The following is a 130194-nucleotide window of genomic DNA, read 5'->3' on the forward strand; positions in this document are numbered from 1 at the left end:
TGGGGGTCTCGGGAAGCGGGGGTGGGTCCCCTCGCCGGGGGTCTCGGGAAGCGGGGGGGGCCCGCGCTGGGGTCTCGGGAAGCGGGGGGGGTCCCCTCGCCGGGGGTCTCGGGAAGCGGGGGGGGCCCGTGCTGGACTCTGACAGCCCCTCTGGGTTGCCGCCTAGGTACATGTTCCAGGGGGGCACCAACTTCGGCTACTGGAGCGGTGAGTAGCCCCTCCGGGGGGAGTCACACGGGGCCTGGGGCCGGCAGGTCCCTGCAGCGCCGCGGTGCCGTTCGCCTGGGCCCCGCCGCTTGGCTCGCGGGCAGCAGGCAGGGGGCCCCGGGCTCACTCCCCTGCCCTGCCAGGTGCCGACTACAAGGGCCGCTACCAGCCCGTCACCACCAGCTACGACTACGACGCGCCGCTCTCGGAGGCCGGCGACCCCACCGAGAAGCTCTTTGCCATCCGGACGGTGATCGGCAAGGTACCGGAGCCAGGCCCCGCCCCCGCGGCGCCCCGGGCAGAGAGCAGCACCAGCGCGTTGCCTGTGCCCCGCAGGCGGCTCGGTCCTGCCAGCCCCGGGCCCCCTCAGCGCCGGCGCCGTGACCCCCGCTCGCTGCTGGGCGAGGGGGCTCTGCCCCCGGCAGGGACCTGCTTGCAAGCAAACGCCAGGGCCCGGGGCCAGTGACTGCCATGGCTCCGGCCCCCTGCCCTTCCCCCTTGGGAGGCACCGGGCCCGGCCTGCGGCTCCTAACGGGCTTTGCTGTTAAGTTCCAGCCGCTGCCTGAGGGCCCGATGCCGCCCGCCACCCCCAAGTTCGCCTACGGCTCCGTGCCCCTGCGGCAGGTGAGTGGCTGCCCCGGGAGCCGCGTCCTCGGCCCGTGGGCCCCGCCCAGCCTGCCGCTCTGCTCTCTTGCAGCAGGCCGAGGTGCTGGAGCTGCTGGACGTGCTGTGCCCCGCCGGGCCCATCCGGAGCCCCTTCCCCTTGACCTTCGAGGCCGTGAAGCAGGTGAGGGGGTGGGGCGGGCACGGGGCCTGGCAGCTGGGTGCCAGCATGGCGTGCCGGCAGCGCCTGGCCTGGGATCGGCCCCACTGGCACCCTTGGAAGGAGCCGGCTGGGGCCCTGGCAGAGCTCCCCACGGGCAGTTCTCTGGGGGCTCTGATCACGGCGCCCGCCGCAGGCTCACGGCTTCGTCCTGTATCGGACTCGCCTGCCCCGGGACGTGTGGACGCCTGCGCCTCTGAGCTCCCCGCCCAACGGCGTCTGCGACCGCGCCTACGTCCTGCTCAACGGGGTGAGTCCCACCGGGCCCCGGCCCCGCTCTGCGCTCACCCTGTGGCCTGTGCCCTCCCCATTCCCCCGGGGATCCGGCTGGGAGGGGGAGCTGGCTCTCCAGCCCCAGGGAAGGGGGGTGCCCGGCTGGGTGTGGGGGGGGGGGGCAGGGGCTGCTGGTGCTGACCCCATGCCGTGCCAGGAGTACCAGGGGCGTCTGGAGCGCGACGGGCAGGCGGCGCTGAACCTCACGGGCCAAGCCGGCGCCGTGCTGGACCTGCTGGTGGAGAACATGGGCAGGATCAACTTCGGCACCAACGCCAGCGACTTCAAGGTGAGGGCGGCAGGCACCTTCCCCCGTCCCCAGGAGGCAGAGCCCGGGGGCCTGAGCTCCTGGTGTAGTTACCCCCCCACCCCCGGGCTCGCTCCGTTCCCCACCGCAGGGTGACCGGGGAGGGGGGAGCCAGCTGCACCTCGGCTGCGCCTGCAGCCTCCAGGGAGGCGGGAGGGGCCGGGCGGGGAGGACGGAGCCAGGCAGACGAGCTGGCCCAGCCCTGCCCTTCTGAGCCAGCCCCCAGGAAGCTGCTCCGTGTCCTGGCTCCATCATCTGCCCATCTTCCGTCTGCGTTCACAGGGCCTGCTCCAGAATCTGACCCTGGACTCAGCCCTGCTCAGCGACTGGCTGATTTACCCCCTGGACGTGGACGCGGCCGTGGCGCAGGGCTGGCCCCTGCCCACCCCCCAGGCTGGGGGCAGTAGAGCCAGGCCAGGGCCTGCTCTCTACACTGGCTCCTTCCAGACCCCTGGCATCGCCTGGGACACCTTCGTCAAGTTCCCAGGCTGGAGCAAGGTACCAGGGCAGGGGGAGCAGCTGCCAGGGGGCCCGCTCCCACCGCAGCCTCCAGCGTGGGGCAGGGGAGAGGGGTGAGAGCTGCAGGCAGGGGCCCAGGGGTGTCAGGCAGGTGGGAAAGGGCAGGAAGTAGGTCGCCAGGGGCAGGAGGTAACCAACCGGGGGCAGGGCGCCGGGCTGGCAACTCCCCCAGCACTAACCCCCCTTTCTGCCCCTCCAGGGCCAGCTCTGGGTAAACGGCTTCAACCTGGGCCGCTACTGGGCGCGGGGGCCCCAGCAGACGCTCTTCGTGCCCGGCTCGCTGCTGAGCCCCTCCTCCCCCAACAACATCACCCTGCTGGAGCTGGAGCGGCCCCCCCCGCGCCCCCTCCTGCTCTTCCTGGACCGGCCCATCCTCAACCAGACCGGGGCGCTGCCCCCTCCCTAGCCCCCCGCGGCTCCACAGCTCAGCCAGGCCGCGGGCACGGCCCTCGGGGGCATCCCCCAGGCTGCGGAGCTGCGAACCGACCGTGCCTTGAGCTGCCACGGCCAGTGGGGGCAGAGCCCGGGGCTGTCGCGGGCAGGGAGGAGTCGGAGAGCCCAGGCAGGCGTCGGCAGCTGACTGAGCCCCGCTGGACAGACGCCCGCGCCCCCCGCCCGCCGGACAGACGCTGACGCCCCCGCCCCCCCGCCTGCCGGACAGACGCCCGCGCCCGCTGGACAGACCCCCCCCGCCCGCCGGACGGACAGACGCCCACCGGACAGACCCCCCCCCCGCCCGCCGGACGGACAGACGCCCGCGCCCCCCGCCTGCCGGATGGACAGATTCCCGTGCCCCCCCGCCCGCCGGACGGACAGACGCCCGCGCCCCCCGCCCCCCAGATGGACAGATTCCCGTGCCCCCCCGCCCGCCAGACGGACAGATGCCCACGCCCCCCCGCCCGCCGGACAGACGCGCACACCCCACGCTTAAGCCCAGCCCCTCGCCTTTATTTCCAGGTGTGGGGCGCTGGGAGCAGGGTCTCGCTCCCCCGCCCCGGGCAGGGCCCTGCTGTTACACTGTTTGTTACCTTTAAAGCAAAGAAAACCTGGTGCCTTCCCAGGCCTGGCTGGTGTGCTCTGTGGGCCGGGCGCAGCCCCACCCGCACGGGGCCAAGCCGCCCCACCCCCAACCCCAGCCTGTGGCACAGCCCCTGGGCCCTGCGCCCCCGGAGCGATCTCCGGCTCCTTCCCACCCTGCTGGGCCCAGGGGCACCAGGAACCCGCCAAGCCCAGAAACAGCAGCAAGGGCAGGCACCGGCGCGGCTCATCCTGAGGCAGGGCAGGAGTCGGGGGCTGCTGTCCCGGGGCCGGTTTGGCATGGGGAGGTGCACACAGGAGTCAGAGCCCTCGGGCGCAGCACCGGCTTCCCCGCCTCTGGGCCCAGCTCCATGGCCCCCAAGGAGCCGAAGCAGTGACCCTGGGGTGCACCCTTCCCCGTGCCATGGTCCCCTCCCCTCCCCTCGGCCAGAGGCACAGGGCTCAGCCGCGGCGGTGCTAGGGGGGGCCGGGCCGGCCCCGGCGGTGCGCCTGCAGGCAGGCCGTGGAGCAGAAGGAGCAGTCGAGGTAGTGGAAGGGGATCCGGCCCAGCAGCGACTCCCCACACTGCCAGCAGCGCCTGCACAAAGCACAAGGTACAGCGTGGGCTGGGGCGCGGAGCCTGCCTGGCCCCCCAGGTCCCTGCTCCCCCGCAGACTGGGCCTTGCCCCCTTCCCGCCCGCAGCAGGGGCAGCGCCCAGCGCCCTCACCTGGGGTTGGCCAGCATCGCGCTGGCCTCCGGCGGCTGGGCAGCCAGTCTCCGCTCGGCAGCCAGGGCCCTCTGGGGAGCAGAGAGACGGAGCCTCAGTGCGGGGGAGAGCCAGGCAGCCCCCGGCCCGGCTGAGTCGCAGCTCCAGGCTCGCAGCCCCCAGGGACGGGCCGCCCAGGCCTCACCTTCTCCCGGTCCGGCAGGGCCGCAAAGCGCCGCTTCTCCTCCTGCTCCTGCGCCAGCCGCTGCTGCTGCTCCCTCAGCTCCTGCGCCCGCTGCTTCCGCTGCGCCTTCTGCGCCCGCTGCTTCTCCAGCCGCTTGGCCTCCATCTCCGCCGTCAGGGGCCCGGGCACCTGGGCAGGGGCGGGCCGGGAGTCACGGGCAGAGGCTGCAGGCTGCGCTGGGCCAGGGGCTGGTTCCTCGTGGCTGCTGCGGGGCAGCAACACCGCGGCTCCATCTGGCTCGCCGGCCTGCCTCCCCCCAGGGCCACGGGCCCTTCCTGGCCCCCCCCAGGGCTGAGCAGGGTCCAGCAGGCGGGAGCCAGGCCCCCGGGGGGGAGGGCTCCGAGGGCGGGTGGCAGCAGGTGGCACCCACCTGGGCCCGCCCGTAGTCGTACTGGGCCGGGTGCTCCCCCATGTACTTGCGGAAGGCGGCGCGGGTCGGCTTGTCGGCGGAGACGCAGTACGGGGGCCGCTCCCGCCGGTCCCTAGGAGCCAAGCAGAGCAGCTCAGAGCCCCTGCCCCACAACAGCCGGGCCCCTAGGGCTGCGTCGTCCTGGGGAGACTCGGGCCCCTCCCAAGGCCTGGGCCCGCGGGGGGCAGGGGGCTCGGCGACTGGAGCAATGCAGGCACAGGCAGCTCCCCGCGGGGCCCGGCCCAGCCCAACACCAGGGCCCGGGGAGCCGTGGGGCGTGCGACTGCCCAGGGCGCGGGGGGAGGGCACTGGCCCTGAGCAGTGCAGGAACGCGCACCCCCCCTCCCGGGGCCAGGCGGTGCCCTGCTGGGCGCGTACCTGAGCGTCTTCCCCCCCCCCCCCGGCGGTGCCCTGCTGGGCGCGTACCTGAGCGATTCCCCCCCCTCTCCCGGCGGTGCCCTGCTGGGCGCGTACCTGAGCGTCCCCCCCCCCCCGGCGGTGCCCTGCTGGGCGCGTACCTGAGCGTCTCCCCCTCCCCCCCGGCGGTGCCCTGCTGGGCGCGTACCTGAGCGTCCCCCCCCCCCCCGGCGGTGCCCTGCTGGGCGCATACCTGAGCGCCCCCCCCCCCCCGGCGGTGCCCTGCTGGGCGCGTACCTGAGCGTCTCCCCCCCCCGGCGGTGCCCTGCTGGGCGCGTACCTGAGCGTCTCCCCCCCCCGGCGGTGCCCTGCTGGGCGCGTACCTGAGCGTCTCCCCCCCCCCCCCCGGCGGTGCCCTGCTGGGCGCGTACCTGAGCGTCTCCCCCTCCCCCCCGGCGGTGCCCTGCTGGGCGCGTACCTGAGCGTCCCCCCCCCCCCCCGGCGGTGCCCTGCTGGGCGCATACCTGAGCGCCCCCCCCCCCCGGCGGTGCCCTGCTGGGCGCGTACCTGAGCGTCTCCCCCCCCCGGCGGTGCCCTGCTGGGCGCGTACCTGAGCGTCTCCCCCCCCCGGCGGTGCCCTGCTGGGCGCGTACCTGAGCGTCCCCCCCCCCCGGCGGTGCCCTGCTGGGCGCGTACCTGAGCGTCTCCCCCCCCCGGCGGTGCCCTGCTGGGCGCGTACCTGAGCGTCTCCCCCCCCCCCCCCCGGCGGTGCCCTGCTGGGCGCGTACCTGAGCGTCTCCCCCTCCCCCCCGGCGGTGCCCTGCTGGGCGCGTACCTGAGCGTCCCCCCCCCCCCGGCGGTGCCCTGCTGGGCGCGTACCTGAGCGTCCCCCCCCCCCCGGCGGTGCCCTGCTGGGCGCGTACCTGAGCGCCCCCCCCCCCCGGCGGTGCCCTGCTGGGCGCGTACCTGAGCGTCTCCCCCCCCCCGGCGGTGCCCTGCTGGGCGCGTACCTGAGCGTCTCCCCCCCCCGGCGGTGCCCTGCTGGGCGCGTACCTGAGCGTCTCCCCCCCCCCCCCCCCGGCGGTGCCCTGCTGGGCGCGTACCTGAGCGTCTCCCCCTCCCCCCCGGCGGTGCCCTGCTGGGCGCGTACCTGAGCGTCCCCCCCCCCCCCGGCGGTGCCCTGCTGGGCGCATACCTGAGCGCCCCCCCCCCCCCGGCGGTGCCCTGCTGGGCGCGTACCTGAGCGTCTCCCCCCCCCGGCGGTGCCCTGCTGGGCGCGTACCTGAGCGTCTCCCCCCCCCGGCGGTGCCCTGCTGGGCGCGTACCTGAGCGTCCCCCCCCCCCGGCGGTGCCCTGCTGGGCGCGTACCTGAGCGTCTCCCCCCCCCGGCGGTGCCCTGCTGGGCGCGTACCTGAGCGTCTCCCCCCCCCCCCGGCGGTGCCCTGCTGGGCGCGTACCTGAGCGTCTCCCCCCCCGGCGGTGCCCTGCTGGGCGCGTACCTGAGCGTCCCCCCCCCCCCGGCGGTGCCCTGCTGGGCGCGTACCTGAGCGTCCCCCCCCCCCGGCGGTGCCCTGCTGGGCGCGTACCTGAGCGTCTCCCCCCCCGGCGGTGCCCTGCTGGGCGCGTACCTGAGCGTCCCCCCCCCCCCCGGCGGTGCCCTGCTGGGCGCGTACCTGAGCGTCCCCCCCCCCCGGCGGTGCCCTGCTGGGCGCGTACCTGAGCGCCCCCCCCCCCGGCGGTGCCCTGCTGGGCGCGTACCTGAGCGCCCCCCCCCCCCCGGCGGTGCCCTGCTGGGCGCGTACCTGAGCGTCTCCCCCCCCCGGCGGTGCCCTGCTGGGCGCGTACCTGAGCGTCCCCCCCCCCCGGCGGTGCCCTGCTGGGCGCGTACCTGAGCGTCCCCCCCCCCCGGCGGTGCCCTGCTGGGCGCGTACCTGAGCGTCTCCCCCCCCCGGCGGTGCCCTGCTGGGCGCGTACCTGAGCGCCCCCCCCCCCCGGCGGTGCCCTGCTGGGCGCGTACCTGAGCGCCTCCCCCCCCCCGGCGGTGCCCTGCTGGGCGCGTACCTGAGCGCCCCCCCCCCCCGGCGGTGCCCTGCTGGGCGCGTACCTGAGCGTCTCCCCCCCCCGGCGGTGCCCTGCTGGGCGCGTACCTGAGCGTCTCCCCCCCCCGGCGGTGCCCTGCTGGGCGCGTACCTGAGCGTCTCCCCCCCCCCCCCCCGGCGGTGCCCTGCTGGGCGCGTACCTGAGCGTCTCCCCCCCCGGCGGTGCCCTGCTGGGCGCGTACCTGAGCGTCCCCCCCCCCCGGCGGTGCCCTGCTGGGCGCGTACCTGAGCGTCCCCCCCCCCCGGCGGTGCCCTGCTGGGCGCGTACCTGAGCGTCTCCCCCCCCCCGGCGGTGCCCTGCTGGGCGCGTACCTGAGCGCCCCCCCCCCCCCGGCGGTGCCCTGCTGGGCGCGTACCTGAGCGTCTCCCCCCCCCGGCGGTGCCCTGCTGGGCGCGTACCTGAGCGTCTCTCCCCCCCCCGGCGGTGCCCTGCTGGGCGCGTACCTGAGTGTCTCCCCCCCCGGCGGTGCCCTGCTGGGCGCGTACCTGAGTGTCTCCCCCCCCCGGCGGTGCCCTGCTGGGCGCGTACCTGAGCGTCTCCCCCCCCCCCCCCGGCGGTGCCCTGCTGGGCGCGTACCTGAGCGTCTCCCCCCCCCGGCGGTGCCCTGCTGGGCGCGTACCTGAGTGTCTCCCCCCCCGGCGGTGCCCTGCTGGGCGCGTACCTGAGTGTCTCCCCCCCCCGGCGGTGCCCTGCTGGGCGCGTACCTGAGCGTCTCCCCCTCCCCCCCCCGGCGGTGCCCTGCTGGGCGCGTACCTGAGCGTCTCCCCCCCCCCCCCCCCGGCGGTGCCCTGCTGGGCGCGTACCTGAGCGTCTCCCCCCCCCGGCGGTGCCCTGCTGGGCGCGTACCTGAGCGTCTCTCCCCCCCCCGGCGGTGCCCTGCTGGGCGCGTACCTGAGTGTCTCCCCCCCCGGCGGTGCCCTGCTGGGCGCGTACCTGAGCGTCTCCCCCCCCGGCGGTGCCCTGCTGGGCGCGTACCTGAGTGTCTCCCCCCCCGGCGGTGCCCTGCTGGGCGCGTACCTGAGCGTCTCCCCCCCCCGGCGGTGCCCTGCTGGGCGCGTACCTGAGCGTCTCCCCCCCCCGGCGGTGCCCTGCTGGGTGCGTACCTGAGCGTCTCTCCCCCCCCCGGCGGTGCCCTGCTGGGCGCGTACCTGAGTGTCTCCCCCCCCGGCGGTGCCCTGCTGGGCGCGTACCTGAGCGCAGGGTCGGCCCCGGCCTCCAGCAACAGTCTCACGGCCGCCCCCTGGCCTGCGGCCGCTGCCACATGCAGCAGTGTGGAGCCCTCCCCGTCCACAGGCGCGCGGAGCAGGGAGAGCAGCCATGGGGCCGGCCCCTCCCCCTGCGGCTGGCCGTGGGGCTCGCTGCTGGCTGGGGGCGCCCCGCTCTGCACCGTGCCCAGCAGGCGCTGCAGCGTCCCCGCGGCCCCCGTCCTGCAGGCCGTGAAGAGGGCGTCCCGGAGCTGGTCCTGCGGAGCTGCGGGGAGGGAAGGACGGAGCTCGGCAGGGAACCCGGCAGCGCCACGGCCCTGCCCAGGGCGCCCCCGCAGCACGAGCCTGATGCCCCCGAGCCACAGGGGCACCTGCCCGCCCCCGCCCCTCGGGTCATTAGTGGCCACCCGGCTCCTCCTTTAACCCGCTGACGTCCCTCCCGGAGCCACCCGCAGCCCCTCCGGGCCGGGAAGGCCTCGGCTCCAGGGCCCTTCCCTGCCCCCCGGCTCCTCCTTTAACCCGCTGACGTCCCTCCCGGAGCCACCCGCAGCCCCACCGGGCCGGGAAGGCCTCGGCTCCAGGGCCCTTCCCTGCCCCCCGGCTCCTCCTTTAACCCGCTGACGTCCCTCCCGGAGCCACCCGCAGCCCCACCGGGCCGGGAAGGCCTTGGCTCCAGGGCCCTTCCCTGCCCCCCGGCTCCTCCACGTCCCACTTCGAACCTGGCCCCCAAGGGGACGCTGCCCCCGGCACCCTGCGGCGTGCCAGACCAGGGCCTTCCCGCTGGCCCCACAGCCCCCGCTCCCCCTGCCCGTTCTGTGCAGCTGGCCTCCCCAACCGCCCCTTGCGCCAGCAGCAGGGGAGGAGCAGCCCCAGCACGGCCCGGCCCCACTCACCTCCTGCCACCCAGGGAACAGGCCCCTCCTGGGGGTCCACCGCCGGCTCCGCCCCTGGCTGTGGCACTGAGCCCTCGGGCTCGCTGTGGCCTCCTGGCCCCTCAGCACGGGCCCCTGCTCCGGGAAGGGAGGAAGAGGGCTAGAAACCCGTCCCGGGCAGACCCGTCCCCCAGCCCTGCCGGCAAAGGCCTTGTCCCGGAGGAGAAAGGCGCCCGGTTAGCCCCCCAGCCGGGGCTCCCCGCAAGCTGGCCTGGCAGGGCCACCAGCAGCACCCGGCCCAGGGCGCCCCCGGTCTCACCTCTCTCCACTTTGTCTCTCTTCTTCCTCCTCTTGCGGCTTCGCTTGGGCATCACCTCGAATTCCCGGAGCTGCAGGGTCCCCAGCGTCACCTCCACGGTCTCCAGCTCCCCAGCCTGGCTCTCCTCCTCCTCGTCCTGCCCCGGGGCTTCAGGGAGACGGGAGGGAGCTGGGCTGGGCCCACAGCAGCCATGGGTCGGCCCCAGTGCTCTCTGCCCTGCCCCGCCCCCGCAGGCTGTTCCCTGCCGCCTGCTGTGGCACTGGGCCCAGTGCTAGGCCCCATCCCCCGCAGTCCACGGAAACCCCCATGGGGGGGCAAGTCAGCCAGTGGCCCCCCCTCCACTCACTGCTGCCAGTGCCCTGCTGAGGCTCTTCCACAGGCCCACGTGGTTCTTTCCTCCAGCCCTTCCGGGGGGAGCCTGCGAGATCCGCCGGCGCCGTGTCCTTCCCTGTGGGACAGGAGCCTCGTGTCCGTGGGCTGCCGCACCCCAGCCCAGGGGGCCGGGGGCAGGAGAGGGCGCGCAGCCACCACCGCCCCTGGGGGAGGCACCCGCTGCCCCCCAGGAACTCTGACGTAGGCAGAGCCCCCCCCAGCTCTCACCGAACACCTGCAGGGTGGCCAGGGCCACGTGCACTCGCAGCAGCTCCCTGAGGGTGGCCCTGCGGGTGCTGAAGGGGATGTTGCAGACCCGGGGGTCGTCCTTGCGCAGAGGGGGGGTCCTGCCACCGAAGAGCAGGGCCCGGCTGCCACGCGGGGCCCGCAGGAAGATGCGCTGGGCTCCCTGCAGATGCTGCGCCCAGCTGGCCAGCAGGTCCTGGACGTCCTGGGGGGAGGGGAGGGGAGGGGTCACCGCTGGCTCCCGTGCGGCTGGGGGGCTGGGGTACGCCGGCAGCAGGCCGCTCGCTGCACCCGGAATAGCGCGGTGCAAGCACAGAGCCCCGGGCTGCCTGCCGGCACCGGCCCCAGCGGCGAGAGCCATCAGCCTCCAGGCCGGCTTGGGGGGGGCAGCGGCCGGGTCTCTCTGCAGAGGGGCAATGCCCAGGGGACGAGAGGCTCTGAGGGGAGCTGTGGCGAGAGAGCTGGGAAGAGGGCGGCTGAGGGTTGAGAGCAGGCTGGCCGTGGCGGGGGAGGGCGCGGCTCTGCAGTCCAGCCCAGCCCCGCAGCAGGACCCTGCACCCCAGGCCCAGCGCCCCCCAGAACACACAAGCCTGGGACACGCGTGGGAGGCCCGGCCCGGTCTGGGCAGTGGGGGGGGGGGGAGAGGGCATCCCAAGCACAGGGCTGCCCCGCGGGTGCCCCACCCCAAGCAGGGGGCTGTGGAAACCTGGCGGGCGGGAAGCCCCGTCCCAGCCCTGCAGCCAGGCCCCGCGCGCCGCCTCTCCCCACCCCTACGCACCCTGCCCAGCCTCTGCCGCCCCAGGACTCCCGCGAGGCAGCGGCCTGGGCCCACCTTGAGCAGCGCTGCCTCGTTGTAGCGCCGCAGCGAGGCGCCGGCGGATCTGGGCAGGGAGGCCTGGCCCTGGGCGTCGCGCAGCCCCTGCGCCGTGCCCCGCCGGGCACGCACTGTGTAGCGGTGGAAGGTCTTGTGCACCAGCACCTCCGGCCTGGGAAAGAGACCCCTGAGCAGCGGGCACGGGCACCCAGGGCGAGAGCGGCCTGGGCTCTGGCACCGGAGCCCCGCTCACGAACAGCCAGAGCGCTGGGGCACAGGCGACGGCTCCGGAGTGCCACGTAGCTGGGGGAGGGGGCGATGCCGTCGGGGCCAGCTCTGGGCAAGGGCCCATATCCCCACGTGGCCTTGCCAAGGCGCCAGAGCCAGCCACGGACTCACCCCCTGAAGACGGCTCCCGCGAAGTGCCCCCCGCCTGTCATCAGGATCACCCAGCAGGTGCCCGCGCCCAGGCTCCGCAGCGATGCCACCAGCTCCGCCTGCTGCTCACCGCTGCCCTGGCACACGGACACCCCTGTCAGCAGCCCAGCGCCCCACCACGGGCACAGGCATCGTGGGGGGAGGGGCAGCCTGGGGCTCACCCAGGTGGCAGGGGCTCATCAGGTGGTTCTGCCCACGTGCGCTGGGCTGGGCCTGCCCCCCACGCCCTGGGCAAGGATAAACCCAGCCGACTTGGCTATTGGAACAGCCAGATCCCGGTAGGCCCGGGGCCAGGGGCCAGGAGCAGCAGGGCAGGGGGCCCCGCCCCGCCTTGCTTGCCTTGGTGCTCAGCACACAGCGGTAGGCGGAGAGCAGCTGGCCCTGGGAGTTGCGCAGCAGGACCCTAGCCGAGCGGGTGCCCAGGGGGTGGCTCTGCCGGCTGCTCGCTGGAGGCGGATCAGACTCCTGGCTGGAACCGGAGCCCTCGGAATCAGAGCCGGAGATGCTGGAGACGTCACCTGCAAACCAGGCCCGGGTGAGGCCACAGCGCCGAGGAAGGACACGTCCGAGAAGGACGAGCAGGGACCAGGGTCACAGAGCCACCTGCTCCACACCCCAGCTGGAGACCCAGCCATCCCCCAAGGGCCCTCGCCTCCGCTCGCCCCCAGCCCGTAGGCCCACTGGGCAGAGGCTGGGGAGGGAGAGTGCCGCATGACGGGGTGCTGGGGGGGAGACGCGAGTGTTTGGGGAGAGACACCTGCAGGACGTGAGGTCCTCACAGAGGTGTCCCCCACAGCCTGGTCCCACAGGCCAGGCCAGAGCCAGCTAGGACCTGCCTCGCCACAGCCAGGGACAGGCAGCTGCTGGGCTGCAGGGCAGTGGGACGGGTGCTCAGGCTTCTCCTGCGGCCCTCGGCCCTGCGGAAGGGCTGCTGCGACGGGCGGCCCTGGCCGAAAGCTCCGCTAACTCGGCACCTCTCCACCCAAAGGGGTCCCCTTCGGAGGCCGCCCCCAGGCTCAGCGGCCGGAGAACTGATCGTCCAGTGGCAGAAAGGCCAGTCCGGGCCCAGCGGGCAAGACCAACGCAGCTGGGCACAGGCGGGGCGGGAGGAAGGGACGCTCCAGCTTACCCCACAGCCCGAGCACAGCGCCGGCGGGCGGCCCCTGGAGAACGTGGCTGCTGACACCGAGGGGCGTGCCCACGACAGCAGCCCTCACCTGCGCGGGTCTTCTCCTCGAACTCCTCGGCCGCCAGCGCCCGGCGCCCCCGCAACCGCTGCTTCAGGTTGAAGCGGTGCCAGTCCAGGCGGTAATGCTCCGTCTGGGAAGGAGGGGGTGAGACGGGGCACCCAGAGCCACGTTCTCCCCAGCCCGGATGGAAGGAAGGGCCACGCCCCAGGACTGGCCAGGAGAGGCCCCTTAGCGATACCAGCCAGCCGGGGCTTGGGGGTCAGCAGAACCTGCCTTGTATCCCACGGTCCCTGGGGGAGCTAGTGCCCACTACTGCCAGGTCCCATCCTGCCCCGGGCCGCACGGACCTGGCACCAGCTTCCGAGAGCCGGCCTGACCCCCGAGCCCAGCCGGTAACGTGGCTATGCTGGAGCACCCAGACCTGCCCAACCGCAGGGCCCTGGAGCCTCAGGAATGCACTTGACAGGCTTCAAATAGAACACATGGCAGCCTCCCTCATCCTGATGGAGACTACAAGGCCCAGCATGCAACTCTCAGCCCAGTGTGGAGCCCTGCGTCTCGAGCCCGCTCGTCTCCGGGCTCCTCTGTGTATCCCCGTCACGACCGCAGCGCGCCATGGCCCACGTGCCAGCCATCCCCCTGCCCTGCCCAGCACGCGCCCAGCTCAGCCACGCTTCACCCACCTGCTCCTCCCTGCTGTCAAACGCCTGTGAGCAGGCTGCGCAGCACATCCGGTCCGATATCTCCGGGGTGCCTCGGGCTCTCTCCTGCCCCCCGACCACAGCAGCCTTCTCTGAAAGAGGGAGCGGAGCTCAGGGAAGGTATGCCCCTTCTCTTGGAGAGGGGCAGAGGGCCGCTGGCCAGACAGGTAACTCCCACGCATGGTTACTGCAAAGGGGACGGAGTCAGGACGCTAGAGTCTGTCTGGACTTTGCCACTGCCTTGATGCATGGCCCTGGGGAAGTTACTGTACCTCCGGACTGCCATTTCCCCACCTGTCACACAGGGACAATACTGACCAACTCGACAGCTTATTAAAACCAATAAGCGAAAGTTCTCCTTCACACAGCGCATAGTAAACCTGTGGAACTCCTTGCCAGAGGAGGCTGTGAAGGCTAGGACTATAAGGGTATGTCTAAACTACATGGCTCCGTAGATTTGTTTGTTTGGCAAAGGGAAATGAAGCAGCGATTTAAATAATCGCGGCTTCATTTAAATTTACATGGCTGCCGCGCTGAGCAGCTGTTTGTCGGCTCAGCGCGCTAGTCTGGACGCTCCCCTGTCGAAATGAAAGCCTTTTATCGACATCCCCAGTAAACCTCATCCTACGAGGCATAACGGGGAGGTCGATAAAGGGCTTTCAGATCGGCGCGGAGCATCCAGACTAGCGCGCTGAGCCGACAAACAGCTGATCAGCTGTTTGTCGGCTCAGCGTGGCAGCCATGTAAATTTAAATGAAGCTGCGATTATTTAAATCGCGGCTTCATTTCCCTTTGCCGATCCGTCTAATCTACATGGCTCCGTGGATGGAGCCATGTAGTCTAGACACACCCTAAGAGTTTAAAGAGAAGCTAGATAATTTCATGGAGGTTAGGTCCATAAAAGGCTGTTAGCCAGGGGATAAATTGGTGTCCTTGGCCTCTGTCTGTCAGAGGCTGGAGAGGGATGGCAGGAGACAAATCTCTTGATCATTGTCTTCGGTCCACCCCCTCTGGGGCACCTGGTGCTGGCCACTGTGGGCAGACAGGAGACTGGGCTAGATGGACCTTTGGTCTGACCCAGTCCGGCCATTCTCCTGTTCTTATGGCAGGCGGAGTTGGAAGTGTGAAGTGTTTTGTGCTCCTTGGGCTGAAGGCTCTTGACTGGGGAAAAGCATCTCCCAAGCAGAGCCCCTCCCCTCGAGCTGATCGGAAGGAGGGGTCCCCACCGTGCCCGGAAGGATGGGGTACTTCCTAAGGCGGGACTGACTCTGGGTGCCCTCCCGCCTGCCCTCCACGAAGCCCCGTGGCTGGCTCCAAGCAGCTGGCTGGCTTTCAGACACTACCTTGTGTCTCGGTATCGGAGCCCGTGGACGGCCCGGCCTCTGACCAGGCGCTGACCAGGGTGAGTCCATGCAGGAAGGCGGGGTCCTGGGCAGCCTCCCACACAGACCGGACCTCAGGCGGCTGCATTGCTCCCAGCAGGCTGTGAAGGAGCGAGAGTGAGAAGCAGAAACCCTGGGCAGGCGCCCTCAGCCTTGGCACCCACGGCCCTGGGCAGCAGCGCCACGGCTCTTGGCATCACGCCCTGGGGCCAGCCGCTCCCGCGCAGGCAGTGGCAGGGGCCACCAGGCCCTCATGGCCCCCCGGCAGGGCCAGGCCGCTGCCTTTGGAGGGGACGGTCCCGCAGCCGGGTGGCCGAGCGCCTGGTCAGCCTGCCACGGGCTGCGCCTCGGCCATCTCCCCCGCCCCGCCGGCGCCCGGCGCTGCTCTTGCCAACAGGCCGCGAGTCGGGCTCTGTGCCCGGAGACCGGGACTCTGGCGCCAGGCTGGGCGGGGGGCTGGGGCGCCACGTTCCCCGCCCCCCTGGGTCCCCCCCATTCCCTGCCATGCCGCCCCCTGGCTCCCTCCATTCCCCGCCCCCCCAGGTCCCCCCCAAACCCTGCCATGCCGCCCCCTGGCCCCCTCCGTTCCCCGCCCCCCCAGGTCCCCCCCATTCCCTGCCACGCCACCCCCCGCCCCTCTCGTTCCCCGCCCCCCCCGAACCCCCCATTCCCTGCCACGCCGCCCCCCGCCCCCCCCGTTCCCTGCCATGCCGCCCCCCGGCCCCCTCCGTTCCCCGCCCCCCCCGGAACCCCCCATTCCCTGCCACGCCGCCCCCCGCCCCCCTGTTCCCCGCCCCCCCAGCCCCCTCCCTTCCCCGCCCCCCGGCCCCCTCCATTCCCCGCCCCCCCAGGTCCCCCCCATTCCCTGCCCCCCCCAGGTCCCCCCCATTCCCTGCCACGCCGCCCCCCGCCCCCCCGGGCAACGCCTGGCAACTGGCGCGGGCGGGGGGCTCGGAGGGGCGGGGCGAGCTCACCGGGCCCCGCCCCCCGGGCTGAGTCTCGCTGCGGGCCCCCGGCCGCGAGGGCGGCGCCCACCCGGCCCCGGGCAGGAAGCAGGCAGCGCTCTTCTCCCCGAGCCGCGACACGCGCCTGACGTCACATCCGCCCCTCTACGGGGCGCCGTCGAGGACAATCCCGTAGCCCCGCCCCTCCGTTGCGCAACCCCCTCGGATTGGCCCGCGAGGCCCCTCCCGCACGCCCCGATTGGCCGCCGGAGCCGCCCGTTCTGAAGGGGCGGGACGAGGCAGGCAGCGGCCCGGCCTGGCGCAGGAGCGAGCGGCTGGGGCCGGTTACCGGGGAGACCGGGCAGGTGAGGGGGGGGTCGGCGAGCGGGGGGCGGGGCGAGTTTCTCCTGGGGGGGCTGCCCGGGGCCCCCCCCGGCCTGTCCCCCCCGACTCGCTCTCCCCCCCCCGGCCTGTCCCCCCCCCGACTCGCTCTCCCCCCCCCCCCGGCCTGTCCCCCCCGACTCGCTCTCCCCCCCCCGGCCTGTCCCCCCCCCGACTCGCTCTCCCCCCCCCCCGGCCTGTCCCCCCCGACTCGCTCTCCCCCCCCCCGGCCTGTCCCCCCCCCCCGACTCGCTCTCCCCCCCCCCGGCCGGTCCCCCCCCCGACTCGCTCTCCCCCCCCCCGGCCTGTCCCCCCCCCCCGACTCGCTCTCCCCCCCCCCGGCCTGTCCCCCCCCGACTCGCTCTCCCCCCCCCCGGCCTGTCCCCCCCCGACTCGCTCTCCCCCCCCCCGGCCTGTCCCCCCCCGACTCGCTCTCCCCCCCCCCGGCCTGTCCCCCCCCGACTCGCTCTCCCCCCCCCCGGCCTGTCCCCCCCCCCGACTCGCTCTCCCCCCCCCCGGCCTGTCCCCCCCCCCGACTCGCTCTCCCCCCCCCCGGCCTGTCCCCCCCCCCGACTCGCTCTCCCCCCCCCGGCCTGTCCCCCCCCCCGACTCGCTCTCCCCCCCCCGGCCTGTCCCCCCCCGACTCGCTCTCCCCCCCCCCGGCCGGTCCCCCCCCCGACTCGCTCTCCCCCCCCCCGGCCTGTCCCCCCCCCCCGACTCGCTCTCCCCCCCCCCGGCCGGTCCCCCCCCCGACTCGCTCTCCCCCCCCCCGGCCTGTCCCCCCCCCCGACTCGCTCTCCCCCCCCCCGGCCTGTCCCCCCCCGACTCGCTCTCCCCCCCCCCGGCCTGTCCCCCCCGACTCGCTCTCCCCCCCCCCGGCCTGTCCCCCCCCGACTCGCTCTCCCCCCCCCCGGCCTGTCCCCCCCGACTCGCTCTCCCCCCCCCGGCCTGTCCCCCCCCCGACTCGCTCTCCCCCCCCCCGGCCTGTCCCCCCCCCCGACTCGCTCTCCCCCCCCCGGCCTGTCCCCCCCCCCGACTCGCTCTCCCCCCCCCCGGCCTGTCCCCCCCCCCGACTCGCTCTCCCCCCCCCGGCCTGTCCCCCCCCGACTCGCTCTCCCCCCCCCGGCCTGTCCCCCCCCGACTCGCTCTCCCCCCCCGGCCTGTCCCCCCCCCGACTCGCTCTCCCCCCCCCGGCCTGTCCCCCCCCGACTCGCTCTCCCCCCCCCGGCCTGTCCCCCCCCGACTCGCTCTCCCCCCCCCGGCCTGTCCCCCCCGACACGCTCTCCCCCCCCCCGACTCGCTCTCCCCCCCCGGCCGGTCCCCCCCCGACTCGCTCTCCCCCCCCGGCCGGTCCCCCCCCGACTCGCTCTCCCCCCCCCGGCCGGTCCCCCCCCGACTCGCTCTCCCCCCCCCCGGCCGGTCCCCCCCCGACTCGCTCTCCCCCCCCGGCCTGTCCCCCCCGACTTGCTCTCCCCCCCCCGGCCTGTCCCCCCCCGACTCGCTCTCCCCCCCCGGCCTGTCCCCCCCCGACTCGCTCTCCCCCCCGCCTCGCTCTCCCCCCCCGCCTGTCCCCCCCCGCCTCGCTCTCCCCCCCCCGCCTGTCCCCCCCCGCCTCGCTCTCCCCCCCCGGCCTGTCCCCCCCGACTCGCTCTCCCCCCCCGCCTGTCCCCCCCGACTCGCTCTCCCCCCCCCGGCCTGTCCCCCCCGACTCGCTCTACCCCCCCGGCCTGTCCCCCCCCGACTCGCTCTCCCCCCCCCGTGGCCTGTCCCCCCCGGACTCGCTCTCCCCCCCCGGCCTGTCCCCCCCCGACTCGCTCCCCCCCCCCGTGGCCTGTCCCCCCCGGACTCGCTCTCCCCCCCCGGCCTGTCCCCCCCCGACTCGCTCTCCCCCCCGTGGCCTGTCCCCCCCCGACTCGCTCTCCCCCCCCCGGCCGGTCCCCCCCCGACTCGCTCTCCCCCCCCCCGGCCGGTCCCCCCCCCGACTCGCTCTCCCCCCCCGGCCTGTCCCCCCCGACTCGCTCTCCCCCCCCGGCCTGTCCCCCCCCGACTCGCTCTCCCCCCCGCCTCGCTCTCCCCCCCCGCCTGTCCCCCCCCGACTCGCTCTCCCCCCCCGGCCTGTCCCCCCCGACTCGCTCTCCCCCCCCGCCTGTCCCCCCCGACTCGCTCTCCCCCCCCCGGCCTGTCCCCCCCCGACTCGCTCTACCCCCCCGGCCTGTCCCCCCCCCCGACTCGCTCTCCCCCCCCCGTGGCCTGTCCCCCCCGGACTCGCTCCCCCCCCCGTGGCCTGTCCCCCCCGGACTCGCTCTCCCCCCCCGGCCTGTCCCCCCCCGACTCGCTCTCCCCCCCGTGGCCTGTCCCCCCCCGACTCGCTCTCCCCCCCCCCAGCCGGTCCGCCCCCCGACTCACTCTCCCCCCCCGGCCGGTCCCCCCCCCGACTCGCTCTCCCCCCCCCGGCCGGTCCCCCCCGACTCGCTCTCTCCCCCCCCCGGCCGGTCCCCCCCCCCGACTCGCTCTCCCCCCCCGGCCTGTCCCCCCCCGACTCGCTCTCCCCCCCCCGACTCGCTCTCCCCCCCCCCCCGGCCTGTCCCCCCCGACTCGCTCTCCCCCCCCGACTCGCTGTCCCCCCCCCGACTCGCTCTCCCCCCCCCGACTCGCTCTCCCCCCTCCCGGCCTGTCCCCCCCGACTCGCTCTCCCCCCCCCGGCCTGTCCCCCCCGACTCGCTCTCCCCCCCCCGTGGCCTGTCCCCCCCCGACTCGCTCTCCCCCCCCGTGGCCTGTCCCCCCCCGACTCGCTCTCCCCCCCCCGTGGCCTGTCCCCCCCCGACTCGCTCTCCCCCCCCCGTGGCCTGTCCCCCCCCGACTCGCTCTCCCCCCCCGTGGCCTGTCCCCCCCCGGACTCGCTCTCCCCCCCCGGCCTGTCCCCCCCCTGACTCGCTCTCCCCCCCCCCGGCCTGTCCCCCCCCTGACTCGCTCTCCCCCCCCCCGGCCTGTCCCCCCCGACTCGCTCTCCCCCCCCCCGGCCTGTCCCCCCCCGACTCGCTCTCCCCCCCCCGGCCTGTCCCCCCCCCCGACTCGCTCTCCCCCCCCCCGGCCTGTCCCCCCCGACTCGCTCTCCCCCCCCGACTCGCTCTCCCCCCCCCGGCCTGTCCCCCCCCGACTCGCTCTCCCCCCCCGGCCTGTCCCCCCCCGACTCGCTCTCCCCCCCCCGGCCGGTCCCCCCCCGACTCGCTCTCCCCCCCCCGGCCGGTCCCCCCCCCCGACTCGCTCTCCCCCCCCGGCCTGTCCCCCCCGACTCGCTCTCCCCCCCCGGCCTGTCCCCCCCCCCGACTCGCTCTCCCCCCCGCCTCGCTCTCCCCCCCCGCCTGTCCCCCCCCGACTCGCTCTCCCCCCCCTGGCCTGTCCCCCCCGACTCGCTCTCCCCCCCCCGGCCTGTCCCCCCCCGACTCGCTCTCCCCCCCCCCGGCCTGTCCCCCCCCGACTCGCTCTCCCCCCCCGTGGCCTGTCCCCCCCGGACTCGCTCTCCCCCCCCGGCCTGTCCCCCCCCGACTCGCTCTCCCCCCCGTGGCCTGTCCCCCCCCGACTCGCTCTCTCCCCCCCGGCCTGTCCCCCCCCGACTCGCTCTCCCCCCCGTGGCCTGTCCCCCCCCGACTCGCTCTTCCCCCCCCCGGCCTGTCCCCCTCCCGACTCGCTCTCCCCCCCCCGGCCTGTCCGCCCCCCGACCCGCTCTCTCCCCCCCCGGCCTGTCCCCCCCCGACTCGCTCTCCCCCCCATGGCCTGTCCCCCCCCGACTTGCTCTCCCCCCCCCCTCGGCCTGTCCCCCCCCAACTCGCCCTCTCCCCCCCCGGCCTGTCCCCCCCCGACTCGCCCTCTCCCCCCCCGGCCTGTCCCCACCCCCCGACTCGCTCTCTCCCCCCCGTCCTGTCCCCACCCCCCGACTCGCTCTCTCCCCCCCCGGCCTGTCCCCCCCGACTCGCTCTCTCCCCCCCCCGGCCTGTTCCCCCCTCCCAAATCGCTCTCCCCCCCCCGGCCTGTTCCCCCCTCCCGACTCGCTCTCTCCCCCCTCGGCCTGTCCCCCCCCGACTCGCTCTCTCCCCCCTCGGCCTGTCCCCCCCCGACTCGCTCTCTCCCCCCTCGGCCTGTCCCCCCCCGACTCGCTCTCTCCCCCCTCGGCCTGTCCCCCCCCGACTCGCTCTCTCCCCCCTGTCTGTCCCACCAAGTATCCCCCTCCCGCTCAGTCCCCCCCCCCACTGACTCGGTCTCTCGCCCAGGCCCCGGCGCTCCACGCCCCCCCGGCTGGTGACATGGCGCACTTCGACACCGAGTACCAGCGGCTGGAGGCCTCCTACAGCGACTCGCCGCCGGGGGAGGAGGACCTGCTGGTGCACGTCCCCGAGGGCAGTAAATGTGAGCGGGGGCTGGTGGGGCTGGGTGGGGGCAGGCATGTGCGAGGGGCAGGAATCGCTCAGTTCCTTGGCGGGCAGGGATCCGCTCCGGCCCACGGCCGCCAGCCTGGGGGGATTGCGTAGACCCGGCCCCCTCGCTGCCCTCCGTTGTGTCACAAGAACAACTAGCCCGCAGTGAGCGCCCACCCCTCCCTCCCGGGGGCAGGCTGCAGCGTGATGGGCCATCACCCCCTTTCCCTTCTCTCTGTCCTGCAGCTCCCTGGCATCACATAGAGAACCTGGACCTCTTCTTCTCTCGCATATCCTTGCTGCACGGGGGGTGGTCAGAGCAGCATCAGCTTGGCCCGCAGTCTGTCTAGGCAGGTCAGCGTGGGAACAGCTGGCGCAAGTCCCATCTCCTTGGCGGCTGCATTGCTCCCGGCCCGGAGGCCTCCAGACGAGCCAAGCAGCCGAGGTTCCCCTTCCTGAGGAGAAGGGCGGAGAGGAGCTGTGGGGGGCGGGGGGATGGGGCAGAAGTGACTTTCTCCACCGTTGATGGGCCGCCCGGACCTCCTATGTCAGTACGACGTTGGGCTCGGGATCCGTCTTTTCCTAGCTCCGTGCTGCCGAGGTCCTACCCTACTGGCTATGGGGTGTCCCCGGGGGGGGCGGGACTTTGGGTTCCTGGGGCAGGCTAACCTGGCCTTCAGCCTGGGCTGGGCACGGAGGCCAGGCCTGCCTCGCCCTGCAGCCATCCGACCTGACTGGTGGCCAGTGAGAGGATCGGGATGGGAGGGGGTCTGGGCCCGTCTCCTGGCTGTTCTCCTTGACTGCGCTGCCCACGTCTATAACCTGCATCAGAAGAACGGCTTCACCTGCATGCTGATTGGCGAGATCTTTGAGCTCATGTACGTCTCGGGGGCTGGGCGGGGGCAGGCTTCCTCTGGGCTCTTGCTGCAGTTGGGGTGAAGGGCTGGTTTCTTTGAGCCCCAGCATTTCCACTCACCCAGAGTTGGGATCAGGGCCCTCCCCTTTCAGTCAGGGCCTGTCTCCCTCTCCCGCTTTGGTGGCCACCTCCATCCCCAGGAATTGGTCCCCTGCTCCCCAAATCTGCTGATGTCATGCCAGGGGCATTGGGACCTGGGGCCTATTGGTGTGTTGGGGGCAGGAGGAGCGTTCCCCTCACGGCCGCTGCCTCGCCCACAGGCAGTTCATTTTCGTGGTGGCCTTCACCACCTTCCTTGTCAGCTGCGTCGACTACGACATCCTGTTTGCCAACAAGATGGTGAATCACAGCCAGCACTCCAGCGAGCCCGTCAAGGTGACGCTGCCAGACGCCTTCCTGCCTCCCAGCGTCTGCAGCGCAAGGTAAGGGCAGCAGCCACGCCTCCGCCTCCAGCCCTGGCAGCCTGTCACCCTTCCAGGCCAGGTTCGGAGCCAGAGATCCCAGGCCTCTCCCGGAAAGAGGTCGATGGAGTGGTGGATTCTCTCCCCCGTGTAGTCCACAGCCCTTGCTCTCAGAGGCTGCAAGTCCCTGGTTTGGCTTGACCTGCGTGGCCGGGCTGCCTTGTGTTCTGGGTCATGTGTTCCTGTGAGTTGTGCGTGCTGGCGGCATTCTGTGCATGGTTACGTGGCTGGTGTATCCACCCCAGAGGTGGGTGTGTGCACTGAGTTCCGCTCGGGCTCCCGCGGGATACGGCTGCGCGGTGGGCTTGCCGAGCTGCAGGTGTCGTCTCTTCTCCCTCGCAGAATCCAGCAGAACGGCTTCCTCATCTCCATCCTGGTCATAGCCAGCGTGTTCTGGGTCCATCGACTCATCAAATTTATCTACAACATCTGCTGCTACTGGGAGATTCATTCCTTCTACATCAACGCCCTCAAGATCCCCATGGTGAGCGGCTGAGCCCTAGGAGAGGAGGTTCACCCCACCCCTCGCCCGAGCCTCATTTCTCCGTCTGGGGCCCCGCCCACTGCCCGGACAGGTTCTGGTCAGAGGTGATGCAATCACGTGGCTTCCTTTCAGCTTGTTTTCGGCAAACGCCCGCGTGGGGGGTGTCGGGTCTTGCGGCGCAGCTCTCCAGCCAGTGCTGAGCTTTTGGACCGGCTCGGCCCCGCCCTGCCGTGCCAGAGCCTCGCCCGCGCCAAGCTGCCTTGTCCAGCTTTCCCAGGCAGGGTGTAACCAGGGAATCACTGAGAGGCTCAGTTCAGGGCAAAGTGTTCATGGACAGAGTTACTTACAGCCCAGCACTGGCTTCCCCCGCTCTAAGGCACCAAACCACTGCTACTCACCACACTGGTTAACCAGAAACCGCACAGGCAATGGCCTGCGACGCTCCAGTTCTCCTGTGCCCACCCAGCCCCGCTCCTTACACAGGGGAGAGGTTCTAACCCATCCCCCACCTCCCCTCAGACACCCCAGTGCTCCCTGTGCCCCCCCCAGCCCCACCTCACATAGGGGAGAGGTTCTAACCCATCCCCCCACCTCCCCTCAGACACCCCAGTGCTCCCTGTGCCCCCCCAACCCCTCCTTACACAGGGGAGAGGTGATAACCCATCCCCCACCTCCCCTCAGACACCCCAGTGCTCCCTGTGCCCCCCAGCCCCATCTTACACAGGGGAGAGGTTCTAACCCAACCCCCACCTCCCCTCGCACACCCCAGTGATCCCTGTGCCCCCCCAGCCCCCCTTACACAGGGAGGAGGTGACGACCCACCCCCCTACCTCCCAACAGGTTCTCCCAATCCCAGGGCGATTTATGCCTCAGATCTCACCCCAAGAGCTCTCTGGTCCCGTCCTTTAGCATCTACGATCTCAAGGCTTATTAATGAGAAAAGGGGGCTTTAGAATTGGTGACAGGAATCGGAACTCCCCCCCCCCCCCAATTGCAGGGGTCTTGGTGCCGGCGGGCGGCCGAGATGGACGATCTGCCGGCCTAGGTCACGTCTCTGGAGCGTGGCACGATGGGCCCTCGTCCTTTCCGGCTGCCACGGCTCACGGGTCCTGGCCACCCACCGGCACCAGGACCCCTGCAATGGGGGCGTCTCATCCCTCGTCCTTCCGGCTCCGCTTCCTGGCAGGGACCCGGCGGTGCGGAGCTGGATTGAGGGCCTGTGGCGGGGCTGCCAGGCCCCCGGATCCCCCGGCCATGGGGCTGTCACTGTGGGTCCCAGGGTGGAGCGTGTCCGTGGCCGGCCCCTGCCCAGGGCTCGGGCCTCCCTAGGCCACCGCGGCGCTGCCCCCCAGACGGAGGGTCTGCAGGAAGGTCCGTTCAGTGCGGCTGGCGCCCCCCAGCTCCACTGCCTCTTGCTGGGTGGGCCCGGCAGCCGGACCAGCCCTCCCCACTCGCTGGCTGCTGCTCTGCTTCCTCACTTCCCGTACAACCATGACACCTGCGTGTGAGTAGCATCAACAGTGACTCATCAGCGTTCCCCAGACACCTCCCTTGGCGTGAGATTTCAGGCGAACATAGAGCAGGGGTCATGTTCGGATTACCGGCCCGTCTCCCCCAGGACAAGGCCGGAATCCCCATTGACGGGTAGGGAAACTGAGGCACCGTGGGGTTCGGCGCCGCGGGGGAGGGGGGCTGCTTCCCCGGCTCTGCCAGACTCCAAGGCGCAGCCCAGGGTCTGTCTCGGAGAGAGGGTTGACAAGCCGAGTAACGTTGATCTGTGCGCGCCCATGAGCCTGCGGCACAGGGCAAGGCCTGGGACTCGGAGCGCCTGGGCTCTCCCCGCAGGCTGCCATGGGCGCTGGGCACGGCCTGTGTGGGAGGGGGAAGCTGTGCCCGGTGGGCAAGGGCTGGCGCTCTCCGGGCAGGGAGACGGGTGTGCCAGCCTTCGCCTGCCTGTGGCAACCACGCACGTTCTCTAGCTCTCCTGCCAGCCCGGCCGGGGTGCATGAGGCCCCCTCCCTGCCCAGGGCGGCACCCGGCAGGTGCAATCTGAGCAGGGTGCAGCACTGGCGTGAAGCCTAACTCCCAGCATGGCCCTGGCTGCCGGTGGGAGCAGTGCATGCTGGGACCTGTAGTTTCTGCTGGCTGCTTTGCAGTGCACCCGCTGCTGGTCTCCCCCAGGTTGTAACGCTGCCCCCTCCCCCTGCCAGTCCAACCTGCCCTACTACAGCTGGCAGGAGGTGCAGGCTCGCATCGTGCAGATCCAGAAGGAGCATCAGATCTGCATCCACAAGAAGGAGCTGACGGAGCTGGACATCTACCACCGCATCCTGCGCTTCAAGAACTACATGGTGGCCATGGTGAACAAGTCGCTGCTGCCCATCCGCTTCCGCCTGCCCGGCCTGGGCGACACCGTCTTCTACACCCGCGGCCTCAAGTACAACTTCGAGCTCATCTTCTTCTGGGGGCCCGGCTCGCTCTTCGAGAACGAGTGGAGCCTCAAGGCCGAGTACAAGCGCGGCGGCAACCGCCTGGAGCTGGCCGACAAGCTGAGCGCCCGCATCCTCTGGATCGGCGTGGCCAACTTCCTGCTCTGCCCGCTCATCCTCATCTGGCAGATCCTCTACGCCTTCTTCAGCTACACCGAGATCCTCAAGCGGGAGCCGGGCAGCCTGGGCGCCCGCTGCTGGTCGCTCTACGGCCGCTGCTACCTGCGCCACTTCAACGAGCTGGACCACGAGCTGCACTCGCGCCTCAGCAAGGGCTACAAGCCGGCCTCCAAGTACATGAACTGCTTCATCTCCCCCCTGCTCACCATCGTGGCCAAGAACGTGGCCTTCTTCGCCGGCTCCATCCTGGCCGTGCTCATCGCCCTCACCATCTACGACGAGGACGTGCTGGCCGTGGAGCACGTCCTCACCACCGTCACCCTGCTGGGCGTGGGCGTCACCGTCTGCCGGTGAGCTGGGCTGCCCGCCCGGGGCTCTGCTCCCTGACCCCGGCGGCGGCCGGCCTGGGCCTCGAGTGCCCGGGGCTCTGCTGACCCAGTGTGTCCGGCTGCAGTCAAGGCCATTGGCAGAAATCTTGGGGAGGGGGCAGGGAAGAGCCTGGGGCCAAAGTGTGTGGGGTGGAGGCAGGGGTGGGTGCGTGTCAGGACCGAGGGGCGCTGGCAAAGTGGGGGAGCCAGGAACTGGGATTGCAGGGGGCTGTGGGTCAGGACTCAGGGGCACTGGCAGGACAGGGGAGGGCTGGGATGGAGTAGCAGGGTGGGGGGGGCTGTGGGTGGGGAGTGAAGGGCACAGGAGGGCGGGGGAGAAGTGGGATGGGGCGGGGGGGCTGTGGGCGGGGGAGAAGCTGGGAAGGGGCGGCGGGGGGGGCTGTGGACGGGGGAGAAGCTGGGATGGGGCGGGGGGGCTGTGGACGGGGGAGAAGCTGGGATGGGGTATTGGGGGGGGCTGTGGACGGGGGAGAAGCTGGGATCGGGGGGGAGAAGCTCTCCTGCCCTCCCTAGGTGCGATTCCCCTCCCGCGGCGCGATTCCCCTCCCGCGGCGCGAGGCTCCGAGCCAGGCTCTCTGGGAAGCGCCGTCTCTCCTGCCCTCGTCCTGCCCCTGCAGGTCCTTTATCCCCGACCAGCACCTGGTGTTCTGCCCCGAGCAGCTGCTGCGGGTGATCCTGGCGCACGTGCACTACATGCCCGACCACTGGCAGGCCAACGCCCACCGCTACGAGACCCGGGACGAGTTTGCTCAGCTCTTCCAGTACAAAGCGGTGAGCCCGGGGCCAGGTTGGCGGCTCCGTGGGGCTGGGGCTGGGGCTCCATGGGGCCAGGCTGGCAGCTCCGTGGGGCTGGGGCTCCGTGGGGCTGGCGGCTCCGTGGGGCCCTGTCTGGGCACAGGATGGCCAGAGATGCATGTGGAGGGGAGGGGCGGGGCGGGGGAAGGCCCGGGCCTCGCTCTGCAGCTCTGCGTGGCTCCCCAGAGAGGGGAGGTGGGTGGCTGGTGAGTGGGGTGTTACTGCCGTGGGGCTGCGGTTCCCTCCGGTCTCCAGGATCGTGCCCTGGGCTCTGCTGCGGGGCAGCCTGTGGCCCCCTCGGCCGGCTGAGCCCCCGCCTCTCCCTTCCCAGGTGTTCATCCTGGAGGAGCTGCTGAGCCCCATCGTGACCCCCCTGATCCTCATCTTCTGCCTGCGGCCCAAGTCCCTGGAGATCATCGACTTCTTCCGCAACTTCACCGTGGAGGTGGTGGGCGCGGGCGACACCTGCTCCTTCGCCCAGATGGACGTGCGCCAGCATGGCCACCCGGCGGTAGGGCGCGCCCCTCCCCTCCCCTCCCCTCCCCTCCGGGCCTGTCGCGTGCATCGCGCCCGGCCGGCTGCAGCCCCGCACGCTGGGCCCTGGGGTCCCGGCCCCTCCGTGGCCGCTGGGCTCTGGCCCGCCTCTCCTCCGGCCAGCAGGGTCCCCACTGCGGGGCTGGGCTTGGTGCAGCCTGGCCCGGGGGTGCTTCCGAGGGAGGCTGGGGCCTGCCCCCACCTCTCCTCACCTGTGTGCTTTGCAGTGGCTGTCGGCGGGGAAGACGGAGGCCTCCATCTACCAGCAGGCCGAGGACGGCAAGACGGAGCTGTCCCTCATGCACTTCGCCATCACCAACCCCAAGTGGCAGCCGCCCCGCGAGAGCACGGCCTTCATCGGCTTCCTCAAGGAGCGCGTGCTGCGGGAGAGCAGCGTGGCCCTGGCCCAGCAGGCCGCGCTGCCCGAGAACGCCCTCTTCACCTCCATCCAGTCCCTGCAGTCGGAGTCCGAGGTGCCCGGCGGGGGTCCGGCAGGGTCTGCGCTCGGCACGGCCCGGGGCAGCGCGTCTGCTGGGGCTGAGCTGGGCTTGTCTCGGAGGGCGGTGGGCTGGCCCGGGGCAGGCGGGGCCACTCCAAGGGGGTGCAGGGCGGGAGGGCTGCAGGGTCTGGCTTCCCCCCAGGGGCTCCTGTAGCTCTGCCAGGCCTGTGACTCCCCCCTCCCCTTCCCCTGCAGCCTCACAGCCTGATTGCCAACGTGATCGCCGGCTCCTCGGCGCTGGGCCTCGCGAGCCACGAGCTGCAGGGCTCCCGCCAGCTCTCCGGGGTGGCCTCCGCCCTGCGCTCCTTCTCCCCGCACCAGTCTGCCCAGCAGCCTCACAGCAGCTTCCCAGCGGCAGGGCCCCACGCGGACGGGGCGCTGCCCCGGGCCCCCAGCACCATGACGGCGTCTGGGTAAGAGCCCCTGCGCTTGGCAGCTGCTGAACGGTCAGCCCCCTTCCCGGGGATCGGGGAGTGCGGAGCCCAGGCAGCCCCGTGCGTACCCCGCGCCACCCTGGGCCAGAGGGGCGGCTCCCCTTGGCCGGCCCCGCGCCGCCCTGGGCCAGAGGGGCGGCTCCCCTTGGCCGGCCCCGCGCCGCCCTGGGCCAGAGGGGCTGCTCCCCTTGGCCTGCCCCACGCCACCCTGGGCCAGAGGGGCTGCTCCCCTTGGCCTGCCCCACGCCGCCCTGGGCCAGAGGGGCTGCTCCCCTTGGCCTGCCCCGCGCCGCCCTGGGCCAGAGGGGCTGCTCCCCTTGGCCGGCCCCGCGCCGCCCTGGGCCAGAGGGGCTGCTCCCCTTGGCCTGCCCCGCGCCACCCTGGGCCAGAGGGGCTGCTCCCCTTGGCCGGCCCCACGCCGCCCTGGGCCAGAGGGGCTGCTCCCCTTGGCCTGCCCCGCGCCACCCTGGGCCAGAGGGGCTGCTCCCCTTGGCCGGCCCCGCGCCGCCCTGGGCCAGAGGGGCTGCTCCCCTTGGCCTGCCCCGCGCCGCCCTGGGCCAGAGGGGCGGCTCCCCTTGGCCGGCCCCGCGCCACCCTGGGCCAGAGGGGCGGCTCCCCTTGGCCGGCCCCGCGCCGCCCTGGGCCAGAGGGGCTGCTCCCCTTGGCCGGCCCCGCGCCGCCCTGGGCCAGAGGGGCGGCTCCCCTTGGCCGGCCCCGCGCCGCCCTGGGCCAGAGGGGCGGCTCCCCTTGGCCGGCCCCGCGCCGCCCTGGGCCAGAGGGGCTGCTCCCCTTGGCCGGCCCCGCGCCGCCCTGGGCCAGAGGGGCTGCTCCCCTTGGCCGGCCCCGCGCCGCCCTGGGCCAGAGGGGCTGCTCCCCTTGGCCGGCCCCGCGCCGCCCTGGGCCAGAGGGGCTGCTCCCCTTGGCCTGCCCCGCGCCGCCCTGGGCCAGAGGGGCGGCTCCCCTTGGCCGGCCCCGCGCCGCCCTGGGCCAGAGGGGCTGCTCCCCTTGGCCGGCCCCGCGCCGCCCTGGGCCAGAGGGGCAGCTCCCCTTGGCCGGCCCCGCGCCGCCCTGGGCCAGAGGGGCTGCTCCCCTTGGCCTGCCCCGCGCCGCCCTGGGCCAGAGGGGCTGCTCCCCTTGGCCGGCCCCGCGCCACCCTGGGCCAGAGGGGCGGCTCCCCTTGGCCGGCCCCGCGCCGCCCTGGGCCAGAGGGGCTGCTCCCCTTGGCCGGCCCCGCGCCGCCCTGGGCCAGAGGGGCTGCTCCCCTTGGCCGGCCCCGCGCCGCCCTGGGCCAGAGGGGCGGCTCCCCTTGGCCGGCCCCGCGCCGCCCTGGGCCAGAGGGGCGGCTCCCCTTGGCCGGCCCCGCGCCACCCTGGGCCAGAGGGGCGGCTCCCCTTGGCCTGCCCCGCGCCACCCTGGGCCAGAGGGGCTGCTCCCCTTGGCCGGCCCCGCGCCACCCTGGGCCAGAGGGGCTGCTCCCCTTGGCCGGCCCCGCGCCGCCCTGGGCCAGAGGGGCGGCTCCCCTTGGCCGGCCCCACGCCGCCCTGGGCCAGAGGGGCGGCTCCCCTTGGCCGGCCCCGCGCCGCCCTGGGCCAGAGGGGCGGCTCCCCTTGGCCGGCCCCGCGCCGCCCTGGGCCAGAGGGGCTGCTCCCCTTGGCCGGCCCCACGCCACCCTGGGCCAGAGGGGCGGCTCCCCTTGGCCTGCCCCGCGCCACCCTGGGCCAGAGGGGCGGCTCCCCTTGGCCGGCCCCGCGCCGCCCTGGGCCAGAGGGGCTGCTCCCCTTGGCCGGCCCCGCGCCGCCCTGGGCCAGAGGGGCGGCTCCCCTTGGCCGGCCCCACGCCGCCCTGGGCCAGAGGGGCGGCTCCCCTTGGCCGGCCCCGCGCCGCCCTGGGCCAGAGGGGCGGCTCCCCTTGGCCGGCCCCGCGCCGCCCTGGGCCAGAGGGGCGGCTCCCCTTGGCCTGCCCCGCGCCACCCTGGGCCAGAGGGGCGGCTCCCCTTGGCCGGCCCCACGCCGCCCTGGGCCAGAGGGGCGGCTCCCCTTGGCCGGCCCCGCGCCGCCCTGGGCCAGAGGGGCTGCTCCCCTTGGCCGGCCCCGCGCCGCCCTGGGCCAGAGGGGCGGCTCCCCTTGGCCGGCCCCGCGCCACCCTGGGCCAGAGGGGCGGCTCCCCTTGGCCTGCCCCGCGCCGCCCTGGGCCAGAGGGGCGGCTCCCCTTGGCCGGCCCCGCGCCGCCCTGGGCCAGAGGGGCGGCTCCCCTTGGCCGGCCCCGCGCCACCCTGGGCCAGAGGGGCTGCTCCCCTTGGCCTCCCCGCGCCGCCCTGGGCCAGAGGGGCTGCTCCCCTTGGCCGGCCCCGCGCCGCCCTGGGCCAGAGGGGCGGCTCCCCTTGGCCTGCCCCACGCCGCCCTGGGCCAGAGGGGCTGCTCCCCTTGGCCGGCCCCACGCCACCCTGGGCCAGAGGGGCTGCTCCCCTTGGCCGGCCCCGCGCCACCCTGGGCCAGAGGGGCGGCTCCCCTTGGCCTCCCCGCGCCGCCCTGGGCCAGAGGGGCGGCTCCCCTTGGCCGGCCCCGCGCCACCCTGGGCCAGAGGGGCGGCTCCCCTTGGCCTCCCCGCGCCGCCCTGGGCCAGAGGGGCTGCTCCCCTTGGCCTGCCCCACGCCGCCCTGGGCCAGAGGGGCGGCTCCCCTTGGCCGGCCCCACGCCGCGCCCCTCCGGCTGGCAGCCCTGCTGTCCGTTCTCGCCCACAGGCGCGGGGCGGGGCTGCCCTTCCTGCCCAGAGCAGTGTACCCCGTGTCCTGACCCCTGTGGGGGGCAGTGGCTGGCAGTCCCTTGGGGCCATGCTCGGGTGGATCCCATTGGGCCTGGCAGGGGCTGCACGTATCTAGGGTGCAGAGGGGCCCTTCCTACAGCCCAGCTGGGCCCCAGACCCCTGCCCCCTGGGCTGGAGAAGGGCCGGGCAGCAGATCCCCTCCCCCAACCCGTGTCCCCCCCCCGCAGCACAGACGCCAGGACGGCCAGCTCGGGCAGCAGCGCCTGGGAGGGCCAGTTGCAGAGCCTGATCCTGTCGGAATACGCCTCCACCGAGATGAGCCTGCACGCGCTCTACATGCACGAGGTGAGGCTCGCCGGGGCTCGGAGCACTGGGGGGCAGCCGGCCTGGCCTTGCCCTGCAGCGCGCCCGGGGCTCCCGCCCCCTGCCCAGAGCCGGCCTGCGTTGGCAGCGCGGGGGAGGAGCCAGAAGCTCTGTGGGTGCGAGTCAGGGCCCCGGGCCTGAGCCACTTGCCTGGGCCCTGGGGGTGTGTGTCGGGGGGGGGGGGGCCTGGCTCTGCCCCCCGCTGGTCTGACCCGCCCGGTCTCTTGGCTGCGCAGCTGCACAAGCAGCACACCCAGGCGGAGCCCGAGCGGCACGTGTGGCACCGGCGCGAGAGCGACGAGAGCGGGGAGAGCGCCCCCGAGGAGCCGGACGCCCAGAAGGGCACCCCCGCCGCCATCCCCCGCTCCGCCAGCTACCCCTTCTCCTCCCCGCGCCCGCCCGCCGAGGAGTCGGCCGCCCTGCCCACCGGCTTCCAGCGCCGCTATGGTGGCATCACAGGTACCGGCTGGGCTCTCCGGGGGTCCGGGCCCAGGCCCCCTGCCCGCTGGGCACTCGGGCGGCACGGGGAGCCGTTCCAGGGCTCCCACCACAAGGTTGGCGTTTCCGGGTGGGGGCACATTGGGCGCGGGGTGGGAAAGCTGAGCGGGAGCGCTGGTCGCGGGTGATGGTTCAAAGCCCGGGGGCTGCCAGGAGTCAGACGGGCCGGGGCGCGGTCTCACCTGTGGGAGGCCCCGGGGCCCTAGGGGGTGTGACGCTCCCACTCCCCCTGCGCCGAAGCAGCTTCGTAGGCTCCTCCCCTTGCTCGGGGGGATGGAGAGGGGGTCTCCAGCCCCGAGTGGTGCCCTGCTGGGAGCTGGCCCCAGAGCGCTGGCCGCTGACTGCTCTGCCCGTGCCACAGATCCGGGCACAGTGCCCCGAGCCCCGTCACACTTCTCTCGCCTGCCGCTCGGGGGCTGGGCCGAGGACGGGCTGGCAGCGCGACACCCGGAGCCCGTGCCAGAGGAGAGCTCGGAGGATGAGCTTCCACCTCAGCTACACAAGGTACGGCTCGGGCCGAGCAGGCGGGATTAGGCCCATGGGGCTGCTGCAGTTTGGAAAAGAGATGCCCAAGGGGGGGTCTGATAGAGCTGTAAGATCCTGGCCGGGGTGAAGATAGCGAATCGGGGAGTGGCGTGTATCCCTTCCCCTAACCTGAGAACCAGGGACACTAGCAGGGTGCAGGGTTAAAACAAACAAAGGAAGTATTTCTTCACATGGCACTCCGTTAATCCCTGGAACTCCTTGCCGGGGGATGTTATGAAGATCAAATTGTACAAAACCAAACACCACGGCCTCAGATCCCACCACTCACTCCATCCCACCTCCCCCCAAGCTGGGGCAGAAGATTGGGGGCAGTGAGGGGGTGAGGGCTCCAGCTGGGAGTGCAGGCTCTGGGGTGGAGCCAGGACTGAGGGGTTGGAGTGCAGGAGGGGGCTCTGGGCTGGGGCAGGGGCTTGGGGTGCAGGAAGGGAGCTCTGAGGTGGGGCTGGGAATGAGGACTTGGGGGCTGGGGCACCGTGGAGTGGGGGTGTCAATGCCATTACTTCCTTAATCGACTAGGCGGTAGACTTTCTGCCGACTGTCCCATCAGTCGACAAGGGTCGGCAGTTGCGGTGCTCAGTCTGGTCGCGCCGATTCACGCGACACCCCCCCCGCCACTCTGCATGGTGACGCCACAAAGGCGCTAGCACGGCCCCTCCCCTCGGGTCTCCATTCATCAGCCTGCGCCGCGGAGCCGGGGCCGGGCTAGCGCCTTGGCGGGCTTCCCTGGGCCTTGCCATGCAGAGGGGGGCGCTAGGCAGCCAGCGCCCGCTTATCGGTGAGGTGACTGGACGCGGAGAGGGTGAAATCGGGGCGAAGGGCTCAGAACCAGGGCTCTGGAGCCCTCCCCTGCGGGCCGAGCGCTGCGCTTGGCACACCCGCCGTCCCCTCTGACGCGCCCGCCAGCGCCACCCTCCCGCGGCAGAGCTTAGCACCCCGCGCTCCTTGCACAGGCGCGGTGAACAGAGTTCAAAATGGCTGCCCTTAAAGAGGCAGGCAACCTTTTTATTTTTGTGTTTATTTGCTCAATAACTTCCCCCCAACCTTCCCCATCTTAAAAAGCTTAAGAAAGTTCTAACCCATCCCCCCACCTCCCCACAGACACCCCAGTGCTCCCTGTGCCCCCCCAAACCCCCCTTACACAGGGGAGAGGTTCTAACCCATCCCCTCCTCCCCTCAGACACCCCAGTGCTCCCTGTGCCCCCCAGCCCCTCTTACACAGGGGAGAGGTTCTAACCCATCCCCCCACCTCCCCTCAGACACCCCAGTGCTCCCTGTGCCCCCCAGCCCCTCTTACACAGGGGAGAGGTTATAACCCATCCCCCCCCTCCCCTCAGACACCCCAGTGCTCCCTGTGCCCCCCAGCCCCTCTTACACAGGGGAGAGGTTATAACCCATCCCCCACCTCCCCTCAGACACCCCAGTGCTCCCTGAGCCCCCCCCCCAGCCCTCCCTTACACAGGGGAGAGGTTCTAACCCATCCGCCCACCTCCCCTCAAACACCCCAGTGTTCCCTGTGCCCACCCAGCCCCCCTTACACAGGGGAGAGGTTATGAAAACCCATCCCACCCGCTCTGAACAGGGTCCCCTGATCCCACAGTCCCAGGCCGATTGACGCCTCCGCTCTTACCCCAGGAGGCTCGTTGGGCCCGTCCTTTAGCATCTCTCTGAACAGTGTATTCAAAGAAAGGGTTGAGAGTCAAATTGTCAAAGGAATCAGACGCCCCCCCCGCCCCAGTTGCAACGTTTGTGGTGGCGGCCTGCAGCTGAGGGGTCAGGCGGCTGTCCTGCACGTCTGTCCTGCACGTCTGTCCTGCACGTCTGTCCTGCACGGCTGCGGATGCCTCCGCTGAGGCTGGGCCGGCTGCAGCCAAGCCACTCCTGAGGCGATGAGCTGGAGTGACGACAGGGAGGATCCCCCGGGCCCTCTGTCCCGAACCCTGTGTCGGGAATCCCCAGGTGAAGCAGTCGGTCCCAGATGGAGTGTCACATGCGTAGGTCCCCGTCCAGGCCGGACTCCGTCCTCAGCCGCCCTGGCCCCCAGCTGGTCTGACTGGTCGCAGCAGAGCCCCTCCAAGGTGGCCTAGCCCCACGTATGGCCCAGGTCAGGGAGGCGCTGCTGCGCGCTTGCCTGGCCGCTGTCGCACGCGACTGGTCCAGCCCCTTGGCACCCAGGAGCAGCGTGTGAACGACACGCCCGGAGCCGCGCTCCTCACTCCGCAGCCAGGCGTGAGCCCGGCGCCCGAGCACTGTAGGCGGAATCAGCAACGCAGCCGCTTTCCGTGGACATCTCGCGTGGCCTCTGTGACGGCGCATCGGGGACCCCCCACCCTGCCCCCCGCCCGCAGCCAGAGGGGACTCTGAGCCGGGCCGTGGAGTAGAAGGTTCATCGTTCTCAGAGACACGGCGCAGCGCGGGCCCCACGGTGCCACTGGAGCCAGGGCAGAGCCTAGTTCTCGGGGGGGTTCCTAGGCCCCTGGACACCCCCGTCTGGACTAGTCTGCTCCCTTCATGCTTCCCCCACCCAGATCCCCAGCAACTGGTACCTCAGCCCCCAGGCGGCCCCGCCCCTCGCTTCGTTCAGGTTCCACCCCCAGCTGGGTGTCGGGTGGCTGGGCCGTGCCTACGTGCCACCCTCAGAGACCATTACCTGCTGGGACCCGCACCCCCCCAGAGTCTCTGCAGGCCAGTCAGGGTCACCCCCAGCACATACGGCAACCAGTGACTGGCCAGCCAGAGGGGACCTGGGCCCCCCGAGCGCACAGAGCACACCCCACTGCCTCACAGCCCCTCGGCCTTCAATGGGGTGCGAACACAGAACCGGGTTGGGAACAATGTTTTGCAAGTTCACATCCAAATCTAGTAACCTCTCCGGGAGGGCAATGGATGAGGGGCTTGGGCACAGAAGGGGGCTCTGAGCTGGGCAGGAAGGGGGTGAGGGCTCCGGCTGGGGGTGCAGGCTCTAGGGTGGAGCCATGAATGTAGGTGTGGGGCTGGGCTGCAGGATCCGTGCAGGCCCTAGACACATGGGCGGCCAGGGAGGTTCCCTGCTCTCCTGGCACCCACAGCTGCTGCCCCTACAGCGCCTATTGGTTGCAGTGTCCGGCCAATGGTGCTAGGACTCAGGGCAGCCCAGGCCGCAGGCCTGCCTTAGCCCCAGCCTTGGTTGCTGCCTGCCAGACTTTCAGAGGCAGCCAGAGCCCCCAGACACCATGGACCCCTGGCCTGTGGGAGGGAGCTGGCCAGACACTGGACACGGGCCAGACCGGGCCGGCTGCGCCAATGGGCACGAATCAGGCAGCAGGAAGGGCGACACACAGACCCCCAGGGGACCGCTGGAGCCTGCCTGGGCACTCCGCAATGGGGCTGAGAGGAGCCTGCCTGCGAAGCGATGGCACCAGCCAGGCAGAGGGAGATGGCCTGGGGTCATTTGCAGACTCCACCCGCGTGGGGCTGAGGAAGGATCTTAGCCGGCTGATGCACTTCAAAGGCATTTTCCTCTGTCTTACTAGTCACATCTCCACATCAGGTGCTCTGCCAGCCACGGCCACCCTGCCTCCATGAGCCTCTTTCTGCTGCTGGCGGGAGCTAGCCCCTGCCTCTGCCACTCGGCTGCACGGGGGGGGAGGGGAGGGGAGGCTCCCAGGCACCACAGGACCCCTCGCTGTTCTGAGTCCAAAAAGGAATGAGGCCAGTTCGTGGAGGCCAGGCCGATCCGTGGGCTGCCGGCCCCTGCTCTGAGGCTTGGCTATTGCCAAGGGCTGGGGCGGGCTGGCTCTCCGGCCGCCTGTCGCGTTCGTTGTCTGGGCGGAGGCCTCCCCTGACCCGCCACGGCCGTTCCCGTAACGCCCGGCTCTCTCTCCGGCAGGTGTAGCTCCGGGGGCTGCGGATCCTGTGGGGATTCCAGACGGGAGCAGCCTGGGCAGCATGACCCGGGGGCCCGGCCCCCTCCCCGACCCGCAGAGGCGGGTGGGCGGGCGGAGGTGCCTCGCGCTGGCGTTCATGCCCAAGGGACAGAACCGCCACGCCAGCGCCTTGCGGCGGACACGCCGAGCCTTGTGGGGTGAATGCGTGTGTGAGTACATACGTGTGTCCGTGTGCGCATATGTGTTGTCCTGGCGGAGGGAGCCGGCTGAGAGCTGCACGGAGCGCCGCCGAGCCGGCAGGAGGCCCACAAGCCGCGCCTGGCAGCGGGAAAAGAAGCTGCCGTGGGGTCCCTGAGCAGACTGGCGACGCCTGGTCCCCAGGCCACGTGGAGCTGCCGCCGGGCTCCTGCAGGACAGCAGCGCGTCCGGGCTGGAGATGGTTGGTCCTGAGCGAACTGGGCTCAGCCCCCCCGGCGGCGCCCTGGCCCAGGGCCGTCCTCTGTTGGGGGGCACTGCTCTGACGTGCTCCCCCGTGATCCCTTGCTGCTAGCGTCCGTGAATCCTGGAGCCAGAGGGCCGACCCCTCCCGCGTGCCAAAGCCCTGGCCCCTGGAGAAGCACACAGAGCCCCCTCCCAGCCCCCCATGAACACTAACCCCACGGCCCGGAGAGAATCCGGGGCCTAAAGCCGCCTTGCGCCCGCCCCCCGCTGGTTAGCTAGGGACCCGAGCGGCCCCTTGGCGGTGCCCCTCCTGCTGCAGGCGCCCATTGCAGTGCTAAGCAGGCGGCAGGGGCTCGCCTCCCAGCCCCCCTCCACCTGCAGAGCGCCTGCCCCCTTGGGCAGCTCCTGGGCACCCGCCCTTCCCCGCTGCCCCGGGCCTTGGATCTCAGGTGTCTGAGCCTCCCCTGCCCGACCCACGCCCAGCGCTGGGGGCTCTCCCAGGCTGCCACCCCTGCTGCGGGCACTGCCCCGGGGAGCCGGGGGAGGTCACTGCGGTACGTGGGCAGCCAGTCACCCCGTGGTCAGGGAGCGGCTTCAGCCAATCGGTGCCCAGCTCGCCTGAGTGACAGCGGCAGCTCGGGGCCGGAGCGAAGCCCGTCTCCCTGCGCACCCCCTGCCATCGGCCGCGGCCCCAGCCCTGCTGCAGGGAGGGGCGAGTGCCCGGCCCCCTCGCCCACCTTCCCACGGCCCAGCTCTGCCCCCGGCATCCTGCAGGCCGGGCAGGGCGCCGACAAGGGGTCCCTTGGACCCCGCCCATCCCCTCGGCCTGGCCGGGGAGCAGCCCCTGCGCTTTACTCGGCCGGTGACAAGGGGCCTTTGAACCAGGGCCGGTCTCCAGCAGGCCAAGGCAGGGCTGGGGCCTGGGGCAGACCCAGCTCGGCCCTGCTCACGCACCCTCCCTCGGCCAGGCACGGGTGGGGCCCAGCGGGCACTTTGCACTGGGCCCCTGCTCCTGGGGAGACGGGCGGGGGCAGCCCCTGCCACGCGCTGCTTGTGTCTGTCCCTGTGTGCATGGCAAGCTGCCCCCGCCGCTCTGCGTGTGGCCCTGGCGGGGGTGGGCGCCGCGCTGTACGGCCGCTGAGCCAGTCAATAAAGGGGTGTTTCCTTCACGCCGGCTCTGGGTGTCGGGGGGAGGGGGCAGCCCTGGCGCGGGTGCCTGGAAGCCCTGAGCTGAGCCCTGGCTCCCTGGGCCCACAGCCCCAGAAGTGCCGGGGGGCTGGCCGGAGCCCTCTCTTCCTGAGGCCGTTTGGGGCCCGGCGCCGGGGTCACCAGCGGGAGCTGTGGGGAAGGAGTGAGCCCCAGCCGGCTCCGCTCTCCTGCGTGATGGGGGTCTCCAGCCGCCACAGTGAGTGCAGGGGGGCGCCCCTCTTCCTCTGGGGCTGGGCCCCTGGCAGTGCCATGCGCTGCGTGGGGGAAGCAGGGGCCGGGGCGAGTGCCCCCTTAGGAAGAGCGCTGGGGCTGGCGCACTCTGTGGGGTGGGGGGCGCAGATGGAGCCTGGAAGGAGGCCAGGGCTTTCCTGGTGCCCTGGCTACAGGGCAGGGCCCGGGGCCGGGACCCAGCGGAGCAGCAGAGCCAGGGAGCAGGGGCTGCTCTGGCCTGTGCCCCAGGCGGAAGAGCTAGGCACACTGGCCCAGCCTCGCCCATTTCTCAGCCTGCAGCCCCCAGCCCTGTCCCTGGGGTCCAACCCGCCCCTGGACCTGGGGGATTTCAATGCAGCCCCCTCCCTGCCGGCCTGGGAGTGCCAGGGCTGCCCCTGCCTGGAGTCCTCCCGAGACAGCACCAGCCGTCAGCCTGAGCACCGCTCTCGGCCAGACCTCCCGCCGCGCCCCCAGCGACTGGGGCTGCCCGTCCCCACGGAGCCGCCACGCTCAGTATCTCCGCTCTCACCCGCGGCCAGGCCCCCAGCGACTGGGGCTGCCCCTCCCCACGGAGCCGCCACGCTCAGTATCTCCGCTCTCACCCACGGCCAGGCCCCCAGCGACTGGGGCTGCCCGTCCCCACGGAGCCGCCACGCTCAGTATCTCCGCTCTCACCCGCGGCCAGGCCCCCAGCGACTGGGGCTTCCCCTCCCCACGGAGCCGCCACGCTCAGTATCTCCGCTCTCACCCACGGCCAGGCCCCCAGCGACTGGGGCTGCCCCTCCCCACGGAGCCGCCACGCTCAGTATCTCCGCTCTCACCCACGGCCAGGCCCCCAGCGACTGGGGCTGCCCGTCCCCACGGAGCCGCCACGCTCAGTATCTCCGCTCTCACCCGCGGCCAGGCCCCCAGCGACTGGGGCTTCCCCTCCCCACGGAGCCGCCACGCTCAGTATCTCCGCTCTCACCCACGGCCAGGCCCCCAGCGACTGGGGCTGCCCCTCCCCACGGAGCCGCCACGCTCAGTATCTCCGCTCTCACCCACGGCCAGGCCCCCAGCGACTGGGGCTGCCCGTCCCCACGGAGCCGCCACGCTCAGTATCTCCACTCTCACCCGCGGCCAGGCCCCCAGCGACTGGGGCTGCCCGTCCCCGCGGAGCCGCCACGCTCAGTATCTCCACTCTCACCCGCGGCCAGGCCCCCAGCGACTGGGGCTGCCCGTCCCCACGGAGCCGCCACGCTCAGTATCTCCGCTCTCACCCACGGCCAGGCCCCCAGCGACTGGGGCTTCCCCTCCCCACGGAGCCGCCACGCTCGGTATCTCCGCCCTCACCCGCGGCCAGGCCCCCAGCGACTGGGGCTGCCCGTCCCCACGGAGCCGCCACGCTCGGTATCTCCGCCCTCACCCGCGGCCAGGCCCCCAGCGACTGGGGCTGCCCGTCCCCACGGAGCCGCCACGCTCAGTATCTCCGCTCTCACCCGCGGCCAGGCCCCCAGCGACTGGGGCTGCCCCTCCCCACGGAGCCGCCACGCTCAGTATCTCCGCTCTCACCCACGGCCAGGCCCCCAGCGACTGGGGCTGCCCGTCCCCACGGAGCCGCCACGCTCAGTATCTCCGCTCTCACCCACGGCCAGGCCCCCAGCGACTGGGGCTTCCCCTCCCCACGGAGCCGCCACGCTCAGTATCTCCGCTCTCACCCACGGCCAGGCCCCCAGCGACTGGGGCTGCCCCTCCCCACGGAGCCGCCACGCTCAGTATCTCCGCTCTCACCCACGGCCAGGCCCCCAGCGACTGGGGCTGCCCGTCCCCACGGAGCCGCCACGCTCAGTATCTCCACTCTCACCCGCGGCCAGGCCCCCAGCGACTGGGGCTGCCCGTCCCCACGGAGCCGCCACGCTCAGTATCTCCGCTCTCACCCACGGCCAGGCCCCCAGCGACTGGGGCTTCCCCTCCCCATGGAGCCGCCACGCTCGGTATCTCCGCCCTCACCCGCGGCCAGGCCCCCAGCGACTGGGGCTGCCCGTCCCCACGGAGCCGCCACGCTCAGTATCTCCACTCTCACCCGCGGCCAGGCCCCCAGCGACTGGGGCTGCCCGTCCCCACAGAGCTGCCACGCTCAGTATCTCCGCTCTCACCCACGGCCAGGCCCCCAGCGACTGGGGCTGCCCGTCCCCACAGAGCTGCCACGCTCAGTATCTCCGCTCTCACCCACGGCCAGGCCCCCAGCGACTGAGGCTGCCCGTCCCCACGGAGCCGCCACGCTCAGTATCTCCGCTCTCACCCACGGCCAGGCCCCCAGCGACTGAGGCTGCCCCTCCCCACGGAGCCGCCACGCTCAGTATCTCCTCTCTCACCCACGGCCAGGCCCCCAGCGACTGGGGCTGCCCCTCCCCACGGAGCCGCCACGCTCAGTATCTCCTCTCTCACCCACGGCCAGGCCCCCAGCGACTGGGGCTGCCCCTCCCCATGGAGCCGCCACGCTCAGTATCTCCGCTCTCACCCACGGCCAGGCCCCCAGCGACTGAGGCTGCCCGTCCCCACGGAGCCGCCACGCTCAGTATCTCCGCTCTCACCCACGGCCAGGCCCCCAGCGACTGGGGCTGCCAGTCCCCACGGAGCCGCCACGCTCAGTATCTCCGCTCTCACCCACGGCCAGGCCCCCAGCGACTGAGGCTGCCCCTCCCCACGGAGCCGCCATGCTCAGTATCTCCGCTCTCACCCACGGCCAGGCCCCCAGCGACTGGGGCTGCCCGTCCCCACGGAGCCGCCACGCTCAGTATCCCCGCTCTCACCCACGGCCAGGCCCCCAGCGACTGGGGCTGCCCCTCCCCATGGAGCCGCCATGCTCAGTATCCCCGCTCTCACCCACGGCCAGGCCCCCAGCGACTGGGGCTGCCCCTCCCCAGGGAGCCGCCATGCTCAGTATCTCCGCTCTCACCCACGGCCAGGCCCCCAGCGACTGGGGCTGCCCCTCCCCACGGAGCCGCCACGCTCAGTATCTCCGCTCTCACCCACGGCCAGGCCCCCAGCGACTGGGGCTGCCCGTCCCCACGGAGCAGCCACGCTCAGTATCTCCGCTCTCACCCACGGCCAGGCCCCCAGCGACTGGGGCTGCCCCTCCCCATGGAGCCGCCATGCTCAGTATCCCCGCTCTCACCCACGGCCAGGCCCCCAGCGACTGGGGCTGCCCCTCCCCAGGGAGCCGCCATGCTCAGTATCTCCGCTCTCACCCACGGCCAGGCCCCCAGCGACTGGGGCTGCCCCTCCCCACGGAGCCGCCACGCTCAGTATCTCCGCTCTCACCCACGGCCAGGCCCCCAGCGACTGGGGCTGCCCGTCCCCACGGAGCCGCCACGCTCAGTATCTCCGCTCTCACCCACGGCCAGGCCCCCAGCGACTGGGGCTGCCCCTCCCCACGGAGCCGCCACGCTCAGTATCTCCGCTCTCACCCACGGCCAGGCCCCCAGCGACTGGGGCTGCCCGTCCCCACGGAGCCGCCACGCTCAGTATCTCCGCTCTCACCCACGGCCAGGCCCCCAGCGACTGGGGCTGCCCCTCCCCACGGAGCCGCCACGCTCAGTATCCCCGCTCTCACCCACGGCCAGGCCCCCAGCGACTGGGGCTGCCCCTCCCCACGGAGCCGCCATGCTCAGTATCTCCGCTCTCACCCACGGCCAGGCCCCCAGCGACTGGGGCTGCCCGTCCCCACGGAGCCGCCACGCTCAGTATCTCCGCTCTCACCCACGGCCAGGCCCCCAGCGACTGGGGCTGCCCGTCCCCACGGAGCCGCCACGCTCAGTATCTCCGCTCTCACCCACGGCCAGGCCCCCAGCGACTGGGGCTGCCCCTCCCCATGGAGCCGCCATGCTCAGTATCCCCGCTCTCACCCACGGCCAGGCCCCCAGCGACTGGGGCTGCCCCTCCCCACGGAGCCGCCACGCTCAGTATGTCCGCTCTCACCCACGGCCAGGCCCCCAGCGACTGGGGCTGCCCCTCCCCACGGAGCCGCCACGCTCAGTATGTCCGCTCTCACCCACGGCCAGGCCCCCAGCGACTGGGGCTGCCCGTCCCCACGGAGCCGCCACGCTCAGTATCTCCGCTCTCACCCACGGCCAGGCCCCCAGCGACTGGGGCTGCCCGTCCCCACGGAGCCGCCACGCTCAGTATCTCCGCTCTCACCCGCGGCCAGGCCCCCAGCGACTGGGGCTGCCCGTCCCCGCGGAGCCGCCACGCTCAGTATCTCCGCTCTCACCCGCGGCCAGGCCCCCAGCGACTGAGGCTGCCCGTCCCCACGGAGCCGCCACGCTCAGTATCTCCGCTCTCACCCACGGCCAGGCCCCCAGCGACTGAGGCTGCCCCTCCCCATGGAGCCGCCATGCTCAGTATCCCCGCTCTCACCCACGGCCAGGCCCCCAGCGACTGGGGCTGCCCGTCCCCGCGGAGCCGCCACGCTCAGTATCTCCGCTCTCACCCACGGCCAGGCCCCCAGCGACTGAGGCTGCCCGTCCCCGCGGAGCCGCCACGCTCAGTATCTCCGCTCTCACCCACGGCCAGGCCCCCAGCGACTGAGGCTGCCCCTCCCCGCGGAGCCGCCACGCTCAGTATCTCCTCTCTCACCCACGGCCAGGCCCCCAGCGACTGGGGCTGCCCCTCCCCATGGAGCCGCCACGCTCAGTATCTCCGCTCTCACCCACGGCCAGGCCCCCAGCGACTGAGGCTGCCCGTCCCCACGGAGCCGCCACGCTCAGTATCTCCGCTCTCACCCACGGCCAGGCCCCCAGCGACTGGGGCTGCCCGTCCCCACGGAGCAGCCACGCTCAGTATCTCCGCTCTCACCCACGGCCAGGCCCCCAGCGACTGGGGCTGCCCCTCCCCATGGAGCCGCCATGCTCAGTATCCCCGCTCTCACCCACGGCCAGGCCCCCAGCGACTGGGGCTGCCCCTCCCCAGGGAGCCGCCATGCTCAGTATCTCCGCTCTCACCCACGGCCAGGCCCCCAGCGACTGGGGCTGCCCCTCCCCACGGAGCCGCCACGCTCAGTATCTCCGCTCTCACCCACGGCCAGGCCCCCAGCGACTGGGGCTGCCCGTCCCCACGGAGCCGCCACGCTCAGTATCTCCGCTCTCACCCACGGCCAGGCCCCCAGCGACTGGGGCTGCCCCTCCCCACGGAGCCGCCACGCTCAGTATCTCCGCTCTCACCCACGGCCAGGCCCCCAGCGACTGGGGCTGCCCGTCCCCACGGAGCCGCCACGCTCAGTATCTCCGCTCTCACCCACGGCCAGGCCCCCAGCGACTGGGGCTGCCCCTCCCCACGGAGCCGCCACGCTCAGTATCCCCGCTCTCACCCACGGCCAGGCCCCCAGCGACTGGGGCTGCCCCTCCCCACGGAGCCGCCATGCTCAGTATCTCCGCTCTCACCCACGGCCAGGCCCCCAGCGACTGGGGCTGCCCGTCCCCACGGAGCCGCCACGCTCAGTATCTCCGCTCTCACCCACGGCCAGGCCCCCAGCGACTGGGGCTGCCCGTCCCCACGGAGCCGCCACGCTCAGTATCTCCGCTCTCACCCACGGCCAGGCCCCCAGCGACTGGGGCTGCCCCTCCCCATGGAGCCGCCATGCTCAGTATCCCCGCTCTCACCCACGGCCAGGCCCCCAGCGACTGGGGCTGCCCCTCCCCACGGAGCCGCCACGCTCAGTATGTCCGCTCTCACCCACGGCCAGGCCCCCAGCGACTGGGGCTGCCCGTCCCCACGGAGCCGCCACGCTCAGTATCTCCGCTCTCACCCACGGCCAGGCCCCCAGCGACTGGGGCTGCCCGTCCCCACGGAGCCGCCACGCTCAGTATCTCCGCTCTCACCCGCGGCCAGGCCCCCAGCGACTGGGGCTGCCCGTCCCCGCGGAGCCGCCACGCTCAGTATCTCCGCTCTCACCCGCGGCCAGGCCCCCAGCGACTGAGGCTGCCCGTCCCCACGGAGCCGCCACGCTCAGTATCTCCGCTCTCACCCACGGCCAGGCCCCCAGCGACTGAGGCTGCCCCTCCCCATGGAGCCGCCATGCTCAGTATCCCCGCTCTCACCCACGGCCAGGCCCCCAGCGACTGAGGCTGCCCGTCCCCACGGAGCCGCCACGCTCAGTATCTCCGCTCTCACCCACGGCCAGGCCCCCAGCGACTGGGGCTGCCCCTCCCCATGGAGCCGCCATGCTCAGTATCCCCGCTCTCACCCACGGCCAGGCCCCCAGCGACTGGGGCTGCCCCTCCCCAGGGAGCCGCCATGCTCAGTATCTCCGCTCTCACCCACGGCCAGGCCCCCAGCGACTGGGGCTGCCCCTCCCCACGGAGCCGCCACGCTCAGTATCTCCGCTTTCACCCACGGCCAGGCCCCCAGCGACTGGGGCTGCCCGTCCCCACGGAGCCGCCACGCTCAGTATCTCCGCTCTCACCCACGGCCAGGCCCCCAGCGACTGGGGCTGCCCCTCCCCATGGAGCCGCCATGCTCAGTATCCCCGCTCTCACCCACGGCCAGGCCCCCAGCGACTGGGGCTGCCCCTCCCCAGGGAGCCGCCATGCTCAGTATCTCCGCTCTCACCCACGGCCAGGCCCCCAGCGACTGGGGCTGCCCCTCCCCACGGAGCCGCCACGCTCAGTATCTCCGCTCTCACCCACGGCCAGGCCCCCAGCGACTGGGGCTGCCCGTCCCCACGGAGCCGCCACGCTCAGTATCTCCGCTCTCACCCACGGCCAGGCCCCCAGCGACTGGGGCTGCCCCTCCCCACGGAGCCGCCACGCTCAGTATCTCCGCTCTCACCCACGGCCAGGCCCCCAGCGACTGGGGCTGCCCGTCCCCACGGAGCCGCCACGCTCAGTATCTCCGCTCTCACCCACGGCCAGGCCCCCAGCGACTGGGGCTGCCCCTCCCCACGGAGCCGCCACGCTCAGTATCCCCGCTCTCACCCACGGCCAGGCCCCCAGCGACTGGGGCTGCCCCTCCCCACGGAGCCGCCATGCTCAGTATCTCCGCTCTCACCCACGGCCAGGCCCCCAGCGACTGGGGCTGCCCGTCCCCACGGAGCCGCCACGCTCAGTATCTCCGCTCTCACCCACGGCCAGGCCCCCAGCGACTGGGGCTGCCCGTCCCCACGGAGCCGCCACGCTCAGTATCTCCGCTCTCACCCACGGCCAGGCCCCCAGCGACTGGGGCTGCCCCTCCCCACGGAGCCGCCACGCTCAGTATCCCCGCTCTCACCCACGGCCAGGCCCCCAGCGACTGAGGCTGCCCGTCCCCACGGAGCCGCCACGCTCAGTATCTCCACTCTCACCCACGGCCAGGCCCCCAGCGACTGGGGCTGCCCCTCCCCACGGAGCCGCCACGCTCAGTATCTCCGCTCTCACCCACGGCCAGGCCCCCAGCGACTGGGGCTGCCCCTCCCCACGGAGCCGCCACGCTCAGTATCTCCACTCTCACCCACGGCCAGGCCCCCAGCGACTGGGGCTGCCCGTCCCCACGGAGCCGCCACGCTCAGTATCTCCGCTCTCACCCACGGCCAGGCCCCCAGCGACTGGGGCTGCCCCTCCCCATGGAGCCGCCATGCTCAGTATCCCCGCTCTCACCCACGGCCAGGCCCCCAGCGACTGGGGCTGCCCCTCCCCACGGAGCCGCCATGCTCAGTATCTCCGCTCTCACCCACGGCCAGGCCCCCAGCGACTGGGGCTGCCCCTCCCCACGGAGCCGCCATGCTCAGTATCTCCGCTCTCACCCACGGCCAGGCCCCCAGCGACTGGGGCTGCCCCTCCCCACGGAGCCGCCACGCTCAGTATCTCCGCTCTCACCCACGGCCAGGCCCCCAGCGACTGGGGCTGCCCCTCCCCATGGAGCCGCCACGCTCAGTATCTCCGCTCTCACCCACGGCCAGGCCCCCAGCGACTGGGGCTGCCCGTCCCCACGGAGCCGCCATGCTCAGTATCTCCGCTCTCACCCACGGCCAGGCCCCCAGCGACTGGGGCTGCCCCTCCCCACGGAGCCGCCACGCTCAGTATCTCCGCTCTCACCGACGGCCAGGCCCCCAGCGACTGGGGCTGCCCGTCCCCACGGAGCCGCCACGCTCAGTATCTCCGCTCTCACCCACGGCCAGGCCCCCAGCGACTGGGGCTGCCCCTCCCCATGGAGCCGCCATGCTCAGTATCCCCGCTCTCACCCACGGCCAGGCCCCCAGCGACTGGGGCTGCCCCTCCCCACGGAGCCGCCATGCTCAGTATCTCCGCTCTCACCCACGGCCAGGCCCCCAGCGACTGGGGCTGCCCCTCCCCACGGAGCCGCCATGCTCAGTATCTCCGCTCTCACCCACGGCCAGGCCCCCAGCGACTGGGGCTGCCCCTCCCCACGGAGCCGCCACGCTCAGTATCTCCGCTCTCACCCACGGCCAGGCCCCCAGCGACTGGGGCTGCCCCTCCCCATGGAGCCGCCACGCTCAGTATCTCCGCTCTCACCCACGGCCAGGCCCCCAGCGACTGGGGCTGCCCGTCCCCACGGAGCCGCCATGCTCAGTATCTCCGCTCTCACCCACGGCCAGGCCCCCAGCGACTGGGGCTGCCCCTCCCCACGGAGCCGCCACGCTCAGTATCTCCGCTCTCACCGACGGCCAGGCCCCCAGCGACTGGGGCTGCCCGTCCCCACGGAGCCGCCACGCTCAGTATCTCCGCTCTCACCCACGGCCAGGCCCCCAGCGACTGGGGCTGCCCGTCCCCACGGAGCCGCCATGCTCAGTATCTCCGCTCTCACCCACGGCCAGGCCCCCAGCGACTGGGGCTGCCCCTCCCCACGGAGCCGCCACGCTCAGTATCTCCGCTCTCACCCACGGCCAGGCCCCCAGCGACTGGGGCTGCCCGTCCCCACGGAGCCGCCACGCTCAGTATCTCCGCTCTCACCCGCGGCCAGGCCCCCAGCGACTGGGGCTTCCCCTCCCCACGGAGCCGCCACGCTCAGTATCTCCGCTCTCACCCACGGCCAGGCCCCCAGCGACTGGGGCTGCCCCTCCCCACGGAGCCGCCACGCTCAGTATCTCCGCTCTCACCCACGGCCAGGCCCCCAGCGACTGGGGCTGCCCGTCCCCACGGAGCCGCCACGCTCAGTATCTCCGCTCTCACCCGCGGCCAGGCCCCCAGCGACTGGGGCTTCCCCTCCCCACGGAGCCGCCACGCTCAGTATCTCCGCTCTCACCCACGGCCAGGCCCCCAGCGACTGGGGCTGCCCCTCCCCACGGAGCCGCCACGCTCAGTATCCCCGCTCTCCCCCTGGTGCCCGGCCGGAAGGCGAGGGGGGAGTTAGGTTAACGGACCCGATGCCCAGCCCGTGGTGCCGGTGTGCAGCAGCAACGGAGCAAACAGCTGGCTCCAGGCTTGTCTCCGGCTGGGACCCCGGCCCCTTTGTGCAAACGCGTCCCTCAGCATCAGGCCAGAGGAGCTGCCAGGCCCCTTACGCCCGCCCTGGGTCCGGTCCCATGCGCCCTCGGGCAAGTCACCATCCAGGCCCACATGCTCCGGGCTCTGCCAGGAAGGCCACTCGGGTGGGTGGGCGTCTCCAGGGCCCATTGCCCGTCCCTGACGCCACGGGGACCGTCCCTTCCCTGTGGTGGGGGGTGGGGTGTCCCGGGGCCAGCGCGCACCCGCAAGGCCCAGTCCCCGGCAGACCCTGCCGTCCGGGGGGGGGGGACCAGGCCGGGGCTGGTCACGCTCCGTATCGCGGCTGAGCGCCCTGCTCCCAGGGAGGGGAGCGCCAGGCCCTGCGGCTGGACGTCTCCCTCGCTTCCAGGCGGCGCCAGGACCTGCATCGACTCGCCCCGGCGCCGGAAGATTCCCCAGTCACTGTCGCGGCCGCCTGGGACATGGAGCCTGCTTAGCAACCGGCCTCCCTTGTCCCTCAACAGGACACAGCTGGTGCCGGGCGGCTACACGGGGCCTGGCACAGAGCCCGGTGAGTGGCTGGAGGCTCCTGCCCTGGGCGCCCTTTCTCCAGGAGGGTCCGGCTGGGGGGGCTAGCGCTGCGCCCGAGTGGGTGTGATGGACGGAGCGGGGGGGGGGCTGCTTCCCCTGGAGCCCTTCCCCAGCTCAGGTTCAGCTCCCCGGGGGACTGCTGGTGCCCTGGGCAGGACAGGAAGGGGCCAGGGCTGGGAGGCTCCCTGCTCACCCGTCCTCCGAGCCTGCCCCCGCCCTGGCTTTGTGCTCTGCGATCCTTGGCCTTCCTCTGCAGCCACCCAGCAAACCCTGCCCCTTCCGGCCCTGCCACTGCCCCCGCCCCCCTGGCCCTGCCACGGCCCCTCTGGCCCTGCCCCTGCCACTGCCTGACCTTGCCACTGCTGGGCCCTGGCTCTGCCCACAGGGCGCTGGCACAAGGGCCCTGCTTTGCCACCCCTGAACTGGGGCAAATTGCCTACACATCCGGCAAGAGCCAGGCTGAGCAGGGAGCGGTGTCTAGTGGGTAGAGCGGCTGGGGTGGCCGGGTTCTCTGGGGCCCTTGTTAAATGCTTGCCCGTGAGGCTTGGGGTGATGTCCCGCCTCTGCCCCGTCCCGCCGTGCTGCGGCCAGGAGTCTCCCAACATGCTCCGCCCCGTCCCCTGCTGTGCCTGCCTAGGGCTGCTGCCTCCCGCCAGGGCTGGCTCGCAGGGAGCTGGCGGGGCCTCTCTGGGCAGGGCAGCTGTGACGGACCGGGCCGTGTCTGGGCACAGCTGAGGGCGTCCGCTCAGGGCGAATTGCTCAAATCCGGGCTCCTTCCAGCCCCCGACTGGTGACCTCTCCAAACAGGCCACAAACCAGTCTCACAGAGCGCTTCAGCTGCCTGCCTGAAGCCTCACGCGCAAAACCCCTCCGACACCCCAGCAATATCCGTGCCCCAGAGGGCCCCGGGCCTCATACACAGGTGGGGGGTCTTAGAACCCAACCCCACCTACCCCGAACAAGTCCTGTCCGGTTCCAAGAAACCAGCCACAGATCCCTGGTCAATTTAGCCTCCGGACCTTACCCACAAATCACGCTGGGCCAATCCTTTAGCATCTAACATCTAAAGGTTTATTATTACAGGAAAGAAAAGCCTGAGAGTGAGGTTATTAAAGTACAGTACGTTACATGCACCGAATCTCCCAGTTCTCGATGCAGGCTCTAGCAGAGATGTTGCAGCTGCTGGCTTAAAAGTCCTTGTTGCGCATCCTAGCATCAGGATGGGTCCACAGGTCTTCCGGGCTCTTCAATCCCTGCACTGCTGCCTCTGGGATGAAGTGCTGAGCTGAAGACCAAGATGGAGGCAACCACATGGCCTCATTATCCCTCCTTCCTGGCCTCTTCTTGGCTATAGCAGGTCACCTGGCCCACGGCTTCTTCCTGTGTTCCCTTAGGTATGAGTCACCTTCATGCTTGAGGTGTGTCCTTGGCCCATTGAGGGCCATTGTCCCACAGGGCCTCGCTGATTAGCATGTCCATAGGCCAGGCCCTGCCCAATGCTCAACCACACGCAGGGAAATATTCAGTATCCTCACACGTACATGCTTATAACTTCACACCCAGACATTCTACACTCACATGACCAGCGTCCATAGGATTAGCTGACAGTGAGCTTCCATTCAACACCCCACATGGCCCCCCCTTTATACCATTTTCTGGGGCCAACCCCCACCTATGGGTGCAGCAGTGATCTGGCTGCTCCCCTCAAGATCCAGTAACGTGACAGCAGCCTCGGGGCCCTGGGCACCAGCCTGTCCCACGCCAGCACAGCTGGGAGGCTTTGGCCAGGGGGATGAGGGCAGCTTGGTGTAAACGGGCACAAGGGGGATCAGCCCCTCCCCCACCTCGCTCCCGAGCAGGTAGGGAGGCAGGTCTGGGGGGTGGGCCTGGGGCCAGGACTCCTGGATTTTCTTCCCAGCTCTGGGAGAGGAGGGGTCTCTAAAGATTGCAGCACCGCGGGGGGGGGGACAGTTCTGTTCCTGGCTCCGCCACTGACTTGCCAGCTGAGACGTGTACCGTCCTGGGCCCCGCAGCCAGCGCCGGCGCCAGGCGGGTGGTCGTCCCCTGGGCCCAGCTGGGCAGCAGAGACAAGACCGTTTCAGCCTGGCCCATTCCGTCCCTCCTGGCCCCGGCTGCTCCGTGCCCAGATGTGCCAGCCCAGAGCTCCCTCCCACAGGCCTGCGTGGAGATCTCAGAGGCTGCAAAGGGGGAGCCAGCCGGGGAGCTGGGCCCGGGTGAGGGGACATCCCGATGCTCCAAGCACCCCGAGAGCCCTCTTGGTCCCCACCGGACCCTCCCCTCCCCTCCTGCCCTCGCACCTGGCCCAGCCTGTCGGGGATGGGGTGCAGCTCCACGGGCATGGGGCCTGCTGCAGAGGGGGGGCTCGGAGCCGGCATGAGTGCCCCTCTGCTGCCATCCCCACCCCCTGCTCTATGGGGGCCCCCCTGCCTCCCCCCTAACTCCCTGCCCTGCGGGGGCCCTGCTGCCGCCCCCCAGTCCTCTGCCTTCCCTAGGCTGAGTGCCAGGGAATTATGGGGGAGGGAGGCTTATGAGTCCTTCCCATCAAGGTCACAGTTTGGTGCCTGGTCCCAGGGTGGGGTCTGGCTGGGGCAGGTCTCTGGGTCCCAGGGGGGCCTGGGCTAGTGTCTGGTCGGGGGGGGCTGGACCAGTGTCTGGTCGGGGGGGGCCGGGCTAGTGTCTGGTCGGGGGGGGGCACTGGGCTAGTGTCTGGTCGGGGGGGGCTGGACCAGTGTCTGGTCAGGGGGGCCGGGCTAGTGTCTGGTCGGGGGGGGGGGCTGGGCTAGTGTCTGGTCGGGGGGGGGCTGGACCAGTGTCTGGTCTGGGGGGCCGGGCTAGTGTCTGGTCGGGGGGGGGGCTGGACCAGTGTCTGGTCGGGGGGGGCTGGGCTAGTGTCTGGTCGGGGGGGGCTGGACCAGTGTCTGGTCGGGGGGGCCGGGCTAGTGTCTGGTCGGGGGGGGGCACTGGGCTAGTGTCTGGTCGGGGGGGGGGGGCTGGACCAGTGTCTGGTCAGGGGGGCCGGGCTAGTGTCTGGTCGGGGGGGGGCTGGACCAGTGTCTGGTCAGGGGGGGCCGGGCTAGTGTCTGGTCGGGGGGGGGCTGGACCAGTGTCTGGTCAGGGGGGCCGGGCTAGTGTCTGGTCGGGGGGGGCTGGACCAGTGTCTGGTCGGGGGGGGGCTGGGCTAGTGTCTGGTCGGGGGGGGGGCTGGACCAGTGTCTGGTCGGGGGGGCCGGGCTAGTGTCTGGTCGGGGGGGGGGCTGGACCAGTGTCTGGTCGGGGGGGCCGGGCCAGTGTCTGGTCGGGGGGGGGGGGCTGGACCAGTGTCTGGTCAGGGGGGGCCGGGCTAGTGTCTGGTCGGGGGGGGGCTGGACCAGTGTCTGGTCAGGGGGGCCGGGCTAGTGTCTGGTCGGGGGGGGCTGGACCAGTGTCTGGTCAGGGGGGCCGGGCTAGTGTCTGGTCGGGGGGGGGGCTGGACCAGTGTCTGGTCAGGGGGGCCGGGCTAGTGTCTGGTCGGGGGGGGGGGCTGGGCTAGTGTCTGGTCGGGGGGGGGCTGGACCAGTGTCTGGTCTGGGGGGCCGGGCTAGTGTCTGGTCGGGGGGGGGGCTGGACCAGTGTCTGGTCGGGGGGGGCTGGGCTAGTGTCTGGTCGGGGGGGGCTGGACCAGTGTCTGGTCGGGGGGGCCGGGCTAGTGTCTGGTCGGGGGGGGGCACTGGGCTAGTGTCTGGTCGGGGGGGGGGGCTGGACCAGTGTCTGGTCGGGGGGGGGCCGGGCTAGTGTCTGGTCGGGGGGGGGCTGGACCAGTGTCTGGTCGGGGGGGGGCCGGGCTAGTGTCTGGTCGGGGGGGGGGCTGGACCAGTGTCTGGTCAGGGGGGCCGGGCTAGTGTCTGGTCGGGGGGGGGCTGGACCAGTGTCTGGTCAGGGGGGGCCGGGCTAGTGTCTGGTCGGGGGGGGGCTGGACCAGTGTCTGGTCAGGGGGGCCGGGCTAGTGTCTGGTCGGGGGGGGCTGGACCAGTGTCTGGTCGGGGGGGGGCTGGGCTAGTGTCTGGTCGGGGGGGGGGCTGGACCAGTGTCTGGTCGGGGGGGCCGGGCTAGTGTCTGGTCGGGGGGGGGGCTGGACCAGTGTCTGGTCGGGGGGGCCGGGCCAGTGTCTGGTCGGGGGGGGGGGGCTGGACCAGTGTCTGGTCAGGGGGGGCCGGGCTAGTGTCTGGTCGGGGGGGGGCTGGACCAGTGTCTGGTCAGGGGGGCCGGGCTAGTGTCTGGTCGGGGGGGGCTGGACCAGTGTCTGGTCAGGGGGGGCCGGGCTAGTGTCTGGTCGGGGGGGGGGCTGGACCAGTGTCTGGTCAGGGGGGGCCGGGCTAGTGTCTGGTCGGGGGGGGCTGGACCAGTGTCTGGTCAGGGGGGGCCGGGCTAGTGTCTGGTCGGGGGGGGGCTGGACCAGTGTCTGGTCAGGGGGGCCGGGCTAGTGTCTGGTCGGGGGGGGGGCTGGACCAGTGTCTGGTCAGGGGGGCCGGGCTAGTGTCTGGTCGGGGGGGGGGGCTGGGCTAGTGTCTGGTCGGGGGGGGGGCTGGACCAGTGTCTGGTCTGGGGGGCCGGGCTAGTGTCTGGTCGGGGGGGGGGGCTGGACCAGTGTCTGGTCGGGGGGGGGGCTGGGCTAGTGTCTGGTCGGGGGGGGCTGGACCAGTGTCTGGTCGGGGGGGCCGGGCTAGTGTCTGGTCGGGGGGGGGGCACTGGGCTAGTGTCTGGTCGGGGGGGGGGGCTGGACCAGTGTCTGGTCGGGGGGGCCGGGCCAGTGTCTGGTCGGGGGGGGGGGGCTGGACCAGTGTCTGGTCAGGGGGGGCCGGGCTAGTGTCTGGTCTGGGGGGCTGTGGGCGGGTCCCGGGGGTCGGGGCGGGGCTGTGGGGGGGTCCCGGGGGGCGGTGCGGGGCTGTGGGGGGGTCCGGCGGGGCGGGGCTGTGGGGGGGTCCCGGGGGGCGGTGCGGGGCTGTGGGCGGGTCCCGGGGGGCGGTGCGGGGCTGTGGGGGGCTCCCGGGGGGCGGGGCGGGGTTGGGGGCAGGTCCCGGGGGTCGGTGCGGGGCTGTGGGGGGGTCCCGGGGGGCGGTGCGGGGCTGTGGGGGGGTCCGGCGGGGCGGGGCTGTGGGGGGGTCCCGGGGGGCGGTGCGGGGCTGTGGGGGGGGTCCGGCGGGGCGGGGCTGTGGGGGGGTCCCGGGGGGCGGGGCGGGGCTGTGGGGGGGTCCCGGGGAGCAGTGCGGGGCTGTGGGCGGGTCCCGGGGCGCGGTGCGGTGGGGGGCTCCCGGGGGGCGGTGCGGGGCTGTGGGGGGGTCCCGGGGGGCGGGGCGGGGCTGTGGGGGGGTCCCGGGGGGCGGGGCGGGGCTGTGGGCGGGTCTGGGACGAGGGGCGCTGTCCTGGGTCGGGCCGTGGGTCTGAGCAGCGGGCAGGGCGCAGGGGGTTGCAGGACCCGGGCTCCATGCGCCGGGCGGTACCGGGCGGGCACTAGGACCCGGCGGGAGGCGGCCGGGCTGCGGCTTGGTGCGCGCACCCGGGCCGGGCCGGAGCCGGGCAGGTGAGGAGCGGGGGGGCGAGGGGGCTGCTCCCCCCATGGGGCTGGGGGGTTGCGGGGCGGGGGGGGCTGCTCCCCCCATGGGGCTGGGGGGGGTTGCGGGGCTGGGGGGGCTGCTCCCCCCATGGGGCTGGGGGGTTGCGGGGCGGGGGGGGGCTGCTCCCCCCATGGGGCTGGGGGGGGTTGCGGGGCGGGGGAGGCTGCTCCACGCATGGGGCTGGGGGGGATTGCGGGGCGGGGGGGGCTCCCCCCATGGGGCTGGGGGGTTGCGGGGCGGGGGGGGGCTGCTCCCCCCATGGGGCTGGGGGGTTGCGGGGCGGGGGGCTGCTCCCCCCATGGGCTGGGGGGGTTGCGGGGCGGGGGGGCGAGGGGGCTGCTCCCCCATGGGGCTAGGGGGTTGCGGGGCGGGGGGGCGAGGGGGCTGCTCCCCCCATGGGGCTGGGGGGGTTGCGGGGCGGGGGGGGCGAGGGGGCTGCTCCCCCATGGGGCTGGGGGGTTGCGGGGCGGGGGGGCTGCTCCCCCCATGGGGCTGGAGGGGTTGCGGGGCGGGGGGGCTGCTCCCCCCATGGGGCTGGGGGGGTTGCGGGGCGGGGGGGGCGAGGGGGCTGCTCCCCCATGGGGCTAGGGGGTTGCGGGGCGAGGGGGCTGGTCCCCCCATGGGACTGGGGGGTTGCGGGGCGGGGGTCAGGTGGCAGCTGCTCAGTTTGGCCCCTGGAAGTTGCCAGGACTCCTGGCTGTGAGGGGGGGAACTGGGGTGTCCGAGCCCCCCCCCCGGCTCAGGCCATGCAGCCTTGGCCCTCCGCTCGGGTCCCACTGGGGCAGGTGGAGCAAGGGCCCTGGGGGTCACGGGTCTGACCCCCCGATCACTGAGGCTGGCCACGGGCCCTGGGGCTACCCCGCGGTGCCCACCCATCTCGGGGGCACGGTGAGCACAGGGCACCTCATGGTGCGCAGGGAGGGGCCACGGCCATAGCCCCCCGCATGTGGGCAAGCTGCTTTCCCTCTGCCCCCAGGCCAGGCTGGCGTGCGCTCGCTCGCGTCCCCGGGTGGCGGGTGCACCCTTCCGCATGTGGCTGCCGGCCGCCCTCCCCACTAGCTGCTGCAGCCTGTGCCCCCCCAGCTCAGCCTGCGCGTGAGTCACAGATCCCATCCGACTGCGGGGGGGGGGGGGGGGGCTACGTTTTCAGATGTTTTGATTCCAGTGACCACACAGCCCCAGTGCCCACGGCCCCTTCGTGGCATTCTTATTGCAAGCGCTGGGCGGCACGTACACAAGAAGGGGCAGTCCGCCGGGGGGAGGACTGAGCGGCATGCGAGTGTGTAGCTGCCCACCTGGCTGTGCCGGCTACAGAAGCGCCAGCCCCGGCGTCGCTCTCAGGCCGTTGCGAAGTAGCAGGCAGCATTACCTCCCAGAAATGTAAACAGCATGTTTGCCCTGGCCACTGGCTGAGCAAGGCGTAGGACTGAGTGGCCTTGTTGGTGCTGGTGGTTTGCGTGGGCTGGGTTCAGAGAGTAGTGGCAGAACAAACCCGGGTCCCTTTGGAAACTGCCCTGCACTGCTTGGGGCGGGGGGTGTTGAAAATATTCATCCTGTTCGCCAGTGCAGATATTTGCAATCAGAGTCAGAAGGTGACACCGCACCCTTCGACCTCTGCGCAGAGACTGGAATCGGCAGGCTTGGAATGGAGACAGACACCCCAAAGCGCTTCTGATCCTTCCGGGGCCGTTCTCCTGCCTGGCTGTGCGACTACCCAGCGAGGGACCGGGGTGCGTTTGAAACCACATGGCGTCGCTCCAAGGGACTGGCCCCAGGGGAGCGGGGCAGGGAGCCGGGTCTGGGGACCCAGCGGGCAGCACGGCTGCGCTGGCAGAACGCAGCTCTACCTGGCGTGGCAAGTGTGAGCTGGGCCCTTGGACCGATGGCCACTGCCCAGCCTCGGCCTCCGAGAAGTTCCTGGCCTGGAGCTCGAAGCACCCGGCTCGTCCCTGGTGTGGCCGTGCCAGGCATCCGCCCAAATTGCCCCCCCCCCCCCCGCTTTTGTCCCAGCAGGGTCGGCGGGGGGGCAGGCACAGACCAGTGCTGGGAATCGCAGATGGGCCCAGGCCAGGATCTCTGCCAGAAGCAGGGCGGGTGCAGGGGCACTGCCTTGGGGAGCTGAACCTGGGAGGGTGTGTGCAGACTGGCCTGGGGGCATGTGGTCTGTGTTTGCACGTCCGTGGGAGCGTTTGCACGTCCGTGGGAGCGTTTGCACGTCCGTGGGAGCGTTTGCACGTCCGTGGGAGCGTTTGCACGTCCGTGGGAGCGTTCGCACGTCCGTGGGAGCGTTTGCACGTCCGTGGGAGCGTTCGCACAGCTGGCAGACAAGGTGGCTGAGTGGTTGCTAATGCGTCGTGCTGTGCACGCCCATGTTCGCATCCCACTCCTGGCAGAGCTGGTCGTCCTCAGGGCTGGGTTGCTGGGGTGATGAGCGTGGTAGGGAACCCAACGTGGGGTAGAGGGTCTGTGTGTGCAGGAGCTCACACTCATGTCTGCGCACAACTGTGATTGTGTGTATTTGCACCCATCCGTGCAGGTGTGTATTCCCACACTCCTGTGCCTGTGCAGGGGTCAGTGTGTATTTGCACACCTGGTTGCGGGGTGCTCACGTGTGCGTCTGTGCACAGCCACCAGCGTGTTGGCAGTTTTCAGTGCCTAGGTGATCACACAGGTGTCTGTGCACAGCTGTTGGTGTATTTGCAGACCTTGGGGCATAGGCACTCAAAGGCATGTCTGTGCACAGGCGTGTCAGGCTGGCTTGGTGCCTGGCGGTGGGGGTGTTGGTGCCTGGTGGGCTGGCGTGTGATAGCGGGCTCTGTTTCCTGGTGGTGTGGACCGGCGCCTGGCAGGCTGGCACCTGGGGTGATGGTGCCTGGCGGGCTGAAGGGCTGGCGAGTTGGTGCGTGGCGAGCTGGCGCATGGCGCTTGGCACGTGCCGGTCCCAGCCCCGGCTGAGCTGCTGTCTGTGCCGTTGTCTCCACAGCCTCTCGCCCGGCAGGATGGGGGCGCTGGGGAGCTACTGCGAGGGCAACGGCTCCGTGGCCCAGGCCTGGACGCAGCAGGGCCTCTCCCCCTGCTTCTACTTCACGCTGGTGCCCACGGTGCTGCTGAGCGTCTGCCTGCTGCTGGGCGCCCTGCAGCTGGCCTGCTATGCCCGCTTCGGCCGGGCCATGGAGCCCAAGCACGTGCCCCGCTCCCGCCTCTACCGCGGGCAGCTGCTGCTCTCGCTGGTGCTGGCGCTGGAGCCGCTGGGCGCGCTGCTGTGGCAGGTGCTGGCCACGGAGCCGCTGCCCGGGTACGTCCTGCTCTACGGCTGCCTCTCGCCCGCCGCCTGGGCCGGCGCCCTCGGCCTCCTGCAGCTGGAGCGCACCCGCGTGCTGGCCCAGGACCGCACCCGGGGCCACGGCACCGTCCTGCTGCTCTTCTGGGCGCTGGCCTTCGCCGCCGAGAACCTGGCCCTGGTGTCCTGGCGCAGCCCGCTCTGGTGGTGGGCCCTGGCCGACACCCCTCAGCAGGTAGGTGGGTCCGGCCGTCGTGCTGGGGGGTGGAGCCCTGTTAGCCAGCGAGAGCCCCCCTGCCCCGTGCACAGCGCTGGGGCTGGGGCTGAGTCAAAGGAGCCCTGGTCTGCCAGGCCAGCTGCCTTGGGACCGGCCCTGCCCCGCGGGGAGAGCAGGGGCTGGGCCCCACCGGCCCCCGAGAGCTGTGTGCGTTGGCATCGGGCCAGCGTGCCCATACGTGCCAGCTGGGGCGGCACTAGTGCCCGTGGGCTGTGGCCCTTAGCTCGGTCCCCGCCCCCCGGCCCTCCCCAGGGAGCCGTCTCCCCACGGGGCGGCTGGTCTGGCCGTGCTCCCTTGGGGAATCCCCGAGCGCGGGTGCCTGGGGGAGAGGCAGCCCCAGACCTCTGCCCCCCCCTCGGGCCTCCACTGCCGGCCTGCTGAGTCACGGGGGGCGGAGCTGGCAGCGCGTGGGGCGGCACGTGGGCAGGCCCCTGCTGGCTTGTTGTGCTGAGTCACTGGCAGAGGCCTGTGCCGAGGGGGGCTGTGCTCTGCGTCCCTGGGGCTGGCTCTGGGGCCCCCTTCCCCTGCTCTGGGCCTTCCCTGCCCCCCCGGCCTTCCCCCCGCTGTGGGTCGGGATGTCTGTCCCATCCCCCTTTGGCCCCACTGTGCGGATGGGGGGAGCTCCTGGGGGGGAGCTTTAGACACAGCCCCCCCCCCCAGCCAGACCCTCCCTGCGACCCAGCTCCTGATATGTCAACTCAGGGTCCTTCGTCCCCATAGCTCCTTCTGGGTGGGACCCGGCTCCCTTCGCCCAGCAGCCGTGGGGGCCAGCCCCGGAGCCCCTGCTGTGGGGTTGCCAGGCCAGGGGCCCCACGCTGCCCCCACGGGACCCCCAGTGCTGGGAGGGAGGTGACTGCCCAGTGGCCCAGAGCCCGCCGGACAGGGGAGAGACTGGCAGGAGGGGAGCGGCCCCCCTTCCCCACTGGGGTGTAAACCCCCCTGAATTGGTTCATGCGGGGCTGCCACGGCGTTTAACCCACTAGAGGGGCAGGGCGGGGGGCTGCTCCCGCCCCCCCAGCCCCACTGGGCCTGCCACAGCTTCCCCACCAGATCCGGTGGCCTGGGAGCCGGCAGCCCTGCGGGGAGGCAGCGGGCAGGTACCAATTCACCTCTGGGCCTGACCCCAGGTGGGAGACGCTCACGCTGCACGGGCACCGGGCCTTTCCCCGGGGGTCGGCTCAGGGCAGTGGGCTCCGGCCGGCCAGCAGCAGGGTCTGTCTGGGCTCCGTCTCCCGCCGGCCAGCCCTGCTGCTGCCTCTCCGGAGTCGGCTCGGACGGGAGCCTCTGCCCCGATCTTTGCCCTGCCTCTGTGGCTGGAGCCCAGGAGCCAGGCAGGTGCCATCCAGCCCACAAAGCGCCCTGCCCTCTCCATCTGTGGGGCCCTGCTCAGCCGGGATGCTGGGGGCGGCGGCTGACCCCGGGCCCGAGGGCTGCGGCCGGGGCGCTGGGGGCGGAGGGGCGGCGGCTGACCCCGGGCCCGAGGGCTGCGGCTGGGGTTGGTGGGGCAGCGGCTGACCCCAGGCCCGAGGGCTGCGGCCGGGGCGCTGGGGTTAGTGGGGCAGCGGCTGACCCCAGGCTGTGGCCGGGGCTCTGGAATCCGCGGGGTGGCGGCTGACCCCGGGCTCTGGAATCGGCGGGGCGGCGGCTGACCCTGGGCTGTGGCCGGGGCTCTGGAATCGGCGGGGCGGCGGCTGACCCCGGGCTATGGCCGGGGCTCTGGAATCGGCGGGGCGGCGGCTGACCCCGGGCTCTGGAATCGGCGGGGCGGCGGCTGACCCCGGGCTGTGGCCGAGGCTCTGGAATCGGCGGGGCGGCGGCTGACCCCGGGCTGTGGCCGAGGCTCTGGAATCGGCGGGGCGCGGCTGACCCCGGGCTGTGGCCGAGGCTCTGGAATCGGCGGGGCGCGGCTGACCCCGGGCTCTGGAATCGGCGGGGCGGCGGCTGACCCCGGGCTCTGGAATCGGCGGGGCGGCGGCTGACCCCAGGCTGTGGCCGGGGCTCTGGAATCGGCGGGGCGGCGGCTGACCCCGGGCTGTGGCCGGGGCTCTGGAATCGGCGGGGCGGCGGCTGACCCCGGGCTGTGGCCGGGGCTCTGGAATCGGCGGGGCGGCGGCTGACCCCGGGCTGTGGCCGGGGCTCTGGAATCGGCGGGGCGGCGGCTGACCACGGGCTGTGGCCGGGGCTCTGGAATCGGCGGGGCGCGGCTGACCCCGGGCTGTGGCCGGGGCTCTGGAATCGGCGGGGCGGCGGCTGACCCCGGGCTGTGGCCGGGGCTCTGGAATCGGCGGGGCGGCGGCTGACCCCGGGCTGTGGCCGGGGCTCTGGAATCGGCGGGGCGGCGGCTGACCCCGGGCTGTGGCCGGGGCTCTGGAATCGGCGGGGCGGCGGCTGACCCCGGGCTGTGGCCGGGGCTCTGGAATCGGCGGGGCGGCGGCTGACCACGGGCTGTGGCCGAGGCTCTGGAATCGGCGGGGCGCGGCTGACCCCGGGCTGTGGCCGAGGCTCTGGAATCGGCGGGGCGCGGCTGACCCCGGGCTCTGGAATCGGCGGGGCGGCGGCTGACCCCGGGCTCTGGAATCGGCGGGGCGGCGGCTGACCCCAGGCTGTGGCCGGGGCTCTGGAATCGGCGGGGCGGCGGCTGACCCCGGGCTGTGGCCGGGGCTCTGGAATCGGCGGGGCGGCGGCTGACCCCGGGCTGTGGCCGGGGCTCTGGAATCGGCGGGGCGGCGGCTGACCCCGGGCTGTGGCCGGGGCTCTGGAATCGGCGGGGCGGCGGCTGACCACGGGCTGTGGCCGGGGCTCTGGAATCGGCGGGGCGCGGCTGACCCCGGGCTGTGGCCGGGGCTCTGGAATCGGCGGGGCGGCGGCTGACCCCGGGCTGTGGCCGGGGCTCTGGAATCGGCGGGGCGGCGGCTGACCCCGGGCTGTGGCCGGGGCTCTGGAATCGGCGGGGCGGCGGCTGACCCCGGGCTGTGGCCGGGGCTCTGGAATCGGCGGGGCGGCGGCTGACCCCGGGCTGTGGCCGGGGCTCTGGAATCGGCGGGGCGGCGGCTGACCACGGGCTGTGGCCGGGGCTCTGGAATCGGCGGGGCGCGGCTGACCCCGGGCTGTGGCCGGGGCTCTGGAATCGGCGGGGCGCGGCTAACCTCAGGCTCCCTGGCAGGTGCAGTTCAGTCTGTGGCTGCTGCGTTACCTCGGCACCTTCGCCCTCTTCGTGCTGGGGATGAAGGCGCCGGGGCTGCCCCCCAGGCCCTACATGCTGCTGGTGAACGAGGACGAGCGCGATGTGGAGAACCGGCAGGTGGGTGCCCCCGGCCCACGCACGTCTGGGGGGCTGTAGGGGGAGGGGCATTGCCATGACAGTGTCTGGGGCAGTACAGCCCTTCTTGGGGGGAGGGGCCCAGAGCCAGGGAGACTGACTCACCCCCAGCAGGCCTGGCCCGGCCCCTCCTCGCCTGGTCACCCCCCCCCCTCCGGGCTCAGCGTACAGAGAGCCTCCCTCACCCCAAATTCCCATCCCATTCGGATTGGTGCAGGCCCAGGGAAACCGAGGCAGCCGCCGGGGTTTCCGCAGCGCAGCTGTCGTGCAGCACGAGGTGAGGGCAGCCCCGGTGGCCGCAGGGTTCTGTGTCGGTGGCGCCTGCCTTTGGCCTGTTCCCACATCGGGGAGCCCGGGGACCCCGCCCTGACGAGCTCTCCCTGGTAGCAGTGTGGCTGGGGGCCCGGGGAGCAGAGCTGTAACCCTGCTCTCCTGCCCAGGTCCCTGGGCCCGGCCCCTGGACTCATTGCTGTCTGCCCCCCGCCTAGGGGGCCCAGCCTGGAGGGGCCCCAGGGCCAGGGAGTCCAGCCCATCAGGTGTGCCGGTTCAGACAGGCGCCCGCCCCACTGCTCGGAGGGGAGGCCGACCCAGCACCCCCTCTGCAGCCAGAACCCGGCCCAGGTCCACACCCTGCCGGGCAGCCCCTAGAGCCCTGTCTGCAGGGGCACGCGCCAGCCCCCCGGGGCCCTGGGCAGCTCTGAGTAGGGACAGGCACCAAGGGGGGTTCCGCCTGGGCCCAGGGCTTGCCTCGCGGGGGGCCTGGGCCGAGAAGGGCTCCCTCCCCCCTCGCTGTCACGCCTGGGACCGCAGCAGCCAGAGCCGGGGGGAGGCAGCCAGGGCCCCGATCCTGCTACCGCAGGGCCCAGCTCCCCGGCGTTCGCCCTCTGCGGCCCAGCACCCCCCGCGGGCCAGGGCGCAAGGGCTCCACCGAGGAGAGGATCCGCCAGCGGATGGAGCTGCTGGCCCCACAGCCCGACTCCCGCCCTGCTGCCCTGGCCTGCGGCAGGGGCTGTGAGCAGCCAGGCCCCAGGCACCGGGTCCCCGCGGCCCGGCCAGCTGCCTGCGGGTCACTGCGGCGCGGCACGGAGGGTGGCCAGGCTCTGGCTTCCTGCCCCAGGCGCCGCGGGATCGGGATCGGGATCGGCACCGGGGGCCAGGCCCCGTCCCACTGCCCAGCGCGCGCTCGTGTGGGTCCCTCGTCTCTGCCCTCCCGCGAGCCCGGGGTGCACGGACGCCGCCTCCCAACTGCCCCGGGGGCCCGTGTGAGCACAGGACAGTCACCCCGGTCCCAGGTCACCCCTGCTACAGGTCCCCCCCCCCGCCCCGGTGCCGGGTCCCCCCCTCGCCCTGGTGCCGGTTCCTCCCTGGTGCCGGGTTCCCCCCTCGCCCGGCGGGATCTCCTGAGGGGCTGGCTTGGCTCTGTGGCGGGGGGCAGATCCCCAGGGCTCACCCCTTTCTGCGTCGCAGCCCCTGCTGCCAGGCGACGGCGCGGCCCGCTCCACCTGGCAGGGCTTGGGCCGGAAGCTGCGGCTGCTGGCGCAGTACGTGTGGCCGCGGGGCAGCCGGCCGCTGCAGGGCCTGGTGCTGTTCTGCATGGTGCTGATGGGGCTGGAGCGCGTCATCAACGTCTTCGTGCCCATCTACTACAGGGACATCGGTGAGCCCCGCGGGGGGGGGGCTCCAGGAAGCAGATGAAGGAGGCTGGTGCTGCCCCGGGTCTCTGCGTGGCTCCCATCTTCGCCGGGCGGAGGGCGAGTCCCTGGCAGGGGTCTCAGCCTCCCCCTTGCCCCGAGCATGATGAGCGCCTGGAGCCAGCACCCTTGTCTGGGGGGAGCAGTCAGCTGGGGGGGAGCAGTTGGCTCGGGGGGGAGCAGTCAGCTGGGGGGAGCAAGCAGCTGAGGGGGGAGCGGTCGGCTCGGGGCGGGGGGCGAGCACCCGGGGGGGGAGCGGCTGGCTCTCCTGCCCGGGTCCCTCCCCTGTAATGATTGGCTGCCTCAGGCCCCCCACTGGGTGCCCTCCCTGCCCGTCGCAATAGCTTTGCCCACCCACGCCAGGCCCCGTCTGCCCGGAGCTCAGCCTAAGCTGCCAGGCCCCCCACTTGTGTTCCCAGCTCGGCCCAGGGGGCTCTCCCCAGGGCACCAGGGTCCCCTTTGTCCTGCCCCGCCCAGAAGAGGCTGCATTTCGGGGGCCGTTAGCTCGCTGTTGGGGAGCAGGCGGATCCCAGGGCTGCAGGGCAGTGTCAGGGGCGCGGGGGGCAGCATGGGGGTTGGGTGCCTGGGCGCAGGGCACTGCCGTTGCCCCCCCATGCTGATTGGGGTCTCCCATCCCCAGTGAACGAGCTGACCGAGGGGGCTGCCTGGCGCACGCTCGCCTGGACCATCTGCATCTACGTGCTCCTCAAGTTCTTCCAGGGCGGAGGCGCCGGTAGGACCTGGGGGGGCTCTGGGCCGGGGGTGGGGGGGGGGCTTGGGGCAGGGGGGCTCGCAGGGGGGGGGGGCTCTGGGCCGCGGGTTGGGGGCTCTGGGCCTAGCAGGGGGCTGAGCGGGATCTCTCCGGGGCTTGCCTGGAGGGGCCGGGCAGGGCCTGGGCACAGAGGTGGAGAAGGATGGAGGCGTACCCGCCCTGGCCCTGCCCCCCTGCCCGCGGGCCCCGTGCGTACCCGCCCTGGCCGTGCCCCCCCGTGCGTACCCGCCCCGGCCGTGCCCCCCCGTGCGTACCCCCCCGTGCATACCCCCCGTGCATACCCCCCGGCCGTGCCCCCCCGTGCATACCCCTCCTGGCCGTGCCCCCCCGTGCGTACCCCCCCGTGCATACCCCCCTGGCCGTGCCCCCCCGTGCGTACCCCCCGTGCATACCCCCCGGCCGTGCCCCCCCGTGCATACCCGCCCCGGCCGTGCCCCCCCGTGCGTACCCCTCCTGGCCGTGCCCCCCGTGCGTACCCCCCCTGGCCATGCCCCCCCGTGCGTACCCGCCCTGGCCCTGCCCGCGGGCCCCGTGCGTACCCGCCCTGGCCGTGCCCCCCCCGTGCATAACCCCTCTGGCCGTGCCCCCCATGCGTACCCGCCCTGGCCCTGCCCCCCTGGCCCTGCCCCCCCGTGCGTACCCGCCCTGGCCCTGCCCCCCCGTGCGTATCCCCCCTGGCCGTGCCCCCCCGTGCGTACCCCCCCTGGCCCTGCCCGCGGGCCCCGTGCGTACCCCCCCTGGCCGTTCCCCCCGTGCGTACCCGCCCTGGCCCTGCCCCCCGTGCGTACCCCCCCTGGCCGTGCCCCCCGTGCGTACCCCCCCTGGCCGTGCCCCCCGTGCGTACCCCCCCTGGCCGTGCCCCCCCGTGCGTACCCCCCCTGGCCCTGCCCGCGGGCCCCGTGCGTACCCCCCCCTGGCCGTTCCCCCCGTGCGTACCCCCCCTGGCCCTGCCCCCCGTGCGTACCCCCCCTGGCCGTGCCCCCCGTGCGTACCCCCCCTGGCCGTGCCCCCCGTGCGTACCCGCCCTGGCCCTGCCCCCCGTGCGTACCCCCCCGGCCCTGCCCCCCGTGCGTACCCCCCCTGGCCGTGCCCCCCGTGCGTACCCGCGTGGGGCAGAGGGTCAGGGGTCTCTGTTGATACATCTCGTGTCCGCCCTCAGGCTCCACGGGCTTCGTCAGCAACCTGCGGACCTTCCTGTGGATCCGGGTGCAGCAGTTCACCAACCGGCAGGTGCAGGTTCGTCTCTTCGCCCACCTGCACGGCCTGTCCCTGCGCTGGCACCTGGGGCGTCGGACGGGCGAGGTGCTGCGCAGCGTGGATCGGGGCACCAGCAGCGTCAACAGCCTGCTGAGGTACCGGGGGTGCTCCTGCCGGCCCCGGCCCCCAAGGGGTTGCCAGTCCTCTGCTGAGCCTCCAGGGAGATCCTGGCAGGGGGGAGCCAGGCAGACCCGGGTGGGGTGGGGAGGGTGGTGCAAGGGAGCTGAGATAGGTGGGGAATGGGTGGGGTGGGCGGGGCAGTGGAGGTGAGGGGTGGGGCAGGAGTGGGCGGGGCAGTGGAGGTGGGGAATGGGCGGGGTAACAGCGGTGGAGTGGGGTGGGCGGGGCAGTGGAGGTGAGGGGTGGGGCAGGAGTGGGCGGGGCAGTGGAGGTGAGGAATGGGCGGGGTAACAGAGGTGGAGTGGGATGGGCGGGGCAGTGGAGGTGAGGGGTGGGGCAGGAGTGGGCGGGGCAGTGGAGGTGGGGAATGGGCGGGGTAACAGAGGTGGAGTGGGGTGGGCGGGGCAGTGGAGGTGAGGGGTGGGGCAGGAGTGGGCGGGGCAGTGGAGGTGAGGAATGGGCGGGGTGGCAGAGATATGGTGGGCGAGGCCATAGGAGGGGTGGGAGGTGGATCAAGGTAGGGATGGGGGTGACCCTGGGCTGACGTGACCCTTCCTGTCCTGCCCCTCCCCCAGCTACATCATCTTCAGCATCTTCCCCACCGTGGCCGATATCGTCATCGGCATCGTCTACTTCAGCTCGGCCTTCAACCTCTGGTTCGGCCTCATCATCTTCGTCTGCATGAGCCTCTACCTGAGTGCGTGCGGGGCGGGGCGGGGCGGGCGGCGGCCGTGGGGTGGGGCGGGGCGGAGAGATGTGACCTGCCTCTTTCCGCAGCCCTGACCATCATCATCACGGAGTGGAGAACCAAGTACCGGCGGGACATGAACACCCGCGACAACGAGGCCAAGGCCCGGGCTGTGGACTCGCTGCTCAACTTCGAGACGGTGCCGGCCTGCGGGCAGGGCCCTGGGGAGATCTCCGGGGGCTGATCTCGGTGTGGGGTGGTTCTGGCAGGAGGGGGCCGGTTCTCGGCCAGGGGATGGGGTTGGGCTCTCCAGGGATGTGAGCCCAGCAGGGGGCAGTGGGTGGGAAGTGGGTGCTAATGCTGAGCTGAGAGGATGGGGGGCCTGAGCCGGGGGCGGGGCCCTGAGGCGGGGCCTGGCTGAGCACTGAGCCCGGCTCCGTGTGTTGCAGGTGAAGTACTACAACGCGGAGAGCTACGAAGTGAATCGATTCAATGACGCCATCCTCAAGTACCAGGTGCCGGAGAAGGGGCCTAGCTCCTCTACTGCTCTGCGGGGCGATGGGCGTGAGGAGGGCCCCTCCCGGGGCAGCCCTGGGGGCTCAGCAGGGCCCCAGCCTGCCCCACTGTGGGCCAGCAGACTCGGCTGGGGCTGGGGAGGGCTGCCATGGGCTGGCATTGGGCGGGCTCATGCTGGGGAGACTCGGGGTCCCTGACTCTCCCGCCGGCCCCGGCAGGTCTCGGAGTGGAAGGTCAACGCCTCCCTGGCCCTGCTCAACCAGACCCAGAACCTGATCATCGGCCTGGGGCTGCTGGCGGGCTCCCTGCTCTGCGCCTACTGGGTGACGGAGAGGAGGTTCCAGGTGAGCCGGGGCCACCCGCGCCCCAGTCCTGGCCTGTCCTGCCCGGCCCGCCCCGGCCCGGCCCTGATGGGCGGCGTCCCCTCTCTTCCAGGTGGGGGACTTCGTCCTGTTCGGCACCTACATCATCCAGCTCTACACGCCGCTCAACTGGTTCGGCACCTACTACCGGTACGGGCAGGCTAGCCCAGTAGCCCCGCCCCCATGTGCCAGCCGGGCCATTGGTCCAGCTAGCCCGGTAGCCCCGCCCCCATGTGCCAGCCGGGCCATTGGTCCAGCTAGCCCGGTAGCCCCGCCCCCATGTGCCAGCCGGGCCATTGGTCCAGCTAGCCCGGTAGCCCCGCCCCGTGTGCCAGCCAGGCCATTGGTCCAGCTAGCCCGGTAGCCCCGCCCCGTGTGCCAGCCGGGCCGTTGGTCCAGCTAGCCCGGTAGCCCCGCCCCCATGTGCCAGCCGGGCCATTGGTCCATCTAGCCCAGTAGCCCCGCCCCGTGTGCCAGCCGGGCCGTTGGTCCAGCTAGCCCGGTAGCCCCGCCCCGTGTGCCAGCCGGGCCATTGGTCCAGCTAGCCCGGTAGCCCCGCCCCCATGTGCCAGCCGGGCCATTGGTCCAGCTAGCCCGGTAGCCCCGCCCCGTGTGCCAGCCGGGCCGTTGGTCCAGCTAGCCCGGTAGCCCCGCCCCCATGTGCCAGCCGGGCCATTGGCCCAGCTAGCCCGGTAGCCCCGCCCCGTGTGCCAGCCAGGCCATTGGTCCAGCTAGCCCGGTAGCCCCGCCCCGTGTGCCAGCCGGGCCATTGGTCCAGCTAGCCCGGTAGCCCCGCCCCCATGTGCCAGCCGGGCCATTGGTCCAGCTAGCCCGGTAGCCCCGCCCCCATGTGCCAGCCGGGCCATTGGTCCAGCTAGCCCGGTAGCCCCGCCCCCATGTGCCAGCCGGGCCATTGGTCCAGCTAGCCCGGTAGCCCCGCCCCCATGTGCCAGCCGGGCCATTGGTCCAGCTAGCCCGGTAGCCCCGCCCCGTGTGCCAGCCGGGCCGTTGGTCCAGCTAGCCCGGTAGCCCCGCCCCGTGTGCCAGCCGGGCCGTTGGTCCAGCTAGCCCGGTAGCCCCGCCCCCATGTGCCAGCCGGGCCATTGGTCCAGCTAGCCCGGTAGCCCCGCCCCGTGTGCCAGCCAGGCCATTGGTCCAGCTAGCCCGGTAGCCCCGCCCCGTGTGCCAGCCAGGCCATTGGTCCAGCTAGCCCGGTAGCCCCGCCCCGTGTGCCAGCCAGGCCATTGGTCCAGCTAGCCCGGTAGCCCCGCCCCATGTGCCAGCCGGGCCATTGGTCCAGCTAGCCCGGTAGCCCGCCCCGTGTGCCAGCCGGGCCATTGGTCCAGCTAGCCCGGTAGCCCCGCCCCATGTGCCAGCCAGGCCATTGGTCCAGCTAGCCCGGTAGCCCCACCCCGTGTGCCAGCCAGGCCGTTGGTCCAGCTAGCCCGGTAGCCCCACCCCGTGTGCCAGCCGGGCCATTGGCCCAGCTAGCCCGGTAGCCCCGCCCCATGTGCCAGCCGGGCCATTGGTCCAGCTAGCCCGGTAGCCCCGCCCTATGTGCCAGCCGGGCCGTTGGTCTAGCTAGCCCGGTAGCCCCGCCCTATGTGCCAGCCAGGCCATTGGTCCAGCTAGCCCGGTAGCCCCGCCCTATGTGCCAGCCGGGCCGTTGGTCCAGCTAGCCCGGTAGCCCCGCCCCCGCTGCACCAGGCAGGTCATTCAGCCATCCAACGTGGTAGCTCCATGTGGCAGATCAGCCCACCCCGTTGCCGTCAGTCAGGGATGTCGGGAGATTCGGGAAGACTGGGGAAGGGCGAGTCTAGTGCCCGCCTGTAACACGGGAGATCAGAACGACCCAGGAAACGACAGACCCGTCGGTTTCATGTCTGGGCCGGGGCCGATCAGGGAGCAGGTCATTCAGGAATCCACCTGCAAACAGCTGGAAAGTACCAGCCAGCATGGATGTGCAGAGAACGCGTCACGTCAAAGCAGCCGGCTCGCTCTGCGCTGGTACCGAGCCTTGTGGCTGGGGAGAAGCGGTGCACGTGGGATACCTAGACTTTAATGAGGCGTTTGATACGGTCTCACACGGCCTATCAGTAAACTAGGGAAATGCAACGTGGTGGGGGCAGAGCTGGCTGGACGACCGCTCCCAGAGTGGAGCTCTCAGTGGGTCGCAGTCGTGTGGGGTCCCCGGGGTCAGTCCTGGGCTGGCTCTGTGCAGTGCGTTAGCGGATGGCCCAGCGCGGCTGATCACGTTTGCATCTGGTCCCGCGCTGGGAGGGGTGGTGGGTGCTCTGGAGGGGGCAGAATTCAAAGTGATCTGGGCAAACTGGAGAAAACAGCATGAGGTTTAAGAAGACAAATGCCAAGTGCTCCACGTAGGAGAGAACAATCCGTGTCTCTCAACGGGAAGCCACTGTGGGATCTGGGGGTCATAGTGGACCAGAAGCTAAATATGAGTCGGCTGTGTGACACGGCAAACATCGCTCCGGGCTGCATGGCCAGGAGTGTGGTGAGCCAGACACGAGACGTCCTTCTTCCGCTCTGCTCTGCGCTGGTTGGGCCTCAGTGGGAGTCTTGTGTCCAGTTCTGGGACCACATTTGAAGAAAGATGTGGAGAAATGGGAGAGGGTCCAGAGAAGAGCGACACGAACGATGAAAGGTCGAGAGAACACGAGCTAGGAGGGAGGCTGAAGGAACTGGGCTTGTTTAGTCTGGAAAGGAGCAGACAGAGCGGGGACAGGGGAGCAGAGGTTGGACGTTAGGAAACACGTCCCGGCTGTCGGGGTGACACTGGGATAAGTTGCCTGGGGGCTGTGGAGTCTCCATCCCTGGGGATACGGAAGAGCCGCTGGACACACCCCTGCCGGGGATGGGCTGGACGGGGCTGGCCCTGCCGGGAGGCTGGGGACCGGACTCGATGCCTCTCGAGGGCCCTCCCAGTTCTAGTGCTCCGAGTCTGATTTGGGGGGACACATCTGGGCTGAGTGGGCAAGTGGCCCCGTCTTCACCTCCCCCCCCCCCCCCCCGGCCTGCAGGATGATCCAGAGTTCCTTCATCGACATGGAAAACATGTTCGAGCTCTTCAATGAGGAACAAGAGGTGGGTGCCCCCCCGCCCGCAGCTCCGCCCCCAGAGGGGCCATCCCCCTGCCCTGCCCCCGCCCGCAGCTCCGCCCCCAGAGGGGCCATCCCCCTGCCCTGCCCCCGCCCGCAGCTCCGCCTCCAGAGGGGCCATCCCCCTGCCCTGCCCCCGCCCGCAGCTCCGCCCCCAGAGGGGCCATCCCCCGCCCTGCCCCCGCCCGCAGCTCCGCCCCCAGAGGGGCCATCCCCCTGCCCTGCCCCCGCCCGCAGCTCCGCCCCCAGAGGGGCCATCCCCCTGCCCTGCCCCCGCCCGCAGCTCCGCCCCCAGAGGGGCCATCCCCCTGCCCTGCCCCCGCCCGCAGCTCCGCCCCCAGAGGGGCCATCCCCCTGCCCTGCCCCCGCCCGCAGCTCCGCCCCCAGAGGGGCCATCCCCCTGCCCTGCCCCCGCCCGCAGCTCCGCCCCCAGAGGGGCCATCCCCCTGCCCCCGCCCGCAGCTCTGCCCCCAGAGGGGCCATCCCCCTGCCCTGCCCCCGCCCGCAGCTCCGCCCCCAGAGGGGCCATCCCCCTGCCCTGCCCCCGCCCGCAGCTCCGCCCCCAGAGGGGCCATCCCCCGCCCTGCCCCCGCCCGCAGCTCCGCCCCCAGAGGGGCCATCCCCCTGCCCTGCCCCCGCCCGCAGCTCCGCCCCCAGAGGGGCCATCCCCCGCCCTGCCCCCGCCCGCAGCTCCGCCCCCAGAGGGGCCATCCCCCTGCCCTGCCCCCAGCACCCCAGCCCCTGCCACGCCCCCTGCTCCTGATTCCTGCCCCAGGAGGCGGGTGCCGCAGCCCCAGCTGATCAGCTGCACAGGAGAGGGGGTCACCCCACTGGGGCAGGCAGCTCCCTTGGCTCCCCCGGGCGTGTCCGTTTGCCCGGTGGGCAGGGCCGGGCGGTGGGGCCACGTCTCTGTCGTGTGGCAGGTGAAGGACGAGGTGAACGCAGGCGACCTTCGCTTCCACTCGGGGCGCATCGAGTTTGAGAACGTGCACTTCAGCTACGTGGACGGGTACGGGGGCGGGGCCGGCGTGGGGGTGGGGGTGGGGTGAAGTAGGGCTGGAGCATGGGGCAGGTACGGGGTGGGGCGCAGGGAATGAGGGGAGTCCAGAGGGTACAAAGCAGGACGGGGGGGGGGGCGTGTTGGCTGCGTACCAGGCCCGTGGGGGGGGGCACAGCCCTACAGCCCCCATGTGAGGGCCTGGCCCCCTGCTGAAGGCTGTGGGGGGGGGCGCCACTGACCTTCCTCTCTGCCCCCAGGAGGGAAATCCTGCAGGACGTCTCCTTCTCAGTGATGCCTGGACAGACCCTTGCCCTGGTGAGATGGGACCCCTGCGCCAAGATCTGTGCAGTCGGGATTGGCCAATGGCTATAGGGACCGGTCCGTACAGAGCCTGCCCCGCCCCCTCCCATGCCGCTCTGCAGAGCAATACTGGGGACCGGTCCGTACGGAGCCTGCCCCGCCCCCTCCCATGCCGCTCTGCAGAGCAATACTGGGGACCGGTCCGTATAGAGCCTGCCCCGCCCCCTCCCATGCCGCTCTGCAGAGCAATACTGGGGACCGGTCCGTATAGAGCCTTCCCCGCCCCCTCCCATGCCGCTCTGCAGAGCAATACTGGGGACCGGTCCGTACAGAGCCTTCCCCGCCCCCTCCCATGCCGCTCTGCAGAGCAATACTGGGGACCGGTCCGTACAGAGCCTGCCCCGCCCCCTCCCATGCCGCTCTGCAGAGCAATACTGGGGACCGGTCCGTATAGAGCCTGCCCCGCCCCCTCCCATGCCGCTCTGCAGAGCAATACTGGGGACCGGTCCGTATAGAGCCTGCCCCGCCCCCTCCCATGCCGCTCTGCAGAGCAATACTGGGGACCGGTCCGTACAGAGCCTTCCCCGCCCCCTCCCATGCCGCTCTGCAGAGCAATACTGGGGACCGGTCCGTACAGAGCCTTCCCCGCCCCCTCCCATGCCGCTCTGCAGAGCAATACTGGGGACCGGTCCGTATAGAGCCTTCCCCGCCCCCTCCCATGTCACTCTGCAGAGCAATACTGGGGACCGGTCCGTATAGAGCCTTCCCCGCCCCCTCCCATGCCGCTCTGCAGAGCAATACTGGGGACCGGTCCGTACAGAGCCTGCCCCGCCCCCTCCCATGTCACTCTGCAGAGCAATACTGGGGACCGGTCCGTACGGAGCCAGTCCACCCTGCCCCACTGCTCTGCAGAATGTCTGTCCAGAGGTGCTGTTCCTGGGAACCCCGGGGCTGCTCCAGACGTGGCCCTATCATAGATAGGGTCACGATAAGGTGGGTGCATAATTGGCTGGATAACCGTAGTCAGAGAGTTGTTGTTAATGGTTCTAAATCCTGCTGGAAAGGGATAACAAGTGGAGTTCCTCAAGGGTCTGTTTTGGGACCCGGACTGTTCAATATCTTCATCAATGATGTAGATATTGGGATAGAGAGTACGCTTATTAAGTTTGCAGATGATACCAAACTGGGTGGGGTTGCAACGTCTTTGGAGGATAGGGACATAATTCAAAATGACCTTAGCAAGTTAGAGAAATGGTCAGAGGTAAACAGGATGAGGTTTAATAAAGAGAAATGCAAAGTGCTCCACTTAGGAAGGAACAATCAGTTCCATACATACAAGATGGGAAGCGACTGTCTAGGAAGGAGCATGGCGGAAAGGGATCTAGGGGTCATAGTGGACCACAAGTTGAATATGAGCCAACAGTGTGATGCTGTTGCAAAAAAAGCAAATATGATTCTAGGTTGTATCAACAGGTGTGTTGTAAGCAAAACTCGTGAAGTCATTCTGCCACTCTACTCTGCACTAGTTAGGCCTCAGCTGGAGTACTGTGTCCAGTTCTGGGCGCCACATTTCAAGAAAGATGTGGAGAAATTGGAAAGGGTGCAGAGAAGAGCGACAAGAATGATTAAAGGTTTAGAGAACATGACCTATGAAGCCAGGCTTCGTGAACTGGGCTTGTTTAGTTTGGAAAAAAGAAGATTAAGGGGGGACATGATAGCGGTTTTCAAATATCTAAAAGGGTGTCACAAGGAGGAAGGAGAAAATTTGTTCCTCTTGGTTTCTGAGGACAGGACAAGGAGTAATGGGCTTAAAGTGCAGCAGGGGAGGTTTAGATTGGACATTAGGAAAAAATTCCTAACTGTCAGGGTGGTCAAATATTGGAATCAATTGCCAAGGGAGGTGGTGGAATCTCCCTCTCTGGAGATATTTAAGAACAGGTTAGATAGACATCTGTCAGGGATGGTGTAGACGGAGCTTGGTCCTGCCTTGAGGGCGGGGGGCTGGACTCGATGACTCTCGAGGTCCCTTCCAGTCCTATGATTCTATGATTCTAAGCTCTCTGTCCTCGGGCTGTAGTGCCGGTCCGTATGGCACCCTGTGCCCCCCCAGCCCCCCTTCACCTGCTCACCCCTTGTCTTCGCGCCCAGGTGGGTCCCTCCGGCTCGGGGAAAAGCACCGTCATTCGCCTGCTCTTCCGCTTCTATGACGTGTGGGGCGGCTGCATCCGCATCGATGGGCAGGACATCGCCAAGGTCGGGGCAGCTCGGGGGTTGTCCCGGGCAGGGTGGAGGGTGCCTGGGGAGCAGGGTCACAGTTAGGGCCAGAGCTGGGCTCAGCCATGGGAGCCCAGGCCCTGGGTCCCTCTGGCCTGTGCTGTCCTGGGCTGCTGGCGCCTGGCAGCGTTGGGGGAGAGGGCCCAGCCTGCGGGGGGCTGCCCCAGGGTGCTGGGGGAGCAGCCCGGGCACTAGAGGGACCTGCCAGGCCTTCTGCTCGGGGGAGGGGCTCGGGGGCTTTGTGGGACCCTCCCCCATGTCCGGGGGGCAGGGCCTGGCTTCAATTGGGCCCCAAAGGGGAGAAGCTGCCGGGGGAGGGGCGGGGCTGAGGGGGCCGCCGGAAGGCCCCCGGGCGGGGGTGGGGCGTCTCCGTGGGGGGGTGACTGAGCGCGCGGCCCCGGGGGTGACGGACGGGGCTGCCCGGCAGGTGACGCAGGCCTCGCTGCGCGCCCACATCGGCGTGGTGCCCCAGGACACGGTGCTCTTCAACGACTCCATCTGCAACAACATCCGCTACGGGCGCGCCGCCGCCTCCGACGACGAGGTGCGCCAGGCCGCCCGCGCCGCCGACATCCACGACCGCATCCTGTCCTTCCCCGAGGGTGAGCCCCCGGGGCAGCGCTCCCCGCCCGGCAGGGCTCAGAGCACGGGGCACGGCTGGCAGTGGGGGAGGTGCCCGGAGCACGGGGCACGGCTGGCACTGGGGGAGGTGCACGGGGCACGACTGGCAGCGGGGGAGGTGCCCGGAGCACGGGGCACGGCTGGCAGCGGGGGAGGTGCCCGGAGCACGGGGCACGGCTGGCAGCGGGGGAGGTGCCCGGAGCACGGGGCACGGCTGGCAGCGGGGAAGGTGCCCGGAGCACGGGGCACGGCTGGCAGCGGGGGAGGTGCCCGGAGCACGGGGCACGGCTGGCAGCGGGGGAGGTGCCCAGAGCACGGGGCACGGCTGGCAGCGGGGGAGGTGCCCGGAGCACGGGGCACGGCTGGTGCTGGGGGAGGTGCCCGGTGCAGAGCCCCTAATGCTGGTGTTGGGGGAGGTGCCTGGAGCACAGGGCACAGCTGGCAGCGGGGGAGGTGCCCAGAGCACAGGGCACAGCTGGCAGCGGGGGAGGTGCCCAGAGCACAGGCCATGGGGCACAGCTGGCAGCGGGGGAGGTGCCCAGAGCACAGGCCACAGGGCACAGCTGGCAGCGGGGGAGGTGCCCGGGGCAGAGCCCCTCGGGCTGGCGCTGGGGGAGGTGCCCGGGGCGGAGCCCCTAGGGCTGGCAGCGGGGGAGGTGCCCGGGGCAGAGCTCCTAGGGCTGGCGCTGGGGGAGGTGCCCGGGGCGGAGCCCCTAGGGCTGGCAGCGGGGGAGGTGCCCGGGGCGGAGCCCCTAGGGCTGGCGCTGGGGGAGGTGCCCGGGGCGGAGCCCCTAGGGCTGGCGCTGGGGGAGGTGCCCGGGGCGGAGCCCCTCGGGCTGGCGCTGGGGGAGGTGCCCGGGGCGGAGCCCCTCGGGCTGGCGCTGGGGGAGGTGCCCGGGGCGGAGCCCCTCGGGCTGGCGCTGGGGGAGGTGCCCGGGGCGGAGCCCCTAGGGCTGGCGCTGGGGGAGGTGCCCGGGGCGGAGCCCCTCGGGCTGGCGCTGGGGGAGGTGCCCGGGGCGGAGCCCCTAGGGCTGGCAGCGGGGGAGGTGCCCGGGGCGGAGCCCCTAGGGCTGGCAGCGGGGGAGGTGCCCGGGGCACAGCTGGCAGCGGGGGAGGTGCCCGGGGCGGAGCCCCTCGGGCTGGCGCTGGGCCGGGCGGCCGGGAGGAGCGGGCCGGGCGCTGGCAGCAGGGAGCCAGCCCAGCCAGTGTCTCTGCCCCCCAGGTTACGAGACGCAGGTCGGGGAGCGAGGCCTGAAGCTGAGCGGGGGCGAGAAGCAGCGAGTGGCCATCGCCCGCACCATCCTCAAGGGCCCCCGGATCATCCTGCTGGACGAGGTAACGTGGGGCCCCAGGGCCACGCTGCCCCTCCCCCCAGCCTCCCTCCCCCTCCAGGGCCCCCTTCCCTGCCCCTCCCCCCACGCCGTCACCCTCACGGGGGCCCAGCCCTGGGTGCCCCCAGAGCAGCAGGCAGCTCACAAGGCCCCTGCTGCCGTCCCACCGTTCTCCCCGCCCCTCTGCCCCGCTTCCTTGGGGCACAGGCTGAGCGAGGGTCACCTGCTGGCCAGGCACCTCCCTGCTCACACCGCTGAGCTGCTGTAGTGTGGGCAACTTCTGCCAGTGCTTGGCACCATGGCTGGACACAGCAGGTGCAGCCCAGGGCGGGTACAGCGTGGCGGGTACAGCCTGGCCCGGGGCAGTTACAGCCGGGCTCAGGGCGGGTACAGCGTGGCGGGTACAGCATGGCAGGTACAGCCGGACTCAGGGCGGGTACAGCGTGGCGGGTACAGCCTGGCCCGGGGCAGGTACAGCCGGGCTCAGGGCGGGTACAGCGTGGCGGGTACAGCGTGGCAGGTACAGCCGGGCTCAGGGCGGGTACAGCCGGGCTCAGGGCGGGTACAGCCTGGCCCAGGGCGGGTACAGCCTGGCCCAGGGCGGGTACAGCGTGGCGGGTACACCCTGGCCCAGGGTTGCAGGTACAGCCGGGCTCAGGGCGGGTACAGCGTGGCGGGTACAGCCTGGCCCAGGGCGGGTACAGCGTGGCGGGTACAGCCTGGCCCAGGGTTGCAGGTACAGCCGGGCTCAGGGCGGGTACAGCGTGGCGGGTACACCCTGGCCCAGGGTGGCAGGTACAGCCGGGCGCAGGGCGGGTACAGCGTGGTGGGTACACCCTGGCCCAGGGTGGCAGGTACAGCCGGGCGCAGGGCGGGTACAGCCTCAGCCCTCCCGCACTCCGTAACCCCCTGCCTCCTAGGCCACGTCGGCGCTGGACACCGAGACAGAGAGGAACATCCAGGGGTCGCTGGCCAAGGTCTGCGCCAACCGCACCACCATTGTCGTCGCCCACAGGTGGGGCTGGGCAGGGCTTTGTGTGGGGGCAGGGAGCGGGGCGGCCGGAGTCCTGCAGGTCCAAGGGCTGGAGGGAGGTGGGGGAATTGCCTGAGGGCTGTCACTGAACCCCTGGGGCGTAGAGTTCTGCTGCTACTGCCACAAGGGCCAGTACTCACCTTGGGACCCCCCTGCGGCCCCCCCATTCCCTGCACACTGCGCCCCCTAGCGCCGCACCAGGGCCAGTACTCACCACGGGACCCCCCTGCGGCCCCCCCATTCCCTGCACACTGCGCCCCCTAGCGCCGCACCAGGGCCAGTACTCACCACGGGACCCCCCTGCGGCCCCCCCATTCCCTGCACACTGCGCCCCCTAGCGCTGCACCAGGACCAGTACTCACCACGGGACCCCCCTGCGGCCCCCCCATTCCCTGCACACTGTGCCCCCTAGCGCCGCACCAGGGCCAGTACTCACCGCGGGACCCCCCTGCGGCCCCCCCATTCCCTGCACACTGCGCCCCCTAGCGCCGCACCAGGGCCAGTACTCACCGCGGGACCCCCCTGCGGCCCCCCCATTCCCTGCACACTGCGCCCCCTAGCACCACACCAGGGCCAGTACTCACCGCGGGACCCCCCTGCGGCCCCCCCATTCCCTGCACACTGCGCCCCCTAGCGCCGCACCAGGGCCAGTACTCACCGCAGGACCCCCCCCGCGGTTCCCCCCCATTCCCTGCACACTGCGCCCCCTAGCGCCGCACCAGGGCCAGTACTCACCGCGGGACCCCCCTGCGGCCCCCCCATTCCCTGCACACTGCGCCCCCTAGCACCACACCAGGGCCAGTACTCACCGCGGGACCCCCCTGCGGCCCCCCCATTCCCTGCACACTGCGCCCCTAGCGCCGCACCAGGGCCAGTACTCACCTTGGGACCCCCCTGCGGCCCCCCCATTCCCTGCACACTGCGCCCCCTAGCGCCGCACCAGGGCCAGTACTCACCGCGGGACCCCCCTGCGGCCCCCCCATTCCCTGCACACTGCGCCCCCTAGCGCCGTACCAGGGCCAGTACTCACCGCGGGACCCCCCTGCGGCCCCCCCATTCCCTGCACACTGCGCCCCCTAGCGCCGCACCAGGGCCAGTACTCACCGCAGGACCCCCCCCGCGGTTCCCCCCCATTCCCTGCACACTGCGCCCCCTAGCGCCGCACCAGGGCCAGTACTCACCGCGGGACCCCCCTGCGGCCCCCCCATTCCCTGCACACTGCGCCCCCTAGCACCACACCAGGGCCAGTACTCACCGCGGGACCCCCCTGCGGCCCCCCCATTCCCTGCACACTGCGCCCCTAGCGCCGCACCAGGGCCAGTACTCACCTTGGGACCCCCCTGCGGCCCCCCCATTCCCTGCACACTGCGCCCCCTAGCGCCGCACCAGGGCCAGTACTCACCGCGGGACCCCCCTGCGGCCCCCCCATTCCCTGCACACTGCGCCCCTAGCGCCGCACCAGGGCCAGTACTCACCTTGGGACCCCCCTGCGGCCCCCCCATTCCCTGCACACTGCGCCCCTAGCGCCACACCAGGGCCAGTACTCACCGTGGGACCCCCCTGCGGCCCCCCCATTCCCTGCACACTGCGCCCCCTAGCGCCACACCAGGGCCAGTACTCACCGCGGGACCCCCTGCGGCCCCCCCATTCCCTGCACACTGCGCCCCCTAGCGCCACACCAGGGCCAGTACTCACCGCGGGACCCCCCTGCGGCCCCCCCATTCCCTGCACACTGCGCCCCCTAGCGCCGCACCAGGGCCAGTACTCACCACGGAACCCCCCTGCGGCCCCCCCATTCCCTGCACACTGCGCCCCCTAGCGCCGCACCAGGGCCAGTACTCACCACGGAACCCCCCTGCGGCCCCCCCATTCCCTGCACACTGCGCCCCCTAGTGCCGCACCAGGGCCAGTACTCACCGCGGGACCCCCCTGCGGCCCCCCCCCGTTCCCTGCACACTGCGCCCCCTAGTGCCGCACCAGGGCCAGTACTCACCGCGGGACCCCCCTGCGGCCCCCCCCCGTTCCCTGCACACTGCGCCCCCTAGTGCCGCACCAGGGCCAGTACTCACCTTGGGACCCCCCTGCGGCCCCCCCATTCCCTGCACACTGCGCCCCCTAGCGCCACACCAGGGCCAGTACTCACCGCGGGACCCCCCTGCGGCCCCCCCATTCCCTGCACACTGCGCCCCCTAGCGCCACACCAGGGCCAGTACTCACCGCGGGACCCCCCTGCGGCCCCCCCATTCCCTGCACACTGCGCCCCCTAGCGCCGCACCAGGGCCAGTACTCACCGCGGGACCCCCCTGCGGCCCCCCCCATTCCCTGCACACTGCGCCCCCTAGCACCACACCAGGGCCAGTACTCACCGCGGGACCCCCCTGCGGCCCCCCCATTCCCTGCACACTGCGCCCCCTAGCGCCCCGCACCAGGACCAGTACTCACCGCGGGACCCCCCTGCGGCCCCCCCCATTCCCTGCACACTGCGCCCCCTAGTGCCGCACCAGGGCCAGTACTCACCGCGGGACCCCCCTGCGGCCCCCCCCATTCCCTGCACACTGCGCCCCCTAGTGCCGCACCAGGGCCAGTACTCACCGCGGGACCCCCCTGCGGCCCCCCCCCGTTCCCTGCACACTGCGCCCCCTAGCGCCGCACCAGGGCCAGTACTCACCGCGGGACCCCCCTGCGGCCCCCCCATTCCCTGCACACTGCGCCCCCTAGCACCACACCAGGGCCAGTACTCACCGCGGGACCCCCCTGCGGCCCCCCCCCCGTTCCCTGCACACTGCGCCCCCTAGTGCCGCACCAGGGCCAGTACTCACCGCGGGACCCCCCTGCGGCCCCCCCCCCGTTCCCTGCACACTGCGCCCCCTAGCACCACACCAGGGCCAGTACTCACCGCGGGACCCCCCTGCGGCCCCCCCATTCCCTGCACACTGCGCCCCCTAGCGCCGCACCAGGGCCAGTACTCACCGCGGGACCCCCCTGCGGCCCCCCCCCGTTCCCTGCACACTGCGCCCCCTAGTGCCGCACCAGGGCCAGTACTCACCGCGGGACCCCCCTGCGGCCCCCCCCCCGTTCCCTGCACACTGCGCCCCCTAGTGCCGCACCAGGGCCAGTACTCACCGCGGGACCCCCCTGCGGCCCCCCCCCGTTCCCTGCACACTGCGCCCCCTAGTGCCGCACCAGGGCCAGTACTCACCGCGGGACCCCCCTGCGGCCCCCCCATTCCCTGCACACTGCGCCCCCTAGCGCTGCACCAGGGCCAGTACTCACCGCGGGACCCCCCTGCGGCCCCCCCCCGTTCCCTGCACACTGCGCCCCTAGCGCTGCACCAGGGCCAGTACTCACCGCAGGACCCCCCTGCGGCCCCCCCATTCCCTGCACACTGCGCCCCCTAGCGCCGCACCAGGGCCAGTACTCACCGCGGGACCCCCCTGCAGCCCCCCCCCCATTCCCTGCACACTGCGCCCCTAGCGCCGCACCAGGGCCAGTACTCACCGCGGGACCCCCCTGCGGCCCCCCCCCCGTTCCCTGCACACTGCGCCCCCTAGCGCTGCACCACAGCTTGCACTGGTCCCCTCCCCCACCTCCTATGAAACACATGGTGTGAGCTGGGCTGCCCTGCCAGATGGAGCCAGCCCCTTCGATCCTGCCTCTTCCTCCATGGGCTGGCCCTGCGAAGGGGGGAGCATCGCCCCACGAGCCCCTGGGCCTGGCTCCACCAGCCTGCCAGGGAGCAGGGACACTGGTGTGGGCAGGCAGCCCCGGGGTGCCCGTCTGGGCTGCAGTGTCTGCGCTGGGGGCACGGTGCCCGTGCTGGGGGCGAGGGGGTGATGTGGGACTGGACCCACTGCTGGGGGTGGGGATCTCAGTGGGGAGCAGGTGAAAGCGGCAGAGCTACAGCCCAGCCCGGCTCTGACTGGCCCCCCCCCCGTCCCATGGCCCCCCCGGCTTTCACCGCCCCCCCACCCCGCCCGGTGGCGCCGCTGCTGCTAGGAGCTCATGGCGGCATCTCGTGCCTCAGTAACACTCCCTGCCCCCAGGCTCTCCACAGTCGTCCACGCCGACCAGATCCTGGTGCTCAAGGCGGGGCACATCGTGGAGCGTGGAAGGTAACGTCCCGCCACGGCCAGCTGGCACTGGGCTGGGCCCGGCCCCTCTGTGGGAAAGGGCGGCACTGGGGCTGGGCAGTGATCTGGGGCAGGGCAGGCTGCAGGAGGCGGGGGGCAGGGCAGGGGGTGGGCAGCAGGGTGGGGGCTGGGCAGGCTGCAGGAGGCGGGGGCAGGGCAGGGGGTGGGCGCTGGGCAGGCTGCAGGAGGCGGGGGGCAGGGCAGGGGGTGGGCGCTGGGCAGGCTGCAGGAGGCGGGGGGCAGGGCAGGAGGGGGCGCTGGGCAGGCTGCAGGAGGCGGGGGCAGGGCAGGGGGGGTCGGCGGGCAGGCTGCAGGGCAGGGCAGGGGTGGGCAGCAGGCTGGGCACAGGGCAGACTGCAGGAGGCGGGGGCAGGGCAGGGGGTGGGCGCCGGGCAGGCTGCAGGAGGCGGGGGGCAGGGCAGGGCAGGGGTGGGCAGCAGGCTGGGCACAGGGCAGACTGCAGGAGGCGGGGGCAGGGCAGGGGGGTGGGCGCCGGGCAGGCTGTAGGAGGCGGGGGGCAGGGCAGGACGGGGTGCCGGAGCCCCTCAGCACTGGCTCTCGCAGGCACGAGGAGCTCCTGCAGAAGGGTGGTGTCTATGCCGGGATGTGGCAGCAGCAGCAGGCGGGGGACGCGTCCGACTCGGACCCGGAGAGCAAGGACAGGAGCACCGAGAAGCAGCCGGCAGCCCCCAGCAAGGGGCCGTGAGCGCGGGCAGGGCCAGCTGCCCCTTTGGGGCGGGCCAGGCCCCACCCTCTCCTGGCACACTGCAGGAGCGGGGCGGGGGGCAGTGGGCGGCTGGCTGCTGGGGTGCAGCCTGGAGAGCCCCTGGGAACACGGCCGTAGCCACCCGCCGGGGCGTGGAGGGTGAGGCTGCCCTGCTGGCCTCGCCCCCGGGCACCGTCTTGCTGCATGAAGCTCCTGGCAGCCATGGGGCGGGGGCGCTGCTCCCCCCAGTGCAGGGCCCAGAAGGGAGGCGGGTTTTAATATTTGATTTGTTGCTTGTTACTGAATCTTGTAAATTGCTGGTGGCCAGTTCCAGGCTCCGGCTTGGTCTTTTCCGGGGGGGAGCTCAGCTCCGGGCTTGGCTCCATCTTTTCAAGGGGGGGGGGAGCCAGCTCGCCTGTCTGGGGGGGATAGGTGGGGGGCTTTTTACAAGTTAGAAGCAGTGAACCCGGGGGGAGCTGAGCACAGACCGGAGCCCTGCCCACCCCCTTGCCAGCTGTGCAGGGAGGAGGTGCCAGCGTGTGCAGAACCCGGCACCTGGGGCAGGCACGAGAGGCTGACAGGGCTGGTTGTTGCTTGAGGGAGCTGGTTACGGGCAGCGGGTCCTCGGCCTGGCATGCTGCATGGGGCCCTCAGGGCCTGGGTGCTGCCCCTTCCCATCCCAGCTGTAGCTGGACCCTCCCCTGGCCTGGTGCTGCGGGAGGCCCAGGGCGCCCGGCTTAGGAGCGGGCCCAGCTCCTGCAGGTGGCTCAGTCCTGCGGCTGCGGCAGAGCCCGGTTCCAGAGCACGGTGGGCTGGCTCTGGCAGGCCATGAACTCCCTGCGGGGCACGGCCTCCATCAGCACCTGGGTGCCCTGCCCAGCGGTACCTAGAGCAGCTGCAGCGAGGCCTCGGGCGTGGAGCCGGCTGCCCACGGCCCAGCCAGGCAGGGAACAGAGGCAGGGGCAGGGCCAAGGGGACGAGCAAGGGGAGGGCTCCGGGACCCTCAGCCTGGGCACCTGCTGGCTGCTGCAGTGGTAGCCAGAGGCCACTCGTGGGCACCTGTGCCAGTCCCTAGGGAGAAGCACCAGCCATCCCCTAGGGCGCTGGAGCCAAGGGCATGGGCCTGCCCAGCGAGACATGGGCATTGGTAGCCCTGCCGTGGCATCTCCCCGAGCACCCCGGAGCGGGTACCCCCGCGGTGCCACCCTGCTCCCTACCCACCTGCTGGAGGCTCTGCAGCGGGCACGGTCAGGCCGTGGCTGAGCCCCAGATGCCACATTCCGGTGCCACCAGGTCGGCCAGCAGCTCAGCCACGGGGTAGCGCTTCTTGGGGTCTGCCTGTGGGAGGAGGGGGGCAGCGTACACCCATTGGTGCCCCACCCCCGCCTGTGCCGCACAAGGGGAGCCCCCCCAGACACACCCAGCTGCAGGGGGAATGCCGGGGAGCCGCCCCCGCACGCCTGGCGCTGCCCTCGCCGCAGGGGCTGGAGGCAGCTGCTGGTACCTGCACTGGCGTCACCTGGCAGGGCCCTTTGGTTGCAGCCCCCGCCCCCCCCCCCCCCCCCCCCCGGCAGGGCTGCTGGCGCGGTGCCCGCTCCCGACGCCGTGCTGGTTGCGGTCTCTCTGGCATGGTGCCGCCAGGCGGGGCGGGCTGTTCCGGTAGAGCCGTGCGGCATGCCAGCCTCTCCAGGGCCGGGTACACGCCCACCTCTGCGGCCACTGGGGCACAGGGCAGACATCCCTCCGTGAGGCCTGGCACTGTCCAGCCACCCCCCCCCCCCCCCGCTCTATGGGGTCGGAGCCCCTGGGGGCCCCGGTTGGGAGGAGCTGGGCGCGGCAGGGCGGGGGCTGCGCGGGCACCGGCTGGACCCCTGCAGCCCGGCCAGGGGCAGCCACGCGGGGTGTTTGGCAGGGCGGGGGGGGGCTCAGAGGCGCAATGGGCGGTGCCCAGGGGTCACCCTCCCGCCAGAGCCGGGCCAGCCCCCCCCCGGGCCCCGCCCCAGGGACGAGGCCCGGCGCCGTGGGGGGAGCACGTGGGGGTGCCCAGGCCTGTCTGCTGGAAGGGGGGACGCGGCAGCCGCGGGGCCCGGCCCCGCTCCCCGGCAGGACACGGCTCCGCCCGGCTGCCCCGCGCCAGACAGGCCCGGGAAGGGGAGGCCGCGCTCCGGGATGGGGGGCTGCGGAGCGGGCCCCCAGCTACAAGAGCCGCAGCGGGAGCTCCTGGGGCGCACGGAGCCGCCGGCAGGTCCTGGGCCCGGGCCGCTGCTGATCCCGCCCTGGGAGCGATTTGCAAGTGGCCCCGGAGAGCGGGGCCTGGGGGAGGGGAAGAGTCCAGGGCGGTGTATGGGGGGGGGGACCCGACTTGGCACCAGCCTTGGCCTGTCAGTGGGGGGTGGCTGGGCGGCCCCCCCCCCCACAGCCCCCCAAGGCAGCTTCTTCAACCTCCCTTCCACAGCTGCCACCATCTCTAGGCCAGGCCCAGCCCCAGCCCCTCCTGGCCGGCTCCCCCGGTGCCAGTGCCCCCTTCCAGCCCCAGGGCAGGGAATTTGCCCTGGGACATTCCCTGGGCCAGTGGCTGGCGCCTGCCAGTACCCACCGGCCGAGACCAAGACGACAGCACCGGGGGCACCAACCTTGGCCTGGAGCTGCCTGGGCCCCCCACTCCACCCTGGCTCCAAGGGGGAACCTCAGCAGCCTGCCGGCCCTAGGCCAGGACCCATCCCCACAGCCCGGCCCAGGGGCCTGCGCCCTCCCCCGGGCGGCTGGCAGCTCAGGCCCTGGCAGCCTGAGGCAGGACAGGGGGGGGAGACGGGCTGCCTGCGTGGCACCAGGCCCCTCCCCACACACACAGCCAGACCCCCAGCTCCTGTGTAGGACTTTATTCCCTGTGTGCAGCACGCCCCAGCCGCCAGCCCCTACCGGCCCACCCCCGCGCTGCCGCCAGCCCCTACCAGCCCACCCCCGTGCGGCCAGCCCCTACCAGCCCACCCCCACGCGGCCAGCCCCAGCCCCCAGCCCCTACCGGCCCACCCCCGCACGGCCAGCCCCTACCGGCCCACCCCCACGCGGCCAGCTCCTACCGGCCCACCCCCCACAGACCACTGGCCAGTCAGAGCAGGCCCAGGTCCACAGGGCACTGGAGGGCAGCTGGCCGGTAGCCAGGGTCTGCTGCAAGTGGCCCAGGCAGCGTGTGCCAGGGGAGCGCTTGGACCCCCAGCCCGCCAGGCCCTCGCCCTGTCCCTCCATCCACAGGGCTGGGGGATTGCACTCCCGCAGAGTGGCCCCTACCCACCCCCTTCTCTGAGCCCAGCTGCTGCCAGGGGTGGGGCCTGGCGCAGAGGCAGGGGAGCAGTCAGTGATCACCGCCCCGAGCGGCTACGTTCCCCCAGGAAACGGGCAGCAGCTCAGGCTGGCTCCCTCCCCCCACGCAGCACGGAGGGGCTGAGGAAAGCCGGCCCAGCCCCACAGCAGGGGGGCACGCCCAGGCTGAGGTGCCCTGGAGCAGGCGCTGTAGCCAGCACTGGGGGCTGCCAGGCCTAGCTAAGGGGGCACAGCTGTCACACTGGAGGGTGGAATGAGACTGTCCTGCCCTTTCCGGCAGACGCTCCCTGTCCCAGCCCGGGGAGCCGCTGGCTGACTGCCGGGGCTGCTCTCCCGGCTAAGGCCAGGGCCAGAATGAAACGGTGGAGCAGCCAGTCTCGGTGAGATGCTCAGCTGCCCCCCTGCGAGGGCCAGGAGCTCCCGTGTGGAGCAGCAGGACGGAGGGGACCCAGCATGCAGCCAGCCCAAGGCAGAGCACAAGTCCTGGGGCCCCGGGCTGGATCCCTGCACCTCAGGGGTCCCCCGCGCTCAGCCCTGCAGCAGGCCGGCGGCGAAGCAGACGCTGTGCCCACTGGTGCCCGGGGCTGCTGGGCAGAGCAGGTGCGCCCGGCGCCGGGTCCGTTGTTTCCAGCTGTGGAAGAGGCGGGAGACGCTCCCGACGTGGCGAACACGGAGCCCAGGCAGGGCCCAGCAGCCCGGTGCTCCCAGCTCAGAACATGCTGCAGTCGATCGGCCTCGAACTCCGGCTCTGGGCCTGCACCGGGGAACAGGCCGATGTGACCAAGCACCACCCGCCCCGCAGGGCCCCCCCCCCCCTCGGAGCAGGCTGCCCCCAGGGCGACAGTCCGGCCTCGGCTTTCAGGGCCGGGAGTGGGGGGGCTGGGTGAGGGCTGAGGCGCCCGGCCCACCTGCCGCTGCTGCCGCCGCTGGTACTCCTCCTCGCTCGCGGCTAGCGCCCGCGCCAGGGCCAGGTCCTCCTCCTCCTGCGTGCTGCTGGAGACAGCGTCGGGTCAGGGCAGCTCCGGGGAGCCCAGCGCGTAGGACTGGCAGGGACTCCGGGAGCGGGTCCTTCTACGGCCCCGGCTCGGGAACCAGGCCGCCCAGCAGCAGCAGCGGGGCCCTCCCCCGGCCAGGAAGCTGGGGCCAGGCCAGTTAACGCACCCCGGCCCCTCCCCCCCACGGGGAGCAGCCCCCCGGCGAGCCTCAGCGTCACAGGCCCCGCCCACCGCCCCTGGGCCGAGGCGGGCCTACGGCAGGGCCAGCGCGGCCCGCTGTGATCCACCCCTACCTGGGCGGCCGCGCCGAGCCACACGCTGACTCTGCCAGGGACATCTCCAGCGCTCGCTGCAGCGCCTCGTCTTCGCTCTGGGGGGAGAGGGACACGCCCCACTCAGCTGAGCCCAGGCCCGCGGTCGTGCTGTGGGTGCCCAGCCAGTCAGACGTGGTCGGAGGGAAGGCGTCTGGGGGCAGACCCCCCACCCTCACGCCCGCTGGCCTGGCAGGGCGAGCTCGGGGAAGGGGCTGGCGCTTCCCAATGGCTCCGTGTTACGACGGAGCGAGGAGAAAGGAGCCTTGGCCAGGGCGGCTCCGGGGCGCAGGCAGCCCAGCGAGCGCCAGTGCGACCTCCCAGCGCACACCAGCCCCGGTGCCGAGCGCCAGCCCTGCTAGCCAGGAGGGGGGCGCCGGAGCCGGAGCCGGCTCCGGAACAGGGTGTGCGCCTGGCCCCTCGCAGACTGGGGCTGCAGAGCTCCCGCCGGGGCCACTCACCAGTCCGTTCTGCAGCGTGACGGCGGGGGGCGAGGCGCTGCCGGGCTGCGGGGTCACCATCACGCCGCCTCTGGGCAGGAGAGGAGCAGGGTTAGTGCCCGTGCACGGAGCACTGGGGGCGTCTCTGCCCCACGGCTGGGTCTAGCCAGCCCTGGCAGGCCCTGGGGGCGAGAGGAAGGGGGGGTTCCGCCAGCCCCTTGGGCATGCCCGTACCTGCTTGGCGCCGCAGCCGGGGGGCCAGCGGCTGGCCTGGACGCGCCTCTGCTTGAGGTAGCGGCTGCCACAGTGGGTGTCTGGGCTCTCGCGACGGCAGCGTGCCTGCGACAGAGCGCGGGGGTCAGCAACAGCTCCCCCTGCAGTGCCCCCCTCCCGTGCACGCTCAAGCCCAGCCCTGGGCCCCCACCCGCCATGCTGCTGGGCAGCCGCTCGCCGTGCGCCAGGCCCAGCACGTGCCACGCTGCCCGCTGCAGGGCTGCTCGAACAGGCGCACCGGGCGCGCTGGCGGCTTGCACTGCAGACAAGCTCCAAGGCAGGGCCTGCGCTGCCGTGTGCCAAGCAGCCGCCGCTCTGAAAGGGGTCCTGGCCCCGGGGGGGCATTGCCAGGCAGGGCCAGCGCAGGCAAGGGGGTGGTGCTGGGCAGGGGGAGCACGGCACTGGCACCCCTCCCCCGTACCCGGCTTTGGAGAGGGGGCGCCCCGCCCCGCCGCACTGGTGATCCAGCGGGTGCCGGTGCTTGAGGCAGAAGTTCCCGTGGCACTGGTCACAGATCACCTTCATCATCTCCCTCTGCTTGCAGCCGGGCTTCAGACACTTATTGGTGAAAATCTAGCGGGCGACACGGGCTGGTGAGCGGCCGCCAGGCTCCACCTCCCTCAGCGCCCCTGGAGTCAGGAGACGGAGCCCAGCCCACGCCCCGCGGAATCCAGCCCCAGCGCCAGCAGGGACCAAGTGCTCCAGTGGGGACCAGCTTTTCGGTTCCTGGGGGTCAGGCCGGAAGGGCTCACTTGGCCCCCCCGACCTGCGTGCCAAAGGCCAGAGCCCCCCCCAGATCTCCCACCGCGCTGGCCCGGTCCCTCCCTACGGTAAAAGCAGCCAGGAAGCGGCTCCCCGGCGCGTCGGCCTCGCTCGGGACAGCTGCAAAACAAGATGCCGTTTCCAACCGGAGGGTCCCTTGGGTCTTGCGATGCCCCTCGGGGCTGTCCCAGGGCTCCTACCACAGAAGCCGCGCCCCAGGCCCAGGCATCCCGCACCCAGCTCCACTGCTGCTCCCCAGCACAGATCCAGGGCCTGGACGCTGCCCTGCCCCCACACCCATTACAGCCCCACCGGCCTGTGCTGGTCACGCGACGTAGCCAGTGCCCACTGGGGAGCCAGCTGACTCGGCTCCCCTCGCCCTGCCAGCGCTGGGCCGCCACGCCCCTCGGGCTCCCCGCCCCCAGGCCTACCTTGCGCTTGCGCTGGGCGGGGTCGGACTTGCAGTCCCGGTCGATGTGCTCCCCCACCACGCGGTCAGGCATCTCCCCCTTGCTGACGGGGATGGGGGTGTTGCAGAGAGGACACACGGGGACCTGCACGTCCTGGGAGGCAGAGGCCAGGCTGAGCACACGCTCCCCGCCCACCCCGGGCCCGGCTTGACCTCTCAGGCTAGCTCTGCCTGTGCCGAGACAGCTGGCCGGGGCACAGCCGTGCCTGGGAGCACCGGTGCTTCCAGCCCAGGCGCAGGAACCGGGGCCCGGCGGGAAGGTGCAAAGGCCTGTTCTGACCCTTCACCCACCCTGAGCTGAGCAAGGACGCAGCCTGCAGAGCTCTTGGGTTAAACTCCCCACGGGATCAGCCTTCCCGGCGAGCCAGGCCTGGTCCGCGTGGGGACGCTAGGCGCTCACTAACCCCACACAAGCAGCGCAGCCACTCGCCCCACCCGGGGAGCGCCAGCGAGGTCATGGGGAGCCTGCCTCGGGGGGCGCGGAAACCCCCTTCCCCTGCGTCGACCCAATGGGCACAGCAGGCTACAGGCCACAGCTTTGGGGGCCGCCCCGGGCGAATCTCAGCCAGTCCCTTGCTCGCAGCCTCACTCAGCAGGCAGCGCTGAGCCAAGCTCACTGGCAGCAGAGCCGTTAGATGCTTTCCTATGGCACATGCATGGACCTGCTGGGCTCCCTCCCCCAGCTGGTCTGTCGCGCTCAGACCAGCACCAGACACAGCCCACTGCCGGCCCCTCCTGGCCCAGGCCTAACTGGCACGTGTGGGGCCCGATCCTGCGGTTCCTCTGGGAGCTGCAAGGCAGGGCGCGGTTGCCAGGCAGGTCCAACCCCCGTGGGGGGACGGTGCCCGGAGCAAGCCGCCCCTCCCACTTACCTTCTTGTAGGCAGAGGTGCATTGGTGCTGGGAGTAGGTGATGTGGTCGGTGCAGAATATCTGCTCACAGGCGTCGCACTTCAGAGGAAGAAAGTCTGGCAAGGAGGAGAGGCAGCAGGCGGGTTAGGGGGCGGCCCCAGCCTGGAGGGAGCCAGCTCTGGAGGGCAAACCCAGCCATGCCCTGCCTGGGGCAGGCAGGCTACGGGCTGCAGCAACCAAAAGGCCGAGCCATTGTATAGGAAGTCAAGTTCCTGGGGATGACCGCTCCCAGCATGCACTGCTCCAGAAGCAACCCACACTCCTGGCCTACACAAAGTGTGTTTAAAGGGTGGGGGGCTTTTCCTACCAAGCCTAGGCACAGCCGCCCCTTCTCCCCCCCGGGCCTGCCCCAAACACTGGCCTAGGGATGGGAAGGACTAGTCTTACCAAGCCTAGGCACAGCCGCCTCTCCTCCCCCCCGGGCCTGCCCCCAAACACTGGCCTAGGGATGGGAAGGACTAGTCTTACCAAGCCTAGGCACAGCCGCCTCTCCTCCCCCCCGGGGCCTGCCCCCAAACACTGGCCTAGGGATGGGAAGGACTAGTCTTACCAAGCCTAGGCACAGCCGCCTCTCCTCCCCCCGGGGCCTGCCCCAAACACTGGCCTAGGGATGGGAAGGACTAGTCTTACCAAGCCTAGGCACAGCCGCCCCTCCTCCCCCCCGGGCCTGCCCCAAACACTCGCCTAGGGATGGGAAGGACTAGTCTTACCAAGCCTAGGCACAGCCGCCTCTCCTCCCCCCCGGGGCCTGCCCCCAAACACTGGCCTAGGGATGGGAAGGACTAGTCTTACCAAGCCTAGGCACAGCCGCCTCTCCTCCCCCCCGGGCCTGCCCCAAACACTCGCCTAGGGATGGGAAGGACTAGTCTTACCAAGCCTAGGCACAGCCGCCTCTCCTCCCCCCCGGGCCTGCCCCAAACACTCGCCTAGGGATGGGAAGGACTAGTCTTACCAAGCCTAGGCACAGCCGCCTCTCCTCCCCCCCGGGCCTGCCCCAAACACTGGCCTAGGGATGGGAAGGACTAGTCTTACCAAGCCTAGGCACAGCCGCCTCTCCTCCCCCCCGGGCCTGCCCCAAACACTGGCCTAGGGATGGGAAGGACTAGTCTTACCAAGCCTAGGCACAGCCGCCCCTCCTCCCCCCCGGGGCCTGCCCCCAAACACTGGCCTAGGGATGGGAAGGACTAGTCTTACCAAGCCTAGGCACAGCCGCCTCTCCTCCCCCCCGGGCCTGCCCCAAACACCCGCCTAGGGATGGGAAGGACTAGTCTTACCAAGCCTAGGCACAGCCGCCTCTCCTCCCCCCCGGGGCCTGCCCCAAACACTCGCCTAGGGATGGGAAGGACTAGTCTTACCAAGCCTAGGCACAGCCGCCTCTCCTCCCCCCGGGGCCTGCCCCAAACACCCGCCTAGGGATGGGAAGGACTAGTCTTACCAAGCCTAGGCACAGCCGCCTCTCCTCCCCCCCGGGCCTGCCCCAAACACTGGCCTAGGGATGGGAAGGACTAGTCTTACCAAGCCTAGGCACAGCCGCCTCTCCTCCCCCCCGGGGCCTGCCCCCAACACTCGCCTAGGGATGGGAAGGACTAGTCTTACCAAGCCTAGGCACAGCCGCCCCTTCTCCCCGCCAGGCCTGCCCCCAAACACTGGCCTAGGGATGGGAAGGACTAGTCTTACCAAGCCTAGGCACAGCCGCCTCTCCTCCCCCCCGGGCCTGCCCCCAAACACTCGCCTAGGGATGGGAAGGACTAGTCTTACCAAGCCTAGGCACAGCCGCCTCTCCTCCCCCCCGGGCCTGCCCCCAAACACTGGCCTAGGGATGGGAAGGACTAGTCTTACCAAGCCTAGGCACAGCCGCCCCTCCTCCCCCCCGGGGCCTGCCCCCAAACACTGGCCTAGGGATGGGAAGGACTAGTCTTACCAAGCCTAGGCACAGCCGCCTCTCCTCCCCCCTGGGCCTGCCCCAAACACTCGCCTAGGGATGGGAAGGACTAGTCTTACCAAGCCTAGGCACAGCCGCCTCTCCTCCCCCCCGGGCCTGCCCCAAACACTCGCCTAGGGATGGGAAGGACTAGTCTTACCAAGCCTAGGCACAGCCGCCTCTCCTCCCCCCCGGGCCTGCCCCAAACACCCGCCTAGGGATGGGAAGGACTAGTCTTACCAAGCCTAGGCACAGCCGCCTCTCCTCCCCCCCGGGCCTGCCCCCAACACTGGCCTAGGGATGGGAAGGACTAGTCTTACCAAGCCTAGGCACAGCCGCCTCTCCTCCCCCCCGGGGCCTGCCCCAAACACTGGCCTAGGGATGGGAAGGACTAGTCTTACCAAGCCTAGGCACAGCCGCCTCTCCTCCCCCCCGGGCCTGCCCCCAAACACTGGCCTAGGGATGGGAAGGACTAGTCTTACCAAGCCTAGGCACAGCCGCCTCTCCTCCCCCCCGGGGCCTGCCCCAAACACTGGCCTAGGGATGGGAAGGACTAGTCTTACCAAGCCTAGGCACAGCCGCCTCTCCTCCCCCCCGGGCCTGCCCCCAACACTCGCCTAGGGATGGGAAGGACTAGTCTTACCAAGCCTAGGCACAGCCGCCTCCCCTCCCCCCGGGGCCTGCCCCAAACACTCGCCTAGGGATGGGAAGGACTAGTCTTACCAAGCCTAGGCACAGCCGCCTCTCCTCCCCCCCGGGGCCTGCCCCCAAACACTGGCCTAGGGATGGGAAGGACTAGTCTTACCAAGCCTAGGCACAGCCGCCTCTCCTCCCCCCGGGGCCTGCCCCCAAACACTCGCCTAGGGATGGGAAGGACTAGTCTTACCAAGCCTAGGCACAGCCGCCTCTCCTCCCCCCCGGGCCTGCCCCAAACACTCGCCTAGGGATGGGAAGGACTAGTCTTACCAAGCCTAGGCACAGCCGCCTCTCCTCCCCCCCGGGCCTGCCCCCAAACACTCGCCTAGGGATGGGAAGGACTAGTCTTACCAAGCCTAGGCACAGCCGCCTCTCCTCCCCCCCGGGGCCTGCCCCAAACACTGGCCTAGGGATGGGAAGGACTAGTCTTACCAAGCCTAGGCACAGCCGCCTCTCCTCCCCCCCGGGGCCTGCCCCAAACACTGGCCTAGGGATGGGAAGGACTAGTCTTACCAAGCCTAGGCACAGCCGCCTCTCCTCCCCCCGGGCCTGCCCCAAACACTGGCCTAGGGATGGGAAGGACTAGTCTTACCAAGCCTAGGCACAGCCGCCTCTCCTCCCCCCCGGGCCTGCCCCAAACACTCGCCTAGGGATGGGAAGGACTAGTCTTACCAAGCCTAGGCACAGCCGCCTCTCCTCCCCCCCGGGCCTGCCCCCAAACACTGGCCTAGGGATGGGAAGGACTAGTCTTACCAAGCCTAGGCACAGCCGCCTCTCCTCCCCCCCGGGGCCTGCCCCAAACACTGGCCTAGGGATGGGAAGGACTAGTCTTACCAAGCCTAGGCACAGCCGCCTCTCCTCCCCCCCGGGCCTGCCCCCAAACACTGGCCTAGGGATGGGAAGGACTAGTCTTACCAAGCCTAGGCACAGCCGCCTCTCCTCCCCCCCGGGCCTGCCCCAAACACTCGCCTAGGGATGGGAAGGACTAGTCTTACCAAGCCTAGGCACAGCCGCCTCTCCTCCCCCCGGGGCCTGCCCCAAACACTCGCCTAGGGATGGGAAGGACTAGTCTTACCAAGCCTAGGCACAGCCGCCTCTCCTCCCCCCCGGGCCTGCCCCAAACACTGGCCTAGGGATGGGAAGGACTAGTCTTACCAAGCCTAGGCACAGCCGCCTCTCCTCCCCCCCGGGCCTGCCCCAAACACTCGCCTAGGGATGGGAAGGACTAGTCTTACCAAGCCTAGGCACAGCCGCCTCTCCTCCCCCCCGGGGCCTGCCCCAAACACTGGCCTAGGGATGGGAAGGACTAGTCTTACCAAGCCTAGGCACAGCCGCCTCTCCTCCCCCCGGGGCCTGCCCCAAACACTGGCCTAGGGATGGGAAGGACTAGTCTTACCAAGCCTAGGCACAGCCGCCTCTCCTCCCCCCCGGGCCTGCCCCAAACACTGGCCTAGGGATGGGAAGGACTAGTCTTACCAAGCCTAGGCACAGCCGCCTCTCCTCCCCCCCGGGCCTGCCCCAAACACTGGCCTAGGGATGGGAAGGACTAGTCTTACCAAGCCTAGGCACAGCCGCCTCTCCTCCCCCCCGGGCCTGCCCCAAACACCCGCCTAGGGATGGGAAGGACTAGTCTTACCAAGCCTAGGCACAGCCGCCTCTCCTCCCCCCGGGGCCTGCCCCAAACACTCGCCTAGGGATGGGAAGGACTAGTCTTACCAAGCCTAGGCACAGCCGCCTCTCCTCCCCCCGGGGCCTGCCCCAAACACTCGCCTAGGGATGGGAAGGACTAGTCTTACCAAGCCTAGGCACAGCCGCCTCTCCTCCCCCCCGGGCCTGCCCCAAACACCCGCCTAGGGATGGGAAGGACTAGTCTTACCAAGCCTAGGCACAGCCGCCTCTCCTCCCCCCGGGGCCTGCCCCAAACACTCGCCTAGGGATGGGAAGGACTAGTCTTACCAAGCCTAGGCACAGCCGCCTCTCCTCCCCGCCGGGCCTGCCCCAAACACTGGCCTAGGGATGGGAAGGACTAGTCTTACCAAGCCTAGGCACAGCCGCCTCTCCTCCCCCCCGGGGCCTGCCCCCAAACACTGGCCTAGGGATGGGAAGGACTAGTCTTACCAAGCCTAGGCACAGCCGCCTCTCCTCCCCCCGGGGCCTGCCCCAAACACTCGCCTAGGGATGGGAAGGACTAGTCTTACCAAGCCTAGGCACAGCCGCCTCTCCTCCCCCCCGGGCCTGCCCCAAACACTGGCCTAGGGATGGGAAGGACTAGTCTTACCAAGCCTAGGCACAGCCGCCTCTCCTCCCCCCGGGGCCTGCCCCCAAACACTGGCCTAGGGATGGGAAGGACTAGTCTTACCAAGCCTAGGCACAGCCGCCTCTCCTCCCCCCGGGGCCTGCCCCCAAACACTGGCCTAGGGATGGGAAGGACTAGTCTTACCAAGCCTAGGCACAGCCGCCTCTCCTCCCCCCGGGCCTGCCCCAAACACTGGCCTAGGGATGGGAAGGACTAGTCTTACCAAGCCTAGGCACAGCCGCCTCTCCTCCCCCCCGGGCCTGCCCCAAACACTCGCCTAGGGATGGGAAGGACTAGTCTTACCAAGCCTAGGCACAGCCGCCTCTCCTCCCCCCGGGGCCTGCCCCCAAACACTGGCCTAGAGATGGGAAGGACTAGTCTTACCAAGCCTAGGCACAGCCGCCTCTCCTCCCCCCGGGCCTGCCCCCAAACACTCGCCTAGGGATGGGAAGGACTAGTCTTACCAAGCCTAGGCACAGCCGCCTCTCCTCCCCCCGGGGCCTGCCCCAAACACTGGCCTAGGGATGGGAAGGACTAGTCTTACCAAGCCTAGGCACAGCCGCCTCTCCTCCCCCCCGGGGCCTGCCCCAAACACTGGCCTAGGGATGGGAAGGACTAGTCTTACCAAGCCTAGGCACAGCCGCCTCTCCTCCCCCCCGGGTCTGCCCCCAAACACTGGCCTAGGGATGGGAAGGACTAGTCTTACCAAGCCTAGGCACAGCCGCCTCTCCTCCCCCCCGGGCCTGCCCCAAACACTGGCCTAGGGATGGGAAGGACTAGTCTTACCAAGCCTAGGCACAGCCGCCTCTCCTCCCCCCCGGGCCTGCCCCAAACACTGGCCTAGGGATGGGAAGGACTAGTCTTACCAAGCCTAGGCACAGCCGCCTCTCCTCCCCCCGGGGCCTGCCCCCAAACACTGGCCTAGGGATGGGAAGGACTAGTCTTACCAAGCCTAGGCACAGCCGCCTCTCCTCCCCCCGGGCCTGCCCCAAACACTGGCCTAGGGATGGGAAGGACTAGTCTTACCAAGCCTAGGCACAGCCGCCTCTCCTCCCCCCGGGGCCTGCCCCCAAACACTGGCCTAGGGATGGGAAGGACTAGTCTTACCAAGCCTAGGCACAGCCGCCTCTCCTCCCCCCGGGCCTGCCCCAAACACTGGCCTAGGGATGGGAAGGACTAGTCTTACCAAGCCTAGGCACAGCCGCCTCTCCTCCCCCCCGGGCCTGCCCCAAACACTGGCCTAGGGATGGGAAGGACTAGTCTTACCAAGCCTAGGCACAGCCGCCTCTCCTTCCCCCCGGGCCTGCCCCAAACACTGGCCTAGGGATGGGAAGGACTAGTCTTACCAAGCCTAGGCACAGCCGCCTCTCCTTCCCCCCGGGCCTGCCCCAAACACTGGCCTAGGGATGGGAAGGACTAGTCTTACCAAGCCTAGGCACAGCCGCCTCTCCTCCCCCCGGGCCTGCCCCAAACACTGGCCTAGGGATGGGAAGGACTAGTCTTACCAAGCCTAGGCACAGCCGCCTCTCCTCCCCCCGGGCCTGCCCCAAACACTGGCCTAGGGATGGGAAGGACTAGTCTTACCAAGCCTAGGCACAGCCGCCCCTTCTCCCCCCCGGGCCTGCCCCAAACACTCGCCTAGGGATGGGAAGGACTAGTCTTACCAAGCCTAGGCACAGCCGCCTCTCCTCCCCCCCGGGGCCTGCCCCAAACACCCGCCTAGGGATGGGAAGGACTAGTCTTACCAAGCCTAGGCACAGCCGCCTCTCCTCCCCCCCGGGGCCTGCCCCAAACACTGGCCTAGGGATGGGAAGGACTAGTCTTACCAAGCCTAGGCACAGCCGCCTCTCCTCCCCCCCGGGGCCTGCCCCCAAACACTGGCCTAGGGATGGGAAGGACTAGTCTTACCAAGCCTAGGCACAGCCGCCTCACCTCCCCCCCGGGCCTGTCCCCAAACACTGGCCTAGGGATGGGAAGGACTAGTCTTACCAAGCCTAGGCACAGCCGCCTCTCCTCCCCCCGGGGCCTGCCCCAAACACTGGCCTAGGGATGGGAAGGACTAGTCTTACCAAGCCTAGGCACAGCCGCCTCTCCTCCCCCCCGGGGCCTGCCCCAAACACTGGCCTAGGGATGGGAAGGACTAGTCTTACCAAGCCTAGGCACAGCCGCCTCTCCTCCCCCCGGGGCCTGCCCCCAAACACTGGCCTAGGGATGGGAAGGACTAGTCTTACCAAGCCTAGGCACAGCCGCCTCACCTCCCCCCCGGGCCTGTCCCCAAACACTGGCCTAGGGATGGGAAGGACTAGTCTTACCAAGCCTAGGCACAGCCGCCTCTCCTCCCCCCGGGGCCTGCCCCAAACACTGGCCTAGGGATGGGAAGGACTAGTCTTACCAAGCCTAGGCACAGCCGCCTCTCCTCCCCCCCGGGGCCTGCCCCAAACACTGGCCTAGGGATGGGAAGGACTAGTCTTACCAAGCCTAGGCACAGCCGCCTCTCCTCCCCCCCGGGGCCTGCCCCCAAACACTGGCCTAGGGATGGGAAGGACTAGTCTTACCAAGCCTAGGCACAGCCGCCTCTCCTCCCCCCCGGGGCCTGCCCCCAAACACTGGCCTAGGGATGGGAAGGACTAGTCTTACCAAGCCTAGGCACAGCCGCCCCTCCTCCCCCCGGGGCCTGCCCCCAAACACTGGCCTAGGGATGGGAAGGACTAGTCTTACCAAGCCTAGGCACAGCCGCCTCTCCTCCCCCCCGGGCCTGCCCCCAAACACCCGCCTAGGGATGGGAAGGACTAGTCTTACCAAGCCTAGGCACAGCCGCCCCTCCTCCCCCCGGGGCCTGCCCCAAACACTGGCCTAGGGATGGGAAGGACTAGTCTTACCAAGCCTAGGCACAGCCGCCTCTCCTCCCCCCGGGGCCTGCCCCAAACACTGGCCTAGGGATGGGAAGGACTAGTCTTACCAAGCCTAGGCACAGCCGCCTCTCCTCCCCCCCGGGTCTGCCCCCAAACACTGGCCTAGGGATGGGAAGGACTAGTCTTACCAAGCCTAGGCACAGCCGCCTCTCCTCCCCCCGGGCCTGCCCCAAACACTGGCCTAGGGATGGGAAGGACTAGTCTTACCAAGCCTAGGCACAGCCGCCTCTCCTCCCCGCCGGGCCTGCCCCAAACACTGGCCTAGGGATGGGAAGGACTAGTCTTACCAAGCCTAGGCACAGCCGCCCCTTCTTCCCCCCGGGCCTGCCCCAAACACTGGCCTAGGGACGGGAAGGACTAGTCTTACCAAGCCTAGGCACAGCCGCCTCTCCTCCCCCCCGGGCCTGCCCCCAAACACTGGCCTAGGGATGGGAAGGACTAGTCTTACCAAGCCTAGGCACAGCCGCCTCTCCTCCCCCCGGGGCCTGCCCCAAACACTGGCCTAGGGATGGGAAGGACTAGTCTTACCAAGCCTAGGCACAGCCGCCTCTCCTCCCCCCCGGGGCCTGCCCCCAAACACTGGCCTAGGGATGGGAAGGACTAGTCTTACCAAGCCTAGGCACAGCCGCCTCTCCTCCCCCCCGGGCCTGCCCCAAACACTGGCCTAGGGATGGGAAGGACTAGTCTTACCAAGCCTAGGCACAGCCGCCTCTCCTCCCCCCCGGGCCTGCCCCAAACACTGGCCTAGGGATGGGAAGGACTAGTCTTACCAAGCCTAGGCACAGCCGCCTCTCCTCCCCCCCGGGCCTGCCCCAAACACCCGCCTAGGGATGGGAAGGACTAGTCTTACCAAGCCTAGGCACAGCCGCCTCTCCTCCCCCCGGGGCCTGCCCCCAAACACTGGCCTAGGGATGGGAAGGACTAGTCTTACCAAGCCTAGGCACAGCCGCCTCTCCTGCCCCCCGGGCCTGCCCCCAAACACTGGCCTAGGGATGGGAAGGACTAGTCTTACCAAGCCTAGGCACAGCCGCCTCTCCTCCCCCCGGGCCTGCCCCAAACACTGGCCTAGGGATGGGAAGGACTAGTCTTACCAAGCCTAGGCACAGCCGCCTCTCCTCCCCGCCGGGCCTGCCCCAAACACTGGCCTAGGGATGGGAAGGACTAGTCTTACCAAGCCTAGGCACAGCCGCCTCTCCTCCCCCCGGGGCCTGCCCCAAACACTCGCCTAGGGATGGGAAGGACTAGTCTTACCAAGCCTAGGCACAGCCGCCCCTCCTCCCCCCGGGCCTGCCCCAAACACTGGCCTAGGGATGGGAAGGACTAGTCTTACCAAGCCTAGGCACAGCCGCCTCTCCTCCCCCCGGGCCTGCCCCAAACACTGGCCTAGGGATGGGAAGGACTAGTCTTACCAAGCCTAGGCACAGCCGCCTCTCCTCCCCCCCGGGCCTGCCCCAAACACCCGCCTAGGGATGGGAAGGACTAGTCTTACCAAGCCTAGGCACAGCCGCCTCTCCTCCCCCCCGGGCCTGCCCCAAACACCCGCCTAGGGATGGGAAGGACTAGTCTTACCAAGCCTAGGCACAGCCGCCTCTCCTCCCCCCGGGCCTGCCCCAAACACTGGCCTAGGGATGGGAAGGACTAGTCTTACCAAGCCTAGGCACAGCCGCCTCTCCTCCCCCCGGGCCTGCCCCAAACACTGGCCTAGGGATGGGAAGGACTAGTCTTACCAAGCCTAGGCACAGCCGCCTCTCCTCCCCCCCGGGCCTGCCCCAAACACCCGCCTAGGGATGGGAAGGACTAGTCTTACCAAGCCTAGGCACAGCCGCCTCTCCTCCCCCCCGGGCCTGCCCCAAACACCCGCCTAGGGATGGGAAGGACTAGTCTTACCAAGCCTAGGCACAGCCGCCTCTCCTCCCCCCCGGGCCTGCCCCAAACACTGGCCTAGGGATGGGAAGATCTACTCAGTCTACTAACGGACTGTCCCATAAGCAAACGCTCTTGGACAGCCGACAAGATAGCTGGATAGCCCCCCACTGAATTACAGGCGGGGGGGGGGGGAGGTACTTCAAAGTGGCAGCACCGGGGTCGGGGCAGTCCCCAACCGGCCCTGGCCTTGGCTCTGTTGCCTTTGAAGTGGCAAGAGCCCGGCAGCCACTCGCCCGAGGAGGCGCCTTATGGACCATCCACCGGGGGAGCAGGAGCCGCGCGCGCAGCCAAGGGGCGTTGTCCCCGCGGGGCCCCCGACGGGGGTGATGCCGCGGGCTGAGCAGAAGCGGCCCCGGCCCGCGGGGCGCTCCCGAGCAGCTGGGCTCCGTGAACCGGGCGGGGGGGTCAGCCCCGCGCCCAGCCCGCCCCCTCCCTGCGGCCGCGAGCCCGGGGCCCGCCCTGGGACTTCGCCTCGCGCTGCTCGGGGGCCGGGACCGGACACACGCGCCGGCCCCGCGGGGCCCTCCCGGGGCAGCGACGAACCCGCCCCCCCGGGCCTCCCTCGGCCGGCAGGGTCGGGCTCACCCAGGCGCTTGCAGGCGGGCTCGGAGCAGTGCGCGCCCAGCTCCGGGAACTCCATGGCGGCGCCGGGTCCGGCAGCGAGGGGCGGGGCTCCCAGGGGCCCGAGGGGCGGGGCTACAGGATGGGGGGCCGAGGGGCGGGGCTCCGAGGGGGGTAGAGGGGCGGGGCTACAGGATGGGGGCCCGAGGGGCGGGGCTCCGAGGGGGTAGAGGGGCGGGGCTATAGGATGGGGGGCCGAGGGGCGGGGCTATAGGATGGGGGGCCGAGGGGCGGGGCTCCGAGGGGGCTCCGGGGGGGCAGCTGCAGGGACCGGGGAGACCGCTGGGGCCCCCCGATGTCAGGGGACGGGGGGGGCACCCGGGGGCGGGGCTACGCGGGGGGGGGCACCCGAGGGCGGGACCGACCCACCCGGCGGCCGATCAGGGACCGACCCCGGCGCTGCCCGAGCGCGGACCCGGAAGCCCCGCGCCGCCTCCTGCTCGGCGGACGCACCGACGCGGTGACGTCACGGGCACGCCATAGCGCGGCCGCGACTGGCTCCTCCCCGCCGTGCGGCGCTGCGCGGTGGGCGGGGCCCGGGGCGGCCGGGCTCCCCCGGGTCCTAGCGCCCGCCGTATCCGACTCTGCACCCCCCCATCCGCAGCCACGTGACTTTCAGGCAGGCGGTGGTTCGGTTTTCTTGGTTCCCAGGGACACAGCGGGTCGATGGCAGCTCAGGGACCCAGAGCAACCAGCGTCATTCCTCTGGGGGGGTTCCGGGCCCTTCACCCCTCACCCCTCACCGGCCAAGACCGACCCACTGCCAGGCCTGGTTTCCAGCCTGATGGCAGCCCCTGGCTGTATCCTTTGTCCCTAATCTCCTGTGTCTGGCCCAATGCACATCTGGAGAGTCAGCCTCAGCCTTCCCCTCATGCAGAGTGCGCTGCAAGGGGGAGGACTGACGCACACACACACACACACACACACACCCTCCCCCCCCCCCCACACACCCCGGATCCAGCAAGGACTGGATGTAACAGCACCCCCACTCCGGCACACCCTGGCATGCAATAAGTAGGTTTGACAAGGTTTGCTCTAGAGCAGGCCGAGCGGGCTGTTTCCTCTAACTGGTTGGCCTTCAGGTGTACCAAGCGGATTGTTTCATCACTTGCTCCAGTATCTCCCCAGGTGTCAAAGTTAGGCTGCTGGATCCAGGGCCGGTCCTAACCAATTGGTGGCCCCTGGTGACTGCCTGGCCTGCTCGTAGGAGCGTCGGTTTAAAAACAAATACAGGACAAAAATGTGTCAAGCAAAAAAATGAAAAAGCAAAGCAAAATGCCGGGGGTCGGGTCAAAATGCAGTCGCAGCCTGCCCCTAAGACCGGCTCTGTTGGTGGCCCCTTGAAAATGGTGGCCCTGGGCAATCACCTGACTTGCCACCCCTAAGACCGGCTCCGGCTGGGTCTATAACCCCCAGGTCCTATATGTTCCCCCTCTCAAAGACGGGGGCTCTGTCTGCCCTTCTCCGGCCCTCTGGGACCTCGCCCGTCCTCCAGCAGCCCCTGGAGTCATCGCCGAGGGGTCCCAGGCGGCTTCAGCAAGTTCTTGGAGTCCCCTGGGAGGGGCGGCGCCAGGCCCTGTCATCCTGAACACAGAGAATTCACCAGCGATCCTTGCACTGCTTGGTCCCTGCCTTAGCTTGTGTCCCTTTCCTCAGGCACTGCCTGGAGGGTCTGCTCACCAGTCCCTTTCTTAGTGAAGGCAGCAGCCAAACAGCGTTCCTGCTGCTGCCCAGCTAGCTCCATGCCCCGAGCAGAGACCTGCACTCAGGCTTGCCCCGAGGGGACGCAGAGAGCTTCTCATTGCCTTGAGCGTCCCTGCAGAGGCAGGACTCGTTACACTCCTGCCCTCGTGACTGTCTCGGCTGCCTGTGCGCCCTCCTCCGCAGGCAGTCCGTGTGCCCACTAGTGGGGGCCCCGTGCTGAGTTTCAGGTCACTGGGGAGCCCTGGGGCAGTGCTAGCAGCCTCTTACGGTTCTTCCTCTCCGGAGCCGGCAGCTGTCCTGCACCTTTTCCCTGATTTCCTTCCCAGGGGAACCCACCTCCCAGCTCTGCGTTCCCTCAAGTCTGCTTCCTGGGCCCCAGTGGCCTTATTCTGCTGGCCCATCTCCTTTCCTCCCAGCCACGAATCTCATTTCACGGTCACCCCCCCGCCTGCTTCCACCTCCCCACCTGCCGTCGTGCCAGCTCCCGCCGCTGGCCAGAATCCAGTCCACACTGGCTGTGCCCTGCCGCTCTCCGGAACAAGAGTCCTTGGATTTTACTGGACCCTGCTTCGCCAACAGATGGCCAGTAGTTGAAGGGTCCCACCCCTCCCCCGTTACTGGGTTTCGTGGTTTGGAGAGATCTGCCCTTAGCTCTCGTCTGGCCACGGGCAGAGGCAGGAGTAGAACTCAGGCAGCCGAGTCCCTGCCCAGCGCTCTAGCCAGCTGACTAGCAGGCAGTGGAGCCCACAGCCTCCATGGGCCCCTAGGCAAGGGGTGTGTACGGAGGGGGGGCTCTGCACGCCTGGAAGGGGCAGGGCCGAAGGCAGCCACCCCTCAGCACTGCTTGGAAGGCAGCATCCCCCTCCCAGAACGCACAGCAGGGGGCTTCAGCCGTGATTTCAGGGGCCGGGGCCCATTGCAGGCCTGAGAGCAGGGGCTCCTGAGGTGACGCTGTGCAGCCGGAGGCTGAGAGCATTCCAGTCCCAGCTGAGTCCCCCGCCCCTCCTCCCTGCAACAACCCCACAAGGCTGCGGGCTCAGGAACCCCAAGCAGCCGCCTGGAGGGGGCTTCTCTGAGCAGGGAGGGAGGGGAAGGGAGAATCCAAGCCCTTCGCCCAGGGCACAGCCTAGCTCCCTGCTCACACCGCCCTGCCCTGCGGCTGGGACGGGCCTTGGGCCTGAGCAGAAGCTGGAGGCAGCTGTCAGGTGGCGTATGGCTGCAGGCACAGTCACAGGAGGGAACCCCCGTATCTCTGAACAGGGATTTCTGCCCCCCAGCCCAAGAGGAGGGGGTGTCTGGAAGACACAGTCGAAAGGCTCCGTCCCATACAACCAACAAACTTTATTGCCCAGAACTTTCTCCTCACTTCTTTTGGTTTTATTTTTATTACAAATTCTACATGTTGCTTTTCAATATTGCCATAGAATGAACACTGCTGACAAGCGCCCCCCCCCGCGCCCCTGCCTGCTGCTGGTAGGGAGAGGAGCACGTGTCTCTCGGCCAGGCCCTGCAGACCTACCAGCAGCACCCCAGAGGCTCCGGGGGCACGGAGCTGAGACAGGGTCAGCAGGCACATACAAGCACAAGCAATCACATCCCTCCCCGCTCCTGACAGGAAGGGGGAGGGGAAAGGGGAGTGGTGGGGTGCCCTCTGTGCCCCTACCCCACACAGTGACTGGCTGAGCGCTGCACAGAATCTGGGCCGTGGGGACATTAGCACCCTCGGAGCCGTGCTGCTGCCAGGCGAGCCGTGCACCCAGCCCTGCGACCGCAGGAGGCTGCGCTGTGCACTATTCCCAGGGCAGCACTGGCCGGGGGCCCAAGTTTTGCTTGGGCAGCTGGCCGGGAGCTCGCATCCAAGCCGATCGCAGCCACCCTCACTTCTGAGGGCGACGCGCGAGGGACACGGTGCCCTCCGAGGCAGAGCTGGGACCTGCAGGCTCAGGGCGGTGCCAAGGGGGCAGAGCGGGCGGCGGGTGGCCCAGGTCGGGCTGCGGCTCTACCGTCTCTACTCGCTCACTCCTCAAGCAGGGCTGAGCGCGCAGAGGGGCCTAGCTCCAACAGGCCAGGAGGGGGCAGCGCTAAGGGATTCCTAGACACAGTTGAACCGCTCCCAGGGGCTGCTCCATGCGACAGGGCCGGGGTTGGGCTCCGTGCCCGGAGCAGCGCAGCAGGGACAGAACTCCCCCCCCCCCCCAGCTCTCGGCCCTGGCCCCAGGCAGGGGAAGGGCGCATGGGACACACCAACTGCCACTGTGCTGTAAGCCCAGAGAACTCGCCCTGGCCAAGGGCCTGGCCCTGGGGCTCTCGGGGGCACTTCCTGGAGCACAGGGCCCTGCTGCCTGGATAGCTGTGCTGTCAGGCCTGAGCCGCGCCCCCCGCGTGCCCTGAGGAGCTGACGCGCGCTCAGCTCCGAAGGGGAAGCTCTGGGGGAGGGGTGGCGGGGCCCGGGTGGCTACTGCCCCGCAGCCTCTCGCTTTCCATCAGCACCTCAGCGAGAGCTGGCAGGAGAGGCCAGCACAGCCCTGCTCACGCACCAGAGTCCCACTGCCCCACGCTGCTGGCCAGGGAGCCCTCCCCCCGCCAGGTCTACACACAAGCTTAGTGCCCGGCTCAGGCAGGCCTAGCCAGAGCCTGGGGCACGCGGAGGGACCACAAGCTGAGGGCTGTACAGAAGGTGTGTGCGGCAGGCAGGCAGGGGCTCCAGCAGCCTTGCCTGTGGATGTGCTGGCCTGCCTGCCCACTGTTCGAGGGGCCTTTTCCGCCTCGGCCTGCGGTGCGTCCTGGGGACGTGCGGAGCCCGGCTGAGCTGGTTCAGACACTGCCCAGGGCCGGCTGGGCCTTCACACGCGGGCTGTGACGTTTCCCCTGGGTGCTTCCCAAGGCCCCTCCGCTGTGGACAAACTGCCACGTCAGCTTACAGCTCAACCCTCGGAGCTAAGAGCCCCACTGTCCCCATCCCGGGGCGTCCCAGGCCTGCTCCAGGACCACGGCAGCCATCGCCGGCAGGGACAGAGCTGGAAGGGCCTGGGGCTGCGAGACCTCCTGCTGGAAGGGACACCAGAAGCCCATCGGGGACACTCTCGGGAGCCCTGGGCTCCCAGTGGCCAGAACGGGAGATGCTTCCAACAAGCCAGCTCGAGGGGACAGGGTTCAGTCCCTCACACCCCCGCACGCTCCCAGCCCTGCCCACGGGAGCCAGAACTGCGAGGAGCAGGTTCCCATGGCACACGGGGGCTGGACCCGGGCTGCCCAGCAGGGATAGGCCAAAGCCAGGTGACAGAGCGAAGCTGTGTGGGTGTGGCCCTGGGTTGGGAGGGGGCACACCTGGGTCGGGTGGGACGTGCAGTAAGAAAACAGAACGCTGCTGAAAAGCAGCTTTTAGTTCTTAAATGAAAGATTTTGGGGGGGGGGGGTCTCCCTCCCGCAGATACCGCCTGTGCAGCCCCTCGGACAAGGGCCACAAAACAATCCGTTCCTTCTCTGCCCCCACAAGCCGCGTCCATCAACACTTCCAAAGCGCTAGGGAGCCAGCCAGCTGCCACAGCAAGAGGCTAGACAAGCGGCAGTGGCAGGGAGCCAGGGCCTGGCAGGCATCTATCTAGAGCCACCCGCCTGCCACCGCGGTTAGGTAGGAGAGAGCCTGGACACACTGGAACAGAGGCAAGGAGCGACTGGTCCAGACCTAGAAGCTGCTCCATTCGCAGCAGCTGTCTCCAAGCCAGAGAGGTGGTGTAATACAGGCCAGGCAGCGGTTCAACGGCGGGGACACTACGATTTGGTACCAGCCTTGCAGACCCGCTCTGCAGCCTTTTCCTTGCTGGTAGGAAGCGGCCTGCCTTTGCTCCCCCCACTCGGAGATTACGTTGTGTTTCCCTCCCCCCATCCACATGAACCACAGAGTTAAAATTATTTACACTGTCAGCCATTTAAAACCCCAATAAAAGCAGGCTGCGTCTGTCCTACCGGGCTCGGGGCACAGCAGCCGCTACATCTAGCTCAGGACTCTGCGTGCAAAACGAAAGACAAGTCAAAATACTGCACCATCACGAGGAAGCGCTGGCTGGGGGTGGTGCTACGTTTGCGGTCTGGTCCCCCAGCCCCCCACACACAGAGCGAGGAAGGCCAGGGAGGTTGGGCTATTCCAGACACAGCACATGAACACAGACTTCTTGCCAGCCCAGGCAACACAAATACCTAAAACGCACTGGACATCTCAGCAGGAGTCCACCCTGCCTGCCTGCCAGGGATGGCGACGGGACGAGCTAAGACAAAGACGACGCTGCGCCCGCCTCCTCGGGGTCATCTCGCTGCGGCAGCTCAGAAAGTGCAGGCGAGGAGGAAGCTGGAAGCGGAGCAACAGGCGATTCCAGCCCTTCCTGCCCTCCGAGTCCCAGCTCGACATCCATTTGCTCCAGCTCCCTCTGATCCAGTAGCTCAAAGTCATCCGCTTCCCCCTCCTCCTCAGGAGGAGCCGCTGCCTCCGTCTCCGTCTCCGTCCCCACCACATGGGACTCTGACAGCTGCGCCTGGAAGTTCAGTTTCTCTTCTGGCTCCGTGGGGAGGAACTCGGAGAGGGACGGCCCCTCGCTAGCCTCGGAGGAGCGCAGCAGGGCCGAGAGGGTGTTCTGCACCACCGTGGTGATGGCCGAGGCGACGATCTCCTTGCTCAGCACATCAATGCAGGTGTCCGAGCCAGGAGCTGCCGCAGGCTGCGGCTCCGCGCCCCCGGGCGTGCCCTGCCCGTTCCCATTGAAGTGCGTGTTTACAAAGTGGAGGGGAGAGGCCAGATGGAGGACAGAGAGCTGGGTGTCCGCAGCTTCCTTTTCCGCCGAGTCCAGCTCGTGGGCAAGCCCGGGGCCCACGGGCACGCCGAAGGCATCGTCGTCGCTGTGTGGCCCCAGGTCTCTGGAGTGATACTCTTCCACGGAGGGGAACTCGGCCAGGTCCTTGGCGAAGGCCTCCTCCGGCTCACTGTGCAGGCTCTGCCGATCCAGGTCTGAAAGGCACAGCAGGCAGGGCATTAGCAGCGGCACCAGCACGCCTCCACCTCTACACACCCCCACTGCACAGAGCCCAGGGGGCCCCAGGCAGCTCCAGGCGGATCTGTGCCCCCAGGGCCTCTCTGTCCGGGCTGGCGTGGGAGCAGGGAGCTGCCCTGTTCTCCCACGAGGGGAGCACTGGAAGGAACACGGGTCTGCGTTTGAGCTCCTGCACGGTTAGCGTCTCCCTGCCTAGGGTGCGGAGCAGACAGCTCCCTGACCAGACTCCTCTGCCTGCCGCTGTGCCTGTCTCACCCGCATCCTCCCCCTTTCGCTCCCTCCTCAAGCCTGCCCCCCACATGACGAGCGGCACGGCTGTGGGATGCGACGCCCCGCCCCACTCGGGACGTAAAATCCCATCTAACTGGTTAACTGGCTAAACGGTAAACCAATTACCCGGGAGGGGATGCTCCAGCCCTACCAGTTAACCGTAACCGGCTCCTTGGCCAACCACTGACATCCCTAGTCCCCAGGGCTCCCTCCCCACTTCCCCGGGACGCGGCTGAGTGCCCCACACAGCCCTTGCTGTGCCGTACGCCACGCGTGGCTGAGGCGCCAGAGCACGCCGTGTCCCTGGGCAGGGTTCCTGCCTCTCTGCGAGCCAGAGGACCGCGCTACCCCCTTCCCAGGAGCAGGGCCCCGCATGGGCTGGGATGTCAGGCAGCAGGGATCAGCCAGCCAGAGCAGTCGCGACTGCAGAAGCCACGAGGAGATGGCTTAGGGAGATGCCCCAGCAGCAACTGCCCAGAGCCCCTCGCTGCGGGGGCTGGGCTCTCAGCCCGGCTAGGAGAGTTTCCAACAGCCCAGGCCAGGGGAAGATGGGGCCAGTGACCCCCTCCCAGCCCCGGTCTCCTCCAGCCCTCCAGGGGACTGTACCACCTCCAGGGAGCGGGGAGGGGGAGCAAAGCTGATCAGCTCCTACCATCCAGCGTCAGGGGGAGGGTGGGAGCCGAGGTCGCGACTTACCTTCAGACACGTCCGTCAGCTGTGGGGTGGTGGCCCTGGAGACAGAGAAGCCCCCGCTCTCCAGGATGGAAGCCTCCTCGTCAGAGAGCTCAGAGTCCGTAATGGCCAGCGCTAGCGCGGTCTTCTTCACATCCACCTGTGGCGGAGGAGAGCCGGGGACACTTGGCTTTGGCGCCTGCCCGACCACGCTCCCTGCCAGAGCCGCAGGGGCAGACGCTGGCGGCCGGGTGAGGGGTTACACGGGGCGCTCAGGCTGGTTACACAGAGGTCTCTCGCTGCACCCGGGGCGAGCCTGGACGGGTCTGCGTCCCGCCAGCACCCGGCACAGAGGGTCCAGCCACGGGCACGCGTACGACTCCTGAAATCCCCATCGCAGGGATGCAGCGCAGCGCGCCCAGGCCAGGCTCCGCCCCCACAGGGACAACAGGCGGCCACTGCAGATGCTGTTAGGTGACCTCAACGCCCAGCATGGCTTCTGCCACCAGCAGCTGCAGCAACCCCAGGCGCCTGCCCCGCCCACAGCATCGGGCCTTCCCCCTGCCTGCGGAGCACACAGGAGCTCTGCCAGCTGTCTGCACCCCCGCCTGCCGGCCAGGGGCAGGGGGACTCCCTCCACAGCCCCTCAGGCTGCTCCGCTCAGAGGGGGGGAGTTCCGGGAGAGCAGGGCAGGGCCTTCCCACACCACAGGACTCCCCCACACGGCCACCGGGCAGACTGACACCAGGCTAGCAGCGCGGTTCCCACCCACGTGCACCACCAGTGGCCCAGGCGGCCGGCTGGGGGCGCTCTGCTAACCAGCAGGGTGGCACTGGACTCTGCTGGCTGGCCGCCCACGCGCCCAGCTCCAGGGAGCACCGTTATCGGTGACACCGTTCCGAGAGGCGGCTCGCCCCTCCAACGCCCTCGGGGGAGTCCTAGCCCGGCCTCGCCCAGGGGAAGGGACTGGCTCAGCTCTCCGGAGAGCTGTGGCTACCTACTGCACGGCTCCTCCTTACCACTGGGGAGAAGCCAGACAGCTCCGCCTCGCTCTCGCTCTCCGTCTCCGCCATGGGCTCATCCCCTGCCAGGGGCTCGCTCCGCTCTTGGCGCTCTGTGCGGAAACAGAAGAGACTTCCAGCTCCGGGACAGGCGGAACAGGCCTGCTGGGCCCTCTAGCCCCTCCCCGCCTCCGTCTAAGGGCCAGGCCAGGTTTGTTCTCTGCAGCCCATGCACTGGAGCCGTGCCTGGCCCAGGTTAAGTGTGCCCGTACCATGTTCTCACCCCCTGCACTGCATGACAGGCCACAGCCAAGCCAGCTGCCCCTGCCCCCGCTCCTTACCCAGCATTGCCTGTGCTCTGAGCTACCCTGTCACTCCTAGTCAGAGTCCCTAGGACGCCCCTTTCTTCCCCTGCTGCTCCCCACCCTCCATGGGAGCTCCCCGCCTGCCAGTGCTGCGTTAGCGGGCCCGTGTTCCCAGCCAGCCACGGCAGAGGAAACAGAACAGGCATCGCCTTACTTTTCTTTGCGTGCTTCCGGTGCTGGGTCTCTGCTTTCATGCTGTAGTCCAGCTTCATCAGGACAGGCTCCAGCCGCGTGTACATCCTCTGGATCAGCTCGTGGTACACCACCAGCGGCCACAGCAGCACGCTGAGCACTGGGAATGCAGAGAGAACCCAGAGCCCGTTAGCCGTTCGGAAGGGATCAGCGGGACTGTGACTCATGGCACTGCGCAAATCAAGGGCTCGCCCGTCTGCGCACTGCTGGCAGGTCTAGTCACCAGAGCCCAAGCCCCGCATCCTCAAAGTGGGAAAGGTGCAGAGAAAGACGACAGAACTGAGGAGGGGTACGGGAAGGCCTCCATGCGGAGGGAGTAAGCAGATTAGGCATGTTGAGCGTGGGCAAAGAGATTACAGACCTCTGCCCTATCCCGTCCTACAGGCATGACTGGTGCGGAGAAAGCCACACCATGCCACGTCCCCCTTCAGGTACCAGAACTAGGGATCACACACTGAAAGCTTCAAACAAACAGAAGTGCGCCCTCTTAGTGCACAGTCAGCCTCGCCCGCGGTGTGGGTGAAAAGGAAGGGGATAAGCTCCGGGAGGCCAGGTCCATCAGCGGCCAGAGGTGTGCTCCCTTGCTCTGGGATCTCTACACCTCCACGCCGGAAGCTGGGACTGGATGACAGAGCATGAGTCATGGGACTGTTTATTCTCTCGGCGCTGTCACACGGGAGACTGGCCATTGGTCTGACTCTGTGGGGCGGCTCTTCCACTAAGGCAGGAACCAAAGGCCAGTTCCTTCAGTGGCCGGGCCCACGCGAAGTCAGCTGAAGAGCAGGCTGGTGGCAGTAGCCCCACCCTCACCACCCCGCCAGCGCGGCTCACTGCCCCACTATGCCAGGGCTGCCTTCCCCCCATGTGCAGCTGTCCTGACCGTCACGCCCCTGCTAGGACACAGCCTGAGCTCTGTGTGGTGCAATCAACTCCCCTCCTTCCTGACCTGCCTCACATCCCAGGTGCTAGTGATTCAACACGGCTGGCTTCTGAAAGGGCAGCAGCAGCCTAGGGCTGGCAAGCACAGGGGTGCCCCAACTGGAAGCCAGCATGCCCAGCACCTGAGCAACCCATCAGCTAACACTGCACTCGAGCAGGGGCGGAGCAAGGGGCCAGCTGTCCGCGTTTCCAAGCTACTGCTCTAATCAGAGAGCAAAGCTCCTTAGGGTCACCGAGGACTCCCATTTCCTGCCGACTTTCCCTCCAGCTGCCCAGCAATTGTTCCATTCCAAACCTGGGAGACGTGGACTTGTTCTGTTAAATGTCCAAGGGACACTGCATTTCTCTGCTCCCTGACCATGTCAGAGATACCCGGAGGGGGGAAGTAATGTCCTTCATCCGGCCAATCCCCTGCCCCCCCGCCTCTCACGCGTTCTAACCAACATGCCTCTAATTAGCCTGCTTGCAGTCACAGTGCTCATACCATGTGGCCTGATTTAGGTTGGACATGAGCAGGGCTCAACAAATAATACAATCTACTCGACCAAGGCGAGGAGATTGTAACCCAGAGGAGCCGGGTTTGGGCGATCTGTGCACGCGCAGATTGCCGGACAGAGCGACCAGTGAGTGGGGCTCGCCGCGGTTCCGTGAGCCCTGGACATGAGGGACAACTTCCTACCTGTCAGGTGGTTAACACTGGAATAAATTGCAGAGGGGGGTTGTGGAATCTTCAACACTGGAGATATTTAAGAGTGGGCTGGACACACACCTGTCAGGGACGTCTAGAGCTGAGCAGGGCTACTCAACTTTGGAAGCCCCGGAGGCCACTCTGATACTCACAGCACATGCCAAGGGCTGCAACTTAAGTGTGGTTGCATATCCATGCAAATAGATATGCAAATAGATGCAAACAGTTTCTTTCACACTGAGGGGCAGGAATACAAAGTTTAAGGCAAGACTACACAACACACGGGCCCCGTTTAAGTCAGTTCTGCTGATATTAATAAAAGGCAACATTTACCAGACTTCCACCCATAGGACAGCATTCCAATGAGCAATGGCAGTCCAGGGATGGAAACGCATCCCACCAGAAGACCGGGATATGGACTCCTTTTATGTTTTGACTCCCACCCGCGTGCCGAGCCCCGGGAAGGCCGAGCGGCAGCGGGCCGAGCCCCGGGAAGGCCGAGCGGCAGCGGGCCGAGCCCCGGGAAGGCCGAGCGGCAGCGGGCCGAGCCCCGGGAAGGCCGAGCGGCAGCGGGCCGAGCCCCGGGAAGGCCGAGCGGCAGCGGGCCGAGCCCCGGGAAGGCCGACCGGCACCGGGCCGAGCCCTGGTCTAGATGGTGCTGGGCCCTGCTGGGACGGACGGGAGCTGGACTCTGACCAGCGAGGTCCCTGCCAGTTCTAGCGCTGATTCCGTGGCTCCCTCTGCTGGCTGTGTGCAGTACTGCACCACACAGTAAGCTAGTGAGAGACCGGAGGCGCAGGGAGGCGAGGAGCCCGTTGTCGGGAACGAATCGTGAGCACACCGCTACTCGCTTAGCAAGGGACTCAGGCACAATCCGACTGGCATCAGCCGACCCCAAGGACCCTCTATACTCACAGATGATGGAGGAGATCATTATGCCTGGCACGTAGTGTCCCACCGTAGCCAGGACCAGGCACCCCAAACAGACCCGTGCACAGAACTGGGGGAAGAAAGAGGTGAGGGGTGAACAGAGCAATGGAGGGGTGGCCAAGATGCCATCCCTGCGGCTGGTGCAAGAGTCCTGCTCTGCGCCATTTCCCACAGGGCGCCGTCTGAACACACATTTCAGACACTAGAAGCCCAAGGGGTTACTCTGGCCTCAATCTGTGCCAATGCTCAGAACTCAAGCGGCCCAGCCCTGGGGAGAGAGAGTGAAGAGCAAAGAGCCAGTCAGCGTGGATAAGCCCTAGGGAAGCCTAAGAACCTATCCCCCCCATAAAACGTTACGGGGCTGCCCTGAATTGGTGCCCTCCTGCACTTCAGCAAGACTGCCTGGAAGCAAGGCCCGCTGCAGTGCTGCTCCTCTGTCTGTACTGTCCCTCCCGTGACCCAGATGGGGGAAGCAGGGCAGAGAGAAGTTACAGGATTTGTGCCCCGTCCATGGTGCCCCAGCCATGCCTGGGATGGCGGGTGTGAGACTCCCCAGCCTAGACTCCTCTGCTCCCTGCGAGGGGCGCAGGCCTCTCCCTGGCCAGACGATGGCTCTACCATGCTGGAGGTCTGTCACAGGGATCGGGCCGGCGAGACGGCCCTGGGCGTGAGCTGTAGGCGGCTTTGCCAAGTGGGCGAGTGTGGTGCACTCAGTCATCGGCCAACCAATTCACACGAGAGGCCAGCAGGCTGAAAACGCCGGCATCTGTCTGAGTCGCTTCCCCTCCCTGCTGGTGAATGTGGCCACCTGGAGGCGCCGGCCCGAGACGTGCATACAGCCAGCAACGGAAAGAAGTCGCCAAACCCCTCTGGCTTCTCTAACGCGACTGTCCTGGATCCTGCCAAGTCCACTACAAAGGGAGCCTGGGTGAGTGTCACTGATCTCTCGGGGTGTCGAGGGTCAGCCGTAGGGCAGAAGCAGGACCTGGCTACAGACCTAGAGGCAATTCCTCTACAAGAGACACAGGGCACATCCAGCCACCCCCAGATTCTTTCATGCACGAGCCCTGAACGCTACAGCATCACTGGTCTGGAGAACAGCAGCCTGAGGGTGCTACTTGCAAAACAGCTACAAACTGCTCCCAATGCTCAACGGGGCCCATGGCAGGGCAAAGCCACAGCAGGCTGGCTTCCTCATTGAGGAACAAAGAGCTGAGTGTTCCCATGAGGGGTTTGGCTCGGCCCCAGCACCTCGGAGCTGGGAACAGAATTACTCATTAGCAAAGCTCCCCCTGCATCAGCAAGGATTAGCCATGGGCCACAACAGTGAAAATCTCCCAGCCCCCAGGCCACCCTCCGGCAGAAGGGGAGCAGCACGTCCCCAGCTTACCTTGGCAGGATTTTGCCTCTTGTACTGTAGCAGCTCCTGCAGGTACAGCCGGAAGGTGACCCAGCTCTCAGCCAGGCAGTAGCACAGCTCGGGGACGCTGAGCAGGTGAGGCTGTGCTTCGGCCGTCACGCTCTCACTAGACACAGATACGAGCGTAAGATGACAACTTCGATGCACCCCACCTCACAGGGAAGCAGGGCTCCCTTTCAAAGGCTTTGTAATACCAGGGTGCACCTCCCATTTACTTCATTAAGGACGCCTCCGATGAGGGACAGCTGAACCGTGCTGAAAGAGCAGGGCCCCAGGCATCTGGCTGCACAACACACCGCCCCCCTGGAAACAGCAACGTCCCCATGTCACAGGTCAAGCATCAGAGCTCCTAGCGTCCAGTCCTGGGTGACAGGTGTCCTGGAACTCAGAGGGACCGGGCTCCTCACGGTGGCGGACGTCAATCCCAGGCATTTCCCTCTCTGGGGATTCTTATGATCCTCTTTGCCTGAGCTTTAGGGAAACCCCTGGACATGCCAGTGCCAGAACCACACAGACTCTATTGCCACTGGAAGGGCCTCAAGGTTTCCTGGAAACTCCAAGGGCAGCTCCCACGGTGGGAGGAGGAAGCACTGCAAACCCAGCTGTGTGCCAGGCGTTTCAGGACTACGCACACCGTCCCAGCACAGCCAGAGCCGGGGCAGCCCTGCACAAGGGCAAAGGGCAGAGACGAGACCACCATGCTGAGCTCACCACCCCATGGCCCCTTCCCAAGAGGGCACAAGTGAGCCTACCTGTCCCCTCCTGGCTCCTCCGAGGGCTGTGCTGTAGGGACAGGAGAGAATCGTTAGCCACGTGAAAACTAAAAGAGGACGGCTTAGCCGCTAGGGCTCCTGGGTGCTGCCACGGGGAACAGTCTTACAGTGGTGCCCAGGACCCTGCTGTGCACAACGCCACGCCTCCGAGTCAGGCTGCTGGGGCGCCTGGGAATTTGACAACTGCTGAGTGGCCGGGCGCCTCCAGCCCACTGTGTGATGCAGACTGACGACAAAGCAGGGATTCTATGCAGCACAGAAGGCGTTTCCCGGTGTGCCCACAACTCCCAGCTCTGACGGGATTTTCCCAAGCATCCAAGAAGTGCTCTACAACTACAGGGCCCACCAGCTGAGCGCAGGCCTGGCATTCAGGCTGCATGCAAAACCCACGTTCCTGCACTCCCTGTGAAGGGGGCTTTTGGAGTCCTGTGCACCCGGACGTGGCAATGGTCGGCCTAGGCCGGTCTCACTTGCCAGCCAAGTAAGATGCAAAGGAAACAAGCATTCTCCGGGTGGACTCTAAGCGGGACTGGGGCATTGCAGACTCAGCTCTGCAGTGCTCCCGATGCAGAGCTGGAAGCAGTTTGAGAGAACAGATTTCTCAGCGGTACACTGCCCCTAGATGCCACCCCGGTCAGTCACACGGTGCCCAGCGACAGGCTCTCGAGTGGCGCTCTGGGGCGGGGGACAGCGCTGCAGGAGGCAACCTTCCAGTCTGTGACCCGGATTCCCATAATCAGCCCGAGAGGGGCGCCAGTTGTCCCGAGGCCAGGCTGCCCAGGCGCTCCCTTGCCAGGCTACATTTTAGTGGTGCTCTCAGCAGCCACACACAGAAAGCCCTGGGTTTTCTGCCACAAATACAGCAGGAGCATTACCACCACCGCAGTACTGCCACACTGGGAGCCCGGCTCCCCCCAGTGGATGCAAAAGCACTTGCCGTCGGATCAGTCACAAGGCGTCTCCAAGGCGCTGCTGCATCCCAGCACACGGGAACCCGGCGCTGGCCAGCCGCACTACGCCACTACCATCCTGAACATTGCCTGCGGCACCGGCTCTTTTGGTTGCTTGCCGCATCACGTGGTAAGGAATGCCAGCCAAGCAGCACCCGCCTCCTTCATGCAAGGGACACTGCGCTGGACTGCCACAGCAGCTCCTTCCGTTTTCCAAGGCACGGCACCGGGGTCCCCAGCCATTAGCGCAACAACGGCAGTGTTACAGAACAGACCAGACCGCAATGCGACTGCCCTCCTGCCGCCAAGTGATTCTGAAACCGGCCCCCAATCTACGGCAGCGCAGAGAGGCAAAATGGCAGCACATTTTGGGGGTCGACTGCAGCCTACCAAGGGTGCAAAAGAAATCCACCCGCACAGGAAATTCAACAGGCCACACAGTTGGGCTCCTTTTCCAATGAGTCATTTCCATACCTTCTCCCAGCGGCGCAGGCCACAGGCTGCCCACCCCAATGCACTGCCGAGCTTGGAAGGAGTTTACATTCACAACAAGGCTGTGGAGAGCGTCCGACAGGAGCCGGGACTACTCAAATGAGCAAGTTTAAACATCTCCACTCGGCCTGCTGAGAGACCAACCCCCCTCCATCTAATTACACGGATGGGATGGCAGAGCATAGTCAGGAGAGCCAGCAGGCCGTAAACATCTGGCCACAAGCGTAATCCCCTGCTGATATTTCACTGGAACCCTTTATATTCACCTACAAGCCAGTGTAAACCCGGCTTGACACACCAGATTACATTGCAGAGCCGGGACTACCAGCATGCAGGCCAGGTGACAGTGCCTGTGGTTCCTCATGGGCCTGTCCGCAGCGCAAGCTCGGCTAGAAAGCAGGCCCCAGGCCTTCAGCCCCGTCTCCACAGCTGCTGAGCCAGCCTTCGCCCTTGTGCTGGGAGTGACTCAGTATGTTCCATTCACAAGGGGATCTGGACTCTGGGACAAGTGAATTTCATCTTAACCCCACACAGAGCTCCCCCTACATTAGGGCTACTCAACTTTGGAAGCCCCGGGGGCTACAATGATAAGCTGCTGCCCTTGGCATGTGCTGTGGGTAAGTGTGGTTGCATATACATGCAAATAGATATGCAAATATATGCAAATAGCTTCACACTGATGGGCATGAATACAAAGATTAAGGCAAGACTACACAACACACAGGCCGCATTTAAGTCAGTTCTGCTGATATTAACATGCAATATTTACCCGATTTCCATCCATAGGACAGCACTTCCAACGAGCAATGACAGTCCAGGGATGGAAACGCATCCCACCAGAAGACCGGGATACTGACTGCTTTTTTGTTTTGGCTCCCACCCGTGGGCCACGTTGCGCCCTGCGTAAACCCAAACCGCCCCGCGGGCCACACGTTGCTCCCTGCGTAAACCCAAACCGCCCCGCGGGCCACACGTTGCTCCCTGCGTAAACCCAAACCGCCCCGCGGGCCACACGTTGCTCCCTGCGTAAACCCAAACCGCCCCGCGGGCCACACGTTGCGCCCTGCGTAAACCCAAACCGCCCCGCGGGCCACACGTTGCGCCCTGCGTAAAACCAAACCGCCCCGCGGGCCACACGTTGCTCCCTGCGTAAACCCAAACCGCCCCGCGGGCCACACGTTGCGCCCTGCGTAAACCCAAACCGCCCCGCGGGCCACACGTTGCGCCCTGCGTAAAACCAAACCGCCCCGCGGGCCACACGTTGCTCCCTGCGTAAACCCAAACCGCCCCGCGGGCCACACGTTGCGCCCTGCGTAAACCCAAACCGCCCCGCGGGCCACACGTTGCTCCCTGCGTAAACCCAAACCGCCCCGCGGGCCACACGTTGCGCCCTGCGTAAACCCAAACCGCCCCGCGGGCCACACGTTGCTCCCTGCATAAACCCAAACCGCCCCGCGGGCCACACGTTGCTCCCTGCGTAAACCCAAACCGCCCCGCGGGCCACACGTTGCTCCCTGCGTAAACCCAAACCGCCCCGCGGGCCACACGTTGCTCCCTGCGTAAACCCAAACCGCCCCGCGGGCCACACGTTGCGCCCTGCGTAAACCCAAACCGCCCCGCGGGCCACACGTTGCGCCCTGCGTAAACCCAAACCGCCCCGCGGGCCACACGTTGCTCCCTGCATAAACCCAAACCGCCCCGCGGGCCACACGTTGCTCCCTGCGTAAACCCAAACCGCCCCGCGGGCCACACGTTGCTCCCTGCGTAAACCCAAACCGCCCCGCGGGCCACACGTTGCTCCCTGCGTAAACCCAAACCGCCCCGCGGGCCCCGTGTTGAATAGTCCTGCCCCACACTCAGCCAGTCACGCGCTCGATTCAAATCCCTTCTTCTACACTTGTGCCTAGACTGTAAAAAGACAAAGAATGTAGACATGACCTGGCCACCGGTCAGCCAGCTGACTGCGGTTCCTGGGTGCTCGGTCTAAGAGACCACAGGCCTGGGGGCAAGTCTCTCTCGGTTCCTACTCGATCCTCCTTGCAGGAAGCACCGTCATGTTCCTGTGACATTCCAACATTTACTGGGGCTGGAAAGAAGGGGAGGTGGCTACAGCTCGGAGCAGAGCTGTGTTTCTCCGTGGCCACGCTGCAGCCCATGGCTGAGCTGGAGTGAATAACAGTTGGTGTTTTTCTCCAGCTTTCACACCCAGGTGGAACTGCTGAGGGCGCTCCAGGCTGCTCGCTGCTGGCTTTGAGGCGTGTGTGTGTGTGTGTATGTGCAGGCTCACACTTTTCTTGCTCTGCCGGAGATAGGAAGCATCACAGCACCAGGCTGCCTGTCGGTGTTTGAGCTGGAAGCCGGACTCAGACAAGAGCCATTACACGTTCATCTCGCACTAGGAGGCTCCCTTGGTGCCGGAACATGGCTCTTCCCTGGCAGGAGCGAAGGAAATTTGGTAGAGGAAACTGTGCTGACATCCAGGCTGTGACCTAATGGGGTAAATCAGGACAGCAACTTGCCCATGGATGCCAGCAGCAGGAGGACAGCACAGCGAGCAGACAGAACAGCCCATGGGCAGGTCTTACAGGAAATCTGTAGGGAATGAAGTAACGGAGAGAAGCAGCTGTGGCCAGTAAGAGTCAGCACAAGAGATGCCCATCAGGCTATCACAACTGGGAGTCACAGACATGGGATCGGCCTGAACGCCCGTGTTCTAGGCTCCCTCACTGGTCTGCTCCATTCCAGTCCCAACGTGTGATATTTCTGTCTCCTGTGTGATAAGGTGACAGGTCTAGAGCTGGGAAGGTTAGAAGGGAAAGGCTCCCCTCCCCCACTCTAAGACTGTTAAAGGGCAGGTAATTCTCTGAACAAAAGGATTAGACAAGCCTAATGCACAAAGGCATTTTCAAAGATGGGGGATATTTTAAGGGTTTTAACTCCTCCTGGCAGTGCTGGAAACAGCACCACCACTCTAGCACGCAGGCCTGGCCAGTCTTGCTGAATGAAATGCACAGAGGAAGCAAACAGCCCCAAGAATGAAGAAATAAGTACAACAGAGAGCGTTCGCAGTCTAGATAATCTAAGCAGTGCGCCATATGAGAGCGCCCTCCAAGTCACCACCCTAGCAGGTCACACAGCCCATCATATGCACACACAGATGGGCCCCCTCTGGCACATTAGCCATTTCATATCTTTAACTGAAGGAGGAGTCGTGTGTGTGTGTGTGTGTGTGTGTGTGTGTGCGTGTGTGTGAGAGAGTGAGACAGAGAGAGAGAGACAGAGAGAGAGAAAGAAAGACAGAAAGACAGAAAGAAAGAAACTAACCGGACCTCATTTGAGTAGGCTCCCTGGCGGCTCCTGAGGCCTGGTGTTCACCTGACACTGTGGCTCAGGGCTGTGAATTGTTCGTGCTTGTGAGACACAGCTAAGCCAACCTAAGCCCAGGCACAGACACCTCTCTACCAGAAGAGCCCTTCTGTTGACCTGCTCCTGGCTTCTGCAGGTGGTAGGTTCATTGCCGCAATGGAAAAGCCTTTTCTGTCACTGCAGCAAGGTCTACACAATGGCAACATAACAGGCCGCTGCAGTGACTGCCGCATACACAAGGCCTCAGTCTGATGTTGACAGAGTCCCCAAAGTAAACTGGCCAAGATGTGCAAGATGGCTCCTGTTACCTACTAGCTGGAAGCCAGATGTTGGCACATACAGTAACTACAACAACCCAACCACAGCTCGCACTGTTGTGTGCCAGCCATAGTCCCCTGCTGCAGCCGCAGATGGCTGTATCCCATTTGACTGTTCCTGCGGGAGTGTAGGCCTGTCTCCTGGCTCACAATGAGCTGACTGTGGCTCAGCTGGGGATAGGCACGTAGGTTTTACCTACTATGATTTTGGCCGTGTACGTTCATGGGGGGACTCTGACTCTCGCCCGCTGCACTGTGTTTAGAGGAAACCATTAGGAGAAGGCTAGATAAGACGACAGAAAATATCATAGTGCCACTGCATGCATCAATGGTATGGCTGCACCTGGCACACTGGATACAGTTCTGCTCCTCCCATCTCAACCAGAGACCCCGTTGGAAAAAGCATGGAGGAGAGCAACATAAGTCAGTCAGGGATATGGAACGGCTGCGATATGAGGAGAGATTGGACTGTTCAGCGTGGAAAAGAGAGGACTATGGGATGGGGTGGGGGAACAGATCTCTGAAGTCATGGCTGCTGTGGAGAATGCCAACAGGGAAATAGTATTTACTAGGGATATAAAATCCTGTTTAATTAGTTAACCAATTAAATGGGGGGGGGACGGCAAGCAGGGGTTGCTCCAGTCTGGCTGCTTCTGACCCCATGTTGGGCTGCTTTTTGGGTGTCAGCAATGACCATGGGGGGGAAGGGGAGGGCTGCTGGCTCCTGGACTGCATGGGCTTGCAGGTGGAGAGTCAGCAGCCTCATGTGGGGAGGAAGTGGCAGTCAGGAAGGGGGGGGGGGAGGGGGAATGAAAGCAGCTGTACTCCCACACGCGGGCTGGGAGCCAGAAGCCCCTCTGCCCACCGCAGACCACAGGTGGGAGCTGCTCCTGGGTAACAGTTAACTGTTACCTGTTAAGCATCATCCATTAAACTAGTTTATCAATAAACTAGGCAAATATAACTTAGACGGGGCTACTATAAGGTGGGTGCATAACTGGCTGGATAACCGTACTCAGAGTAGTTATTAATGGTTCACAATCCTGCTGGAAAGGCAGAACAAGTGGGGTTTCGCAGGGGTCTGTTTGGGACCAGCTCTGTTCAATATCTTCATCAACGATTTAGATATTGGCATAGAAAGGACGCTTAGTAAGTTTGCAGATGATCCCAAGCTGGGAGGGGTTGCAACTGCTTTGGAGGATAGAGTCATAATTCAACATGATCTGGACAAATTGGAGAAATGGTCAGAGGTAAACAGGATGAAGTTTAATAAAGATAAATGCAAAGTGCTCCACTTAGGAAGGAACAATCAGTTTCACACATACAGAATGGGAAGCAACTGTCTAGGAAGGAGTACGGCAGAAAGGGATCTAGGGGTCATAGTGGACCACAAGCTGAATATGAGTCAGCAGTGTGATGCTGTTGCAAAAAAAGCAAACATGATTCTGGAATGCATTAACAGGTGTGTTGTGAGCAAGACATGAGAAGCCATTCTTCCGCTCTACTCTGCGCTGGTTAGACCTCAGTTGGAGTCTTGTGTCCAGTTCTGGGCACCGCATTTCAAGAAAGATGTGGAGAAATTGGAGAGGGTCCAGAGAAGAGCGACAAGAATGATTAAAGGTCTCAAGAACATGACCTATGAGGGAAGGCTGAAAGAATTGGGTTTGTTTAGTTTAGAAAAGAGAAGATTGAGGGGGGACATGAGAGCCGTTTTCAGGTATCTAAAAGGGTGTCATAAGGAGGAGGGAGAAAACGTGTTCATCTTGGCCTCTGAGGCTAGAACAAGAAGCAATGGGCTTAAACTGCAGCAAGGGAGGTTTAGGTTGGACACTAGGGAAAAGTTCCTAACTGTCAGGGTAGTTAAACACTGGAATAAATTGCCCAGGGAGGTTGTGGAATCCCCATCTGTGGAGATATTTAAGAGCAGGTTAGATAAATGTCTATCAGGGATGGTCTAGACAGTATTTGGTTCTGCCATGGGGACAGGGGACTGGACTCAACCTCTCGAGGTCCCTTCCAGTCTTAGTACTCTATGATTCTAAGGGTGACGCTTGCCGGTTAACCGTGCACATCCCTAGTATTTACCCTTCACAACACAAGAACCAGGAGTCACCCACTGAAATGAAGAGGCAACGGGTTTAAAACGAACATGAGGCAGTATTTCCCCACCCAACAGTCACAGCGTGGACCTGCCTGTCAAGGGATGGTGTGAAGGCCCAAACTATAACCGGATACAATAAAGAGCTAGGTAATTCACGGGGCATAGGTCCCTCTATGGCTGTTAGCCAAGATGGGGAGGGACACACCGCCACACCCTGGGTGTCCTACATCACTGGCTGTCAGACGCTGGGCCTGCATGATGGGGGGGATGGGAATTGCCCTGTTCTGTCCGTTCTCCCCGAGTCATCTGGCACCAGCCACTGCTGGAAGACAGGCTGCTGGGCTGGGTGGCCTACTGGCCCGGTGAGGAGGACAGTACCACACCCTGTTGCACAGAGCCCTGGAAGCTGCAGAAGCCTGTCCAGAAAGGAGGATTAACAAAGTGACGCTGGTTCAGAGAACCTGGCTCCTACTTTCCCATCTGAATTGGCAGGAGTCAGACTCACCGTAGTGTTCAGCAGAAACACACTGTCTGCCCAGTCACTGCCCTTTTGACACACATCTCCAAGTCAGCTGGGCCGTGCCAGGCCCCTTCTAGCTGGGCTGCCATCAGCATCTCCCAGCTGCCTGGGGCAGCTGTACCAACCCCCAGGCTGCACCAGCCATTGCATGCTCCAACCCGCCATGCAGTCTGCTGGACCTCAGCACGCTCGATGCAATGGAGGCAGTAGCAGCATTACAAGGCCCTCAAGGAAGGGAAGGCCCACAATGCATTGCCCACAATGCAGTCAGAGAATCCCAGCAGCTGTCGCCCAGGCCGATTCCTCAGCCATTGCATTAGGCATCACCTACCAGAGAAATCAAACAGGAACCCGGGCTTCCACCTCTCCAGCAGGAGCATCCCCAGCAGGGAGACGCTGAGGAGAAACACGGGTCGCAGGGAAGTGGAGGAAAACAACCTGGGAAACCAAGGAGAGAGGCATTAGCTGGCGCACTGGGAGGAACGCTGCGAGCCCCTTGTACCAAGATGACTCTAACTGATGCTTTGCGGGCAGTCGGATACTGCTCAGGGTCCAAGACAGATGTGCTTTTCTCATCTAGGGTGGGAGACTTGAGTGCTGCAGTCAAGGCAAGTTGGCGTCTCATCTGGATCGATCCAAGCCTGGGCATGAAATCCCTGCTCTGCCACTGACTCTACCCGTCCCGTGCTGTGTAGTAAGGACCGTGCGTACAGCCGCACAAGTACAAACCCTCACAGCACTGCATACAGTAAATGCAAACGGTTGTGAGTGACTCCTTAGCGGGGCGCTGGGGGGGAGGCCAACCCAGCTTTGAGAAGAGCTACAGTGACAGAGGATAGACACATTTCTAACACGCACCCCCCGCCGCAGACAACATCAGATGGCGACAGAAACCAATCTGCTTCCAAACATCGTTTGGGATGTTCCCTCTCCCCCAGTTATCACAGTGTGGGTCACACGCAGAATGTGGCCCTACCACTCAGCTGATGGAAGACCCTGGCTTCCAAGCCATCTCCGTCTACCTCTGGGATGCTCTGGCCCGTGAGCAACAAGCCCAGAAGCCCTTGCTCACCGCCGGCTAGAGGGGCCTTCTCCTCAAGGCAAGAATCAACACTTTAAAAATTTCAACAGCAAAAGGTGCTCACGAAACATGTGTCACCCCCAATTCCAACCCCATTCTTCTTGGCCCCCCCTCGCAGCAAGCAAAGAAAGGTTAACGTCTCCTTTGTCAGGAAGAGACACACTACATGCCCTCCAGAGCCCACCAACCCCATCTTTACACCAGCCGAGGAACGAAGAGGGAGCGATGCACTCCTGGCCCTCTATGCTGTCAGTGCTCGCAGCTCAGGGAGCAAGGAACCCCCCTGAATCCTCCGCCTCGCTACAAACACTTACCAAAAGACCAGTTTCAAACAGCAAGGGGTCCTGTAGCACCTTCAAGACTATCAGATTTCTTTGGGAACGAGCTTTTGTGGGTACAACCCACTTCACCTCAGAGATGGGGAGATATAAATGTACAAGCATAGCAAAGGAAGGGAGTGACTTATCAAGTGTAGGGTCAGTGTTAACAAGGCCAATTCAGTCAGGGTGGATGTGGCTGACAGACAGCATCAGATGGTGGGGAGGTATGAATACCACGAGGGGGGAAAACTGCCTTTGTAGGGAGCTAGCCATTCTAAGTCCTTATGCAGTCCTAATTTGGTCTGTTAAATCTGCAAATGAATCGCAGCTCTGCTGTTCCTCTCTGATCTGGGCTGGAAGTTTTTGGTAGAAGGATGGCTACTTTTAAACTGGTTCCTGAGCGTTCAGTGAAGTTTCTGTTCTATGATTTTCTTACCTTACCTGTCTCAATGTCTGATTTGTGCCCATTTATCCTTTGCTCAATATCCACGGCAGATGACATTAGTAGACATGCAGGTGGCCAAGCCCCTGAAGGAGTGGCTGATGTGCTTAGGTCCTGTCACGGTGCCACTTGCATAGATGTGTGGACAGAGTTCACAACAGGGTTTGTCGCAGGGGTAGGTTCTGGGTTAGTGCTTCTGTGGTGCGTTGGGTGGCTGCTGGTCAGTATTTGCTTCAGGTTGGGAGGCGGTCTCTAGGCAAGGACTGGCCCGTCTCCCAAGGCCTGTGAGAGGGATATTCCAGGATAGGTTGAAGATTGTCAATGACGCAGAGGAGGGATTTTACCTGGGGGCTGTAGGTGGAGTTCCGTTACTTTCCTTGTTGGGCATGTCCTGTAGTAGGTGGCTTCTGGGTACTTGTCTGGCTGTGTCATAACTTAGAACGGTTATTGCACTACATAGGAAAATTTCCTCTCTTGATAAATTACTCCCTTTTTTTGGCATGCTAGTACATCTCTCTCCCCATGCAGCCGATGAAGTGGTTTTTACCCATGAAAGCTTATGTCCAAAAAAATCTATTAGTCTTTAAGGTGCCACAGGACCCCTTGTTGTTTTTACAGATACAGACCAACAGGACTACTCCTCTGAGACAACCGTGAACAGTGAAGGGCAACAGGAACACTGACTAGAGAACCAGGAGCTGAGTGCCAGGACACACAATAAGAAGTTAGGGAGCTCAGAAGAGTTTAGGTCTACCAAGGGCCATGCAACATAACTGCTCTTTCCCTTCAGTGGGGCCAGAACTGTTCCCACCTCTTCCTCCGGGGTGACAATTCCACAGCCAAACCCACACCAGCTCGGGACGTTTTTCTTACTGTTCACCCTAAGTGTCTCTTTTCTGATTTTCAGCTCTATCTCCAATACAGCTTCTGAGGCTGTTCTCAGTCCCTCCCCCACCCATAGCCCTTAAACCCTTCTGCGTACAATGTACTCATGTCCCACACCCCATTTTAATCCATTGTAATTGTTGCTTAGCCAAGCTAGACACATTTAGCTCCTTTAATCTTTTCTCATACATCATTCTCCCAAACACACCAGCCTCCCGGCATTGCTCCAGCTTTCAAGCACTTTGGATTTTCCCTCTATATTCAGCACATTAGTTCATAGTCATTTAAAGTCCATTCACATTACACGAGTTTCTAACTGGGTAATTTCAAGGAAGGAGTAACAATAATAAAAGGTGACTTAAATAGGTGTTTGGTCAAGTCCCCTTTTTCTTTCCACAATTTTAGATTCAATTGTTCATTATTTCCGCATCTAAACAAAATAAGATTTTCTGACCAATTGCGTGCCCCTTTCTGTTTGGAAATCAGACAGAACATTGCGCCAATAAAACTGACTCATTGTTTACACAAACAAACAGGACATGCGCAGCCTGGTTCTGCCACTCCCCCTTCACACTTGTTAACACTACGGTTGGGGGGCTGGAAGGAGTGAGGCACACAGGTCAGGATAAAAGGACAAACACAGACCAGCAACAGGCCTAGCAAGAGCTCAGGTCCCCACCGCCCTAGGAGGTACGCAGAGCCTCCGTCCAGCCCAGAACATTACTAGGGTTACCAACCTGCCATGACCGTGACATTAAGCACGTTAATATAGCGAGGACAAAGAACTGAGCTAGAAACACGCTTGGGCGAGGCTCCAATTATCTACAGCTGCCAGCAGGAGCACGCACTTCATTATCACAGGCCAAATCCCATAGAACCTCTTGGCACCTCCCTGGCAGCAGGGAGAAGCCTGTTTGTGCTTGTCAAAGGAAAACGACAAGGTTACTCCAGACTACGCACAACCCGTATAGTTCTATGCGGCAGACTGTGGCTGACCTCATCTGCAGCCCATGGGCCAGGGGGCACTCGACAGACAGAACATCAGAGGCCCCCTTGGACAAGATGGTGTGCTGCTTGCTGGGACCCCTACCTCCTATGGCTTGTACCTTCATAGCCAGAACAGAAGCAATGGACCCTTTTATGCACATTAGATGCGTTAATGTTACTCTTCTGGGATGAGCTCATTGGGATGTTCCCACAACGAGGGGTACGAACTGATGCTCCAGCCTCCCTTCCTGTACCATTGATTTTTACAGGCTCCCACATTAGGTACATTCCCACTGGGAGCATATAGTGCACTTCTCTGGCTGCTTTGGAGATTAACTGAAAAATGGCACTCAACAGCTATCGAATACGTCCAGCATGGGCAGAGACAAGAGGCTTGAATTTGGGCCTTTTCCAGATACTGTTGAGAATTATAGCTCTCAGAAAGGCGAGACTGTCGGAGGCAAAGCAATGCAAGTTCTCACCCTCCCACTCTCCCAGCACCTCTCCATCCTGACCCACAACCACCACCCATTAATTCTGGAGTCCTCAAGACAGCTTTGCCAAGGCACCTCAACTCTGACCAGCAGCAGCCTCCATGACCACAGTCCTGGGTCATTTCTAGTGAATCATAGAATCATAGAATAATAGGACTGGAAGAGACCTCAAGAGGTCATCGAGTCCAGCCCTCCGCCCTCAAGGCAGGACCAAGCTCCGTCTACACCATCCCTGACAGATGTCTATCTAACCTGTTCTTAAATATCTCCAGAGAGGGAGATTCCACCACCTCCCTTGGCAATTTATTCCAATATTTGACCATCCTGACAGTTAGGAATTTTTTCCTAATGTCCAATCTAAACCTCCCCTGCTGCACTTTAAGCCCATTACTCCTTGTCCTGTCCTCAGAAACCAAGAGGAACAAATTTTCTCCTTCCTCCTTGTGACACCCTTTTAGATATTTGAAAACCGCTATCATGTACCCCCTTAATCTTCTTTTTTCCAAACTAAACAAGCCCAGTTCATGAAGCCTGGCTTCATAGGTCATGTTCTCTAGACCTTTAATCATTCTTGTCGCTCTTCTCTGCACCCTTTCCAATTTCTCCACATCTTTCTTGAAATGTGGCGCCCAGAACTGGACACAGTACTCCAGCTGAGGCCTAACTAGTGCAGAGTAGAGCGGCAGAGTGACTTCACGAGTTTTGCTTACAACACACCTGTTGATACAACCTAGAATCATATTTGCTTTTTTTGCAACAGCATCACACTGTTGACTCATATTCAACTTGTGGTCCACTATGACCCCTAGATCCCTTTCTGCCATGCTCCTTCCTAGACAGTCGCTTCCCATCTTGTATGTATGGAACTGTTTGTTCCTTCCTAAGTGGAGCACTTTGCATTTCTCTTTATTAAACCTCATCCTGTTTACCTCTGACCATTTCTCTAACTTGCTAAGGTCATTTTGAATTATGTCCCTATCCTCCAAAGAAGTCGCAACCCCACCCAGTTTGGTATCATCTGCAAACTTAATAAGCGTACTCTCTATCCCAATATCTACATCATTGATGAAGATATTGAACAGTCCGGGTCCCAAAACAGACCCTTGAGGAACTCCACTTGTTATCCCTTTCCAGCAGGATTTAGAACCATTAACAACAACTCTCTGACTACGGTTATCCAGCCAATTATGCACCCACCTTATCGTGGCCCTATCTAAGTTATATTTGCCTAGTTTATCAATAAGAATATCATGCGAGACCGTATCAAATGCCTTACTAAAGTCTAGGTATATGACATCCACCGCTTCTCCCTTATCCACAAGGCTCGTTATCTTATCAAAGAAAGCTATCAGATTAGTTTGGCATGACTTGTTCTTCACAAACCCATGCTGGCTATTCCCTATCACTTTATTACCTTCCAAGTGTTTGCATAGGATTTCCTTAATTACCTGCTCCATTATCTTCCCTGGGACAGACGTTAAACTGACCGGTCTATAGTTTCCTGGGTTGTTCTTATTCCCCTTTTTATAGATGGGCACAATATTTGCCCTTTTCCAGTCTTCTGGAATCTCCCGTCTGCCATGATTTTTCAAAGATCATAGCTAAAGGCTCAGATACCTCCTCTATCAGCTCCTTGAGTATCCTGGGATTCATTTCATCAGGACCTGGTGACTTGCTGACATCTAACTTTCCTAAGTGATTTTTAACTTGTTCTTTGTGTATCCTATCTTCTAAACCTACCCTCTCTCTGCTTGTATTCACTACGTTAGGCACACCTCCAGACTTCTCGGTGAAGACCGAAACAAAGAAGTCATTGAGCATCTCCGCCATTTCCAAGTTTCCTGTTACTGCTTCTCCCTCCTCACTAAGCAGTGGGCCTACCCTGTCCTTGGTCTTCCTCTTGCTTTTAATGTATTTATAAAAAGTCTTCTTGTTTCCCTTTATGCCTGTAGCTAGTTTCTGAAGATGCTGCTAACGCTGCTAGGCATGGCAATGGTTTGTGTGTGGACCAACACTTACCATGGCAGTAGCCCATTTTCAATTCCCTTTACATGTCTCCCCTCAGTGTGTAAACACCTGCATTCACAATGGTTTTCAAGCATTACACTTCGCCCGTTGTTCTTTGGGTAAGGATAAAGGGGAGATTAAAAAAAGGGTGATGTCATGGTAGAGGCCTACTACACACCCGGATGAGGCTCTTTTTGAACTAGCAAAATCATCCAAAGCACAGGATTTAGTAGTGATGAGGGACTTCAACTATCCAAACATCTGCTAGGAAAACAACACTGCAGGGCATAGATTGTCCAATGAGTTCTTGGAATGTCCTGGAGACTATTTTTTATTTCAGAAGGTGGAGAGAGAAGGCTGATCTAGATTTGATTCTAACAAATAGGGAGGACTGGTTGAGAATCTGAAGTGATTCGAAATGGCAGGAGGGAGAATAGCCAAATAAAAGCAATGGATTTCAAGAAGGCAGACTAACAAAATCAAGCAATTGGTAAGGTAAGGTCCCATTGTAAGGAAAAACAGGACTGTGTAGAACTTTAAAGACTAACAAGATGGTTTAATAGGTGATGAGCTTTTGTGGGCCAGACCCACTTCCTCAGATCACTTCTACCACTATTCTACATTGCAAGGAAGTCTAAGAGAAAAAACAATTGAAGACAGTTGCCAGTTTTTCAAACAGACATTATTAAGAATGCAAGAACAAACTATTCCATTGTGTAGCAAAAATAGGAAGTATGGCAAGAGACCGCCCTGACTTAACCAGATCTTCAATAATCTAAAAATCAAAAAGGAGTCCTACAAAAAGTGGAAACTAGGTCAAGTTATGAAAAATGAATACAAACAAAGTAACAAAAGAATGCAGGGCCAATTAAAAAGACCAAGGCAGAAAATGAGATCAAACTAGCTAGAGACATAAAAGGTAAGAAGAAAAAATTCTACAAATATATTAGAAACAAGAGGAAGACCAAGGACAGAGTAGGACTGTTACTTAATGAAGAGGGGAAAACAACGTAGAAATGGCATATTGGTTTCAGTTGTCACCAAAGTTGGTGGTGATTGGACACCTAACATAGTGAATGCTGGTGAAAAGTGAGGTAGGTGAGAAGTTAAAATAGGAAAAGAACAAGTTAGAACAAGTTAAAATTTACTTAGCCAAGTTAGATATCTTCAAGTCACCAGGGTCGAAATGCATCCTAGGAGCTGACTGAGGAAATATCTGAGCCAATCTGTATAATCTTTGAAAGTTATGGAAGTGGGGAAAGATTCCAGAAGACTGGGAAAAGGCAAATCTAGTGCCCATCTATAAAAAAGGAAAGAAGAACAAACCCAGAAACTACAGACCAGTCAGCTTAACTTCTGTGCCAGGAAAGATAATGGAGCAAATCATTAAGGAATACATTTGCAAACATCTGGAAGATAAGAAGATAAAGAGTAACAATCAGCATGGATTTGTCCAGGACAAATCATGTCAAACCAATTTCACAGATTTCAATAGGCTAACAAACCCTCTGGATAAAGGGGGAGCAGCAGATGTGGTATATCTAGACTTTAGTAAAGCATTTAATAGAGTCTTGCATGACCTTCTTATCAATAAACAGCCTAGAAGGGGCTACAATAAGCTGGGAGCACAACTGCTTGGATATCCATTCCCACAGAGTAGTTACCAATGACTCTCAGTCATGCTGGAAGGTCATAACTTGTGGGTTTCTGCAGGGATCAGTTTTGGGACCAATTCTGTTCAATATCTTCTTCAACGATTTAGATCATGGCATAGAGAGTACACTTATAAAGTTTGTGGATATCAAATGGGAGTGGTTTCAAGTGCTTTGGAGGATAGGATTATAATTCACAATTTGGGAAAACTGGAGAAGGAGGTAAGTAGGATGAAATTCAAGTAGAACAAATGCAAGTTCCCCAGTTAGGAAGGAACAATCTGTTTCACACATAGAGACTGGAAAGGTCTGCCTAGGAAGGAGTCCTGCAGAAAAGGATCTGGGGTCATAGAGCTGGGCTGCATGAACAGGAGTGCTGTGAGCAAGACACGAGAAGTCATTCTTCCACTCTACTCTACGCTACGCTGATTAGGCCTCAATTAGAATAGTGTCCCCAGTTCTGGGCACCGCATTTCAAGAAAGATGTGGAGAAATTGGACAAGATTGAGAGAAGAGCAACAAATATGATTAAGGTCTAAAAACATGATGTAGGAAGGAAGATTAAAAGAATTACATTTGTTTAGTCTGGAAAAGAGAAGACCGAGAGGACATCATAACTTTCAAGTACTTAAAAGGTTGCTACAAGGAGGAGGGAGAAAAATTATTCTCCTTAGCCTCTGCTGATAAGACAAGAAGCAATGAGCTCAAATTCCAGTGATGGAGATTCCACAGCCTCCCTCGGCAATTTATTCCAGCCTTTAACCACCCAGACAGGAATGTCCATTTCCTAATGGACAACCTAAACCTACCTTGCTGCAATTTGAGCCCATGTCATTGCTTCCAGGTGAGGGATGGTCTAGATGGTGCTTGGTCCTGCCATGAGTCCAGGGACTTGACTGCTAAAGGTTCCTTTCAGTTCTAAGATTCTCTCACACACTTTCTGCTTTACCACCATGAGATCTGCCCTGATTTTAGCCTGCTGGATGCTTCAAGGATATTAGGTCAAGATAGGCTTTGTTTCAGTCTCCCCTGAAGCCTCTCTCACATCAGACCATCCAGGTTCTTGGAAGATATCCCAAAATGTGTTTAAATACAATTTCCAGAAAAATGAGGTTCTACAGACCATCATTCCATTGCACTTAATTCAGACTTCAAAACAAGGGTCACACTTGCCCCCTGCTCAGAAATGATTCAGTTTCTTAGGAGAGGGTGAAAAACGCTCATCTCACCCAGATCAGAAAAAAACCTGGTGTTGCTTTAGAATTAGCACTGACCAAAGTCTAGAGAGCTCCAGCTCTCCTGCCACAGCACTGTCATCACAAGACAAGCAGGAACAAGAGCCTACACTGGGGCAAAGAGCCCCACACTGCTCACAAATAGGCAAGATTTCTAATACATCTCCCCAGAGAAAATATGACTGTAGCATCTGGTTTTCTGGGCGGTTCCTGTTTTCTGATGCTGCGCTACAGCTATAACAAACAACTGAGGTACCAGAAGGAAATGAACATGAGAGCAGCACATGAACCCCTTAAAACATAAACTGAGGAGATGCATTTGAATAGAAGCAGCATTACTCAGAGCAACACAAACGTGTTCAGGCTAGAATGTAAACTTCCAGGCACGTGTCCTTCATACATGTCAATCCAACATGAGCAGGGACCAGTGACCCCAACATTAGCGTTTTCCCCAAAACAATTTGGAACAGTTAGTGTGGATACCCTGTGCTCTACTCACATTCTGGGGACACAAAAATCCTCAACACCTAACCCTGCCCTGGCCCCCCTCCCAGCCTCACATCCCTTCCCTACGGTCCTGCCTCCAAGTGCACTCACACTATTGCCCCCCAGCCTCATACCCCTTCCCCACTGCCTCCTCCCCAGCCCCCTCCCTCATACCCCTTCCCCACTGCCCTTCCTACCCAGCCCCCTCCCCCCCGGATCCCCCCCCAACCCTCCCCCGGGGCCCCTCCAAGTCCTCCCCCACTGCTCCTCTCCCCAGCCCCCTCCATCATACACCTTCCCCCGAGCCCCCCTTCCCGGGCCCCCCTCACACCCCTCCAACTGAGTCCTCTCACCCCCCCCGGCCCCTCACCACAGGGGCCCCCCCCGGCCCCTCACCACAGGGGCCCCCCCCGGCCCCTCACCACAAGGGCCCCCCCCCGAGCCCCCCCGGCCCCTCACCACAGGGGCCCCCCCCGGCCCCCCACCACAGGGCCCCCCCCCGGCCCCTCACCACAGGGCCCCCCCGAGCCCCTCACCACAGGGCCCCCCCGAGCCCCTCACCACAGGGCCCCCCCGAGCCCCTCCGGCCCCTCACCACAGGGCCCCCCCCCGGCCCCTCACCACAGGGCCCCCCCCAGCCCCCCCGGCCCCTCACCACAGGGCCCCCCCCCGGCCCCTCACCACAGGGCCCCCCCCCGGCCCCTCACCACAGGGCCCCCCCCCGGCCCCTCACCACAGGGCCCCCCCGAGGCCGCCGGCCGCCCCCAGGCTGAGCAGCGGGCGCTCCCAGACCAGCAGGCGCTGCGCCGCCGCCAGGGCCGCCTCCCAGCCGCGCAGCCGCTGCCTCAGCGCCGCCGCCAGCCGCTCCATGGCCTCCTCGGCCGCCTCGGGCCCGGCCTCCTCCGCCCGCGCGCCGCCCGCCATGGCGCCTCCGGCTCGCGCACCGGGGGGAGGGGGGGGCTGTCAGCCGCGGGCGGAAGGAGCGGCGCGCTGAAGCCGGCTCGGGCACGCAGCCACCACGTGACGGGGGCTGGGCTCCCTCCGCACGTGACCGAGGCCGTGCCGCAGGTTGGGCTCCGCACGTGACTTCCTTCACGTGACCCCCTTGGGAGTCTATTGCGCCTGCTCGGGTTTAGCTCCTCCCACTGCCTCCCTCCCCGGGCGGGGATGCGATGGCTAGGTAGGGCAGAGATGTGCGCATGCTCAGAGCGCCCGCTGCACAGCACGTGGCTGCAGGGAGCCGCAGCGGGCAGGGTGCGAGGCGGCCTGTGTGGCCCCGCCCCCCCCAGCACAGGGAGGGCCCCTGCCTCGGTTTCCCGACACGTCCTCCTTTTCGGTCCCTGCGTCTCCACCGCCGCGTCG

The 130194-nt window shown here is 67.9% G+C and overlaps 6 protein-coding genes across 20 annotated transcripts; 3 read left to right on the forward strand and 3 right to left on the reverse strand.

The window, feature by feature from the left end:
* The first annotated feature begins 38 nt into the window (after positions 1-38).
* On the forward strand, positions 39-3185 carry LOC142830121 (beta-galactosidase-1-like protein). Its single transcript, XM_075932913.1, has 8 exons — positions 39-207; positions 351-469; positions 757-831; positions 905-994; positions 1167-1280; positions 1461-1592; positions 1893-2108; positions 2329-3185. Exons 1-8 carry the CDS (start codon positions 171-173, stop codon positions 2533-2535), a joined length of 990 nt encoding a protein of 329 aa, XP_075789028.1. The 5' UTR covers positions 39-170; the 3' UTR covers positions 2536-3185.
* ANKZF1 (ankyrin repeat and zinc finger peptidyl tRNA hydrolase 1) lies at positions 3062-15609 on the reverse strand. Of its 4 annotated transcripts, none has more exons than XM_075932908.1 (16): positions 15477-15609; positions 14464-14603; positions 13103-13212; positions 12447-12549; positions 11569-11747; positions 11191-11306; positions 10810-10963; positions 9960-10182; positions 9706-9807; positions 9360-9506; positions 9062-9175; positions 8154-8433; positions 4468-4579; positions 4059-4226; positions 3875-3945; positions 3062-3744 (listed from the first exon to the last, which is right to left on the reverse strand). In XM_075932908.1, exons 2-16 carry the CDS (start codon positions 14588-14590, stop codon positions 3624-3626), a joined length of 2127 nt encoding a protein of 708 aa, XP_075789023.1. In that variant the 5' UTR covers positions 14591-14603; positions 15477-15609; the 3' UTR covers positions 3062-3623. The 4 variants fall into 4 exon arrangements, with proteins under 4 accessions (XP_075789023.1, XP_075789024.1, XP_075789027.1 ...); XM_075932909.1 differs by having other exon boundaries at positions 15538-15607; XM_075932912.1 differs by lacking the exons at positions 13103-13212; positions 14464-14603; positions 15477-15609 and having other exon boundaries at positions 12359-12494.
* Positions 15610-15681: 72 nt separating this feature from the next.
* On the forward strand, positions 15682-37003 carry ATG9A (autophagy related 9A). 2 transcript variants are annotated; one of them, XM_075932907.1, is made up of 15 exons: positions 15682-15811; positions 20096-20231; positions 20486-20529; positions 21053-21117; positions 21416-21577; positions 21959-22100; positions 24311-25059; positions 25716-25869; positions 26225-26404; positions 26655-26900; positions 27122-27339; positions 30351-30468; positions 30723-30945; positions 31346-31488; positions 35396-37003. In XM_075932907.1, the coding sequence occupies exons 2-15, from the start codon at positions 20129-20131 to the stop codon at positions 35399-35401; spliced, it is 2553 nt and encodes an 850-aa protein (XP_075789022.1). In that variant the 5' UTR covers positions 15682-15811; positions 20096-20128; the 3' UTR covers positions 35402-37003. The 2 variants fall into 2 exon arrangements, with proteins under 2 accessions (XP_075789022.1, XP_075789021.1); XM_075932906.1 differs by lacking the exons at positions 15682-15811; positions 20096-20231; positions 20486-20529 and having other exon boundaries at positions 20816-21117.
* Positions 37004-46768: 9765 nt separating this feature from the next.
* ABCB6 (ATP binding cassette subfamily B member 6 (LAN blood group)) lies at positions 46769-79974 on the forward strand. Of its 6 annotated transcripts, none has more exons than XM_075932914.1 (21): positions 46769-47222; positions 54424-54584; positions 55838-56369; positions 59575-59712; positions 61198-61387; positions 62062-62154; positions 63353-63545; positions 64146-64267; positions 64348-64507; positions 64708-64773; positions 64993-65118; positions 65210-65286; positions 68175-68238; positions 69176-69261; positions 69510-69567; positions 71701-71805; positions 72254-72428; positions 73670-73782; positions 74699-74793; positions 78855-78923; positions 79506-79974. In XM_075932914.1, exons 1-21 carry the CDS (start codon positions 46784-46786, stop codon positions 79645-79647), a joined length of 3204 nt encoding a protein of 1067 aa, XP_075789029.1. In that variant the 5' UTR covers positions 46769-46783; the 3' UTR covers positions 79648-79974. The 6 variants fall into 6 exon arrangements, 5 of the variants coding, with proteins under 5 accessions (XP_075789029.1, XP_075789030.1, XP_075789033.1 ...); XM_075932915.1 differs by lacking the exon at positions 46769-47222 and adding an exon at positions 48539-48636 and having other exon boundaries at positions 54419-54584; XM_075932918.1 differs by lacking the exon at positions 46769-47222 and adding an exon at positions 52655-52820 and having other exon boundaries at positions 54477-54584; positions 64348-64457.
* Positions 79975-83165: 3191 nt separating this feature from the next.
* ZFAND2B (zinc finger AN1-type containing 2B) lies at positions 83166-97624 on the reverse strand. 3 transcript variants are annotated; one of them, XM_075932921.1, is made up of 9 exons: positions 97466-97624; positions 87091-87185; positions 86181-86312; positions 85409-85560; positions 84949-85053; positions 84736-84805; positions 84257-84333; positions 83877-83961; positions 83603-83722 (listed from the first exon to the last, which is right to left on the reverse strand). In XM_075932921.1, exons 1-9 carry the CDS (start codon positions 97518-97520, stop codon positions 83678-83680), a joined length of 816 nt encoding a protein of 271 aa, XP_075789036.1. In that variant the 5' UTR covers positions 97521-97624; the 3' UTR covers positions 83603-83677. The 3 variants fall into 3 exon arrangements, with proteins under 3 accessions (XP_075789035.1, XP_075789036.1, XP_075789037.1); XM_075932922.1 differs by having other exon boundaries at positions 83877-83958; positions 97466-97623; XM_075932920.1 differs by lacking the exon at positions 83877-83961 and having other exon boundaries at positions 83166-83722.
* A 2902-nt stretch (positions 97625-100526) lies between these two features.
* RETREG2 (reticulophagy regulator family member 2) lies at positions 100527-129894 on the reverse strand. 4 transcript variants are annotated; one of them, XM_075932923.1, is made up of 9 exons: positions 129566-129894; positions 119575-119681; positions 111477-111507; positions 110695-110830; positions 109290-109374; positions 106710-106847; positions 106209-106303; positions 105214-105349; positions 100527-104204 (listed from the first exon to the last, which is right to left on the reverse strand). In XM_075932923.1, exons 1-9 carry the CDS (start codon positions 129754-129756, stop codon positions 103471-103473), a joined length of 1653 nt encoding a protein of 550 aa, XP_075789038.1. In that variant the 5' UTR covers positions 129757-129894; the 3' UTR covers positions 100527-103470. The 4 variants fall into 4 exon arrangements, with proteins under 4 accessions (XP_075789038.1, XP_075789041.1, XP_075789040.1 ...); XM_075932926.1 differs by having other exon boundaries at positions 129625-129749; XM_075932925.1 differs by lacking the exon at positions 129566-129894 and adding an exon at positions 129344-129356.
* Between the last annotated feature and the right edge of the window lie 300 nt (positions 129895-130194).

This window comes from Pelodiscus sinensis, chromosome 7 (genome assembly GCF_049634645.1).
Source record: "Pelodiscus sinensis isolate JC-2024 chromosome 7, ASM4963464v1, whole genome shotgun sequence".
Lineage (NCBI taxonomy): Eukaryota > Metazoa > Chordata > Testudines > Trionychidae > Pelodiscus > Pelodiscus sinensis.

Bases quoted from the DNA above. Each gene is read 5' to 3' on its own strand.
- LOC142830121 (XM_075932913.1), top strand. From the start codon at position 171: ATGTTCCAGGGGGGCACCAACTTCGGCTACTGGAGCG. The intron at 470-756 runs GTACCGGAGCCA...TTTGCTGTTAAG, and splicing joins TCCGGACGGTGATCGGCAAG to TTCCAGCCGCTGCCTGAGGG. The intron at 995-1,166 runs GTGAGGGGGTGG...CGCCCGCCGCAG, and splicing joins CCTTCGAGGCCGTGAAGCAG to GCTCACGGCTTCGTCCTGTA.
- ANKZF1 (XM_075932908.1), bottom strand. From the start codon at position 14,590: ATGCAGCCGCCTGAGGTCCGGTCTGTGTGGGAGGCTGCCCAGGACCCC. The intron at 4,227-4,467 runs GTGGGTGCCACC...GCCCCTGCCCAG, and splicing joins ACGACTACGGGCGGGCCCAG to GTGCCCGGGCCCCTGACGGC. The intron at 3,946-4,058 runs GTGAGGCCTGGG...TCTGCTCCCCAG, and splicing joins CCCTGCCGGACCGGGAGAAG to AGGGCCCTGGCTGCCGAGCG.
- ATG9A (XM_075932906.1), top strand. From the start codon at position 20,858: ATGGGGTGTCCCCGGGGGGGGCGGGACTTTGGGTTCCTGGGGCAGGCT. The intron at 21,578-21,958 runs GTAAGGGCAGCA...TCTCCCTCGCAG, and splicing joins CCCAGCGTCTGCAGCGCAAG to AATCCAGCAGAACGGCTTCC. The intron at 30,946-31,345 runs GTACCGGCTGGG...CCCGTGCCACAG, and splicing joins CCGCTATGGTGGCATCACAG to ATCCGGGCACAGTGCCCCGA.
- ABCB6 (XM_075932914.1), top strand. From the start codon at position 46,784: ATGCTCCGGGCTCTGCCAGGAAGGCCACTCGGGTGGGTGGGCGTCTCC. The intron at 64,268-64,347 runs GTGCGTGCGGGG...CTCTTTCCGCAG, and splicing joins CTGCATGAGCCTCTACCTGA to CCCTGACCATCATCATCACG. The intron at 72,429-73,669 runs GTGAGCCCCCGG...TCTGCCCCCCAG, and splicing joins CATCCTGTCCTTCCCCGAGG to GTTACGAGACGCAGGTCGGG.
- ZFAND2B (XM_075932920.1), bottom strand. From the start codon at position 97,520: ATGGAGTTCCCGGAGCTGGGCGCGCACTGCTCCGAGCCCGCCTGCAAG. The intron at 84,334-84,735 runs GTGAGTGGCCCC...CTCTCCCCCCAG, and splicing joins TCACGCTGCAGAACGGACTG to AGCGAAGACGAGGCGCTGCA. The intron at 83,723-84,256 runs GTAGGGGTGGAT...TCCCCGGTGCAG, and splicing joins GGCTCGGCGCGGCCGCCCAG to GCCCAGAGCCGGAGTTCGAG.
- RETREG2 (XM_075932923.1), bottom strand. From the start codon at position 129,756: ATGGCGGGCGGCGCGCGGGCGGAGGAGGCCGGGCCCGAGGCGGCCGAG. The intron at 111,508-119,574 runs GTAGGTGATGCC...CTGTCCCTACAG, and splicing joins GTTCCTGTTTGATTTCTCTG to CACAGCCCTCGGAGGAGCCA. The intron at 110,831-111,476 runs GTAGGCTCACTT...ATCTGTGTCTAG, and splicing joins GAGGAGCCAGGAGGGGACAG to TGAGAGCGTGACGGCCGAAG.